Source organism: Pituophis catenifer, unplaced genomic scaffold, assembly GCF_029215685.1.
Source record: "Pituophis catenifer annectens isolate HBS135680 unplaced genomic scaffold, rPitCat1.0.hap2 SCAF_3, whole genome shotgun sequence".
NCBI classification, from domain to species: Eukaryota; Metazoa; Chordata; class Lepidosauria; order Squamata; family Colubridae; genus Pituophis; species Pituophis catenifer.
The window spans coordinates 115,565,674-115,709,852 of NW_027256883.1; the positions used below are offsets into that span (position 1 = coordinate 115,565,674).

Here is a 144,179-nt window from a genome sequence, read left to right on the forward strand (position 1 = left end):
TAATGCATTCCTGAAAATATGTTGTTTAGCAGATAAGTGGCATAATTGCCCAATCTTCTCCTTACTATTTTTATTTCTGGCTTGGGTCCTATGTCTTCAAGCGTTCCACCAGCATGAAGAAAGTCAGTTATTTAACTTTTCTTATTCTTTCATCTCTCAGCTAAAATTCCTGGGATCCATTTACTCTTCAAAGCCCAGGAATGGGGCAAGAACAAAGCTATCTGTTCTTGCTCTCAGAATCAACCAAAAGCATCTGCTTTTCAGGACAACATCCTATTGAGCAATTATGTGGGGAAAAATGCTCTAACTTCTGCACAATCTTCATGGGTAGCACTAAGGTTGCACATATTTCATTTTACAAATTTCAATCTTCTTTACGCTAAGTGCACAATACAATACACACTTGTGTATTACATCTTAGTTAACTAAATATTGGTTTCATTAAAAGTCTTTATAAATCTTGCTGATTTCTCTGGCGAGTTTGGAATGGAAATTCCTCCATCCCATTGCAACTGCCAGAAATGAAATAAGCCTGGATATCTGGAGATGATACATTTTAGCCTAATGAGTTCCCTAAATGTTCAGTTTCTAAGTAGGTCCCATGAAACAGTAGCCAATTGACATAACTGTATAACAGCAATAGCATTTAGACTTACATACCTCTCTATAGTGCTTGACACACTCTCTGAGCAGTTTAAAAATGCCCCCAACAATCTTATTCCTCATTTTACTGACCTTGGAAGTCTGGAAGAGTCAACTTTGAGCCGGTCAGAATCAAACTCCTGGCAATGAATAGAGTTTGTCTGCAATTCTGCAAATTACCACATTCTAACTACTATGCCAACATGGCTCAGATGCCATGGTATAAATGCTGTGTCAGGATTCCAAGTAACACCCCTAATGAAAGAAAACTCCAAGGCTTGGATTTCCTCAAAGTTACTTTATGTCATATTGGCACATCTGGGAAACCCCAAATTTGAAAGCTTCCAGGTTTTCCCCACCCAAGTGAAAGTTCAAGTCCATGCCCAGCATCTTCATGTCCATCACATGATCCAATCATCCACCATCCAAACTGAAGACACCTCCCAGTCATCCGACTCCAGGTACCAGGGCATTGTGTCCTTGACTCTCTGAGAAAGGAATGTTATTTTGACTACATATCATCTACACTCTATGCATCCCATTTCCCATTTTCCCACAGAAGATGATGTGGCAGGCCTGAAGGCCCAAACATAAAAGATGGCTTCCAGGTCTGACATGCTGTAGATCTGTGTTTCCCAACCTAGCCATCTTTGGGGATGTGATCCCAGAATCCCCCAGCCAAGATGTACAGGCTAGGAAACATTATCATATATCATTTTTTTCCTACCTCACTATTATTATACAAAGAGAAAAAATGTCTGCCAATGACTCAAATATTCAATATAATTCACATAATACCTATTAGTTAAAATATAATTAATTACATATCTATGGTTTAGTCCAAAATAATGAATTTGAATGTAAATATCATAATTAAGTCTCCCATTCCTGAACACAGCTTAGAATCAAAGCAAGTAAGTGACAGGTGCTATGAGGGTGGAGAAGAAATATGAACAGAGATGTTAAAGTTTTAGATTAGCAGAGAAGACTATGATAGTGATATGGTTGTCTTGTTGTAAGTTCAGCAGTTTCTCTGCAATGCTGTAACTATTACAGCAGATACTACAGCAGATACTTTCTCCAGGTCATTGTGGGCATTTTCTTGATGACTAAATAACTGAGAGCATTTGGAAGCAAAGACACAAATGTTCTGTCCCATATTTCTGTTTACATGCTTGTATGCGGAACTTGCCTAGAAAACCATTAGGTGACGAAATGCCTAACTGGAAGCATATGTAAATATATTAAGTGCATATTTATTAAGGATCACCCATAATTATAATCAATGTATTAAGTGGATATGGAAATTCATCTGGAATTAGGACAAGTCTATTAGCTGTTCAAAATATTAAACAGCAATAGCGATAAATATTTAACATGTGTGATGTGTAATTTACATGAAGCCAGGGAAAGCAGTAAAATAAAATAATTAGTTTCAGTATCTTTTGATTAGTACCACAAATTTCCATCTGGTGAATTAACAGACTTCATAATGTCATTATAGTGTTATCTACATTACTGTACATTTGAAACAAAATATATTGCTTAAGCTAGGAAAACTTTGTCTTCCCAATTAGGTATGTTGGACTATAGCTGCCAAGGTACTTAGTTTTATTGGTAGTTGTAATCAAATAACTGAAGGCTGCAAGTTTTAGGAGAAAATAGTCTATTTCAAAAATAGGCAACCTTTTCGGATTGCAGATTCTAACTGCATGACCTCACATACAGTACAAACAGTAGTGGTATAGGACCTGGATACCTTCGAGACCGTATGCTGCCACCAACAACCTCCCACCGACCGGTGCGCTCCCACAGAGAGGGCCTCCTCAGGGTGCCATCGGCCAAGCAATGTAGACTGGTGGCCCCCAGAGGGAGGGCCTTCTCTGTGGGATCACTTGCTCTCTGGAATCAACTGCCCCCAGAGATACGAAGAATTCAAGACCTTGGTGCCTTCCGCCGTGTCCTGAAGACCTTCCTTTTTCAGCAACCTGGGCTGGCTTAATGCTTTTTAAATATTTTTAATATATTTTGCTATTGTTTTTAACTTTGGGGCCAAATTTATATATATCTTTTTAAATTGCTTTTAATATTTGTATTTATGTTTTTTACTTTGGCTGTACACCGCCCTGAGTCCTTTGGGAGAAGGGCGGTCTATAAATTTAATAATAAATAAATAAATAAATAAATAAATAAATAAATAAATAAATAAATAAATAAATAAATAAAAGACTGGCTTTGGGAAAATTCTAAGCCACCTGTCTCCTCCTATAAATTCTTCAAAATTGGTCTTTCTGAATGCAGTCTCTAATGGCTTTAAGTCTTCCACATTTTCTTGCTTCATCAGCTATTTTGCCTGACAATTAGTAACATGCCGGACAGAAAGAATTTTAAAACTGAAAATATTTTTCCTCAAATGGCTTTTTGGACTAAAGATGCACAAACTCTCATTATTCTTTTTCCTTAATCCAGAATGTTTCTGTAACATTTTATAATTATTGTTTGGTCATAAGACAGAAAGTTCAAATAAATAAGTAAAGGGTAGACAACTTTTTTAGGCCAAAGGTCATTTTGTGGGTTCACATAATTGCTGCCATGGGAGAATTTCCTGTCCATAAAATGACCATAATTCTGGATGTTAGCAGTTGCAAAATATTCATTTATTAAAACGGAATTTGCTGAAGATACACCCCTCAATTTACTTTTGCCCTCCTCTAAGATGTTAATCATTGCCTTTCAATTTACTTCTTTCTTTTTCATGGATAAGGAGCTTCTAGTCACCACTTTATTTATGTTCAGTTGTATATGCCTTTAGTGCATGTAAATAAACATGCTGCAGGAAACTGGTATTATGCATTGGTGTAGACATCTTGTTGTCACTTCTAGTAAAGTTGATACAGTACTGCTGCTACTGGTGAAAGGGTATACAGATAGTCCTCAACTTACCACCACAATTGAGCCCAAAATTTATGTTACTAAAATGAAAAATTTGTTAAGTGAATTTTGCCCCATTTTATGACTTTTCTTGCCACATTTGTTAAGTGAATCACCACAGTTGTTAAATTAATAACATGGTTGTTAAGTGAATCTGTTTTCCCCATTGACTCTGCTTGTCAGAAGGTTGCAAAAGGTGGATTACATGACTGCTGGATATTGCAACTGTCATAAATGTGAGTCAGTTGTCAAGCATCAGAATGTAAATCATAGGATCATGTGGATGCTACAACGGTTGTAAGTGTGAAAAACGGTCATATGTCACTTTCTTCAGTGCTGTTGTAACTTTGAACAGTCACTAAATGAACTGTTGTAAGTCAAGGACTACTTGCGTAAGATTCTGTGGCATGCAAGTTAAAAATATATAATTCAGGATAGGTTTGAGCAGTGGTGGGTTGCTCCTGGTTCGGTCCGGTTCTTGCGAACCAGTAATAATGGCGGCGGGAGGCTCCGCCCACAAGCCCCGTCATCACTGACGAACTGTGCATGTGCAGAAGCGCACGCACAAGCGAAGCAAACCCCCGCACGTGCTCCCATTGTGAACTAGTAGTAAAGGTAAGTGGAACCCACCCCTGGGTTTGAGGCCTTATTTGAGCTGCACCCTAATGAAGTAGGTAGTGCAAGTAAAACTATTGTAAAGTATACTCTTCTATCACTTGACAAAGCAGCTTTGCAAAGATCATTACAAGGTCCAAATTTGTAATAAAAGTATCCAAGTTGCTATTCTATTAATTTCATAGCTAGTGCATCATTTAAAACTAATCACCAGTTTTAATTTCCTCCCTCATTTTTCCCCTTCCTATTCCTTTTCAAAAGACTTCCCCCCCCCCATTTCTACAGCAGGATCATTGGTTTCTATTTCTCATCTAGCCACTTAACCAGCTTTTTAATCAAAGTTTGTATAATATCTCTGCATTCCATAGGGTGCAAACCACATGCTTGCTTTCATCAGGGTCATTCCCCCCCCTTTAGGTTACTTTTTATTTTCTGGGTGGACATGAGGTTACCTACCCACCCCCCAGTTGGATTGGCAAGAAGCGACCCACAGAACTCAAAAGCCTCCTTGCAACCTTGCCTGCTACACCTTGAGTAAACTAACAAGAGTAGGCTAACAAGAGCCGAACGTTTTTCAGATTGGCAGAATTCATCCTCCAGGGCTGACAGGCGAATTTCATTAACTCTCCTGAATCAGCATTCCCTATTCTGGCTTCCACCGGACTTTTAGGACTTCAACTCCCCATAATCCATGCCGATTTGAGCCATTGCAAAGGCTTTCAGGCTGGGGCTGTCTGACTTGAGAGCCCTACTTAGCTATGCCTCGTGGGAGGAGCGTCCGTCGTCCCCATTGTCAATTTCTACTCCGGGTCACTCCGTTGCAAACTTCTTCGGGAGAAAAGAACTCCAGCTCGCTTCAGACAATGGCAGTTTATTTAAGCCTCATCTTTCACCCCCGGGCTCTTCGCGTCGCTTTTGGTTAAGGAAAAGTAGAGGAGGAAAGGAAAGAGATGCCTTAACTTCGGCCAGGCGACCGAATTTCAGAAACTTTGCCTCAGCCAAGGGAGGGTTCGCCGAGCTCATTGGAGGATGCTGGCTTCATTTGAAGCCTAGAAAGAGTTCACAAGCATAAACAGGAAAGCCTTACATCACTCTTGTGTCTGTGTGTGTAGGGGAGGAGCCCTGCCTGCTCTCCACTCGCCACTCTTTGTGGTCATGAATTGAGCGGAGAGCGTAAGGAAGAGAGAGAGAGAGAGAGAGCTTCGCCTTTCAAGCCAGGCGAAGAAGTGCCTGCGAGAGGATTGATTAGAGCGGGGTTCCTACGACTCACCATGCCCCTTCGGAGCGCTGAGGAGAAACCCAAGGATGAAATTGCTTTGGAGAGCTAAAATGGTAATCCCACCGCACGCACACACACACACACACAAAGCTTCCTTGCGTTTCTTAAAAGGCTTTCTCTGCACAGGCAGAGGGATTCCTGCCTTTCGGGACGCCGAGGTTTTACTTTTTGAGAAGGGAAACCGCTCGGGCGAAGATCTGGTGCTGACTTCCCAGGGGGAGAAAAAAAAAAAAGATTTTGAAGTCTTTTTTTTTTTTTAAAGAAAAAAAAAACCCTGCGACTTAGTGCGAATTCGAGTTTGGAAACGCCGCCGCCTGCAATCTAATTCTCCTTCTTAAGTGTGGGAAAGAACGGCGGGGGGGGGGGGGGGGAGAGAAAGGAGGGAAATGAATGAGTTAATAAGCTTTTGTAAGCATCTCAGAGGCTTTAGTCCTTCGTCAATCAAAAAGAGTTATTTTCCTATATATATGTGTGTGTGTGTGTGTGTGTTTTAGAATTGTTTATTGTAGTGATTAAACTGTAACCGTACAGCAAGTATCGTTACGCTATAGTATCCTGAGCCCTTTCAACTTTCTGACATGCTATTTTTTTTTAAAAAAAAAAAACTTTAATGGGGTTTTGATAAACCTTATCTGATTTTCTTCTCAAGTCCTGATTTCCTTTTTTTTTCTTTTTTAAAAAAAGCTGAAATAAAGTCAGCTAATTGTTCTAGAGTTCCTGCAATCTGAAATGCCTGTGTAGCTTTTAAAAGGTGCAGCTATTTGTGCCGTTTAAATGCTGACGATAATAGTTATTGGCGATATTATGTGTGTATGGGTGGGGGGGAATATTTCCTTATGAAACGATACCGCAGAACTATTTGAAATATGTATAAATCCTGGGTAGGGTGCCAGAGAAGTTAAATGGAAATGCAATTACCTTGTTATTTATTCTAGCTTTTTCTCCATTGAATAGCTTGTAGTTTGGGGGAGATTTGGAGGTTTTTTTTTTTTTTTTTTTTTTTTTTTGTATGCCGGTTGTCCTTTGGAAGGTCTCTTTTGAAACAAATTGTGGAGCGGCTAGCCCAAACACGAGGCAAATGGGGAAAATGACTTTGTTTCTATTATTATTACTACTAAGAAATCCAAGCATTTCCTTTCTTCCTGTGGCAGAGCTCAATCCAAGACTGGGGTGAAGAGATAGAGGAAGGAGCAGTTTATCATGTTACCCTCAAAAGAGTACAGATTCAACAAGCCGCCAACAAAGGAGCAAGATGGCTAGGGGTGAGTGAAAATGCCACTTTGGCATCTTGTAAAAGTGCTTAGTGGACTTTGGAGTCCCAGCTGAGAGCTGCATTCCAGGCTGCTGCCTGCCTATATACTATGCATTGTGCTAAAGCCGGGTTTTCACATTAAAATACTTTCTTCATACTGTGTGGGGGAAGTGTAAAGTAAGGATCAATGTTACTTTTGGCCATATAATACATTACCACAGTTTCAGAACAAATAGAATTTTGTTTTTTAAGAAGATGGGGGAGTCCTCAGTAGTAGCTGAGAGGCTTTAATGCAGATGTTCCAAAGTTTGTGCATGTGTCGAAAAGCACTTGTGAATTACTTGTGAATTACTGCCCTTCAAAGTTAGTACCGGTAATTCTGAGCGAGGTGGACCAATTTTCATTTGCTTTGCTCCATATTATCTTCTTTTAATAATCATGAGAGGACACTTTGGTAAAAAGCTGGCTCTGGTTTGGCAGTGCCTAGCTGGGAAACTTTCTGTGGGACTTCTAAACACATACTTCTAAACACTCTCTGAACACATAGTGGATACAGATAGTATTTGACTTTCAACCACAATTGAGCCCAAAATTTCTGTTGCTATGTGAAAAAGTTGTTAAGTGAATTTTGCTCCATTTTATGACCTCTCTTGCTATAGTTGTTAAGTGGATCACGGCAGTTAAACTTGTAACATGGTTGCTAAGTGAATCTGGCTTCCCCATTGACTTTGCTTCTCAGAAGATCACAAAAGGTGATCACGTGACCTGTGACATTGCCATAAGCCAATACCCAAGCGGCAAAATTTTGATCATGTGACCATGGGGATGCTTCAACAGTCATAAGTGTGAAAAATTATAAGTCACTTTTATAAATGCCATTGTAACTTCAAACAGTTACTAAATGAATAGTTGTAATTTGAGGACTACCTGTCTTCCTTTGATTTTGTATCTGCAGTTATGTTTGTTTGCCACTAATATGTTTTAAAATGGCAAGGTTATACTTTTCTGATAAATCAAATCCAGATGTGTATGTTTAGTATCAAGCTGTGCTTTACAGAGTGAATCCAAAGTTGGGATTAAATGGCAACAATTCCATTGGAGCAATGAGATACAATTTAATTAGATGTGGCAATATATTTTATAGTTGAGCCAATTTTCTTTCAGTAGAGTAGAGCAAAAATACTCCGAATTTACTTCCAGCCAATGTGGTATATACATTTGAATGTGGGATCATGTCTTGAGAAAAAAACCCATACAGATACTTAGCTAAAAAGCTCCCTGGGTGAATTTCATTTTTCATTAACTTTCAGTCTAACCTACTTGGCAAGATTGCTTTGAGGAGGACATGAAGACACCTGTGTATGTTGTCTTGGCCTCATGGAAGAAAGGGAAAATATAGATGTAAGATACATTGTTAGTGACTCAGAATCCTCATTAATTCAAGATTGATGGAAAATTGCTTACAAGATTATCAGGATTAACGCAATATCCAGCATGAACAAAAACAGTTGTCAGATGAAATGTTTCATCTTGGTTTCTTGCTGACTCCAACAAGTTGGGATTAAGAAAACAGTATCTTTACCTGTCTGCATTTCAGCGACACTGCTAATTTAGAGAAACTAAGACTGATTGTTTTTGAACTATTACAATACCGCATCCTACTTGAATCATGACTTCAGGAAGGATGGCCTGTACCAGGGAGACCCAGCCTGATGGACACATTTGAGATTTTAAGAATATGTGTATACTCTCACAAAATAACTTCAGAGGAGGCGTGTCCATTAATAAAATGGCCACCATAGCTAATTTTAATACTAGCTATCTGTCATTCCCTCTTCCCACTTGACATTATTGTTGCTTGTTTTTGTCGTCTTTTGGTGCAGATGGGTATTACTTCCAAAGAAAGTGCTGGGCCCAGCTGTATTTTTTTTCATAACAAAGCTTGTAAACCATTAAGATAAGAGCTTGGCAATTTACTTTGCAGGATGCCATTTCCCACAGTTTAAAAAAATTAATGGGAAGCTTGATATGAATGCAAGTTGCATGCACAATAATGGAGATTATCTTGGTGTCCTAGATGCATGGTATAAAAGCAATGGAGGAATGGAATCACACCTTACTCCTGTGCTCCCATACCAGCTCTGAAACTTTAGGATGCAATGCATAGATGTCAAAATTAAATAATAAATTAAAGGCTTTTATCCTTCTTTTGGCCCATATATATTGGAGGTTTATGCATGCAGTGAGTTACTATGAAAAAGTGGCCAATATGAGTATCTCAATGAAGCAACTATAGAATGAGTATTTGATTTTATATACAGCCATCTCTGAGTAAGTCTTACATGGTAATTGTGGGATTTATATTAATTTTATCCCACAACACACACATACACAAACAAGTTTGTGTATAAAAAACCCAAACCCTTGGAATTTTTATTATCTTATATTGAAAAAATTGTAGGCCAGACTAAAAATTGACTAAGGCCAGACTAGGTAAGAATAGGCAAATGTTTTAAGTTACTGAACACACTTGAAATCTTTTGTGAACATTCTTACTAACGACTTGTGGTTGAAGAACTTATACACTTATAAAATGGAACCTATTGGTAGATTTAACCACTCACAAAAGCCTCATTTATCAAAAGAGAAATTGTGGTTGCTTTCTGAGATTTTCTCATTTGGATAGGCATTATCAAAAATAAGATGATCCTGTAAGCTAGTTAATTTATTTCAATATATACCCGTCAATTCATTACTGACACTATCTTGAAATATCATTTAAACAACATCTTAGATTTTGTACTATGGTGCAACCAAGTAGGATCAGCAAATTTTGCAAAACTTATAGACTGTGTTGCTAGTTTCTCCTTTTTCATATTCTGAAGGAGTACAAAGTGTTCTTAGCAGAACGGATGAATTCAAATCTGCTTCCTTCGGTGGCAGATTTCCCATCAATGCCTTCTGTTTATAGGGAAAAAATAGTTTTTTAAAAATAAAATATTTGCATATTTTTCACAGATGGCAGTTTTTGCTAGGGCACAAGGCCACCAAGAGTGCTTGTATGTCCACTAGGTGAGAAGCTTTATTTTTTGTATGAAGTTGCAGGAGAGAATTTGAAAAGACCCATGATTTGGGATATGAAGAATGCCAAAATGTTTAGCTAGCTCAGCATTAATAATTTTGGAAGGGCATTGTGATTTTATTGAAGGCAATTCAGTCCAATCACGTCATTCTGAACCCAAAATAATAGTGCTACTTGGAAGAGCAATCCTCTCTCCCGCTTTTAGGAAGAACTTCATTTGACTCTTCTGATTTTCTCATTCTGGGCTGGAGGAACAAACTGTCCAGTGAGAATGCATATCTGCAGCCAGATTGATTTGTATCGGCTTGTAAAATGTGTGTACAACATGCCAAATATCACTGACTCCTGGTGAGATAGCACATTGAAATGAGATCCTGAAGCAGTGGTGGGTTTCCCCTGGTTTGGACTGGTTCTCAAGAACCGGTAGTAAAACCAGCGGGAGGCTCCGCCCACTGACCCAGACGTCAGCATAGGTGATCTGCGCGCATGCTCCCGATGCGAACTGGTAGTAAAGGTAAGTAGAACCCATCCCTGCCCTGAAGTAATTGGTGTGGGGGAGAGGGAGATAGAAGCAACAGAGGGAATTAAGATGAGAACTGCATGTCAAGTATGGAATGACAGTGGGGAACATAGTTAAAAGTTTATTTCTAGAAGAAAATTCTCCATTTAAGACAGTTTTCTTTATATTAGGATCACTTCTACTTTCTACTGTAATATAGTATTCCTTCTCATACTTAGCTTTAATAGAAGCAACAGAATTTCAAGAGAATAACTAGTTCTGAGATCAGCAATTCACAGTTCCTGGCCTAAATCCTAAATTTTTTCGTTTTTTTCTTGCCACCAATCCAGAAGCAAGAAAGATAGCTTAAGTTGGCTTAAACCTGCTGGAATTCATTTTGGAGAGCAATAAAAAGAGGTCGGGCCCAAACTTTTGCACACAATTCTTAAAAGCAGCCCACCATAAAACTAATCACAGTTTGTAGTGATGGTACAAGGATTTTGTTATTCCTTTAGTTGATTTAATTCACTGTCAGCAATACTTAAAACTGGGAACTGCTAGTTTCTGCTTGGGTCAGCAAGGGATTTTTTTAGTATAGTTTGAAATTTAGTCTTGTTTCTTTGAAAGGTTTCATTTCCTAGTCCTCCATAATCTACTGTTCCAGGAAAATAACTGCTTTTATCTTTGTGAAGCTAGACATTTCTCTCTCCTGCTCAAGTTATATGCAAAATAGCCAACTATATAAATATAGCTATACTTTAGGTACACAAAACTCATGAGGGAAAAAATATCAACTTTTCAGTTGAGCAGAAGATAAAATAAATGGTTATAGATTGATTGATAGCTTTAGAATATTTAGAAGTTGGTAATGCCTCAATAATCCTTTTTTGTAGAATAAATTATCATTGTAGTTATTTTTCACAGTGTGGTATGAAGAGTTATAATTTGAGAGCCTGTATAATCTTGTATAAGAGTTGATCCACTCTACCAATAATTGGATTCTGTATGATGTTTATTACAGGCAGATGCCAATAACACAAATGCTCTCTTTCTAATGGAGGTATTGTTCCTATTGTTAAGAACTTCAAAGGAAAAGTTTATGGGTAGTCTTTCTTCATACACTCCAACTATCTTTGTTCCCCCAGAGATGTTCATGATATCTTTGTTCCATAAGGTCTATCTGCTTTTCAGGAGGAGGTCTTGTGACTGTCCCCTCCCTCTGATAGACATAAAAAATGACTGCTTCAGGTTTCACTTCCCTGTTGATTAGAAATCTCTCAATGGCCCATTGACATATTTATTCTAGATGAATAAATCAGTCCGTGCATATTATGTCACAAAAATGTTAGTGTTCTCTCTTTCCTACTTAGATACTTTGTGGTGCTTCATTTGATTGTAAAAGCATATTTGCTTAGTCTCACTACACTGCAAAACCCAAAAATGTATTAATGCATTATTAAATTAAGTTAATACAGTTAAGGAAAAACTATCAATGCATGATAACATATACACACTAGGGACAGCTCAATTATTCAGATCCTGAGCCATCCTTTTCCTAACCTGCGAAGCTGCTCACACAAAGGTAGAAGAAAGAAGTTTGTTTGACAGAATTTAAAATCGCTACTGTATTTGAGTTCTTTGATATACTGAGATTAAATGTGGTTGAGCTGAAAGTATTCAACAATACAATTAGTTCTGTTATGATTTTAAGTAGTTTTATACAAAGGAAGCTGTTGTCACCTTGCTAATACTGCCTTGCTTTTGAAACTTTGATAATTTGTTGTAGAGTAAATAAATTCACGGAACAGGAAAAGAGAAGTTTGTAATGTGGAGAGAGAACTCTTGCTTATTGTGAGGACAAAGAAGTTTATAAACAGACATGAGGGTTCTTGTTTTCAGCTTTGAAACTGTATTTAAGGCTGTGCTTCCCACCACAGTCTCTCTTGGGTCAGATATGTTTATTAGTGTGTGTGTATTTTTCAAGATTTCCTGGGCATACCAGTTTAATCACGAATTTTGCCTTGCATTTCTTGCAGTTTGACACTGACAGACTGAACTTTTTGTGACTAGAAGAGATAAAATATGGTATTTGAGTAGATATTAAAGACAGAGTTCTTTTTCATAGGCATTGAAGAAAATTTCCTTTATGAAGCGTATACAAGTAGATTATTTTTGCCACATTTATTGCCACAAGATTTTAATTCTCCAAAACAATTTCACATAGGGAGAATCGGTGAAAAGCCAACCATCACATGAATGAAAGGGAAGGTTTCATCTTCCTTGTTCCATTCATTTACAGCCTTTCTTTCCTTTCTCTTTAGCTTTTTTTGCCCCATATCCCTTATGAAAACTGAAAGTGTTTCCTGGTTCCAAAGCATTACTCTTTTAGTTGTTTCAAATAGTTGAGAGCTGGTTGTTGGCATTAAGGTATTGGACTAGGACTGGTGAGAACTAGGGTCAAGCATTCACTTAACCAAGGAAGATCCCTGGATGACTTCAGCCCAGTCATTTTCTCTTAGCCCATCCTACCTCATTAGGATGCTAAATTAGGGATACATTGGAGGAAGGAGTGCTATGCCTTGACTGCTGGAGAGAGGTAGCATATAAATGGAAGAAATACCGTGTTTTCCCGAAAATAAGACCGTCTTATATTTTTTTGAACCCTGAAATAAGCGCTTGGCCTTATTGCCATGTGCTCAAAAGCCCGATTGGGCTTATTATTAAGGGATGCCTTATTTGGGGGAAAAAGGGTAGTTACCTTAAAACAGTAAAGAACAGGGACCTGTAATTTTTGTTTGTTTGTTTCTCATTTCCTTCAATAGTGTTCTGATGGTACTTATTCTTGTCTGTCTAATACCATTTCAACCCACACCAAAGTTCCAGTCCCCTGTACTTTTTTCATTATTTTTGGAAAAAAATAAGAGTTATTCGGGCCAAAATTACAGTGAGGAAGTTCTGGTCTTCTTTTTAGTAAACTCAGGAGTTAAGATTCAAGTTCTACTATATGCAGAACTGTACCCTCAGTTCTGTTTCTTGGACCTGATAGCAACTGAGTATGTTGCAATTAGTTTTTAGAGCAACACAGTACAGTGAAACATAATAGGATACTTCCCTTAAATAGCAAAGCTTGTAACTGAGAGATGTTTGGTCCCTGGAGTGAGAAAAATGCATATTTGTAGCATAATGGCCATGTATGAATTTGAAGCTGTTGGTTTATGGGCTCTTGGAAATAAAATGTTTTCTTTGTTCAAAATAGTTCCCTGCCTTCTGAAAACATTGAAAGAGAGCTGTCCCGATGGCCTCATTATAGCCAAAAGGTCTGTGAAAAGTTCATAGAGAACTGTGTTAAGCCACTTTTTCGTCCATAGAGTGGAAGCCAGCTTTCCATCCCTTTTGTGCCTTCTAAGATGGCTCCTTAGCTGAGGTCATGTAACTAGAAAGCCTGCCAAGAGCAAAAATGTTTGCAAGTAATAGCAGTTCTCCTCTTCCAATAAATAAGTTGACACACAAATGTTGAATTCCTGAGCCGTTGTTTTAACCATAGTATTTCTGGTTTTATACTTGTAAATTCTTCCCATCACGTTTTGTTGTACAATATCTTTGTATGTACAATTATAGAAAAATTTTGTCATCTCTTTGGAAATTTAGCATGGGTTAGAAATCTCTTTTTCCCATTCTGGAATGCTTTTCAAGAGCAAAATATCCAGAAGGTTATTCGAGAGAAATAAAACTTCTCATAATGTTCGCCTTTTCAGGAAGATAAAAGTTTCACTCCACCCCATTGTCCCCTGCCTTTAGTAGCAATAAGCTTATGTTTCTTTAGAGAGGGTGAATGTGGGACATAGATCACCCTTTCCCTGACTGGGCTGGGAAGTACATAATGCGCATTTTGCAAGGCCATTTAGTAATTTTTTAAAAAGTGGAAAAGAAATAGGGATATCCATTAATGTAATACCAGATCACAGTTCATTCCTGACATTGTGTGGGAAAGAAGTAAGAATTCCAGACATTAATGGGCCACAGCTACATGGATTTACCAACTTTTGTATTCTTACTGTATCAAGGAATCATGGTGAATCCAGGTCTCTTTCACATCTGTCATACTTGCCAGAAGGCATTCCCAACTATGTTATACTTAGGCCTGCAATATATCCCTTCCTTTGCCATGCTCTACCTCTAGCTTGGTTCTACCAAAATCTTTTGTAGAGTTCCAGCAGAAACATCTGACGTATCATATTCTACACCCCTGGAAAGTGTAGAATATGATAGGTAGGCATTGTTGCATTCTTATAGATTGGGTGCCCAACACATCTGTTTCCTACTGGAGGGAAGCCTTAGCATCATTTCTGATTAAGTCAACAGTGCTATTTATTCATTGTGCAGTCTATTTAATTTCCATGCCCTACTTTTAGACTTTGTCACATGTGCAGTAATTTATTTATTTGGAAAATTTATATTTATATTTATATTATACAGTGATTAAAGGAGACTTACAGGAAATAAAAACATAAAATAAAAGAAATAAAATAACAGTAAAATAATAATGCACACAGAGAGAGAGAGAGAGTAACAACACACACTCATACCAGCCATTTAATGGACTCCATCCCGCTCTGGGTTCCCCAGGCCCGCACGTCTTCAGGGCTTTCCAAAAGAATGTCAGAGTGGGGGCCAGTCTAATTTCCAGAGGGATGATGTTCCAGAGGGAGGGAACCACCATGGAGAAGGGCAGCCCCATTACTATTGTAATGTACATGTACATGTAAGTGTGTAATAATGCACCAAATCTATTTAACTGCATAACTATGTTGCTTGTCCAGCAGCTAAAATGTTTTATATATAAGTACGTGGACTGTGTATACTGTATATGTTTACTTCCCTCATGTTCTCATCATACGCTAAATAATAACAATAGTTATTCTAAATAAAATATAATAAAAGATTTTTGCTTGTTTAGGCCTGGTATCAGTTCCAGAATTTCAGAAAGTCTTAGGCAAAGCAACCCGAATGAAAATTAGATGTGTGGAAATGCAGGTTTCTGTCACTTTTTGTGGTGCCTTAGTTGCCCTGCAGAAGTGGAGAATGATAGTTTTGTTGCAATCAGACACCATTAATTAATTTTGGAAACTTCCAGCAATTGCCAGTCTACCCACACGTAGGATACACTTAGGAAAAAGGATGAATACCAAATGTTTCTGATTTATTCCTCCATCTCACTCCATATATACTTATTCTCAATCTAATTCATCATCACTCTTCTCCCTTTTATTTCAGTTTATAACTCATCCAATATTCTTTGCTGCTCTTGCATTTCACATTTCCATCTGCAGTGCTAGGATGGCGTGAAAGAGCAAAATCAAATTACATTAAAGAAGTGCAAGTTTTTGCCCAAAGATCTCTGCTACTCAATCATTGTTATATTTGGTTTGTTTCTTTTCAGTGTCTTAAATAGTCCTCCCCTCCATTCAGGGCTATGTGTAATTGTCAACATATCAACATACATGTTGATTCTGGTTTTCAGTTGGACAGTTTTGTTGGCATAACATGAGAAAATATAGGAGGCCTTTTAAAAATATCACATTGTAATATTCCATAGCCTATTCACATTCCTGGGAAGCAATGTGCTCCTTAATGTTATAGCAAAAGCCTACCCTGAAATGAAATTGATTCCTAGATGAAGTTGCTAGTCTTTTTTTTTTTATCTGATTGAAGTCTTTGAAGTGGATCAGCATTAAAACCCAGCAGCACAGTCCTATAGATGTATATTCAGTTATAAATCTGTTTGATGGTGTTATAGTATTATTGATTACTTCTATCAAATACTTCGTAAAATAAGTATCCAAAATAGTAAGAATAATGCAAAGAGAAAAAGTGGGTAAATAATAAAGTCATCTAACCTTTCTTACGGTAGGAGTGTTCTGTTTTAATAGTGTTTGCCCAGCAAACATCTAGTTGAAACATATTTGGAATCATATTCCTTTCATTTAGATTTATAATAGGCTTACAAATAGATTTTCCCATGGTTGAAATGAAAACTGGCCAAGGCAGTTAAATAGAAATTAGAGCTTCAGCTTTATGGTACTGTTTGTTTGTTTGTTTGTTTGTTTGTTTGTTTGTTTGTTTGTTTGTTTAAGTTATACTTTGCACCTTTTCACTGTGAAGGGCTCCACAGAACATGTAATAAAATGTATATAAATACTCATATATAAAGCTTAGAGGAACAAAAGACTAAACCCTACTGTATTAAAATCATAAACAAGATGTAGAAAAATACTGGGCTCATGGGAAAATAAAACATTTGTTTGCTCCTAATTTTTGTAAACTTTTTTCAAAGTTGATCCATAAGACATCTAAGGTTTGAGACTGGGATAGACTTCTCTTGCCTGATGGTCTCCAGATGTATTAGTAAGGGATTCTGGCATTGTAGCCCTCAAACATCTAAAAGAATCAGATTGCAAAAACTGTGTTCAGGTATACTTAAATATATATTGTAAAGTTTAATGAAGATGGGTCTGCTAGAGTTTAAATAAGACTAATGTAGAACAGGATTCAAGGACAGTACACATTAGCAGGAAGGGAACTGACTTTCTATAACAGGCATAGTTGGTGTTTGCAGTACCTAGGAGAGTTCCTAAGGAAGACAACTCAACAACGGTTAGATCTTAACTGTGAAGCCAGCTGAGGGCCCAAGCTCCTCTTATTAGTCAAAGGTATTTAGGTAGCTAGTTAGTTGATAGCTAGTTAGCTGATAGTTAAAGATCAATATCTGGAGGACTCCAAAGTGAGGATAGTTTAGTTCTGGCCTTTCCCCCACATTAAAAAAACCTTCATAATTATAACTTTTACCCTATGTTTTATGTTTTGAATGATTATGTAAGATACAGTTCTGAAAAATATAAATATGATTAGTTTGCAAGCTATTTCTCAAAATCATCAAACTTTAAATAATTTAGAAGAAGCCGCTGGAATTAATACAGAATCCCTCTCCATATGACTTAATGAATCCCTTGTGCTACCAAGGGATTTTCTTCTTTTTCGTACATGCAGTGCCTTCCTTTTATAAGTCATAGGATTGTGTGCTGCAATTGTATTTTTTTCAGCTACATACTGCCTTTTGTGGCTAATACATTATTTTTAGACAATATTCCCTGATCTTTTGATTTCTCAGTTTTTAATTAGGAAACTCATAGGTTGCCCTTTTTGCCAGTTTATTAGAATGCGACGACTATTTCAACTTGAATAGGAATGTTTGAAACTAAAGAAACTAAACCAATGCAATTAAACTTGACCAAGGAGATGCCATCAAGATGTGAATTTAGTGTAAGGCTAAGGAGCAAACTACATCCTTTTCTTTCTTTTTTTTATTTTATTTATTTAAAAATACAAACAAAACAAAACAAGTAACAACAAAACATACAGAACAGGTAAAAAAAAATTCAATATACATCTTATCAAAGTTGTCGCAACTGTAATCTATGTTCTTATTTGTGCTTTTGACTCCTCCTTGTTTTGGTCTATTCTCTTATATCTATTTTTGTAGTTCACTGTTAACCTGCATTAGTGGTTTGTGTTCCTATCCCTATATTAGGTCATTCCAGTTACTTCCTAATCTTTTTTTCCTTTTCTATCTTCCAACCAAATGTACCACTTCTCCCATACTAAATAATAGTCATGTTCCTCTTTTTCTTGTAATTCCTTTGTGAGTCTGTCCATTTCTGCACATTCCATGATTTTACTAATTACTCTTATCTTCTGTCGGTATGTCATTACTCTTCCAATTTTGTGCAAAAATTATTCGTGCTGCTGTTATTATATGAATGATTAAATACTTTATTTCCTTTTCATATTGTCCATTTATTATATCTAGTAGAAAGGCTTCTGGCGTCATTTCTATTCTTTGTTGTGCAATTTCTTCTATTTGTGTTCTAATCATTTGCCAGTATTGTTTTGCCTTTGGGCAGGTCCACCACATGTGATAGTCGGTTCCTTTAAAACTACATCCTTTTCAGTGCAGTAGTGAATCTTGAATCATTCCACTAAATGCACGTCTATGGAAATTCTCAATCATCTAGGTCAAAGTTTCTCAAATGTGCTTTTTTTGTTTTTTCCCAAAAGGCAACTGGATTGCTTTTTCTTGAGGAAGAAGTTTTGCTTCTCATCCAAGAGGCTTCATTGGCTCTGGCAGGGTGGTGGGACATGGAAGGAAGGACTGTTAGAACTATCCTGCCCTCCCTCCACCATCCAGTCAAAACTGATGAAGCTTCTTGGATGAGAAGCTAAATGAAAAAAACAGTTCAGTTGCCTTTTGGAGGAAAAAAGACACATTTGAGTCTGCTAAATGTATCATTAAAAAAAAACAATTGATAAACAAAGCAAAACATTTATATTGAATCCTATCTCAATTAGGAAAAGTCCAATTTAACTGTCTTTTGAGTTTATTATATTTTCATTATGAAGAATATCTTCTGGACAAAGGAAAATAATTTATCTCCTATATATAGATGCTTATTTAGGTTTGACCAGAAATTATTATAAACAATGCATGTAGAGATTACATTACCCAATGCATGTAGAGATTACATTACCCAGAGAAGTTAATGCTCCTTCTTCAGATAACTTCTCCAGTTATCTGCTGGAGGGGAGTTGCAAATTGTTTGCCCTTCCAGCTATTTTTGATGGAAACTATTTCATGCATACATGACATGTGTCTCATTTTGTGAACCATATTCCTCTCTGGCTCTGTTGGTTACCAAATTGTAGTTGGTTATTTGTTTGATTATTGATATCCATGCATATAGTATGTTTATAATCACTGTTCGTTGTTTGTTTGTTTGTTTTCTAGAAAGCCCCTTAATAATGCAGAAAACTAGCAATTGCAAATTAATTATTTTAATCTTTTAAGTTAGTACCATTGCTTTTCATAAAATTCTATTTTACATTATACTATTAGTTCTTATAGTTAACAATATCAATATGAAATAGTTTATCTGCAGAGGTTTGTGATTATTTATTATTTCACATTTTTTATTTTCCTTTATTCTGTAGTTTTATTCAAATTATATAAATTTTGAATACATTTACTTTTATCTCAAAGACCTTAAATATACAGTCTTAGTAGTATTGATATCATGATGTGTATGGTGTGTTCTATAATCTGAATTGGTAATATGGTGTGTTCTATAATCTGAATGTGTAGTATTTATGTTAGACTATTTTATCTTTTAATGATATGTTATGCTGGTCAATTACTAAAATAAAAATACTACTACTACTACTACCACCGTACTACTACTACTACTACTACTACTACTATTACTACTACTACTACAGTGGTGGGTTGCTCCCGGTTCTGTCTGGTTCTTTAGAATCGGTAGTAAAAGCGGCCGGAGGCTCCGCCCGGACGTCATAATTGACGATCTGTGTATGCGCAGAAGAGCATGAGCGCGAGCAAGGCAAAAGTGCATGCGCGGTCCCATTGCAAACCGGTAGTTAAGGTAAGTAGAACCCACCCCTGTACTGCTACTTTTTTTTTAACAAAGTTTATTTTCATTTTTAAAAATACAATATTTTACATATTTACATACAAGGTTATTGCAATTAACGTACACAAATCTGCGCCTATACCACTAATACAATCCATTTCATTGCCCTCTTTTTTCTTTTACCCAATTATACCATAAATTCCAACATTTGTAATAATCAGAATCTTTTTGGTTCCTAAGTAATTTCGTTAACCGGTCTGCCTCTGCGCATTCTGTAATTTTCCAAATCAATTTATTTTCTGTGGGTATTAATTCGTTTTTCCATTCTTGCGCGTATAGTATCCTAGCTGCAGTAGTGATGTGGAGTCCCCTGTACTACTACTACTGCTGCTGCTGCTACTGCTGCTGCTGATTGAATATAAGGGCAGGATATGAATAAATAGAACAAGCATTCTATATTTAATCACAGAAACCAAACTATAAATTTGCATGTTGCTAGCTACAGTTTAATATGCACTACTTTTCATACTGCTTTTGTTCCTTCTTAAAGTAGCAATCAAATGTATGAAATAGAAACAAACCAAGCAGTGTCTATTGACAAAGGAAGTTCTAAAATGTATTTCATGCATAATCAAAGATGATTAGGAATTTCGAGGGCATTTCAGTCGGTCATCATTTTTATCCCCCATTCCCGCCCTGTCCCCATCCACAATTTTCAAAGCCAGGTGTAACATCAAGTTCATTTCTTATGATCTCAGAACTATTGTTGACAATAGTCTGGGTTTGACAGCTTTGGCTCCAGTGGAGCTTCAGGTCATCACTTTAGGCTGGATTTTGAGCCAAAAGAGGCCCACAGCTTCAGCTGCTAGCTGCTTGAGGAAGCCCTGCTCCAAATCCAGAGCTGTTCTGAGCAGCTTCAAACTGCTGTTCCAGCTTTGGCTCCTTTTACTAGGTTCCAGCTCTGTAGTCATGGGGTTGGGGAGGGGGATGCTAGCGATTGTAATACGATTGTAAGATTAATAACATTTTCTAAACAATGTTATTGAATAATAAATACCCCAAGAGATAATGTGTTCTTGTGAAATCAGTTACGTCCTTAGTTTGTTACTTTTAGCAAACTTTGACAAATTTTAAGGTAGCGTGACATAAATGACATAAAATAATCCAGCTAAAGATCAGTTCTTAATTGGCTTATACCTAGGCTTCCTGAGAAAGCTTATATCACAATCTTAGTCCCAAAACCCTCTTTTATTGAGACAGCTATGAATTATGGTCATTCACAGCCCGTAATGATTCACAAACAGTCTGTGAAGATTCTGACAGATGTCTGCTCGAGTTGACAGTCTTTCAGGGTAATGTTGATAAGCACCCACCTTTATCTCCCTTGAAATGAGACCTAATTGTCAATTAAGTTTTGCAAGGCCAAATGGAGCACAGAGTCAAACGGACTTCTCAGAGCTTGAATTGACTATATGAAATAATTACTTCCTGCAAAGGCTCATGTCTGTTTGCTCCTCTTTTATGTCTTATGGGAGGGGCCAATCATCTCCAAGCCTTACTCCCGAGTTGCCCTTTTTTAAAAAAATTGTTTTTGCCTTCTAGCAGCTCTGCGCATGCGCACACTGGGAACAGGCTCATACTGTTCTTCTGCCTTGCTGATGTCAGATTCCTGAGGCTCTGGAGGCAGCACATAACTACCAGATGGCCCTGGCCCCCTTTCGGACAGGGGGAGCCCTCGTCCGAGCCAGGACTGGCCCACGTTTCTCTCCAACCTCCTCACTGTCCGAATCTGCTGCCAGGTCTGCTGGCTGCTGGCAGGCCACAACAATACCATGTAGACAAAATCTTGCCAGACTAAACTAATACAGGTAGTCCTTGACTTAGAACAGTTCCTTTAGTGACTGTTCAAAGTTACAACAGCAATGAAAAAAGTGACACGGCATTTTTCACAAATATGATAGTTGCATCATTCTCATGGTCATGTGATCAAGATTTAGATGCTTGGCAACTGACTTATATTTATGATGTTTGCAGTGCCCCAGGCTCATATGATCACCTTTTGTGACCTTCTGACAAACAAAGACAATGGGGAAGCTAAAATCACTTAACAACCATGTTACTAACTTAACAATTACAACTATTCACTTAATCACTGTGGTAAGAAAGGTGGTAAAATAGGGAAAAACCTCTCTTCCTCTTTCTCCAATCAAGCTCCAAACTTGCCTCTTGTCTCATCCACTTCCTTAGTGGGGACGAATCCCTCTCTTCTTCCTGGGAAACTGCTGTTTCACTATAGTTCATCACACCTTCTCCTACTTTGTAGACACAATCCAGAAAAAGAGCCCTAGTACCACTTCCAAACTCTGTTTCAACTCCAACGTTCCCAACTCCAGTTCCACTTCAGTTCTGGAACACAACAATCCCCTCCCCCCATGAATTATGTTCTTGATCCAAAGCTTGGAGCTATAATCACGCCTTTATCTATTCAGACTTGTATGACTGTCAAGGAATACTTTGAACCAATTGTTCAATTAGTGCTTTGTCTCCTGAATTAGAGCAGCACTCAAGTTAAGCAAAGACATGAGCATTCAAAATTAGATATGTTGTAGGGAAAAGCATGAATTTTCTCAAAAAAAATAAGAATGGCAGAGCTAAGTAATATAAATCGGAAGCGACTCAAGATCAATTAAAGTGAGAATTTTATCTCATAGTCAAATTATGGATATCACCCCTTGATGATGTAGGTCAGGATTGTCAAACTCATGACGACATGTTGTTGTCACATGATGGATCACAACTTTTTTCCCCTTTGCTAAAATGGGGGTGGGGGTGGTCAGTATGTGATGCATCTGGCCCGTGGGCCATGAGTTTGACACCCCTGATGTAGGTAGAACAATTAACCTGAACAATTTTAAAAGAGAATTTACCAAATTCACAATATGTAAGACTGAGGCAGAGGGACTGTTAGTGGTGACTTCTGAGGGACATGAGAAGGATCCTGTTGCTTTTATGTATTTCCCACTAGCACATGGTTCTACCACTTTGATGGTAATCCAATAGCACAATTCTTTTTGCCCATGGTATTTGAGTAGCCAGCCTTTCTACCTAAATCTCTGACTTTTATATATAGAGATGTTAAAGTGATACATTCTTTTTCTTCATTGATCCAATAATCCAATCAAAGCTCTTTCAGAGATTTAGAATGTCCCTATGGAAATGATTGCTCTAGCCTTATCTTTTTTTCAGTAGATCATATGGAAGAAAACTTCCTTTATGGATGATTACTTTGGATTTAAGGAAACTTTTCCTTAAATCTCCCTTGAGGGAGATGGGCGGTCTAGAAACACGAAATATAAATAATTAAAAGTCTTATCAATTGATTTAAATTAATCCTCATACACTGGCAATTACTCAAGATGCAGGTTTAATTTAATTAATTGATATCAACAGGCTGCTAACCATTACAGGTAGTCCTCGACTTACAACAGTTCATTTAGTGACCGTTCAAAGATACAACGGCACTGAAAATAGTGACTTAGGACCATTTTTCACATTTACAAATGTTGCAGCATCTCTGTGCTCATGTGATCAAAATTCAGATGCTTGGCAAGTGACTCATATTTATGACGGTCGAAGTGTCCCGGGGTCATGCGATTCGCTTTTGCGACCTTCTGACAAGCAAAGTCAACGGGGAAGCCAGATTCGCTTAACAACTGTGTCATTAACTTAACAATTGCAGGGATTCACTTAACAACTGGGGCAAGAAAGGTCATAAAATGGGGCAAAATTCACTTAACAAACACCTCACTTAACAATAATAAATTTGGGTTCAATTGTGGTCGTAAATCAAGGACTACCAGTACTGATTTAGATTGTTCATATAAACAGACTATTTGTAAAAATTGGACCCCCAAAAATCAGTGATCAGGGACTCTCCATGGTAATAATTATAGATATACTGTAGGTCCTGTAATCCAGTTTGTGAACTATTCAGTGTGTAGATGGCTATAGGATGGAGCAGAAGATATTAGTTATTCACCTGTGTTTATCTTTCTGATGGAGCATTAGGCTAGGGGTGGGGAGGAATCACTCAGTTGGAACAGGTACTTAATATTGCTTTTGCTAGCCTAGCTGACCTCCCCACCCCGCCGCCCAAATGACATTTTGTGGTTGAAATGCACTGATTTATTTGAAACTGGTAGTTTTATTTTTTGAATTAGGATCAAGGCAAAGTTATTTAGTGGTCTGATGTTCGGCCATGGAATGTTAACAACAACTGTAGTAAGCAAGGAATTGCTAATTCAAGGCAGTCATTTGCATAGTATAACTGTAAATGAGCTTGTTGCATCTTCTATAGCAGACATGTTTCATAATAATTTCATCCATTTCTGCACGACTTCTGTTATATGAGAAGGAAAGTAATTGTCCCATAATAATCGCCTTCATGTTATTTATGATTACAGAAATATCTCCCAAGTGTATAATAATACATTTCACTGAATCTACCATGAATTTCTTACATAAAGACAAAGTGTAAAGCATGCCAGACATTAAACTGCCTATTGCGAATAAAGCCCAGCTCATCCTGAATGTTTCAGAAATTTGTCATGATGATATGCTGAAATTAATTCCACGTTTATTAACTTAAACTAACATTGACATGAGATAGGGAGTTAATGAAAAAAATAAAATCCTTTTTCTTCTGAAATGTCCTTAAGAGAATCAAGATCTATTAAGTGAATTATTGCAATATACTTTACTAACTGAGATCAAAGTAAAATGTGAAGTTAATGAAACACAAAGCTTTTTTTCTTCTGAAATAACTCCGAGGAATTCAAGATTTAGTGAATTGTAGCACTGTATTTCTCATCTATATAATTTTTTAATTATGCTTTTCTCCCACATCCACTTATTTTCAAAAGTAAAATATAAAGTTCTTTTGGACTTTGTGGCACCATTTCCTATGTGCCATCCTTCTCCAAGCCCCAGAATAGCAATTCATGGAAAAACATATTTTCTGAGAAATAGGAACTGTCGAGTCAGCAGCGAGGATGAAATCAAGGGGGCTGGCAGAGGATTTGAACCCACAGCTTTGTAGTCTGGAGCCAAGACTGCTATCTGTTGAACAGCAGTTATGTTAATTAAATGTGGGTATTCCAAGTACTTCCTTAGAATAATATTATTACTCCTGATCCTTCTATTTTTCTTGAGCAGATTTAGTGCTGGTCTGCTTTCTTCATGAACTGACTGCAGATGTTTTCAATTGCTCCTTAATTTTTGTTTCATGTTCTTATACATACAGTAGCTTCTCTTGTAATTCCATTCTATATTGCTCTTATGGTGGTTATCGAGCAGATAGATGTTCCTGTCAAAAGCACTGCCTGATGTTCAGGTATAAGTCATCTCTTGGGTTACAGATTTCCAAAACAATATTCTATTATTTAAGGCATTTAGCAATAATCTTGCCCCACGAATGGAAATCCCCTGCACTGTAATTTACCAGCTCTATAAAGAGCTGAATTGCACATTTTGAAATGAGTGGGCCTTGTTTTGTTAAGCAGTTTGATTGAATTGCTACATCATGAGGGTTATTATTAATAGGTTTGCTATACATCTTGATTGGCAGAACATCTGTTATCAAATTAAATGTAAATAATACTTTTTTTCTAAATCATTTAATAACTTCCACATATAACTATTTGAATTACCCTTTGGGCCACTCACAATAATATTTGGGAAGAGTTGCAATGGAAATAGTGCTCAAGAACTAAAAGATGTATTTCTGTGATGAAAAATATACACATTTGTATTTACCAATATATAATTCCTAGAAGCATTCTCTATTTGAGTAATGTGGGCTGGTTTGGTTTGATCTTCAGTTGCACCTCCATCTCTTTGGGAGAACTGAAATAGGAGATAAAAGCAGAGGGAGAATTGGAAAGAAATTAATGGAAAAGTAGAGAAATAAAAATATGAAAAATATAAGGTGTGTGTTTTGTTCCTATAACTAGTTTTTTGTTTTGAAAACCACTGCTATAAGTGGCTTTAGAGTAAGTGGACCAAGTTCATCTGAACTATTTTCAGGCCTGGAGTTAATGTATACTTAAAATAGGATGAACTTCTTGAAGGATGTAGTATATGTATATAATCAAAATGAGGTAAATAAAAATATGTCTTAATCTTTTGCTTTCACTGAGTAGTCCATCAAGGACATAAGCCACCTGTTGTTTTGAATATGTAGTCTGTTTAGACAGAGTAGTGTGGCACCTAATTGACTATGAAGTATTTAGACAGATGTAATTATGTGGCACCTAATTGTGTTCTTGGAAGCACAGACATGTTTCTAATTGTGCTGCAGAATCCACCCATAACGCCATATTGAGTGTTTCAGCCTGCTGCTCGTTTGGCCATGTTCTATTTGGCTCATTTGTATATATAATCAAGCAAGGAGACTTCCATCTTTCTGCAGTCCAAAACAGCTTTCTATTTTGAAAAACAGCATCTGGAAAGAAAGGGAAAGAGCTGAGAAACCATATTCACATTGCAAAATCCTGCATCTTCATTGATGATGAAACACTCAAGTTTATGTATTTGCCCTGGTGATATCTCTAGAAGGAGCAAGGCCTTCTTTTACTTTTTGAGGGAGGGGGTTAGGGGGATTGGGATTTTAAAAGTCAAAATATCCTACCAGCAGCTTAGAATCATAACACAAAAATAAATGTTTTCCATTAAATTTCAAGATGTGATCTTGGGAGCTTTGATACTGCATGTGATCCAGTATTTTACAAATTAATCAGTCCAATCAATCAATCATTCAATCAATTGGCAGATAAAAAATAAAGGTTATGGAAGGTTGTTCTTGCATGCCAATTTTTTAGGTGTCCACGTGTATACATGCTATAGCATTGTTAGCTAATCCAGCTGTACCAGACATAATATAATTAGGTTACAGCAACGATTCTTCTTTATTTCCTGAAGGCAATTTCAGAGATTGGAATTAATGGAATATATTCCAATAATCTGCCCTGTAATAACAAATTTGCTATAATGCTTAATATACATAGAAGTTTATCAAAATCTAACCTAAATTATAGGGTATAGAAATAATAATACCCTAAATAATTAATTGAAAAAGGCCTGCATCACATTGCCTTTTAAATGTAATCCTGATAAAAATTAAACAAGATTATAACCTCTCCCAATATCATATTCCATGAAAGTACATATGGATAAATGCATATACATTCTCATGACGTTGGATTAAAACAATGCAAGCATGAGTAGACAAGACTACAGAGAAATAATCTGTCAACTATATAGAATTATATACTATTTAGCCATCTGAGAAAAAGAAATGATAAGAGATGGGGACATCTCAATTTGCATGGGTGCCATCATATCAGTGCTGCTCATAATCTTAAAAGAGATGAAGACAATGAATCTGATGGAAATTTTGTGTAACAAAATATCAGTTTTGTACAACTGTTAAAACTTCCACTCGTCATCTTGTATGTTGAAATGCCAATGTCCTATGAGCCTTATCTCTTAGTTTTAGCTTAGATTCATGTGATACCTAAGTGTGTGTTGGTTGACATACAGCATGTCTAATTCCTTTGCATTTTTCTGTAACAACAGAACAGAATAACAGAGTTGGAAGGGACCTTGGAGGTCTTGTAGTCCAACCCCCTTGGACACCCTATACCCTTTGGCACAAATGGCTGTCCAGTCTCTTTTTGAAAAGCTCCAGTGATGGAGCACCCACAACTTCTGAAGGCAAGCCATTCCACTAGTTTATTATTCACAGTGTAGTGTCCAGTGGGAAAAGATTGATCTAATAAAATGTGCAGTATTGTGTTCTATAGTCACTTGCCTCACAACTGGTGCAAAACAGAACAAGGACATAGAATGCTTGGAAATTGTGAATAAGTTTCACTGATTGCACATCTGTTACAACATGGGAAATCACGAGTTATTCAATGAGTTTTGTTGATAATTTTGTATTATGTATTATGGTAGTTTGGCTGTATAATTGCGCAATCTGGTAAGAATATTTCTTTATCATCTACGCTTATAATGAAAAGTAAGAACAGATTCTAGAGTGAAAGCCAGGTTAGACACTTGCAATACTACCAACAAAGAGACCTGGAACATTTTAAATAAAAGTGCATTTGTCTAATAATTCTTATTCCAGCAGGCTGGTCTGGCCTAACCTCCCTTTTAATTGCTTTTAAATTTGTTTTATAAATTGGGGTGTTTTAAATTTGTTCTGGGCCAAAGTATTTAATGTATTTTTAAATGATTTTTTAACGTTTGTACTATGTGTATTTTATCTTTTGGCTGTTCACTGCCCTGAGTCCTTTGGGAGTAGGGCGGTATATAAATTAAATTAAATTAAATTAAATTAAATTAAATTAAATTAAATTAAATTAAATTAAATTAAATTAAATTAAATTAAATTAAATTAAATTAAATTAAATTAAATTAAATTAAATTAAATTAAATTAAATTAAATTAAAATAAATTAAAATAAATTAAAATAAATTAAATTATTAAATTAAAATAAATTAAAATAAAATAAAATAAATAAATAAATAAATAAATAAATAAAAATAATGCTTTGGAGCCCAAGATATCAGGTGCATTATTCTGGCTGTCCAATATATAAATACATGTCCTAGAAAACCTTTTGTATTTTTTCAATTAAATAAATGCACTGAATTGGTCAGTTTTATTATTGATTATCAATTTATATGCTGCTTCAATTATGAAAACAGTTTTATGTCAGGAGGAATGAATAATATCCTTGAGGGAATGGACTTTTATTTTGTTGCAAAGTCTATTCTAGCTACTCCTCCCTTTCCGCATCTTCCAAATTCAGAGGAACTCTCTTATCTTTCACAGGTTAAACAAATTGTTTCCGAATTTCCTGAGTAAATCTTTTCCCTTGCTTTTCTCTTTTTAAAAGTGTTTTTTGTTTTCTTGTTACAATGCTTTCTACTGTTAAAATACACCCTTTAATCTCAAACCAGAGTCACTTTTTCCAATCTGGTTGACCAACGTTGCAGTAGATTTGAATAATACAAGTTTTGTGCTTTTGTTATGCAGTGTAATTAATAGAGGCAGCATCTTTTAAGATCTATTCTAGACTCAAGAGACATATTTACTCACCTGGAATTACTCTGTTTCTACGGATTTTATAGTAGGTGAGCAGTTTAGCAGCCATAATGCATTCTTTGAAAGGCAGAAAAGAAATGTGGCAATTTTCAGAGAGAATGGAACTGAACTTTTATAACTCGAATATAAATATGTTGACATATTGAAAAGTTTTTCATAAATGTCACAAGGCTACTCATGTGTCTCATAGGAGCGACACTGCAGTAACAAAGTAATTCATACATCTATGAAAAATATAAATCTTTACTTTCAATTGTGACTTCACTTTACAAAAGTTCTTTGTGTCCTATATTTTATTGTTCCAGGAAGATGCAGGAATAACATTGGGTTTACTACCAGCATCTGTTATTTTAAAGCTTATGACCTGAGTTTCTTATTTAATTTCTAATTCATATATCTACAGTGAAATTTCAAATAAAACAGCCAATCAATCCACAAGAATAACTTAAACAAGTAGCTAGTCTAAAACCTTCATACTATAGGAAATACTATCAACTTCTGAAGTGATCGCGACTCAAGATAAAGAAACAGATTTTTTTTCCAATAGATTCTCTCTAGTGGTGAAATCCAAATTTTTTACTACCGGTTCTGTGGGTGTGGTGTGGTGGGCATGGTGTGGTGTGGCTTGGTGGGGGTGGCAGGGGAAGGATACTGCAACATCTCCAGTCCCTCCCCACTCCTGGGGGAAGGATATTGCAAAATCTCCATTCCCACCCACTCTGCAGCCAGCCAGAGGTGGTATTTGCCGGTTCTCCAAACTACTCAAAATTTCCGCTACCAGTTCTCCAGAACCTGTCAGAACCTGATGGATTTCACCCCTGATTCTCTCTTTGATGTAGAGGAAATATAGTAGGTTGATGAGGATCTTCAGAGGACCCCTGCTTTTGATGACCATAACCCTTGTTTTTGATGACCCCTGCTTTTGATGACCATGAACTGAGATATACTTGGAATCTAGAGAACGGCACCTTCAATTGAAAGTATGATTATTAAAAGATCATTGGTTTACATTCCTATATCAATCTATACTAGAGGTGTTATTCAGCTGGTTTGTACCGGTTCACCTGAACCGGTAGCGGAAATCACTGGTGGGCCCACTCACCTGCCCCAGCTGTATGCCGTCCTATTTAGGCACGTTTGGTTTTTTTTTTTTGAAAAAAGTTTTATTTTAGATTAAAATAAAAAAACAACAACATAAAAATATCATCCTTACAAACAATTATAGACAGCATCTCAATCGGTTAAAATCATTTCGTGCTTACAATTTTCCAGATCTCATCATATAACAATTATTCTTTACTTGAACTGAAGATAAATATTTAAACATTTAAATGGAGATGCTATCTCATCTCCATACTTTTTTGTCAAACCATTGATAAAATATCTCCCATATCAAATAATATTGTTTATCTTCCTGTTCTCTTATTTCAAATGTCAATCTACTCATTTCAGCACAGTCCAACATTTTCATAATAATTTCTTCATCAGTAATTATCTTCTCTCCTTTCCAGTTTTTGGCAAATACAATTCTGGCCGCTGTTAAAATGTTCACAATTAAGTATTGTAATTCTTTATTAAATGTCTTTGGTAAAATTCCTAATAAAAATATTTCTGGTTTAAAGTCAGTATGTCTCTTTGTCATTTTTTCTAACCACGTATGTATCTTAGTCCAAAATCTCCTTGCTTCCACGCATGTCCACCACATATGGTAATACGATCCTGGAGTTTGATGACACTTCCAACATTTCTCCGATTTATTCTTAAACATTCTGGCTATCCTCGTTGGGGGTAAATGCTATTTAGGCACATTTTTGAGGCTGGGCGCATATCCGGAAGGTGTCCAAGCAAGCAAAGTACATGCGCGGAAGGATGTGTGAATGTGTGGACCCGTGCACGCTCACATTTGCGAACCGGTAGGGAAAGTAAGTGAATTCCTCCCCTGATCTATACAACATATTTGTGATATGCTATACGGAATCCTGAATCATGTACAACCAACTCTTAACTAAGCATTCATTATTATCTTTGATTTAATCAAGGTCCACAGAGAGACATTCCTTCACTCTTTATTATAAGGTTGATTATCCTATTGTGGATTTGTGATCAAAACTCTGAGGCTGTGAAATTCCAATTTGGTGTGAATACCCCCCCCCCAAAAGAAATTAATATACTGTATCCTCTGAAATTTCCTTTGTCTATCCTGATGTTGCTGCATCTTCCCTTCAGCTTTTCAAGGTAGGCCAAATCAGGAAACTCACAGGAAGGCCAGTGGTGGGTTGCCCCCGGTTCGTATTGGTTCTATAGAACCAGTAGTAAAACCAGTGGGAGGTTCCGCCCACTGACCCTGACTTCATCAGAATGCTTCTGCGCATGCACAGAAGAGTGCACGCACATACACGCGAAGCAAGCACATGAGCACAGCCACGTTGCGAACCGGTAGTAAAGGTAAGTAGAACCCACCTCTGAGGAAGGCTATATTCATTGAGATAGGCTATAACCGTGATGGTGAACCTATGGCACGCGTGCCACAGGTGGCACGCATAGCCATATCAGTGGGCACGCCAGCTCAGCTCTGGCGCGAATGCGCGCGCTGGCCAGCTGATTTTTAGGCCTTCTGGGCCCACCAGAAGTAGGGAAACAGGCTGTTTCCTGTCTCCGGAGGGCCTGGGGGAGGCTGGGGACAGCAAAAAATGTCACTTCCTGTCCCACCGAGAGTTGGGAAATGGGCCCTTTCAGGCCTCCGGAGGACCTCCGAGGGAGTGGGAAAGGCTGTTTTTGCCTTTCCCAGATGCATAGAGAAGATCTGGAGCCAGGTAAGAAAGAAAAATGGGCCTACCAGGCCATCGTGTGCCAGGAGCGGGGGGGAGGGGTTGCATGCGTATGCGCAGGGGTGGTGCATAGAATTATGGGTGTTGGCACGTGCCCATGCGAACCTCCCCCATCCCCCCCTTCTGGCACGTGATGGCAAAAAGGTTAGCCATCACTGGGCTATAATAACAGAATCTTGAAAGTCTGATTGTGGTTCTCTTTCCCTCCCTCTTATACCTCAGTGAGTCATGGTGGAGTTAGTCTCCCTCTCTTCTTAATACTATCTCCCTTCCTAGGACTTAAGGAATGTTTCTGTCCTCTTGATTTACATAATGATTTGCTTTCCTCTACACTTCTTTGTTCAGTCGAGTAGAAAATGAAATTCTGCTACCTTCACTGAGCTTGGTCTCAGAGATAGCCTCCCCGTTTCTTAATTGGCAGCTCTCTTTTACCTCTGTCACCATCCAAAACAGATTTTGACTGGGGAACTGCAAGATTAAAGGGACTTTCCATTACACCTGCAGACTTTTGGTTGCATGACAGTGAGATAGATATCTTTTGTATTGCCACATACCCCTTAAAACAAAACTTTTGTAGATATAAATTTCTATACGCATGTGAACAAAGGTATGGGTGATAGATTTGGTAACTGATTCTTCTTAAGGATGGCTAGTATGTCTCAGGTTCTGACAATTGCAGATTCAATTTGTTGGTGGTTTTGTTTAGAGTTATTAGTAGCATAGTTCTAACACATTTCTAATTATTTGTAAAATTTCTAGTCTATTTCAAAATTGGATATTCTGAAGGTAATGGCATTACTGCTCTTACTTACAACGTTATGTCTGATGTACAAATATATTTATTATTATTATTTATTAAACTTATTTGTCATCCATCTTGTTTCAAAGCATCTCTTCATCCATCTTCTCTTAATTGTTAAAAAACTTGTCTGGTGAAATCTAAGTAGTCTGTATTTATATTGTAGATGCTGTTTCCTGTTGAGATCAGCATGCCCTGTTCTATGTATGTAGTGCTTTGGCTGATCAGATTAGTGTGAAGGATCTAAAATACTAAATTAACTATGGTGTTTTCTTCAAACTCAAGGTTGTTTTCAAAAATAGTTAAAACTACAGTACTGTGTTTAAAGAACTGAAAATTCTATCTGTCAAAAGACAAAAAGAAGCCATGCTAGCCAACTAAAAAACTTTATCCCTTGCAATTGCTTTCAAAAATCAGCGAGGTTTGGGAAAGATACATTTCTGAAGAAAATCTTATAGCTTTATCTAAGTTAGTATTTTAAACTGCTTTAAGCAATTAGAAGTCTCCCCTTTTCCTTAAGGGAAACAGAGAGACAGAGAAGAAATTCCATCCCATTGTTTTCTGGAGGAAAGCTTTTACAGTAATTGTTTCATCAAACAATTTGGCACTGATTACAGTTATCATATGTGTTTTTACCTTACACGTCTTTACTATCAAGATACATATAGTCCTTGGCATATAATTGTAATTGAGCGTGGAGTTACAGTCATAACTCACTGTGGTCATAAGTCAAGGTATCACATGACTGGATTCAAAATTATGACTGTTTTTTATGGTTATTATTAAGTGAATGTTGTGGTTGTTAAGTAGGCACCACAGTTGTTAAGTGCATTTATTTTCCCCTGTGGGCATTTTTTGCCAGAAACTACAGGTAAACTGGAAAAAAATGCACGCAAATTGTGTCCATGTGACTCAGTAGTGGGATGCAAATCCCAGTGCTACTGGTTCGCTATTGGTAGCACGCGGGTGTGCGCGCTTGCTTTGCGAGCGCACGGCGCTTCTGCGCATGCGCAGAGCATTTTTGATGACATCTGGGCAGGTGAGCGGAGCCTCCCGCCACCGCCACTATCAGTTTGCCTGAACTGGGATGAACCGGGAGCAACCCACCACTGATGTGACTATGGGACACTGCGAACAGCCATAAATGTGAGCTGGTTGCCAAGAACCCAAAATGTGATCACAAAACCGCAGGGGTGTTTGCGGCTATTGTAACTTTGAAAATGGGTTGTAGTTCTGGGGTGGTCACTAAACCATTGGTTATAAGTTGAGGACCACTGAACTGTCACTAAGTGATTGGCTGTAAGCTGAGGACTACCTGGAAATCCAATTTTTTTCTTTATTATACCAGCAGCTATTAAGCAAATGTATATATATATATTTAAAAATAAACCAGTAGGAGTCCATGATATTCCTGTTAACATTTCATAAAGCTCCATTACATTTGAATGCTATTATTAAGGATACAAAACGTATTTATTTTATTTATTTGACAGTATTTACAGCTCAACTCAATCCCAAAGGGCTCTTGGTGGTATTCAACATTCTACAATACCAAAACTAAATAATACATACCTAAATCAGAACAATATCAAAAACAAAAATATAACCCCAAAGAATACCAAGAATGGAACCTCAAACAAAATCCAAGATAGGCACTCAGCTGTGATTAAAAGGAATAAAACTACCTTTAACTTGCTTACTCAGCAAGGGGGAAGGAGGCTGTACATAACTGTACTTCTGAGGGAGAATAATCCATAAAATTGGGCTGTTAGAAACAAGATTTGTCTCAACCATCACTTTAATCTGTATATTACATAACAGCATGTTAGAATCCTAAAACATTGGAAATAAAACCATTTCACTGGAAATAGAAACACTGATCAAATTTAAAAGTACCTTTTTAATGGGATGAATGTTTGGTTGCTTTTATCTTGCAGCCGGAAGACAAAATAAGGATTCTCCATGTAGAGGGTACATTCTTTTGGTGATGGTGGTAGTAGCGTAATTTTTGAGATAAAAGACACATACAGGCAATGACTTGATTCCAGTTTATTGTAAAGAAATGGGGAAATTTGCTGCTATTCTCTTCCTGTTTCCTTCTTCCCTGGAGGCAATTATTTTTAGTCACTTGAATCAGAAGGAAAATAGAAAAGGAAATGTTTCCTTTGCCCTGGACTGTAATAAACACTTCATTGCCTTCAATCAGTTTCTCTTAAATGGCTCTTAAAAATCTGCAGCTTGCATAAAAAATGGCAGGCAATGCTTTTGGTCCTCCCAAAAGGGCCAAAGACTCAACTGCATTAAGATGTCTTTCTCCTCCAGCCTGGTACTTATATATCTCTCTCCCATTCTTGCATTTCCATCCTAGCTCCAGCCTCACATGCCTTCTTCCATTCCCCTTTAATACAGGGAGTCCTTGATTTACAACTATTTGTTTAATGACCATTTGAAGTTACAATGGCACTGAAAAAAGGGACTTATGACCGTTTTTCACATTTATGACTGCTATAGCATCTCCGTGGTCATGTGATCAAAATGCTTAAGCAACTGGCTCATACTTATGATGGTTGCAGTGTCCTGGGGTCATATGATCACCTTTTGTGACTTTCTGACAAGCAAAGTCCATGGGGATTCACTTAACAACCATGCTACTAACTTAACAACTGCAGTGATTCACTTAACAACTGTGACAAGAAAGATCATAAGGGAAAAATTAACTTAGCAACTGTCTTGCTTACTTTAGTAACATAAATTTTGAGCCCAATTGTTCTTGTAAATCGAGGATTACCTGTATAATCCCTTCTTCAGAGTGACAGTCAAGTTCTAGACAGAGTTTGCATAGGAAATTTGTGCCTTCCAGACATAAGTGAATATCAAGCTTAAAACAAAGCAAGCACTTAGACTTGCTACAAGGCACTGAGAATGTTGCTTCAGCAGACTTTTGCATTAAACTGATAAGCCTGCACATATTCTGTAATGAGGATCCTCTTTTACCTTTCTTCATCCATTCCCTCTCTTGTAATCTCACACTGCGATGGCCGTGATCCACATTTTGAGAAACAGTGGTTTAAAGAGTTGGAAAAGAAGAGCTCCATGTATACTCCTATATGGTATAAAGTTTTATCCTTGAATCAGAAGTGTTGTACAGCTCTATTAAGCATGGAAACTACAAGGCAACCCAGTGTTCCAGTTTTTATTCCGGAAGTTCTCCCCATCTTCACATTCTGTATGTCGTTGACAGGAAAAAAAAAAAAACCTTTTTCTTAAACATGTCTGCCTCCATTTATTTATTTGTTTATTTGTTTGTATGTATGTATGTTTGTTTATTTATTCATTTATTTATTTATTCATTCATTCATTCAATTTGTATGCCGCCCCTCTCCGAAGACTCAGGGTGGCTCACAATGCATTCAAAATCATTGCAAAAACCATTTAAGAATTAAAAACATTAAAAACATTAAAACTCATTCACACCATTCATGGCCGGATCTCGCCAGATCACAAGAGTGAGATCAACGGCCCCAGGCATGCCCGAAGAGCCAGGTCTTCATCGCTTTTCGGAAGGTCAATAGGGTGGGGATGGTCCGGACCTCAGGAGGTAACTGGTTGCAGAGAGCTGGGGCAGCCACAGAGAAGGCCCTCCCTCACGGGCCCGCCAGCCGGCATTGTTTAGTTGACGGGATACGGAGGAGACCAACTCTGTGGGATCTTACCGGTCGTTGGGAGTTATGTGGTAGAAGGCGGTCTCGAAGATATTATTAGATTGATGAGTGAACTCACTTATTTTTGTGAGTCTTCTGCATCATCTTTTTAAATTTCTTCTATTTTCTAAAATAGATATGCAATTCACTTAAAAAAAACTTTAAAAAATAGAAAAGAGACCAATTCACACAAACTAAAAATACAAACTTCTGTGTGTGTGTGTGGGGGGGGAATGTACCGTATCTTATATCAATAGCCACTGGTTTACTCGTCTTCTGCTTCATCTTACAGTATATTCAATGCAGTGACCAGGATTAAATGAATAAATGGTTTGTTGGGTGGACAGAAATATGTATCTCTCATACAAGAGTTGCTTCTTTATAATTGGAGACAGAAGAGAGCCATAAAATGGATACTCATAGCCTTTAGGGCTAGACAAAATTACCCTATAACCTCCAGGATTACTAATTAGAGAACAACTTGTTTTCTATACATTATTTATATACACAGCATAGGCTGGTTAGGAATAAGTGACCAGACTGCATTCATCTCACAGCGGATTGTGTTTTGGCCCAACGGGGCACTTGAGAAAACTTTCCTAGATTTTTACACATGGATTTCAGACTCTGGTATCAGGCAAGCAGCAAAAGCATTTGTGAGAGGACATATACTCTTAATCAGATGTGTTCGCTTTCACTGGAGTAAATGTTCTGCCTTCAGAACATTTTCATTCTGAGATGATTGTTATCAGTGATTGCTCTATACACTTTAAAGATAGAACTACTTGTTCCTTTGAGAAGCATGTGTTCTCTTAACCCTGTTTTTTTTTTTTTTTTTTTTTTGATGCAGAATGAATGCAGGGATAGAGTGTGTAACAGAGGAGACTGCTCAGTGGATGGAAGTGTTTTAACCTCTCTTTGATTTATTAATCCTCTATTGCAAATCTTCCTTCTCTGAATCTGCTTGCTATGTTTTTCAGTCTCTTCATTGGTTCAGTTTCTCGGTATCACTTCTTGGCTTGTAGAAACAATTGCATTTGCAGAAATTTGTAATTGTGGTTGAAAAAGAGCATGGTCGCACAAAAATTAAGACTCACTTTCCTGTCATCTTTCTCTTGATGGAGGAATACTGACAGATTCCTATTTGCATGGAAATATGAGAAAGTATCATTGAGGTTAGAAGGATTTAACTTTGGAACACATATTCATAGGGTTGGGCTATTAATTTGCTTTTTTTTACTCTGAGGAAAGTCAGCTATTTTTAATAGAATAAAAGTAGTCCTTGACTTGCAACCATTCATTTAACAACCATTCCCTTAATAACAATTTTAATTTAATTTTATGATCTGCAGGGGGCTAGTAGTCACCTAAGGCTGAGGGACCTTTAAAGAAGAAGTCTGGAGTGGTGTGGTTGAATGAGCAGAAGATTACAAGACGGGGGATGTTGATTGATCTCCCCCCTTCGATCTCCCCCCCATCAGACCCAGACCCAGACCCAGACCTGATGGCCACTCAGCTCCATTTAATGATCCCCTGCTTTGCCACCCCCACCTGAATATCTCTCCCTCGCTGTGTTACCCCTGTTGTTCCATCAGCAATTACTCCGTCCTTTTGATATACCATCCTACCCCTTTAATTCCATCCCGGCTTCCACGGATATTGAAGGGAATGAAGACACAAACACTATGAATCCTTGTTTGCCCCCTGATTATTTTGTTGGGGAACGGACCATCTTCTCTTAATTCCTTTTGGACTCTGGACTGGTCGTCATGAGAGGGCGGCCATTGAGACCTTTATTCCCCCCTGGACAGAATTGTAATTTTCAGATTTCTCATCGCTATGAGAGGGTGGTTATTGTTCTAGTATGTTGATGCTCTACATAACATCTTCTTCCCCTCTACTATGACCTTCTCCAACACCTTCAGAAGATTGTCTCTCATCCCCTCCAGCCTTTTCTTCTGTTTACGGTGTACTCAGCTGTGGAACTCCTTGCACTGCGAGACTCCCCCCTCTCGCAGGTTTGGCCCTCTCAACTATCGAGGGCCGCCCTTGATGATGGGTTTTGGAACCCCGAGAGGTGGTACGCTAAAAAACGGAGGCTCTGGGGTTTTTTAAATAGATTTTTAGATCCAATTTTAAGGAGATCCGGGAGGAGGGTGGTTTTTAACAACAAAAATGAGACGGGGGGGTCTCTTAAGGATCAGCAGCTTTGCCATTCTGATGGTCCCAGTGGATTGGGGGGGGATTGGGAGTCATAGAGGATGTTCAGAGAGGGGTGGGACATTCTATACCTGTGATGGTGGGATGGGGCAGAAGAAATGGAAGTAGGGATCAGGAGCATCACACCAGATGCATTCAGGTGGTGATTTGCTCCAATTCCCCCTGCTCACCTTGCTTTCCTGGGGATGCGAGAGCGAGGGACCCTGGTCTCCGTCTGGTGTATGTGAATGCCAGGTCCGTGGTGAATAAGGCCCCCCTCATACGAAATCTTATTGATGAGGAGGGTGCGGACCTGCCTGTATCACGGAGACCTGGTTGGGGCAGGAGGGGGGAATCCCTCTCTCTGATTTATGCCCCCCCCGGGCTTTCGTGTGCTGCACCAGCCGTGACACCAGGGAAGGGGCGGGGGGGTGGCGGTGGTTGTTAGAGAAAGTCTTAGTCCTAAGGAGGTCACTGTCCCTCAGATAGGCGGGTGTGAGTCTCTTCTATTGAAGTGGGATCCTGGAGTTCAGTCGGGCTTGTTGGTCACATACCTATCTCCCAGCTACGTTGCCACAGCCCTGCCCGCACTGCTCGATGTCTTGACTGAAGTGGCACTTGAACTTTTGGTTGTGGGAGATTTCAATCTGCCTTCGATCGGCAAGTCATCTGAGACAATCCGGGAGTTCATGGCCTCCATGGCAGCCATGGACCTGACTCAGGTTATTCAGGGCTCAATTCATAGGGGAGGACACACACTCGACCTGGTTTTTCTCTCTGGGCAGTGGATAAATGGTCGTGGTAGGGGGGAACTTTCCATCGCCCCCCTGTCATGGACCGACCATTTCCTCCTTAGACTGGACTTTCAATCTGCCAACACTTGCCGCTGGGAGGCAGGACCCATAAAATGGTTCTGCCCCAGGCGCCTGATGGACCCAGAGAGGTTCTTGATGGAGTTTGGGACATTCTCCACCTCTCAATCTTGCGATTCGGCTGAGGCTCTGGTGGCATCCTGGGAACGGGCGGCTACCGACGCATTGGACCGAATTGCACCTTTGCAGCCTCTGACCTGACGCAGATCCTGGGTCGCTCCTTGGTTTTCCATGGAGCTCCGGGAAATGAAATGTCGGAAAAGATGCCTAGAGGAGAGTTTGAGGTCCTCCCAGTCTGAATCTGATCGAACACAGTTAAGAACCCATATTAGGTCTTATCTAGTGGCGATGGAAGCGGCGAAGTGAGATTACTTCGCCACCCTCATTGCATCTGCAGAAAACCGTCCAGCGGCCCTGTTTTGTGTGACCCACTCCCTCCTCAATCAGGGAGCGAGGGAAGACCCTTTACACGGCAGAGCTGAGGATTTTGTACAGTTTCTGCATGATAAAATTGCTCAGATCTGGATCGGATTGGACTCTGGCCGGGCAGAATCCAATGGTGAGACTAGGGTAGGTCTTGAGAGTAATATCTGGGTTGAGTTTGTTTCTGTCAAGGAAGTGGACAGGATTATGGTTAAACTTGGTTCCTCCACTTGCTTATTGGATCCTTGTCCCTCCTGGTTGGTTTCGGCTGCCAGGGAGGTGACTAGAGACTGGATCCAGGCAATTGTCAATGCTTCGTTGAAGGAGGGGGTCTTCCCTGCCTCTCTTAAGGAGGTGGTGGTTCGACCTCTCCTCAAAAAGCCTTCCCTGGATCCAGACTCACTTAATAACTATCATCCTGTCTCCAATCTTCGCTTCATTGCAAAGGTTGTTGAGACTGTGGTGGCGCAACAGCTCCCACAGATCCTGGAGGAAACGGAATACCTAGACCCGTACCAATCGGGCTTCCGATGCGGGCACAGCACGGAAACGGCATTGGTCGTTCTGCTGAATGATCTTTGGCGGGCTCGGGATGGTGGTTGTTCCTCTATCCTGGTCCTACTTGACCTCTCAGCGGCTTTTGATACCATCGACCATGGTATCCTACTGCAGCGACTTGTGGGGTTGGGGGTGGAAGGCACTGTTTTACAGTGGTTCTCCTACCTCTCAGGTCACTTGCAGTTTGTAAGGGCGGGGGGGCAGAGGTCCACCCCGAGGCCCCTAAATTGTGGGGTGTCTCAGGGGTCGGTTCTCTCCCTCTTGCTCTTTAACATCTATATGAAGCCGCTGGGTGAGATCATTCATGGCTTCGGGGTGAGGTATCATCAATATGCTGATGATACCCAGTTATACATCTCCACCCCAGACCACCCCAGCGATGCCCTTTCCATGATGTCCCGTTGCCTGGAGGCGGTGCGGGCCTGGATGGGTAGAAACAGACTCAGACTCAACCCCTCCAAGACTGAATGGCTGTGGATGCCGGCATCTCAGATTTCAGAGGCTCCATCACTTTTGATGGGTGGGGAAAAACCTGCCCACGGTGATAGGGCTCGCAACTTGGGTGTCCTCCTGGATGCTCGGCTGTCCCTAGAAGACCACCTGACAGCCGTGACCAGGGGGACCTTCGCAGGTTCGCCTGGTGCGCCAGTTGTGCCCTTTCCTGGACCGAGATGACCTTCGCACTGTCACTCATGCCCTGGTTACTTCCCGCTTGGATTACTGCAATTCCTTCTACATGGGCCTGCCCCTGAGATGCACCCGGAGACTCCAGCTGATCCAGAATACAGCCGCACGGGTTGTTACGGGAGCCCCTCGTTACTCCCGTATAACACCTCTCCTGCTTGAGCTGCACTAGTTACCAGTGGTTCTCCGGGTCCGCTTCAAGGTGCTGGTTCTCACCTATAAGGCCCTACATTTATTTATTTTATTTTATTTTAATTTGATTTATATGCCGCCCTTCTCCGGAGACTCAGGGCGGCTTACAATGCGTTAAGCAATAGCCTTCATACTTTTGTATATTTTATACAAAGTCAGCTTATTGCCCCCACAAACTGGGTCCTCATTTCACCTACCTTAGAAAGGATGGAAGGCTGAGTCAACCTTGAGCCTTGGAGAGATTCAAACCAGCAGAAATTGCAGGCAGCTGTGTTAATAACAGGGTGCGTAGACCACTGTACTATCAAGGCTCACATGACTTAGGTCCGGGATATTTGCAGGACCTTCTCCTGCCTGCCTCCCACCGTCCTGTTCGCTCACATAGGGCTGCTCTCCTCAGAGTTCCAACGGTGAGCCAATGTTGTGTGGCGGCACCCAGGGGTAGGGCGTATCTGTGGGTGCTCCTACCCTCTGGAATGAGTTGCCTACCGAGCTCCGGATGGCCCCTGATCTCCGCTCCTTCCGTCGGGACCTGAAGACTTGGCTGTTCAAGCAAATAGGCTGACTCTGATTCTATTAGTTAATTTGGTTTAAAATGGGATTTTGTTGTACATGTTTTTAACTTGTGTTCGCCGGCTGGAGTCCTTCTGGAGAAGGGCGGCATATAAATACATGAAATAAATAAATGAATGAATGAATGAATGAATGAATGAATGAATGAATGAATGAATAAATAAATAAAAAAAACAGCCTCAGAAAGGTTGCTTTGTGGCCTGTAAAACACTTCTGACTTTTATAAAACATTTCACACAGACACACATAACACATCACATGTGATCATGCACTTGTGTTCTGCAACCTGTTTGCACTTGCAAATGGTTGCCAAGTACCCCATGACCATGTGCTCTTTGTTTTCAATCTTCTTTGCTGGCTTCCCCAGAAGCTTAATGGGGAAGCCAGCAGGAAAACCTTCAAGCTGCTACTGCCGCCTCCTGAGAGAACTCCCTCTCTTCTTTGATGGCTGGCTGAAAGAACTGCCTGCTGAAGGATTTCAGCTCCAGGCCAATCCAAACAGTCATAGAGCTGAAATCTCTTGACAGGCAGCTTGTTCAGCCAACCCCCAGAGCGAAAAACTACTCACCGAAGGATTTCAATTCCATATATGCTTGGATTGGCCTGAAGCTGAAATCCTTCAAAAGGCAGCTCTTTTAGTCAGACCCTCTTGATTAGACTGGGAACTAAAGCAGGATTTTCAGCTCCTGAATGGTGAGGCAGCATAGTAAGCTAAAGAATGTGACATGCCTCATGGGAATTGGGGGCTGGCACATACTGCCACATATGAGTATGTCTCTGTTCAGGGGTTTAAAATCTTTTTTTTTGGCGGGGAGGATTTTCAGCTTCTGAGCAGAGACATACTCACATGCAGCCTGCATCAAACCTCCTACTGTCTCCCCCACATCCCTGAGGCACTCTGAGCTCTTTAGCTGAGACTTCGATGACTTAATGACAGGGAAGGTTGGAATTGCAGTCATTGACTAAAGAAGTCACAGGCTGTCTTGCTTAATGACTGCTCTGCTCAACAATTGACATTCGGGTCCCAATTGTGGATGTAACTCAAGGATTACCTGTAACTATATATCTTTCTTATAATTATATAGACTTAGAGCTGGCAACCTTTTTACTGCTAAACACCACATTCTCATGGGAAGTAATATATTGGGACAGACCACATGAAAGTTATAGTAGAGTGGAAAAAGCAAAAGGAAAAGTTGGCAGAGCTACCTGATCTTTTATAATATGCTTCTTTCCTTTTACCCCCTCTTTCTGATATACCCTTCTGTCTACCTTCCAATGCATTAGATTGGATTAGATTGTCTACCTTCCAACGCATTAGATTGTCAGAAAAGTTAGGAAAAATGTAAAAAATAGCCTCCAGGGGGAAAAAAAAGCTTAGCTCTAAGCTGTCAGTCCTGATATGTTCTTGGAGAACTGAGTAGCCTACATATTCCTATCACATTATTTTAAGGACAAAATGTTGCAAGAGAGTTGTAGTTACTCTTTTAAAAAGCATATTAAATGTTTACCAGATATTTTAACCCACTATTGGAAAAGTTGAGACAATTTGGTGTAGTGGTTAAAGCTAGACTAGAAACAGGGAGACAAGTTCCACATTAGGGACAAAGTCAGCTAGGTAATGTTGGGCCAGTTTCTCTCTCTCAGCCCTAAGAAGGAGGCAAAGGCAAACCACTTTCAAATTATTGCCAAGAAAATTCCAGTGACTTCTCCAGACAGTTGCCAGGAGTCAAGACTGACTTGAAGGCACTGAAAAAACCCACATTCTAGATACTGATTTGGAATAGTAGAAACACATAACAGGTGAAGAGCATTTCCATGGAACTTTGAGTTAAATAACACTGAAATGTGAAAGTAAGAAGATAATCCTTCAAAAACAACATGAGTTTTCTTGACCTTCAAGGAGGTATCATATGTTCTTCATTCTTAAGTCCTGCTGATGGAAAATTGCCCTTCAGCTATAGATGTGCCCTTTGAAAAGCAATCAATGTGGTTTACTTGTAGGTGGACAGCTGGCCAAGAAGCAAACCCCAAAATCCCCTCTTGTTTTCAGGAATCATGTCAGAAAAGAGACAGTCTCTGATTGAATCCAGATTGAGCTGTTTCCTGTTAGCGTGCTAACTCAGCCTGCCGTGTCTTATTCCACAAGTCAGTGTTATTGAATGGTTGCCTGCCAAGGCTCTCTTAAAAATTTGGGGGCAGAACTGCTTTAATAACGCAGACCAAAATTATGCCTTAGATGTTCCTTCAAATGACTTCAAGCATATTGTTGTTGGTAGCTGATAAAATGTACTTTTATTTTTTTAAGCACACAAATGCAAGGAAACATTTTTAATGTCTCCCCCACAACTGTAGCATTCCTTTCCTCTAGAGAACCATCAAAGCCCAAGTCTGAATACTTTCGGGAAGAGCTTTACTCAAGTTTCTGTTTGACCCTGAATAAATAACCAGGTTTGGTAACTAGAATTCTGATTGGCATTTTGGGGTGCATGCATAGGGCGGGTCGGGTGCTATTTCTAACTGCTAACTACCAAGCATTACTGGACAAAGTTATAAACTGGAACTAATGAATTAAATGGGAATGTAGGATGAAGTATATCAAAAGCTTATTGGAATGTTTTTATTTGATTGATTGATTTATTTAGAAGATTTATATGGCCACCCACTCACTTTCAGTGACTCTGGGCATCAGTATTAAAGCCACATTATGATTTTTATTTCTACAAAGAGAAGAAATACAGAAAAATAGGGATAAGATACAGAAGAAGAAAAAAATCTCACAGGTTAGTTGCATACACATTTAATCACAGACCTAATGGCTTGATAAATTTTATGGAGATTGTGACATGCAAAGAAGGAATCTTAATTCCTGTCTCTGCTGCAGTAATCATGACTGTCTGCAGTAAAAATTACTGGGAAGCTGGGGGGTGGGGGGAAGCACTTTTTCAGACTAATACATTTTACCAAAAGGCATTCATTAGATGCATGGGATGGCTGGGCTGTTGTGGATTTTTTTGTTTGTTTGTTTGTTTGATTTATATGCCGCCCTTCTCCGGAGACTTAGGGCGGCTTACAATGCGTCAAGCAATAGCCTTCATACTTTTGTATATTTAAATTTAAATTAGGATGAGGTGGGAGGAAGGGAGGAGAAGACAGGTTATGCAGACACAGGTTACATGTGCAAGAGAGTACAAGTATCTTATAAATTCACAATTGTAATGTGTTACAAACCCATTGTATTTGTTGAGAGGTTCTGAAATTGCCTGAAAACCTTTGAGATATGTGAATGAATCTCATTTGATGGTGGTGTTAATTTTTTCCAAAATGGTTACTTTTGAAGTCTACAATAGAAAGTCCTCTTGTAAGGAGCTGAAATGCTCTGATATTATGTTGTCCTTGTTTTTGAGCCCTGATGTCAAACTTGTGTCTTTTAATTCTTTTGTACAAAGTTTCCTTGTTTGTCCTACATAGAATCCAGAGGAGGATTGTTGGCAGTTGGTGGCATATTACATTGGAGGAAAAGCATGTGAAGGCTTTTAATTTTGTATATGAAATTGTTGGGGCGGTTGTGAGTGCTGTTGGTGTAGATGTGGAGGCAAATAGACATCTGGATTTCCTGCAGGGACCGATCCCCATGTTAGCACCATTGTCCTATTTCTTATTGCTTGTTAGAATCTGCTTCAGGTTGGATGCCTGCCTGTTGACTGGAGCCGAGATCCTTTCCCCCTCAACTTTGACAGAATAAAAATTAATAAACAAAGAGAGAATTACTGGTGCTCTTTGAAGTATTAAGCAGAGATAATAGTTGTATGAATTTGCACATAATTGTAAAATGTGGAAAGCTGTGTTCTATGCTTTTATGGTGAAAGGGTGTGAAAATCTTTCACGTTGCTTTTCTCATTTTGCCATAAAAACAAGCATGGAAAGTAGCTCTGCACTTTTTACAATTACATCAAATTCATACATTTGCATACAATAGTGACTGTATTTCAGAGGAATGGAAAAGGCCCTTTCACTGGACCCGTACCATCTTGATGCTGTGGCAGAAATTGGAGAATAAACAAGAGTGAGGTCTTTGAGCTTTTCTCAGTTGGATTTCTCTCTTATAACATATGCATGCATGCTCTTCATAATCTTAAGTGCTAGTGATGGGTCTTCTCTTGAGAGATTGTTTGTGTCTTCTAGACCTCACTGCCTTAAAATATTGCCTGATAACATTTCTTTTCCAGAATCTATTACACTAAAGGAATGGACATATGTGTCCCGTTTCTAGGAGTACGTTCTTGTAATCAAATCTAAAAAATAATTTTATGAAAAAAATATGAAAAAAAATTAAATGTCTCAACCCCTAGATATTGCCTAACTACTTATCTACTCCTTTTTTTCTTCCTTTCTTTCCTCTTTTGTTCTCAGTTGCCATCTTCCCAGACTGGTTTATTCATTATCTTTGTGGAAACTACATTGCTGGAAAACAAATTTGCACACAAAGTTAGCCTCATGGTTAGCTGTTTATATGAACAGCTGCCCATGTGGTTTGGCTCAGCGATACATATGCCAGGTCAGCTTCTTTATAGATTCATCTTTATGCATACATTTAATTACTGTGTCTGACACACACACACACACACACACACAATCATCCCTGCTATATGATACAGATATATTGAAATATATATATTTCACTAAGATATGCATACCGAAATTTTGTTTCACAAACAAAAGTTGTGGCTTTTTTTTTTTTTTAAAGTAAAGACAGATGAAAGATACTACTGCAGAATGCTAGCTCTGCCTCCTAATGTTTGGTGAAGTATTGACTTCTTCATTTCCCTATATTTATGGGCCAGGTCATGCCATCACATTACTGGGGTTGGACTAGAACACCTCCAAGAATCCTTCCAACTCTGCTATTTTGTTATTCTGTTACTAGTTTTCAGTGAGCTGGAAGTTGTGAGCTCATTTTGCTAGATGCTTAAATGTGGAAGACTGTCTTCTGCAGACTTAGAATGACATTTTATTTATTCCGAATGAGGAATTTTTGAAAGTCTTTCATGCCTGATCTTCTAAGTTATCTTTGATTCCTGTAGAAAAATAATATAACTCTTTTGCACATATTCAAATTAGTTATGACTATAGAATAATTGCTTTTATCTGATGAAATACTCTACACCATCCTATTAATGGATTAGGGTTCTCTGTACTTTTTTTCTTTCATAATTCATTGCAATGCAGATTCCTTATCCATCTAATTTTTTGAAATGAGATCTTACTATGCTGAACCACTGGAGATAAAAAAATGCCTGCTAGTAATTTAACAACAAGAATGAAACTAGAAAGTACAATAGTGTCTGATCCCTGAAATACAAACAAGGGAGGAATGTAACATTGCAACCATAGGTTTATTTGGATTATCTTGGATTTGGGGGTGAAACCTGGGATGCCTAGAATCATGGTAAAATAATAAACTCCTAGATTTATTTTAAAAAGAAGAAAGAAAGCTTGGGGAAAACTTAGCTCTTCAAGAAAAGAAAAATCATGATTAAAATGTTTCCGCCTGGTTTCAAGCTTTGCGATGTTGAGCGAAGTTCTTTATCATTCTGAGATGTAAAATATATGTGTGGATGGAATTAAGCAGCTCAGGTAGGAATGTTGCTAAATGGTAAGGAAGTTAATGTAATTGCTACAAACCCATCTGCTCTCTTAAACTCATCTTGAATCACAGCGGATTAGTGAGGGTATACAGCCCTTGAAAGCTGTTGACCCTTCCTTAGTCAACTGTTATCCTACATCCTCTGACCCACAAAATCTGCAGAGTCCAAATTAGATCTCTCAGAATTCATAATGATCAAAAGATGTTTCAGTTAGTCTATTTGTTTCATTATTTGTTGTTTGCTTCACTGTATGAACCTAGCTGCTCTGTGGTTTCACTTCTCCAGGTGTTTTCAAGTACCAGCTCTATTTTGTAAAGCTATAAAACTTCAAACCATTTCATCACCCCTGAAAAGATATTGTGTGGCAGTGTTATTTCTACCAATAAGAGCTTATTAATTCCCCCCCTTTCCCCCCATAATTTGTCTATTAACCCAGGTTGAAGGGGACCAACTTCCTCCAGGACACACTGTCAGCCAATATGAAACCTGTAAGATCAGGACAATAAAGGCAGGTACTCTAGAGAAGCTTGTGGAGAACCTATTGACAGCATTTGGAGACAATGACTTCACCTACATCAGCATATTTCTATCAACATACCGAGGATTTGCATCTACAAAGGAAGTTCTGGAATTGCTCCTTGATAGGTAAGCTATGAAGAAAGAATATATATTTTATAAATTGTTCAGATATTTTTGAACTAACAACATTCACCAATTTGCATCACATAAAATGGTATTTAAAGGCCAGTGCTCGGACAGACTAGCACAATTCAAAGCACACTAGCGATGTCTCCTCGAATGGGGATGAAACGTTTGCAACCAAATTGCCAAGATCAGAGCTCAAACCAACAGCCCAGCTACCAACCTGAGCTATTAATATTCAAGTACATTTCAATCATTTAATAAATTAATTAATATAAGAGTTGTTTAAAACAATGGTGTGTTTCAAGCGATTATGCTGAGCTGCAACGTTGGTAGATTAGGGTTTGGTTCTGAACATTGATTTTAAAAGTAAAGGTCTGTCATTTGCTATTCCAGTTTCGTAATCAAATCTGTGTCTTATTCTGTTCCCAGTATGAATTCACAGTGGGAATTTAACACTATGCAATATTTAGCATCTCAAGTATCTCAATGTTTATTCCTCAAAGAAAATACAGAGTTCTTGTTCTTTGAATAGTAAGAAGACAGAAAATAGGTTTGGTTTTAGAATGCAGCTTTAATGCTGAATCAATCTATATGTCTGTCTTTTTATATGTAATATTTTCTCTCCATTTTTAGACATCCATCTTTATTCTATGTCCTTATTTTTTAAAAATGTCTGAAACTTCATGCCAATGAATTCAATAGATCGTTGTAGACAGATTTGCAAACATAATCCAAATTTCTGGTTTCAATAAATGTAACATGTTTAAGTATCATTGATTAAATAGTGAATTAGGCAGAGGTCCTCAAACTTTCTTGATTCATTATGCCCAATTTTTTCCAGAAATAATTAGTAGTAAATTGATTATTTTAACTTATCCTCTGCACTACATCCAGAACGTACCTCGAGCTTCTGGTTCATGGCAATGTTATCACAGTACAACAGTATAGGAGTGAATGACACCTTTATTTTGCAAATCACTCTCCTTCTCATAAATCAGTGGGGACTTTAACTTATTTCAGGGGTGTCAAACTCGTGGCCTGGGGGCCGGATGCATCACACACTGGCCACGCCCACCCCTGGTTTAGCAAAGGGGAAAAAAGTTGTGATACATCAGGTGACAACAACGTGATGTTGCGAGTTTGACACTTGTGCCTTATTCCATGTGAGGCTGTGGATAGCTCCATCCATTAGGCAACTCTACACAGAAATCAACCCTGGCAGGAGTCCTTAATTCCTGGGGATGTGTCATCCCAACACACCTGGAAGGCATTAAGCTAGGAAAGACTGGAATGTACCATTGATTGCTAAAGCATTGTTGCCTGATTTCAATTAGAAAATACAATGAGTTCTTAAAAGGCAAGTCCAGCAAAGCCATCAGTGTGATAAAGTAAGTTTTTTTACACTTAACACTAAAAAAATGAAATCATTGGGCGCCATCACATTTTATTCTTTGTCTTTTCCCAAGGAATTGTGGTAATGGAGAAGAGTGTGTGTGTGTGTGTGTGTGTGTGTGTGTGTGTGTGTGTGTGTGTGTGTGAGAGAGAGAGAGAGAGAGAGAGAGAGAGAGAGAGAGAGAGAGAGAGAGAGAGAACTTTTCATTCTCATAATGATTTCACCGTACTTATTTTTTTTAAGTTACTATGAAGCTGAAATCTTGTTATATTTAGGGTAGAACTTCTGTCTCCTGTTTTACTTTCTGCCAGGATTGTTTTGAAAATCAGTGTCTTCTAAACAATGGAAGAAAAGATAACTGTATTGTCTTACAATATTAACTTTGTCCTTGCAAGGAAATAACTTTTCTGGCCAAGGTAACTAAAGTAACTTCTTTCTATTGCCTGCTTTGCTTTTTTTTTTTTGCATAACTCATGTGATTTCCCATGGTTTGTATTGTAAAACAAGAACTGAAAGTTACTTTAAAAACAAAACAAGTATCAACAAGCATACGAATATTATCAAAGAGTTCTCTGGTAAGGATGGCTCCTCTGTGGAAACTTTCTGTTTTCCCGAAAGTGCATTGCAAAGCAACAGGAGCTGTCTCTATGTTGTCCTGATAAGGCTTGAACTTCCTGTGGGCAAATTTGCCTTACTCAGGCTGACTGACTGAGGCACAGGATCGGGGGTGGCAGAAGGCAGCTTGTACTGCAGCTGTGCATTGTTGTTCTTGCTTTGTAGTTTAACAAAGAACATCAGTTTGCAGACTATCAATCCAGCACTTTCATAAAACACAAAGCTATATATAGTAGTATGTTCACTCCCTTCAGATGGGAGTTTAAGGAGTGTCAATGGAAACATGAAAAGAGAAGCACTCTTCCAGTAACAGGGCAGGAACCTATCTACCAGCTGTGATTTGGAATGCTTTGGGGACAAACTGGAGGGCTTAGAGTGAACTTCGGGATGGGGGTTGTTTGCAATTAAGAAATGCAGTGAAGCAGTGTTTTAAGATTGGTTGGAAAATACATTCCACAAATAAAACTAAATTCTAGTTCTCATCAGCAGTTGAGGTTATTCCTATCAATAGAGAAATCTATAAAAGATTCAGTACAGGTAGTCCTTGATTTACAACCATTCATTTAGCGGTGATTCAAAATTACAATGCACTGAAAAAAGTTACTTCTGATTGGTCATCACACTTATGACCGTTGCAGCATTCCCACAGTCACATGATTGAAATTCATGGGCACTTGGTGAGCAGCATGTATTTACAAGGCCTGCAGCATCTTGGGGTCATTTGATTGCCATTTGCAACTTTCCCAGACAGCTTCTGACAAGCAAAGTCATGTTTGCAAATCATGGGTTAGGAAGTCAGGCTTTGTAATGGGAAATCAGCTTCCCTAATCAAGAAGTAGAGACACTCATACAGATACTGTATATAAATTTCTCTAGAAGTATTGCTTAGGGAAGAAACTAATTTAGACAGATTTCTAAGAAGCTAATTCACCGTAAGGCTGAACTGTAACTGGTCAGCTGTCTAGTAATTAAGGGCTCAGGCTAGAAACCGAGAGACTGAGTTCTTGTCCCACGTTAGGCATAAAAGCCAACTGGATGACTTTGAACTAATCATTTTCTCTCACCTTACTAGTTTGTTGCTGTGGCGAAAATAGAAGGAAGAGTATTAGGTATGTTTGCTGCCTTGGGTTATTTATAAATAAATAATAAAAAAATAAAATTAAAAAAATAAAAATTAAAAATGCTGATGCTTTGGAAACATTGGAGGTGTGTCCTGTGTTAGACACAGGGTTTTTTTTTTTTCTGGCCACTAGGTATCCTTGCTATTATTTAATTTCCCTGTAATTTATTCAGCCATTTTTAGAATATATATATTTCCTAATCTGACAATTGAACATAACTTCAGAAGCAATACCCTTTTAAATAATTCCTCTGTAATGCTCAAATATTTATGGAGAAAAAAAAATGCTTTTAAAAGAAAACAAAAGCCTCTGACCATCAGGCAACTCAGCTGGGATCGTCAGAGCCTTTTAAAAGCATTTTTTTACAACCTCTTCAGCCAAAGAGGTTGTAGAAAAAATGCTTTTAAAAGTAAAAAAAAAAAAAAAAGTTGGCCATGCCCACCCAGTCACATTACCCCCCCCACCAAGCCACGCCCACAGAACCAGTAGTAACAAATTTTATATTTCACCACTGGGTTGAACCAATACCCACAGTGATTTATAAGCAGGGGTGGGCTGCTGGGGGTTTGCAAGGGTTTGGGAGAACCTCTAGCTAAGATTCTATGCAGTTTGGAGAACCCCCAAATCCCACTCCTGGCTGGCCCCTATACCACCCCACCCAACCCAGGAGTCCACACAGCCCATTGGATGTGCACTAAGGCTCAGGGAGGGCAAAAAACAGGTCGACCAGAAGTTCAGGGGGAAAAAGTTCAGGAAATGGGCCCATTTCTGGCCTCCAGAGGGCCTCCGGAGCCTGGGGAGGCCATTTTGGCCCTCCCAGAGGCTCGAGGGAAGCCTCCAGAGCCCGGGGAGGGCAAAAGTAACCCCCCCGCCATGGTGCAGGAGGCCGACTAGGCCATGCCCACTAAGGCCACACCCACCCAGCAATTGGGCAGAGAACCCCTTGCTAAAATTTTTGAAGCCCCTGTTTATAAGCCTAGTACTTTGGTGCAAATGCAGAATTTAAATACATTATATTTGCCCATACTCAGTCGATGAAATCTATATTATGGATAAAATGTTGTATTCATCTTTTCTTGGAAGCAAACGATCCCAAGTCCTTCTTTAACATGCTAATCAAGTGACCAAATGCAGGAATGCTGGAGTCTTATTGATGGTTGTCAGTCTTTCTCCCTCTGTGGGTTTTCTGCATATGACCAACAAATGCAGGAATATGTGAACAGATAGTAATTTGTAAAGGCCTTGGTACTCTCTGAGCTTGGTTGTTTGCTTGCAGATGTTTCATTACTCAACTAAATAACAGCAATGTGACTAGTGTGACTAGTGCAGCACTGATGGTGTTACCTAGATGGGTAATGAAACATCTGCAAGCAAACAACTAAGCACATATTTTCTACTATTGGAGACAGAAAATTAAAAATGCATTTCCTTCCTTCTTTACAATTTCCTGAATTTTAATCTTATTCTTTAGTCGGGAAAGTTACACAGGTAGCTTATGAATATTACTACTACAGGTAGTCCTGGTTTAACAACCACAGTTGGAACCAGCAACTCAGTTGTTAAGTGAAGTGATCACTAAGTGAAATCTCAGCTGTGCTTATGATATTATTTCCTTTGCTTAACAGACCTGTGAAAGTTGTAAATAGGAGGATTGGTCATAAAGTTGCTTTTTTAAATTACCATGGTAAAGTATCACTAAATAAGGATTACCTGCATTGCAGAGGTGGGTTTCAGCAGGTTCTGACCAGTTCTGGAGAACCGGTAGCAGAAACTTTGAGTAGTTTGGAGAACCTGTAGTAAAAATTCTGACTGGTCCCGCTCCCATCTATTCTCTGCCTCCCAAGTCCCAGCTGATCAGGAGGAAATGGGGATTTTGCAGTAACCTCCCCCTGGAGTGGGAATGGAGATTTTACAGTATCCTTCCCCTGCCATGCCCACCAAGCCATGCCCATCAAGCCATGCCACACCCACCAAGCCACACTCATAGAACTGGTAGTAAAAAATTTTGAAACTCACCACTGCTGCATTTCTAAAATAGTGAAGACATGACATACCAGAAAAAGTGATAGACATTGTTATTATTATTACTCTTGTTATTGTGTGAATAGAATCTCTGTGTTGTGGATGAGTTAGCCCATACTAACTTAACTTGGCCTTGACTGCAACACAGATCATATGTCAGGTAATTTTGGAGAGAGAGATTTCCTTGCTCTGTCATTTATAAGCTGTTCCTCAAAAGTTTTCTGATTTTTAGTTCTTTGCTATATTTTGTTTTTTGAGATGTTGATATATTTAATTATCTCTTTCCCACTGCCTCCCCCCCCCAAAAAAAAGTAATCAACTTCAAGAGTCATTTTTGGGGGGAAATTTGGCTGAAAGAAATACAGATTTATGAAGCAAGCTTCTGTTCCCTCCATTAAACTCTCAAATACAGTTTGGATGCTACAATTGCAATGCATATATGATGAAATCAGCGTGAAAAATGCACAGGAGGCCTTACTTTTTTTGCTCCTTCCCCCAAATTTCTAATTAATCTTATCATTTTGAAGCAGGATGCATATGAAAATGCCCATGTAAGCTTTTAAAAAGAACCTAAAAAACAAACAGAAAAGGCTGGCTCAAATTATTTTGCATCCTTGCCTTCCCTACTGCAACATTCTACACGAGAAATAAGAATTTAAAAACATTAAATGTAGACCTTTTCTTAATTTAGTGGTTGTGGGTAGGTGGGACATTTTCATTAAAGATGCACTGAGATCATGTGTGCTTATGTTTGACATAGCAACTGAAGTGAAATCAAGGTAAATGAGATTTCTGTGACTGTAATAAAGTTGGATTTGATTGATACGACTTGACTTAAATTTCAACAACTGCCAAAGTGATATAGATCTAAGATTATTTCTAGAAATATGGTAGTAATAATAACTGAGTACATTATTTCTAAACTATCTTCAAATAGTGAACTTTGCCTCATTTTTCACAGTATTTTTTTTTTTTACAATTCTAAAAAAGCTTATAATTTTTTTTAAAAAAGGAAAAAGATACAAAAAAATAGAGAATTCTCATAAGGGGTAGCAACCAGGGAAAACAAAAATTTCTTCTAGTGGAATTTAAACAGCAGAATTTGATGAGGTTTTGATCTCGGGAAGCAGGGGATTTCAGCAGTAAGGAACATGAAGATACAAACACAAACAAACAAAAAAAACACTAGGATTTAGAGAGAGAGAGAGAAGCATAATAAAGACAGCAAATATAAAATAACTACAACCAAACAATATCATGAAGTTTTATTTCCTGCTGGAAAATAAGAACCACTACATAGCAGAAAAAAGGGGGAGAAAAGATGGGCAATAAAAGAATCAAGAGATATGTAATATTTAAAATAAGCATCAGCAAATGAAGAGATTTATAGGCAGGCTATCCAGTAACTAGAGAGAGAAAATATATGAAAATCAGGTAAACACTGAAATCTAATTGGATGTTTTTGTTGATGGCATTCTGTGTTCAACAGAACAACAGATGGGAATGATGGGCTTTCAAGCAAAAGAAAATGGGGATAGCTGCAGTTGGGAAAAGGGGAAGGAGAGGGTCTTTTCAGTCAAAATTTGCTTATTTGTTATAAGTCTGTTTTTACTCCAGCTGCTGTTTCTATGTGTTTTGTTTTTCTGCTGTTTTTCCCCCTATATTTTATGTTTTAAAACATATACTGTTCAGTCATGAATTTGAGATGAGAAAAGGAAAGGAAAGGAAAGAAGGGAAGGGAAGGGAAGGGAAGGGAAGGAAAGGAAAGGAAAGGAAAGGAAAGGAAAGGAAAGGAAAGGAAAGGAAAGGAAAGGAAAAGTATCCAGTTATCCATTGTTAGAATCTGTTCTCAGCATATTTCTTATTCATAATGTTTCTGTTGCAATATTTTCAGGATCAGACTCAATAAAGATAATAGAAGTTATAGGTTTAAATATAATTCTCTTTAATCATAATAGGCATTCTATATTCGCTGAATATTCAAGATAGAAGCAAGGAAAATGGGGAGGATGGCTCCTTTTATATACAAGGGGCGGAGCCAGGAATGGGAGTGGTAAAATATGAATACATTAAAGCTCAAGTAATAAGTTAACCCCTGATGTTCCATATATACATTATTTACATATTAGAGAATAAGGCATTTACATCTGACAAATCCCCCTCTAAATGCCGGTTCGTTATACAACACCAGTTACATTCAGATTCAGGACAATATAATACATATAATTTAGAAGTTAAATATTTGTGTTGTTTAGAAGGTAAGGGTTTTGTTAATATGTCAGCTAATTGTTCAGAAGTATCACAATGTATTGCTTTGATGAATCCGTCTTGAGATAGTTGTCTCACGTGCTTAAATTTTATATCAATATGCCTGGACCTTTGTCCAATTGCATCGGATCTAGAAATTTCAATGGCCGCTTTATTATCTTCATGCATAATAAATGGTAAAGTAGGTTTCTTCCAAACATCTGTGATCAAATCATTGAACCATACAAGGTTATTTGCAGCTTTAGACAAGCAAACATATTCTGCTTCTGTGGTAGAGGTGGCTACCAGTTCTTGTTTACCAGTATACCAGTAAACTGGACAATCGTTTAATAGAAAAACATAACCAGAGGTACTCTTTCTGCATGATGTATCACCAGCCCAATCTGCATCAGCATAACAAGTAATTTTTGGTTCTTTGTCATTATTGGGTTCCAATATTAAACAAAAATCTAATGTACTTTTCAGATATCTTAAAATTCTTTTGACAGCTTCCCAATGATACAAGGTTGGTTTGCTAACATATCTTGACAATAAATTGAGAGGTAATGCAATATCTGGCCTAGTCCAATTAGATATATAAAGGAGTGAACCTATAACTGATCTGTAAAATGTGTTGTCTTTAAACTCAGGGGAAGATTCATCATTGTTTCTAAGAAAATCAGTTTGCATAGGTGTGTCACATGTTTTGGCATTATTTAAGTTACATTTGTTTAGGAGTTCAATGATTTTATCTTTTTGAGTAAGTTTGAATCCCCTTTTTGTTTTGTTAATTTGTACACCAAGGTATTTATTCACTCTACCTAGTGATTTCAATGAGAAGTGTTCGTTTAACTTATTTACAAAGATTTCCCTGCTCTCTTTATGCTTTCCAATATATAAAATATCATCCACATAAATTAATACAAATTCAATATGATCATTACTCTTTTTTACAAAGAAACAGTTATCAGCAGTGGTGGCGTTGAAATCCATGGTCTTTAGCACTTTTACCAAACAATCGTACCATCTTTTGCCAGATTGCTTCAATCCGTACAGACTCTTATTTAGTAACCAAATTTCGTTCTTATTAGTGTATTGACTGTGTGGTGCTCTTACATATATTTCCTTATCTAATTTTGCATGTAAGTATGCAGTCTGTATGTCATATTGAAACACGTCTAGATTGAGTGCAGATGCTACTACAAGAGCTGTTTTGACACTCTCTGTTCTCACTGTGGGTGAATATGTGTCAGTATAGTCTTCTGGATATTTTTGTGCATAACCTTGTGCAACTAGTCTGGCCTTGTATAAGGTATTACCTCCTTCTAAATTCTTAATTTTATAAATCCACCTGGTACCTATAATTGTTTTATCCTTAGGTGCGATCGCAGGTGTGAATACATTTAATCCTTGTAAACTTTTCATTTCTTTTTCCATAGCTAGTTCCCATTTTTCTCTTTCTTCACGGGGAAGTTTCAATACTTCCTCATATGTATTAGGTGTTATTTGTTCTCCATCCATATGCATAATATAATCTTTGTATTTATTTGGTATTTGGTTTCTATTATTTCTAATATTTCTTTCAGGTTTGCTATGGTTGTCATGCAAATATCTGGCTTCCTTTTTTGTTAATGTGTCTGTCTTTATTTTATGCTGACTATTTGTCCAAGTTTTGGTTTTGTTCTTACTTTTGTTAATATTTTGATTTTCTGTTGTTCCTTCCTCGCAAGATATATTATCTTTGCTTTTATTAGGAAAAATTTCATTAAGGTGCAACTTAGACCAATTGGCCTGCTCATGAAACACAGCTGTTCTGGATACTATAAATTTGTTATTATTATCGATGAATCTGTACCCTTTGGTTCCAGTTTCGTATCCCATGAATCTTAATCTCCTGGATACGTTTTCTCCCTTTCTCCTCAATTGTTTAGGTATGTGCACGTCTGCAGTAACTCCAAATATGTGCATGTGTGCTAATTTAGGTTTTCTATTGTACATCACCTCATATGGTGTCTTATTCACAATACTGGACCATGTTCTATTTTGAGTGTAATTTGAATAATGTAAGGCTTCTGACCAAAATTGTTTGCCTAAACCAGCATCCTCTAATGTGCATCTAATCATGGTTTGTAGTGTGGAGTTCTTTCTCTCTGCAATCCCATTTTGAAAGGCAGAAAATGGATTGGACGTGAAATGTAGCATCCCTCTATCCTTTAACCATTGGGAGAATTCTTTAGACATGAATTCACATCCCCTATCTGTCATAATTTGTTTTATTCTGATATTATGTTGTGTTTCTATGCGTTTGTAGAATTCCTTAAATTTCTGAAAGGTTTCATCCTTGTGCTTTAATGTGTAAACAAAACCATAGCGACTGTAATCATCCACTATTGTTAGGAAGTAACGTTTTCTATAGGTAATTGATGGAGTTAATGGACCAACTAAGTCCATATGTACCAAATCAAAAATATTGTTAGTTGATCTGTTAGATTTTTTTGGTCTAGGACTGGTTTTTAGTTTGGTGGATTTACATACTGAGCATTCTAAATAATTTTCACAATTTTTTATTTTTACACCTTCTGCGTGTTCAGTCATTTTTTGTACTACAGGAAAGCTTGCATGTCCTAACTTCCTATGTAAGATATGAGCACACTCATCATGAATTGGTTTACCTATTTTTGGTTTCTTCTCATTGTGTGTATTTTTGTTATCATGAGTTATTTTACATTCATCATTGTCACTGTTACTGACATTTTCATCATCTGCTTCAATACAATCTTCCATATTTGAATCAATGTTATGTAACCATCTTTCTTTGGTTATCAGATAGGGTAGACCCCCTTTTATCATCACAGTGCCTACATTTGTTTTGTTCTTTTCTATAGTTGCTTTCCCCTTTGAGAAAACTATATTGATGTCAGATTCTCTGCTTAGTTTTATAGCACTTAGTATGTTGTGAGGTATTTCTGGGATTAATAATACCCCCTCTATTTTCCCTAAACCAGGCAAGGTCACATTTCCTCTGCCTAATACTTGAACCTTTTCTTGATTAGCTACCTTTATCACAAACTTATCTTCTGTAAATGAAGATAATATACTTTTGTTATTAGTGGTGTGATTTGTTGCACCAGAATCAATAAGCCAATTATTGTTCTCATCTTGTTGTGTTTTGGTGCTGTCTTGTTTATTTAGCCCATTTAGTGACCCAGATTTTCTCTCTTTTGAATTTTCTCTACCCCCTCTACTTTCTCTGTAGTTTGGTGGGCTTCTATATTTGTGTCTATCTGTGGAAGATTGTCTGTAATTGTATTTGCTCCTATATTCTGGCCTATGTCTCTCCTTTGGGACTTTGGGACAGTCTCTTCTACTGTGTTCCCTGGATCCACAATTGTGGCATCTAAAGGCCTCATTATATTTATCTTGAAAGACTACTTTCCTAAAAGATTTGTGCTCTGTTTGGTTACTGGAACGATTTTTTCTTGAATTGTCTTCTGCTATCAATTTGTTAGATAGACTTTCTATTGATAAATATCCCAAATTAATGGTGTCTAAGTGTGACATAAAGCTATCCCATGATGGATCAAGTGAATTGATAATAACACTTTTCATAGTTTGATCTGAAATCACTTCCCCCCTCAATTGCAGCTCAGCTCTTATTTTGTTTAGATTTATCAAATGTTCACTTATAGAAACCCCTGGTTTCACTCTAGAAGAAAAGAAATCCTTAGACATTCTTGTGGTTGTGGCTACGCTATCGCTGTGAAATAGATTAAACATGCATTGAATTATTTCTGATACAGTTAGGTTTGGTTTGATGCTATGATACATTGCAGGAGACACGCTAGAAATTATTATGAAAAATGCTCTATGATGTAAACAGTCTATTTTTAAAGTCCAAGGTCTTCTTGGAGGACTAGTTATAAAGAATAGTAAATTTTCTTTCATAAAAATAACCTGAAGCTGTTGGTACCACTCTTGTAAATTAATGCCATCAACTCTAAGTTTTGGGAAGTCACTGGGTAAGTTCCCCACATTATTTTGTCCATTACTTACAACCTGAGGCAGTCCGTGGTCTCTCAAGTGCAGGAAATTACAGAACGGCATTGGGATGCTTGTAACGAGTCTGCGCGGTTCTCTGGCCAGTTCAAGTCTTTCGGGGTCGTCTACGTAGTTTTGCACATGCGCGTTGCTCATTTCTTCTTTGGCGCCGTTGTGGAAGGTTCTCTCCATTTCAGCTCTCTCGATCCGCTCCTCTTCAGATGAGTCGGTCTCTGGTTCGGTTTTTGGGGCTTTGGTGATGGCGGCGGTTCTTCTCTTTCTCTTGTGTGTGCTGGCACTCGATTCTGTCTGCGGTGTAGGACGGAATCGGCATGGCTCTCTGGGCTCGGGTGTCGTCGTTTTCGAAGTCAGGATGGGAGCGTGCAGGTCTTGAGTTGTCGGTTTGATTGCTTGCTTCTTCGTTGATGTCTTAGAAATTTTCAATCTTGGCCCAAAAGCAGCAAAAAGTGTTTTCATTGCTGACTCTACTTGAGACTTTGTTAGATCGTCTTCACTTTCTGATTTTGGTTCATCTGAAGAGTTTGAGACTTCTTTTTCACTTTCTTCGTCTGATAGCGTTTTTCGCGCCAGAAATTTTGAACTGAGCGTTTTGATTGGCTCTGCTTCACTCTCTTTTGAAGTTCGTTGAAACCAAGATGGCTGCCGTTCAAAATTTCGCGCGGGGTCACATCTTTTCTTTTTTACAACTATTTTCTCAGTAGTCATTTCACTCACAGTTTTTTGATCTTTGGGTTTTTCTTTAATGATGTTTTTCTCTCTCGCTGCTCCGCTGTTCCTCAGCATCTCCTGGAGGTCCGCGATGAGGCTTTCATCATTCTTTTGGCTTTTTAGTATTTTTAATATTTCTGACCTGAGTTCGTTATTTTCTATCTCGATTTCTTCCTGGTCGTTATTTTCACTCATCAGTTCTTCTTCTTCAGTGGTGTATTCTTCGGATTCTCTCGAAATCGCATTAGTGGATTCGTTGATCATCTCTTGATCAGTTTCTATTTCTTTGCTGTAGGCCCTGGTGTTGGGCCTATCTTTCTTGGACATTTTTAATTACTTATTGAGTCAATTAACCATCCTCTGCTACCAGCTTGTTGCAATATTTTCAGGATCAGACTCAATAAAGATAATAGAAGTTATAGGTTTAAATATAATTCTCTTTAATCATAATAGGCATTCTATATTCGCTGAATATTCAAGATAGAAGCAAGGAAAATGGGGAGGATGGCTCCTTTTATATACAAGGGGCGGAGCCAGGAATGGGAGTGGTAAAATATGAATACATTAAAGCTCAAGTAATAAGTTAACCCCTGATGTTCCATATATACATTATTTACATATTAGAGAATAAGGCATTTACATCTGACAGTTTCCTTTTCTAGATTTACTTAGTTAAATTTGTGTTCACTTATTTGGCTGATGTATATCCATGAAAGTTTTTTTGGGGAGGGTGGGTAGCCTTTGAGTCCTGGCATCTGCCTGAACATATCACTACACTTCTCTTGACAAGATTTTGGAAGTGGTTTGCTATTGCATGATTCTTAGGGCTGAAAGTGACTGGCCCAAGGGCAAACTGCTAATTTTGTGCCCAAGACGGGACTAGAATAAGGTGACCAGACGTCCCGCTTTTGGCGGGACAGTCCCGCTTTTGAGCAATTTGTCCCGCGTCCCGCGGCGTTTCAAAAAAGTCCCGATTTTTCTTGAGCCCCAGCTGATGGCTAGAAGAAAAAAAAACTGTTTAAACTCTTGCCCGGGGCTTCAAAGGGCCGCCCTACAGGCAATCAGTGTAAAGCAGGTTTTTTTTCCCCTAGCTAAGCTTCAGAAACGAAACTGAAACCAGGGTCTTTGGTGCAGCGTGACAAAATGAGGCAGAGAGAGATTTATTTTTATTTTTATTTTTCCTCCCCAAAAAAGGTAGGTGAAAAACTGCAAACATGGGAAATTTAGGAGGAGAGTTCAAGATTTTAAAACACAAAGGAAAAAAAGCTGTATTTAACTAGGGAATTGTAATAATTGAGATACTATTAATTGTATATTGTGTTGAAAGCAGAAATGGTTAAGTTGTGGTTCGGAGGAATATATGGGAGAAATTATTTGGTTTATTATTATTGGTAAATATAATTAATTGATTTGTAAGAAATTGGATTGCATGGAAATAATTGGAATATTCATGTTCATATTGATTAATATACAAAAAAGATAGTTTTATAACTAATTGATTTATATTAAAATGTTGAATTTGTATTAAACAACTGTATTACATAATTACATAATTAACCAATGTGAGGATGGATATAAAAATAGATGACAATGGGAAGGGGTATAATATAGAATAGAAGGGAAAAATTGAATTTGATTAAGATTAGAGATGAGGATGAAGGGTAATATTGGTTTTTTTAAAAAATAGATGAGGAATAAATATGGCAAAAAGGAAATATAGAAATTGTAAATTTAATTGAAATGACTAACCGCTGTTTAAATTTGTGAACCAGCCAAATATTCTGTTCAAAGAAAATACATTGTATGTTTGTATGTGTGTTTCTAATTATTGCTATTTATTCATATTTGTTCTCTTTTATTCTTTAAAGTTTAACAATTCATTCTTTATCTTAATATCTTTATATTTGCTTGGGGTTGGCTTTCTTCCCTTTCATCTTTTTTATTGTACAGCAATCTTTCTCCTCAAACCTACCACCTCTCTCTTTTCTTTCCTTCTTACTTTCTCTTCCCCCCACCCTCTTTTTCTCCTCCCTACTTCCTCTTTCTTTCTCCTTCTCCTCCTCTCTTCCTCCCTCTCTTACCCTCACTCCTACTCTAATTTCCATTCCTTCATCCCTCTCTATTGCTGTAATCCTTTAATGCATATGGACTACTCAGAGGGCTGAAAAAGTTATTTTTGACTGGTCCTCACACTTTTGACCAGTCCTCGAACTTATGACTGTCCTCACATTTTACATTTTTGCCCTATCTTGTCATCATGGTGAAGAGAAGCAGTTGTGAAATGAGTGACATGGTTGTTAAGAATGCTGCATGGGCATAAATGTGAGGATGGTCATAAGTGTGAGGACCAGTCAAAAGTGCGAGGACCTGTCAGAAATGACTTTTTTCAGCTCTCTGGTTAGTCCTTTTGTGCATATGGACTACTCAGAGGGCTGAAAAAGTTATTTTTGACTGGTCCTCACACTTTTGACCAGTCCTCGAACTTACGACTGTCCTCACATTTTACATTTTTGCCCTATCTTGTCACCATGTTGAAGAGAAGCAGTTGTGAAATGAGTGACATGGTTGTTAAGAATGCTGCACGGGCATAAATGTGAGGATGGTCATAAGTGTGAGGACCAGTCAAAAGTGCGAGGACCTGTCAGAAATGACTTTTTTCAGCCCTCTGGTTAGTCCTTTTGTGCATATGGACTACTCAGAGGGCTGAAAAAGTTATTTTTGACTGGTCCTCACACTTTTGACCAGTCCTCGAACTTACGACTGTCCTCACATTTTACATTTTTGCCCTATTTTGTCACCATGTTGAAGAGAAGCAGTTGTGAAATGAGTGACATGGTTGTTAAGAATGCTGCACGGGCATAAATGTGAGGATGGTCATAAGTGTGAGGACCAGTCAAAAGTGTGAGGACCTGTCAGAAATGACTTTCCAGCCCTCTGAGTAGTCCCTATACACATAGCCATGGCCACCCGGTCACATGACCAGCTAGCTACGCCCACCCAGTCACATGGCCTCCAAGCCATGCCCACACAATAAGCCACGCCCACAATGGTGTCCCTCTTACCAATGTTAAAATCTGTTCACCTTACCCTATACACATAGCCATGGCCACCTGGTCACATGACCAGCTAGCCACGCCCACCCAGTCACATGACCAGCTAGCCACGCCCACAAAATAAGCCACGCCCACAATGTCCCTCTTTACCAATGTTAAAATCTGGTCACCTTAGACTAGAATTCACAATCTCCCAGTTTCTAGCCTGATGCCTTAACAAATACCGAACGGGCTCTCATATAAAACTTATAAACAAACATGTTTTCAGTTTTAAATATTGCAAGTTCTTATAGTTATTTCAGTTCTTACTTGTGAAGAAGGCACAGAAGAGGCCGTACTTCCTGAGAATGCTCAGGAAGATAAATCTATCTCAGCATCTACTTCTGTCCTACTATCGCAGCACCATTGAGAGTGTCCTGACATATGGCATTCTTGCATGGTATGGGAGCAGCTCTGTAGCGGACAAAAAAGCTCTACAGAGAATCATTAAAACTGCCCAGAACATTATCAGACTCCAGCTACCAGCCTTGGACAACATCTTCGAATCTCACTGTTTGAGGAAGTTGCATAACATTTTCAGAGACTCTTCCCATCCTGCTTACAATCTTTTTGGACTGTTGCCTTCTGTATCTTCTGCCAGAAGATACAGAACAATTAAAACTCGGACCACACGTTTTCTGACAATGACAATAAAGTTTATTATTATTATTCTTAAGTTACAGGAGTCTTGTCAAAAGTTCAAATTTACTACAGTATTCATCTTCCTTTTGAAAAAACCCCACATAAATAGAAAAAGATATATGAAAAATCAGGTTGAAGAGGTAGGGTTGTTTTTTGTTTTTTGTTTTTTTGTTGTCTGATAATGCCACATGGATGAAATTTATACAGGTAGCCATCAGTTTACAAACACAATTGAACTCAGAATTTGGTCGCTGTAGTCACCATATAACGACTTGATTTTACAACCATTTTATGACAGTTGCTAAGTGAGTCACCATAGTTGTTAATTGCGTAATATGGCTATAAGTCCAAATCCAGTTTGATTAATTGGCATTTTCATCAGAAAATGGCAAAATATGATCACATGACTTCAGGATTCTGCAGCCAGGCAGTAAATGTGAGCCAGTGTCTTAGAGTCCATTTGGGGGATGCATCTCTGAAGGATGTGCCCATCTAGATCCTGAGTGTGGTATTTTCTGAGACTCTAGGGCAGGGTGCAGGAGTGGGTTCTAATTTTTTTTACTACCAGTTCTGTGGGCGTGGCTTATTTTGTGGGCGTGGCTTGATGTTCATGTGACAATTATTTAGGATTTAGCAGAGGTACTGGTCTACCAGGCTTTTAACTGTTTGCAGAGCTGTACCGATTTACCTATTTTTATTTATTTATTTATTTATTTATTTATTTATTTATTTATTTATTTATTTATTTATTTATTTATTTATTTATTTATTTATTTATCAAATTTCTATACCGCCCTACTCCCGGAGGACTCAGGGCGGTGAACAGCCAAGATAAAATACAGATAATACAAATATTAAAAGTCCCTTAAAATTATTAAATATTTTGGCCGAAACACAGATTAAAACACCCAATTTATAAAATCAAACGAATTAAAAATTTAAAAGAGGAGAGTTAGGCCAGGCCAGCCTGCTCAAATAAAAAAGTTTTGAGAGCACGACAAAACGTGCGCAGGTCCGGGATCCTCCGTATCTCTGGGGGGAGCTCGTTCCAGATGGTAGGCGCCTCCACATAGAAGGCTCTCCCCCTGGGGGCCGCCAGTCGACACTGGCTGACGGCACCCTGAGAAGCCCCTCTCTATGGGAGCGTATTGGTCGGTGAGAGGCTATTGGTAGCAGAAAGCGGTCTCGTAAATACCCCGGTCCGATGCCATGGAGCGCTCTAAAGGTGGTAACCAAAACCTTGAAGCGCACCCGGAAGACCACCAGGAGCCAGTGCAGCTCGTGCAGGAAGGGGGTCACATGGGAGCGCCACACCGCTCCCATAACCACCCGTGTGGCCACGTTCTGGACCAGCTGGAGCCTCCGGGTGCTCCTCAAGGGGAGCCCCATGTAGAGAGCATTGCAGTAGTCCAGGCGGGAAGCCTGGACTACTGCAATTTTGCAGGCACTGCCTGGACTACTGCAATTTTGCAGGCACTGATCTACTCATGTATTTTTGCAGGCACCGGTCTACTCATTTGTTTTCTTTTAACACTGATCAGCTGTAGGGCGGCCCTTTGAAGCCCCACAGCAAGAATTTAAACAGTTTTTTTCCCCTCTATCCATCAGCTGGGACTCAGGAGGCAGCAATAGATTGGGGGTGGGGCTAAATAAAAGGTAAGAATAACACGGGGGCCGGGGGGTAGGGGGGCAGAACCGGTTCGGTGACGTCATATCGTCACTGCTACCGGCTTGGCGGAACCGGGCCGAACTGGGCGGAACCCACCACTGGCAGGGTGGGGATATATAGGGGTCAACTTATTTTCCAAAGCACCAGAGGCCAGGACAAGAAACAATGGATGAAAATTAACCAAGGAAAGAAACAACCTGGAATTAAGAAGAAACTTCCTAACAGTGAGGACAAATAACCCATGGAATAACATGCCATCAGAAGTTGTGGGAGCTTCATCACTGGAGGTTTTTAAGAAGAGACTGGATTGGACAGTCAATTGTCTGAAATGATACGGGATCTTCTGCTTGGGCAGGGGGGTCTCCAAGATCCCTTCCAGTTCTATTCTGATTGATTGATTGATTGATTGATTGATTGATTGATAGTGTTGTCTGAGAGTCTTAATTGCTTTTGGGGTTGCTTTTCCACAAACAGCTAGATGTGAAACCTTACTTGTGAAACCATAAGGATTAGATGGGATTGCTGCTTATATGCCACCTTCAATACTATAAACTCAAGATGGTAGACTTCTCTAATTCTCCCTCCTATTTTCCCCACAACAGCAACTCTGTGACGTAAGCTGAGGTGAGAAAGAATGACACTCAGCCAGACCTTGTAGTCTCCTTGAAACTACTCTCTTAGTTTTAGTTTTTAGTCTGGTTCCTTAACCATTAAACTGAACTGGTTCTCTTCTACTGTAGGAAGAAAACAGAATAAGGTTATTTCATCCTTCCCATTTTTTCTGGGGCTTCTTGGTTACTTATCACATAGCTGTATTAAGCATTATTGCAGCACTTATGAAATTTATAGTTTTACATTTCTGGAATGCAAGACAACTTTAGCTGGATAAGCATCACTTCTGAGTAGTCATAATAGGTCTAGGATTTTGAGCGGCATTTAGGCGTCTGGCATTTATAATCTCATTAAATTTTAACAAGTGGAAGGTTACAATCTTACATTCATTAATCTGTAAATTAATTTTGTTGCATCTCATGGGGTTATTCAAGACTTAAAGGGTTTATTTCAGAGTAGACATTTATATGAATGTGTGTGTGTATTTTGTTAAACATATCAGACTCACCTATAATGGGTTTTTAAAAAATTTATATTGACCTACACATTGATCATCCCTTCCACTAGCAAAAATGTCCTGATGAAAGCCTGCTTTTTTTTCTACATATAAAACTGAATCTGCTTTTAAAAATTCTTTCAAAAATCAGGCTTTATTGGATGTAATAGGCATCAGAGGAAAAGATGAATGTGCACATGTGCACATGTGTACATATTAATACTAATGTTTTGGATTGCTCTACAGAGTTTTTTTTTATTATTTAAAAGAGTTATGTGGCCACTCATCCTATATACCATAGCATTGAGTGTTCTCAAAAACACAGACTTACTTACAATGACATTGATAGAGGCTGAAATACTAATCCAGTTAGCAGTCCTTTCTTCCTAGTGCTTCAGACTAAGCTCTCCATTTTCCAAAAGGTATTTCCAAAAGGATCATAAGCCATCTGCACGTTTATAAAGATTTGAAACTTATGTATTCCTGAAAACAAAATTGCTCCATTAAGAGGTGGCAATTATGTTCCTACTAGTAGAGAAACCAGCCATTAAATGCTGCGTAAAGCTGATTTATGCTTCTGAAATTGACCTGGACTAAATTTAAATGTTGAAATAGGCACTGATGGATATGCATCCAGAATTGCACTACTTCTCAAGTACTATCACTTTTCACTTTATCCTGAATGCATATTTTTTCATCGCAAGCCTTTTATTAAGTATTCACCCACAATGTAGCAGACTCGGTATTTTATTGAGTATATCCTTGGCAAAGGCTATCTAACAGGAATCTGCAGTCAGATTCCAGTATCTGAAGCAATCCTTCATAAAATCAATGTTCTGTATATTTTCATTGTTCAGTTTTGAAAGCAGTACATTTCTGGCTGCATATATTGCATTCTCTGTGCCATGCACAGAAGTGGTGAAACTTGATATTCCCACCATGTCTTAGTGGTAAAAGCAAAGGATATAATTTTCTTTTTTAAAGTCTTCTTTGTACTACAAGCAAAATGTAGATCACGTCATCAGGAGAGGATATGCTAAAATCAAATTCATAGGGACACTGCATAAGGACAATAAAATACTATTTACTGTGAAAAATATTAACATTATTGGTACTTCGTTCAAATTCGGCATTGGCGGAAACAGATAGCAAGTTTAACACTCCTCAATCATGTAATTTCAAATACGTACATTATTATGTGTGAGAATGGATTTAGCAGGTTTTCAACCTTTGTTCTTACCATGGTGGATCACTTGCCTTTTAAAAGTTCATTCTGAATCAGCATTTTACTTTGTACATATTTCTATTAGATTTTATTTCACTTTAAAACTGATATATGCCTGTATCCTTTGGAATAAAGAAGGTTTAGCTGTATAAATAAATGCAGTATGGATGTATGATCCCCCCCCCGCCGAGAATCTATTTGTGCCATTCTCTTTATTTTCTAATATTTGATCATAAGAAAAATTATGACTATATAAATGGGACATAACATAGGTTCATTATTGTACTATAAAAATCCTAACATTCGAACTCTTCTTACATTTTCTTTTTTAGCTTATATCAGGATAGAATTTTAGTTGCTCTAAAAGTAAATTTGTTTAGATGTTCTCAATCAGTTCTTACAATTAATAACTCACACAAGCCTTGAAGAAGATATATGAGTTTGGTTGAGGATAGAGATGTAGTAATGGGAAAAGTTAAGGTCAAGTATAAAGAGAAAAGGTCTTCTCCTAGAATGAACTTCTGGACTTGGAACCAGGATTCTAAGAAGAAAATCTTTGAGAAAAAATGGGAAATCTCTAGGAACTTAATGAAAAAAGGACTTAAAAGAAAAAGATTTACAAACTTGGGTGGGCTGTTTGTTTATGCCAAGGGGAGGGAGACAGGAGAGTTAAGGAAGCTGATTCAGGCATTGGCCATGTTAAACAAGGATCCAAGACAAATTATATTTTGGATGCACACTGAGAAAAGGAACTGTGGCAAAATCTCTCTTAGCTTCTTAGGCCAGCCTTCTTTATTAGTCAGAAGAAGGCTGGCTTAAGAAGCTAAAAAAAAAGATTAGCTAATCGATAGTTAATAGCTGTGCTCACCAGGAATTCCAAGAATTGTTTTTAAAACATTTGGAAGGTATCAGGTAGAGGAAGACTAACATAAGGATTAGATGTTCACTACTGGAAGAAAGTGGAAAGGAAGAAGTAGTTTGTAGGATTGACAGATAAGAGTTAGCCACATTTCCCTGCTAAGTGTGGGTAATAGGGTTGGAATCCAATACATCTGGAAATTGTCAGATCAAGGAAGACAGGACTGCTGTATCCTTAAGAGCTGTATATCAGTTGAATGCTGTTTATCCTATTTCTTAAAGCTAAGGATGTTATGAGGCCCAGGAAGCATATGGTATAGGATGGACAAGGAGAAAAGATCAAATTCCGGAAGTGGTGTTAACTTTTCTGCTACAAATTAAGAACTGCGTTCAAAGCACTTCCTAATATCTAAATCCTTAGACACAGCTTTCCCCATTTTATTTTTACTCACTGCCTGATAGTCCTATAATTCTTTTGCCTTTAGATATGGAAATCTGGAGATCTCAAACTGTGAAGAAGATGGGAGCCAGAACAATACGGAGACCAAAACAGTACTCAGGAAGTAAGTGTTGCATTTCTCTGAACAGCAAGAATCATAGCCAAGGTTGAATACCGAGAAAAGGATGTGGTCAGTATTCATCTGGAAATTATACACAAATCAGTTTATTACACAAAGGAATGTAGGAACTTTGTCACAACTCTATGAAAGATCAACCTCTTAGAAGACGAGAAGTTAACAGTCAAAATAAAACCAAACATAGAAACTAGAATTAGTAGATAAAATATTGGGCATTATCCAACCAAATTAGTTCCAATAAATAGATTAGGAAATACACGCTTCAGCATTTCCCATTGAAATGAAGGACTTAAATATAACTGTTACAATAGACATAACTTTATTCTATTCTGTACATTTACTTAACTAAAATTTATCTTACATTTTATGTTTAATATGTGAATGATTTCAGCATTGTGCTTGAAGGATTTCAGTCATCTCAATGCAAAATTTCACTGAAACAGAGTTATTGCATTTATGACAAATCAAGCTAGAAGCTGTTTTTAACTATCAGCCCTATAGAAAGGATATCAGGTTGAAATAGAGAACATTTTTAGTTTTAAAATGTACAAGGATTCTTTCCCTATAGTTGGGTGTGCTGCACAGGCAATCATCAAGAGGACGATTAAGCATAATTTCAGAGTCACTGTTACTAAGAGTGGTTCCATTTTCACCGATCTGTTAAATAGAACACACGTGGTGGTATGGGTCATCATGCATGAAACAACTTTAGCTTTTCCTCTTCCTCCCAAATATGCATGTTTCAATGTATGAGTGATTACTTCTCTGAAATAGGGACAATCTGTAAGCCTGACAGGATGTGAAATGCTAATGATGGTCTGGATATATACAAAATGTAAATTGCCTTGATGTTCTGCTTTCTCTGCAATACTGTAATTTCCAAAATCACTCTCGGTATGTATAATACTCCTTTCTTGTCCCTCATATTATGTTTCAGTCAATTTTATTCACTTCACAAGTTAATAGTGTAACATAAGTGGCACATACTGTATATCTCCTAGCACTCCAGCCCACATTCATCCATCTGATAAAACAGATTGCTATTTTCAAAAGTTCATCCCAGAGTAAGCCACTCTCTTTCTTTAGGAAAATCAAGGGAAAAGACTTGCGCTTGTTCAATTTTCATCTATAACCCTATGAATTTAGTATGATTGAGGGAGAAATAATTCAGTGAGTTTCATTGCTGAGAATACTTTTTAACCAATCCAAGTTTCCGAGCACCAATCTCAGAACAACAGTGTACTGCCTATAAAACTTAAACTTCTTACAATAAACAGAAACTTGAGGTTCCTGCTCCAGCATCTGAAAAGGCCCATAGTCTGATTCTTTTGTCCCTTCAGAAAAAGTAGTATGACTCTGAGCTAATTTATTAACCTTTCAGGTCTTGAGAAATGTCCTGCCTTGGCATTGACACAATGTCTTTTTTGGGTTAGACTTTCTGATTTTTCAATGCCTGGCAGAAAATAGTCCCTGCATTATTCTCTCCCTCTGCCCTTTTGTCATGAAGTACTCATTGTAGCTCACAAGATAATTTAAGCTATCTCAGATATGCCAAGGGGATTTTGGCATAAGATGGTGGAGAGATAAACTGGCTTGGCTTGGCTCCAGCCTATGCCATTGATTTCCTTCTGGTATTGGGCAAGTCTTTTGATCCTTGTATAATTTTTAAAATCCAGCTATAAAATTGAACTAGATTATTGTAGATACCTATTTTTCCTTCTCTGAGACATAGTGGATATTGAATTCCCCCGTCCTTGTGTCCTACAATTGCCCTCCTTTGGGAAATGATTTAAATTTTATCTTTGAAAATATATGTTAACTTTTTGCACTTCTGTGGCCACCAGTTATGGTATGCAAACAACAACATAAATATTTTTTAAAGAAGACCCAGGATTATGTAGGCAAATGATAATCTAAATAACTATTTTTTTTAAGAAAAAGAGACCTAGGAAATTAGCTTTTAGATGTAGTAATTAGTTTATCAAACACTAGAATCTTTGATGGTAAAATTGCAGGATCACTCTGGTTTTGTTTTGTTTTTTTGGAAATATCATTGCTTTTGATTTTGGTTTTAATGATGCACTTTCCAGTTAGTAGTTCTTCATGGTCAGGATTTCGTTGCCTTTGTCTCCTGTTAATTATTCCTCTGGTAAAGCAAGGTGTCCTCTTTCACTGTTATATAAATAATTGCATCAAAGAATGGAGTTAGTTGAAGCAACCACTGAATGAATGTGAAAGACTTCTTTTACCGCCTGGGAAATCCACAGTGAGAGCTGTTTTAAGTTTTGTTTGTGTTGAGTACAATCAACGTTCATTCTAGTAAAGGGTAAAATAACAAAAAAAAAACCTCATTGTGGCTGACCTAAGGAGAAAAAAGGCCAAATAGTGACAATTAAGAGAACTGGAAAATTGGGGAAGGTTCCAAAACAAGCCAAATTACTTGCACAATGGGAAAAGAGAGGAGTGAGATCATAGTGGTTTAGTACAGTCCACATAAATGCCAATATCATGAAATTATAGAGACCTATTATAACATGCATCCTTTCATCTCAGGAGCCTAAGTGTGTTTTCATTTATTTATTTTTTTGTATGGGGCCATATTTTGGCCTAACTCCTTGCAGAATATTTATTGTTGTAGGGAGTGGACGAATGTAGGATTCACTTTAGTAACTTTTTATATATTCTGCAAAATTGCAATGAGTAAGATGATGTGATGGTTTTTAGTTTTATTCAGCGAGTGCCATTATGTGCAGCTTTTAATATGTCACAGTTTGACCATGTTTTCATTGACCAGTTTAGCCCTGATAAACATGGCTGCCAAATGGATGATTGTATTTTTTTGGTCTCATTTAAACCCAACAAAATCTAAGTTGTTAATAGTTGAGCTCCAAGCTTTTAAATCTTGGGTTTTTCCTCTCCTGGCCTCGATTGTTATATTTATATCTGTATAGACTTGGATTACAGAGGAGCTGAATGAAAGATTTTAGATTTCCACTTAAAAAGCACAGTTTTCCGAAAGTATGACCGTGATTCCACATCATTTTTTCAAGAAATAGAAGGTAAAGTGTTAAAAAAAAAAATTTAAAAAGTTCTCACCAAGAAGGAAAGATTTCATTTGGTTAATTTTCTGTTTAAGATCTTGGAAACTAGCTCTGTCTGTGTTTTTAGCTGGCAGAAACAGGGAGTTACTTTTCAGGGACATTAAACATTGAGGCTGCTACAAGGTTTGGCTTTCAATCCAGGCTTTTCCGGAAAGCTTTCCTCCCTGATGTGCTGATTAAACAGTCAGCTGATGGGAGGCCAGTAAGTTATAAGGGCAGTCTGCATAGCTTGTTTTATTGCCTCCGTGTTGATTGACATGAGTTTGTAGGGAAACTCACAGCTTACTGTAACTTTGAACTCTACTAAGAGTGCAGCCACGTGTCTTATCCTTAATAATACCCACATTCTGAGTGGAATACAAAGGGAGAAACTTCACACCTTCCAAACAATAAAGTATATTGTTTGCTCCGGGCTGACATGCTTGTACTGTCCATGGAACTGATAACATGCCTCTCATCTTGTCAGGGCAAGCCTGGCTGGAACGATGATAAAGCTGACACAAAGCTATCATGAAGCAAAAGTGTCTTCATTTTCTTTCCTAAATAGGCAAGCCACAGAACCCGGTGAAATGCAATAAGCCATGTGAAGTCAGTGCTGGGAGCATCCGCCTTCCAGCACTGCCTTTAATTCTACGGACCCACCCCCTAATTAGCCACGGTTATCCCCCAATTATCCCATTTCCTCTATGTTAATCCCCCGCCAGCAGCCAACATCCAGCATAGGTGGCTATGGTTTGTGCCGAGCCATGTTCCCTCCGTCCGATCTGAACTTTCCCCCAGCGTCCAGAACCCCGCCAGTCTTGTGAGGGCTCATCAGCTGTGCTGCAGCAGTCTGCTGCCCGAGACATGGTTTTAGAACAGCGTAGTGGAGCAAGGGTTTCCCGTCTCCATCCAGGTCTGTTGCCGATCGTCTGGGACCATCTGAGAGGCACAATAGCTCTCCGGCGCCTCCCACGCGTTGGTAGGTGTTGTCCCGGTCGGTTGTTACTGTCCCTGCCACTGTGACGGCTGGCACCCTCACCCATCAGTGGCTCGACATGCCTACTCCACTGAGTTAGCTGCAATCTTATCTCCTGGTGAAAGACTATCACTTTCTGAATAGAGTGGTCACTTACACATTTCTGAAAAAAAAGTTCACATACATTTTTGTTAGAGTGATTTCTATGATTACTTCTCTGCAAATAATTGTTTGCAAATTTATACATGGAAAGTTTACCTATACAGACTCAGACTATATAGACCCATGAGAAAAACAATGATTAGGGGATCATTGTAAATGCCAAGTTTATGCTTTGTTAACTGTTGACAGATAACATCTAAGCTCCTGTTGCCCATTTTTATGGCTTTTCTGCCTTTAAGTACAACTTAGATGAGACAGCTCTTCCAGCTGACAGCACCTTTAAAAAGGAAAGCCTGCTCTATAAAGGATACAGCCATATTGATTTAAAGAGACGTTAGGAAAGAGTACAGAAATTCAGTTTCATGTAACATACGTACCGTACCCCAAAATAGGTTTTGCAGATTTTTGAGACAGGATTAAACATACTTAATACTGTAAGTATTAAATTTAAGGCCATAAATAGTTATGTAAGTAGACACTCATTCCCTAGTCACCTTCAGACTGGCCTATTGCAGTGTGCTTTACATGGGGCTGCCCTTGAAGAGTATCCTGAAGCTTCAGTTGGTACAGAATGCAGCAGAGTGAGCTACATTAGCTGCCAGTTTGCTTCCAGGTCCAATTCAAGATGCTGGTTTTAACCTTTCAGTCCTTCTTGGCATGGTAGTGGTTATCTGAGGGGACTGCCTCTCTCTGGTTACATCAGCACATCCTACTAGATCTGCAGGGTAGCCATGTTGCAGGTACATCAGCTAGAGATTTTCATTAGGTGGGTCCTAGGAGATGTTCCTTCTCTGTTGTGGCGCCCCATTATAGAATATTCTTACTCCCAAATTAGATTAGGTTCCTTTAGATATTCCATGAAGCCTCAAGTCATGGCTATGTTGTCAGGCAACCGGAGACTTGCACAGATGGCTCCATTTTTGAGATGGCCATTTTTATTCCCCCTTTGCTATGGTTTGTATTTTTACTTCTATGATATTTATTAATAAGTTTTTAAAATTTTGTTCTTATTGTTTTTATCTGATTGTTATTCACCATTCAGAGTCGCTTTTGGTGAGATGGGCAGCTATATAAATTTAATTAATAAAATAAATAAATAAAATAAACCTCTGTTGATGAAAATTTGTACACTATGAATCAAGTTCTCCAAAACTTTCATCAATGCTTTTTTAAAAGCTATAATCTTTTTTCCCAGTTCTGCACATTCCTTTCACTAATGCTAAGCCAAATTATTGTTATTTGGGGAGGGGCTGTTAGAATTCTTTGTTACCGAAACCTTTTGAAGCGCATTGAGACAACGCTTCCTGATTATGGAACTTCCAGATATGTGGACTTCAGCTTCTAGAATTCAGAGCAGTAACTTTGCTGGCTGTTGAATTTGGGGAGATGAATCCCACATTTGGAAGCACCCCATAGTGGAAAATACTGCATTCATAAATGAGGATTAGGGCACAGCATTAAGATTCTCTTTCACATTCTTGGACAATGTTCTTCAGCCTTGCGGCATCCAAATGGGCAGGATTACAGTTCCCAGTATTCCCAGCAGCATGGGAATTTGTCCAGGCTACCCAAAATTGATAGATGCCATTCTTTAATGTATCAGGAGGTTGCTATATAAAGGCTTTGCTAAGGCACAATGGTCTGAGCTTGGAATGTGCACACTGTAGAGAAAGAGAACAAGACTGAAGTGTTTCCCATCCACATCACATGTCAGTAACAATTTGTTGATGGGACTCTTGTTTGACTAGTACTTTTCTGCTGTTCTTTGCAGTGTGCATTTCGTCACAGTGAGGGCTGTTGAGCTTAAAACAGTTAATACTACAGGATTTATATGGTTTTTGTTTTCATTCGGCATTTCCTTTTCAGAGAATAACAAGAACAGTCAGTCTTTCAACTTCAGTTGTACTTGCTTGCTAGTATGCATAAGAGACCTTAGTTACAGATGGAAATCTAGGGCAAGCCTCCACTTGATACTGAGAATGTGATTCAGCCCTGAAATTCTGCAAGAGCTGAGATTTTTTAGCCCAGGGTATTGGAGCAGAATGCTACAAAGTGTGATGTTTAAAAGTTAGTTTTGTGTGAGACTAGAGGAAGGAGATTTTTATGTACCTTTCTTATTCCTTTACTTTGGGTAGCAATTTTGGGGGACATGTTTATATAGCTGATGTGTATCAGTTTCACGGTGCAGCTGACTTGGCTTTCCTAAGCACATCTTATTATTTATTTATTTAGTTTGCAATATTTATATCCTGCCTGAATCCTAACAGGATTCTGGGCAGGTAAGAACAAGATAAAACATATAATCCAAAAACCAAACCAAAAAAAAGCCAAAAATCAGGACAAGTCACCATGAAATAATTAAGGATTGAAAGCATGTTCAAACAAGTAAGTTTTAACTGATTTGAGAAATGTAAGCAGGGTTGTGGTAATATGTAATTCTGGGTAGATGGTATTCCAAGAAAGTGGGGGGGGTCACAGGTTTTAATCTGAGTTTGTTTGATCCTATCCAGATCCTCAAAGCCTCCAGATATGGTTCAGAATTTCCAGCCTGGCTTGGGCTGGTAGTATATAATTGTGTTGTGGCCTGTCGGCTGCTGGTCCGTCCAGCAGCTGAATGAGATGAGGCAGCATGGGAGTCAGGGCCAACATCAAGACAACCTGAGAGCTCTGAGGGGGAAGAGGGAATGGAGCTGTCAGAGATAGAGACAGAGACAGAGGCAGAGCCTGGGCCTTCCATCAGCCCTAAGATGGAGAGTCAAACCCAACCCCCCCCAGGTCTGGAGCTGGCTGATGAGGAAGAGGAGGAACAGCTGGGTCCAATGCCTGACACACAGATGCACAGAAGGCAGAGGAGAGGAGAGCAGTGAAAATCTATGGGCTGATCCTTGGGATAGAAGAGCCACCGCTGCTAGCGAAGCCCCACCCTAGCTCTGGGGGATAAAAGGCAGGGGGGGCCGAGATGAAGAGGTGTGGCAGACAACTGTTCATCTCCTTGCTGGACAGACTTGTTAGCCTGCTGTGTGAGAGAGAGAAATTTTTTGCCAGGGCTGCTGGTGCTCCTAATGAAGGAAACATTTATTTAACCACAGAGGGTTTGTCAAGTTTAGGAGCCAGATCAGAACAAATCGACTGTCATCACATAGCGATGACATCTCACCCCATATTAATGGATGATCTCCCACATCCATTCCATGATCATCAATTGCTCTTTGGTAGTTGACCAGCACTCAACACCATACAGTGCTACTGAGCAGATCATCACTTTATATACTTTTAGTTTTAGGTGAATTGATAAATGCCTATTGGAGAACACTCCAATAACCTCCTTCCACCTCTGCCACGGTATTTTCATCCTTGCATGTACCACCGTTTTGCTCTGCAACTAGGATCCTAAGCAATTGAAGGAGTTTGGCTTCACTAGATCTTTGTTACTGACCTGAATGATGGAGGTGCTAGGGCTAGTCTTTAGATACTCCTTCTTCTTGATATTGAGGTGCAAATCAAATTGGCTAAGAAGCTTATTCCCTGTCTGGATACAGTGGAGTAGTTCTTCCCTGATGGTAAACTGTGAACAGGACATTGTTAGTATGGAGCAAGGCCCAGGGAGGACTCAGTGATGCAGGCCTTACATAATGGTATCCCTGATGAGAATGTACAATGGTGGCAATAATGCCAAGCCTTGGTGCATACTATATTTCACAAGAAAATGGTCAGAAAGGCTGGAGGTAAATAATACTTGGCTGCTGGTATAAACATAAAGCACCTGGACCCATTTTATGAGTGCTTTGGGCATAAATGGTCACAAAGTGCATACAAAGTGCATCTCAGTTGATGCAAAACGTGATCTATTTTTTTTTTTAAGATTGCGGAAAGCAAGTGTCATGACTTCTGTTTGCTATGCTTCTACATGAATATATGAGCCACCAAAATGGCACTGGTGAGTCTCAAGCCTTTGACCAAACCCTACTGATTGATACTGATTTCAACAAGGACATGGAGGTGCTGGTTGAGTCCAACACATTGTTACCTTTAGAATGATCTCAGAATTATCGCACCATTGATTTTAACCTACTTTGGGTTTTTAAGTTTTGTTGCATGACCTGGAATATAATGATATCGATGTAGCTGACTGTATATGATGTATTTCTGTTTTGCAGTGCCATAGCCTCAATACTGAGAGCCTGGCTAGACCAATGCTCGGAGGATTTCCAAGAGCCACCTCATTTCCTTTGTTTGCAGAAACTGCTGGATTATCTGACCAGGATCATGCCAGGCTCGGACCCTGAAAGAAGGGCACAGCAACTCTTGGAGCAGTTTCAGAAGCAAGAAGTAGTAAACAACAGTAAGGATATTCTGCAAATATTTTAACAACTACTTTTTATAAGGAAGCAGTCATTGCACTGTTTTCGGCATTTATTATGCTGTGATATCAGTTGGAATACAGTAGGGGGAAAAAAAGGAATAGTGGATTGTAAACTTTTAATTTAGTGTGCTTGGCGAATCAGTTTTCTGACTTTTCTCTGTAGGAAGGTGAGGAGCCGAATGCTTCTGCCAAATTCCCTAACATTTAAAATGCTGCTTTGAGATGATTATCAGCTTAAGTGCAGCTTGCAAGTTTTCAAAATAAATTCACCATTGCTCTGATGTTTCACTTAAAATTGGTCTCTCCTGTGATCCAGCAGCAGATTTTTTTTTAATTATTATTATTTTCCTTTGCTTCTTTCATGACAAAGGAAGTGTCTGTGACTGTTTTTTCCTATCTGAATGGTCTGGTGCTGACATCCGAGGACAAAAGGAAAATTTACGTTAGCAGGTCAAAATGCCACTGGAACAATTGTGAACAGTAGTGACACTGGAATGCTGCTTGCAGTGTCAGGACTGATAAATAGCCTTCCCCCTTCCCCCAAGACAGAAGGTTTCCTATGGGCATAATTAGCATATCTAGAAAGCCATTGGAATTTGCCTGATGAACACAACCAAATGAATGTCCAGTTTTCACAGAAAAGTAGTAGGAAATGGATAGGAAATGATAGTACGCAATAAGGAATGAATGCAATAAACTTCAGAAATTCTTTCCCCTTTGAATATTATCTATCTGAATGTTGCAAAATGTACAAATTATACAATTAGTCATCCTTGGCACCAAATAAATGGACTTTTTTTTTTTCTCCCAAAGGAAAAATGTAAATGGTTCTTCTCATCCGAAATTTCAAAATCTCCTAGGGTTGTTAATTTGTACCTAATGAATACATATATCAAACAAAGGAAGTCTAAATGCTGAGAACTATAATTAGCTGTTTACAGAATAAAAAGTTCCCACAGAAGTTCCTAGGCACAGCAGATACTCTAGGTACAGAAGTCTTGCCTCTTGCCTTCTTATTGAAAAAAAAAGGAACATTATTTCAGCTGAATATAAGATGTTATCAGTGAGAACCCTCAATCCAGATCTTCATCACATAAAAAAAAATTAAAAGTTGATGCAAATTTTACAGAAAAAAAAAATACAGGAATTGCTATAGCTTGTGTAATATCTAACAGCAATGGTCATCTCAGAAACCAGATGCTATAGACCAGTGATGGCTAACCTTTTTGCCATCATGTGCCAGGAGCAGGAGAGTGCGGGGGGGTCATGTGCATGCCCACTCCCATAATTCTATGCCCCCCGCGCATGTGCGCCCCTCCCGCTCCTGGCACGCGATGGCCCGGTGGGCCCATTTTTCTTTCTCCCCAGGCTCCTGTTCTGCCCCAGCTCCCAAGGATTGTGACACACACCAACGGTCCTTAACAAAGTTATAACATACCAAAAATAAGCAAAGTCCGGCAAAGGTTAGCAACCAGCCCAGACAACAAGATACTCTCCAAAATGCTCTGTAATAATTACATGTTGTTTCCAGCAAGAAATTACTAACTGCATGCGACTTAAATAGGCTAAGGGAGTGGCCAATTATCCTCAAACCTTACTCTCAAGGAGACCTCCTCCTCCTGAGTAGCCACTTCTGCCTTTTGGCAGCCCTGCATGCTCGAGCATTGAGGAGAGGCTCCTCCACTTCACACTCTCCACTTGAAGGAGCCTCTGGAAGTTCTGAAGGCCCTGGCTGAGTCTCTATCTCTATCTCTATCTCTATCACCACAACCTCTTCAGCCTCCTCGCTGTCCGATGTAAGCGCCGGCTGCGCAGGCTGCTGGTGCGACCCCACACCAGCCTCCTCGTCATCGGGATCAGCCACGATCCGCGCAGGCCGCTGGTGGGCCACAAGAGCTCCAGAGCCTTTCTAGGAGACTGGGGAGGGCAAAAACAGCCTTCCTTACACACACACTCCCGGAGGCCCTCCGGAGGCCGAAAACTGCCCATTTGCCAATTTCCGGTGGGACCAGAAGGCCCGTTTTTTGCTCTCTCCAGGCTCCAGAGCCTTTCTAGGAGTCTGGGGAGGGCGAAAACAACTAGACACAAGGACAGTTTTTTCTCGAAAGCCATCACTCTGCTAAACAAATAATTCTCTCAACACTGTCAAACTAGTTACTAAGTCTGCATTACTATTAATCTTCTCATCGTTCCTATCACCCATCTCCTCCCACTTATGACTGTAATCTTGTTGCTGGTATCCTTACGATTTATACTGACTGTTTACTAATATGATTTGATTGCTTATTTGTTCCCTATGACTATAATTAAATGTTGTACCTTATGATTCCTGATGAATGTATCTTTTCTGTTATGTACACCGAGAGCGTATGCACCAAGACAAATTCCTTGTGTGTCCAATCACACTTGGCCAATAAAGAATTCTATTCTATTCTATTAAAATCATAATCCTGTTTTTTGTCTCAAACTACTCTTCAGCACAAGATCTAACTTCAATTAGACTTGCATGAGGTAGGATGAGAGGAAACATTTAGTCAATTTTCACAATACATTATATCCTGACAGGTGAGATTCATGATATATTTGTAACTGAAGAAGGAACAGAGAATAGTGCATCAGAAGACTTTTCTTCTTTCCCAGAAGACCTAGTAGCAGAACAGTTAACTTACATGGATGCTGTAAGTATAAACAGATGTATACTTTTTTGTAAGCATACATACAGATTATGATTCTGAAGTGTTTGTTTTATTTATTCCTTAAATTTTTATTTAGCTTTCCAAACATATGGTATCCAAGACACTGAACAGTCAAATATAAACCAACAATCAAAATATAAAAACAAGCCGATGAAACATCAGAAAACTAATGTATACAATTTTAGTTTATGCAAACAGCTGATTTACCATATGTAACATTTTTATACCTCTTTGGAAAATGTGTGGGGTTATTTCTATTGTTTTTCCTAGCTGAGATAAAATTGCCCTTTATTCTCACTGACTACATGATAAAGTGGGTTGCTAAATTGTTTCATCAGTTTTCCTGGCATGCTCACTGAATGAAGAAATTGTTAATTATTAATCAGATTTATATCACCCATCTCATCAAAAGCAACTCTGGGAGGTGCACAACAATAAAAGAAAAACAACAAATGTAAAACACTACAAATACAAAACATAGAAACCTGTATTAACGCATACCATAAAAGCAAAACATAGGCAAAGGGAGGATAAAAACCACTTCAATAATGGAGCCATCTAAAATAAGTATCTAGGTTAATTTTCTTTCATTTGGGAAATTTGCACATCCAAATTCTATAACTTTTCTTAATAGTCTTCTCTATTAAAGATTGTGCAGTTATTATGTACCTTTTTTAAAACTTGGCATCAGTTTATGACAAAACCAAACAACATTTGGTTGTAACCAGGGGTGAAATCTAATTTTTTTTGCTACCGGTTCTGTGGCCGTGGCTTAATTAGTGGGCGGGGATTGGTGGTAAGGTGACTGGGAGGGCGTGGCTTGTTGGTCAGGTGGGTGTGGCCAAGTCAATGTCACTTCTTTGCCCTTTTTTAACCTACAAAACACAACACAACACAATTGGCTCACTCACAATATAAAAGCAGCTGTGCTAGATCCAAAATGGCCCCTGCAACAAGCAGGAACCTCACACAGCCACAAAAAGCCCAAAAAAACAACTTTCACACTTTACACACACACAACACAACACAACTGGCTCACCCACAATGTAAAAGCAGCTGTGCTAGACCCAAAATGGCCCCTGCAACAAGCAGGAACCTTACACAGCCACAAAAAGCCCAAAAAACCAACTTTCACACTTTACACACACAAAATTCCACATACAGCTTTGTGAGATTTTGTATGTTTGTGTAGTTAGAGTGAAACACTACAGAAACATACTAAATCTCAGAAAGCTGCATAAATATTATTTTATTTTTATATAAAAGGCGCTAAATTTAAAACTTCCTAAACTTTAAATGGCTAGGTCGAAAAAAAGAACAACTAAAAAAACCCCCAATTAACTACTGTATTTTTTTAAAGCTCCCAAAGGGGAAAAAAACTTACCTAATAGAACAGGGGTCTCCAACCTTGGCAACTTTAAGACTTGTAGACTTCAACTCCCAGAATTCCTCAGCCAGCTTTGCTTTGCTGGCTGAGGAATTCTGGGAGTTGAAGTCCACAACTCCCTGCCTGCTTGATTGCAGGCAGGGAGATTCAGTTGCTTGCTGATGCAATGGATTGCAGGAATTACAGCAAGGCATTGCGGCCAGCAGTTAAGATAAGCAAGCTGAGGAGGGGCGGGGGAGGGATTTTTGCTACCAATTAGCAGGCAACTCAGCTAGGGTCGTCAGAGCTTGGATCATCAGAGCCATTTAAAAGGAAAAAAGTTTTTTTTCTTTTACATGGCTCTGGTGATCCAAGCTGAGTTGCCTGATTAGCAGGCAACTCAGCTGGGATAGTCAGAGCTTGGCTCGTCAGAGCCATTTAAAAGAAAAAAAAGGCTCTGATGATCGCGCAGCTCAGCTGGGCATGGGGGGGCGGGGGCAGGGATTTTTGCTACCGGTTCTCCGAACTGCCTGCCGCCATCGCTACCTACTCGCCTGAGCCAGTCCAAACCGGGAGCATTTCACCCCTGGTTGTAACTATTGTTTAAAATACATAATACTTGGGGGAGAGTATTTTTTTGCCTCGCCCCCCCGCTTTTCCTTTTCCTTTTCTTCTTAGCTTCTATTTTAAATTTTTAAACTTTCTGTTTCTTTAAGATTAAATATTGTTTTGATTATAAACTAAATATTTTTAAAAAGATACTTAAACAATACTTAAATATATAATATTTAATATAATAATATAAATATAATATTAAAATATAGTTTTATAACAGCATTTGATAAAAACAACAACAACTAAGTTACAGTAGAAGACTGCTGATTTTTTAATATTGCAAAATTATTGCAAAGTTTAGGGCAAATAGTGAACCAATAGTGAACCAGTTAAATGGCTCCTTAGACATAGATCGTTCTTTGTAAAGATTGATCAAAGCAAGTTTGTGTATGTAATATGTTTATCTATACTAATTGTCATCTGTTACTAATTGCTGATGCTCACCAGTCCATTTTGTTGTGCTAGATGGTTTTCTGCAATTGGAAACTGATAAAAATGTTCAAAAGAATTGCAGAACTTTGCATGAAAGTTTAAGTGGATAGCATTAGATTCAATCCAAGGCAGTCCATGGACTGAATTTTCAAATACTTAGGAAAGCCATGTTCTAAATCTATTTTGTTTTGCTTTTTTTCTCTCATTTGACTTTTTTGTTACAGTGACGTTCAGATGTGGAATGATAGCCTTAATAATGTTTTGTTAGTTCAGACTTTGCGACAGGCCACAATTAGTGCAAGTATTGGTTTGCAAAACCATTTGAAATCCTTTTATTACTCTGGTTATTTGATTAACTGTAAGACAGTCTGTTAATTACAGTAAATTCACAGACTAATTATGTTTTACAGTCTGTAAAACCTAATTAAGCTTATATAACTATAATCTAGAAAAGCATTCAAATTAAGTGAATATATTTTGAAATATTATATTTCAAGGAACTTTCTGTTTTCAAATAATGTAGAGCAAGCAGTATTTGCTCATTATTCAGGATTAAAAAGCCTCATGTCTCACATACATCGTTGACCTGTTCTAAATCATGTTAAACATAGTTAAGTGAAATAATATTCTAGATGTGTATATGTTTAACATTTTGCAGGTAAATCAGAATTCAAGAGTTTGAAAAAAAAATTTTTTTCATCAGCAAAATAAATTTCTCATAAATTGGATAGTGTCAGTCTTAGTTATCAGTGATCTATCTCAGGTTATATTCAAGCCAGCTAAAATGTTACCATGTTTATGAACTCAGAATATGTCTTTATGAAAATTGATTGAAAGAAGTTTTAGTTAAGTGGACTGAATTCCCACTATTTGATACTTTTTGAACCAGTTTGAACCTTTTTTCTGTACGGCTAATAGATGGAATTAAGTAATAAAAGGTATTCAACTGTTAAATTACTCCTAAAACAAATTGGCAAATATTGAACTTGGCTATTTAATTTCCAGCAGGCAATTATTGTAGAATATTTAAAAAGCATTGACTCATCACTCAGTCCTCATACAACCTTATAAATTTTAATAAAATTAAGCAAACAACAAATATTTCCTCAGCAATATAATAGTATGGATGAAATTAGCTAAAGGAATACAAGCATACGTACGTACAAAATATTTGAAGTAATGCTTTAAATCCATGGCCTTAAAGTTGTTCATTGATAGTGGATCATATAACCCAATAATGCACATGCATGCTGCTCTTTGCATTTTATGCAATGCAGTAAAACACTATTAACATTGCAGGAAGAGCTGTGCCACATAAAATAACACATGGGTTGCAAATGAACAGACTATGGATTTGCATTGGGAGATTTATGTCTCTAACTGTTGCTTTTTGCTGGGTTTGCTGTCTAATTCCCAAGCAGTGCCCTATGTGGAAGTTACGAGCTACAAGAAATCAAGGACTGAGTATCCTGCAGTGCTGACCCACTGTATTTCTATTTTTTTTATATAATTTTTATTAATATATTCTATACACTAATACACAAATAAAATATACAATCCTGCCACCATGGTATAATATGATTACATTGTCCATAAGTATAAAATCATTCCTTTATACATACATATTTGCCACCATATATATATACATCATCATATATCTATTCTATCCCACCTTTTCTGGACCCAATCGTACCATACTTTCCAACTGTTATAAAATTCTGAATCTTTTTTACCATTGATCAATCTAGTTAATCTATCTGATTCCGCACACTCATTAATTTTATATATTATTTTCAAATCTATCGGTAAGTATTGATTTTTCCACTCCTGCGCATACGCTAATCTTGCTGCAGTGATAATGTGAATCAACAAGAACCATATATCTGATTTAACATTCAAAGGTTTTGCCCCCAATAGGAAAATCTCAGGTCTTAATTCCAAATTAATCTGTGTAATTTCCAAAATCCATTGCCGTATTTTTTTCCAATATTTAACCGCCTGTGGGCAGGTCCACCATTGGTGAAAATAGGTTCCATTGCTGTAACTGCACTTCCAACAGCAGGCAGAAATACCCACTGTATTTCTAGACACATTTCCCTTTCAAACTACCCTCTGCTCTGCTATATTTGTTGCATTTTGGTATTCGACCATTCACAAACTAGAACCATGGCAGATTTACACTGTTTCAAATAAGTTTTTGTTGCATCTCTACCTGAGTCATTCCTCTGATGCTATATGTTGAAAAATGGAGAGGGAGAACTCTTCCTTGTGAACACTGTAAAAGTAAATATTAGATAAGTTTAAATTGATTCTTGTATTATCTCATGATATTTTTGTTTGCTTACAGTACACTATTCTTGAGTATAAATGCATGCCCAATAAATATTACTGCTACTACTTCTGTTATTACTTCTACTAAAAAAGACTATTGCTGTCTATGAAATTCAAGGGAAAAAAAGATGTGCCTGTTGTTAGAAAGGTTGAAATGACTGCCATGTTGTGTATTTCAACACAATATGTCTAGTAGAAATAAGTCTTATAGCCTTGACATGATGTTTTATGTGTTGTTCCAGACACTGTTTAAAAGAGTGGTGCCACACCACTGTTTGGGCTGCATCTGGTCTCAGAGAGATAAGAAAGAAAACAAACACTTGGCTCCCACCATCAGAGCTACTATTGCACAGTTCAATGCAGTCACCAAATGCGTCATCAGGACCATTTTGAACGGCAAGGAGCTGAAAACGCATCAGCGCGCCAAGATCATAGAGAAGTGGATCAATATTGCCCATGTAAAGACTCATTTTGTTCCATCTGTCTTCTTGCTATTCATACAAATGCTGGATTGTGTGTGTGTCCGTGTCCATTATAACATGCATAAATATCAGGGTTCATCTGATCCCTATCTTTGAGTGTTTTTTTCTTCCCCCAATAATATGGAAAACAGGTAGACTAGCTTTGGGCATAGCATTTCAGATTTCCTTGGAAGTTCAATAGAACAGAGTCAATTTTCCCTGGATGATAGAAAGGATTTGATATTTGTTGATCTATTTAGTTTGGGAAGTAATTCCAATTCTTTCCAGTCCCAATACTTTCTGATTGCATATTTGTCTGTCTGTCTGTCTGTCTGTCTGTCTGTCTGTCTATCTAATTTACTTACTTACTTATTTATTTACTTATTTTATATGCTGCTCATCAAAAGTGACTCTGGATGGTGTATAAGGTGCTTTATAATCTGAATACGGACACGTCATGTGATAACAATGTTTTGGATAGATTACATTTAGTTATTTTCACTTTCTATACACATTTCAGTTGTGATGGTTGGAAACTATAATATTAAAGATCAAAAGGTAAAGAAAGCAAGAATACAGTAACCCTAGAAGGTATTTTCAAGTCCAGAAAAAGCAACGTATTTTAAAAAAAAGAATTGGTCAATGTTTATGTAGTTGACAGTTTCCTTTTTTTAAAAAAAATAAGAATTTAGAGCAACAATGCTCTAAAAGAGTAACTGAGCAATGTGTAACCCTTCTCTGTTCCATTTTCACTCCCTTTATAGGAATGTAGGATTCTTAAGAATTTCTCCTCTTTGAGAGCCATCGTTTCAGCACTTCAATCCAACTCCATCTATCGGTTAAAGAAAAGCTGGGCATGTGTTGCAAAGTAAGATCAATATCCCATCCATTCTTGGGCAGTTGCTAGTTATATCTCCCTATAAGTTTCTGTAGTTTTTGGGACTTAGAAATCTGTAATTTACAATTCCTGTAGAATTGTTTATGGGCTGTTGCAGATGGGGGGAAAACTGAAGGCAGTCAATAATTAGCAAAAATGAGATTTTTAATTTATAACTAGCAGTTATAAATTGGCTCAGAAGCATCTCTAAGGATGCCTAATTTAGCTGTTGATATTACTATTTTTCTACAGTTCCTCAAATACAGAACTATCTGAAGTCTCTCCAACTTAAGGTGTGTGACTCAGACTAGGGGCTCCATCCTCGGCCAAGGAATCTCTGGATGATTTTGGCCAGTCATAGTCTCTCAGCTTAGTCTACTTCAATGACTGTTGTGAGGAAAAGAAGCAGTTACTCTGCTTTCAACTGCAGAGTAAAAAGTGGCGTATAAATGCTTGCATTTCAGAGAACCTAGAAGCCTGGGGGATGGATTGGCTGTTGCATCAGAAAAAATACCGAGAGACTACAATGAGTTGCTTCTTGTTTAACATTATAATTGGAATTATGTTCTCCTTGCTTAGACAGTAACCTAAAAGAAGAGATGTAATTGGGGATTTGCCTAGGTCCTAAATCTGAGAAATCTCCTTACAAGATGATACCATCATCACAACCAAATTTTAAATTAATGGAGCAAATTGTCATTTAACTTACTTCAGGAAAACTGAAAATCTTAAAATCATTCAATTTTCTTTTGTGCAGAGATAGAACATTAATGTTTGAAGAACTATCAGAAATCTTCTCAGATCATGACAATTATTTGACAAGTCGGGAGCTGCTAATGAGGGTGAGAAGCAACAGATACTTCAGTGACAGTGTAATACTTTACAACTGCAGTGCTCAGTTTTTGCTAAATAACTACCAATATATACTACTAATCTGAGAATAGGTATGCTGGTAGAAATCCTTTGAGTGTCAAAGATTATCTTAAGTCTTGAGCAAGCAGTTCTCTATTTGTGAACATATGTATATGTTTAATTCAGCGGTCCAATTTATGAATGGAAAATAAATGTTTCGTGTATTAGCAGCAATATCAAAACAGGCAACAGCTGATATAAGATGCAGGAAGTCCTATTTTGGTTTTACTGAATGGCCAGTCTGAGAATTACCTTTCTTGGCTTATGAAATCTAATAGGAAGAGGCTGCCCATTTCAATAGCAATAGCACTTACACTTATATACCACTTTACAGTGCTTTTACAGCCCTCTCTATGTGGTTTACAGAGTCAGCATATTGCCCCCAACAATTTGGGTCTTCATTTTACCCACCTCTGAAGAATGGAAGGCTGAGTCAACCTTGAGCCTGGTGAGATTTGAACTGCCAAATTGCAGACAGTCAGCAGAAGTAGCTTGCAGTACTGTACTCTTAACCACTGTGCCACCGTGGCTCATCATTGAATCTCACTGATAGAGAGAAAAAGAAAATGGTTTTAGCCTCTTGGAAAGAAATGGTGATCAGGCTGCTTCTAAAGATGCTAATTTTGAATTTGGAAGATAAAAACAGCTATAAACTACCATGTTTCCCCAAAATAAGACCCTGTCTTATATTTTTTTGAACCCTGAATTAAGCGCTTGGCCTTATTGCCATGTGCTCAAAAGCCCGATCGGGCTTATTATCAGGGGATGTCTTATTTTGGGGGAAACAGGGTAGATGACAATATTCCCTTCCTAGGCAAGGACCTTGAATGGATGGTAGCTGATCAACTGCAGACGTTCTTGTATAAAACTGATTTTCCAGATCTATTTCAATCCACTCTCAGATCTGGCTGTGAACTATCTTGGTCATCAAATCTGCCTCTAGGTTGACCTGGCTAGGAAAAAGACAGACAGAATGTGACACTATTGTTCCTCCTGGAACTCTCAGAGGCTTTTGATACTATTAAGCATGATATTACCCTGGGTAAGCTATCAAAATTGAGGGATAGGGGCACTATGGTTCTACTCTGACCTGGATGCTTTTTTCCAGAAAAGCATCTTTTCCAGGATTACTTTCCTGCATCATGATGGTTGGGTTATGGAGTTTTATTCCCTATGTTCTTCAAAATCCACATAAAACCACTAGTAGAAACCACCCATGGACAAATTTAACCTGCAGGATTTCCATGAAATTGTTTTTGGGATACTTAAAAGCAGATGGCTTTCGGTGTGCATGGATTTAAAAAAATAAATGGGATTAGCTATGCAAAATGCAATATTTTAAGAGAAGTTTCCTTTTGATTTAAAATTGAATCAGACTGCTAATATTGAAAACCTAAAGGTCATTTGAGTGATTTTTAAAAATGTTTTGTTAGAGAAAGCTGGCAAGGATTGAGATGCATCTGGTATGAGATAACTCATCCCAAAGGAAATTATCTGAATATTCTGTGCTCTTCCAGTGAGATAGAAATAAAAGATGATAACTGTGAAAAGTCATTAAACTGTTTAGAGGTAGTTACAGGAAAAAAATGACATGTAAAATTGCACAAAAAGTGGTACAAATGTGCAGTATATATAATCTATTCCTTGAAAAGACAAAGGCAATGTGAACTGAATTATTAATGAGAAAAAAGTATGCCAACTGTGGAAAAATACTATGTGAAATGATTGCAGAGTATTTTATTTATTTATTTTGTTTATGATTGAATAGATCTCTTTAGTCAATTGTATTTAAATGCAACCACCAAAGCCAATGTAACAATAATGATGTACAACAAGAACTAATTCAATGTATAATTAAACTCAAGTATTGTAGTTGATCACAATAAAAAATAATAATAATAATGCTCTTGGTATCCAGAGCTTAACAATAATCAACTCTTGAAGGCTTTCTGGAACGGCCTTTTAAGAGGCTATAAGGCCATGAGAATTGTGGTTATTTTTGTCTTGAGAGGAATGGAGCCCCTACAGAGAAAGTTCATTTTTGGACACTTCCAGTTGTACCTCCTGAATGGTTGGGATTTCATCAGACATTCTCTGTGCCCATTGACTGTATCTGCAAAATCTATATGGGATGGTGAACTTGAAGATGCCCAGGACCTTTGATTATATTCAGAATGTATAAATAGCTAATACTGCACCTGCAGAAACTGTGTTACTAGCAATATTGAGTTTCATTGATAACTGTATAGGCCACTATGCTTTGCTCCAATTGAAGTTAGCAAGTGGTTTTTAAAGATAATCCCATGTAAATTGAACTATTACACATAGTCCATACAGGAGATGTCAACGGTATGAATGACAAATGTCAGCACCTCTCAGATAAATAAGGCTACAATTGGTATACCTGCCAAAGCTGAGCAGATCCCCATGGTCATGGCCTCCATCTGGAACAGGAACTGTGATTCCAGGAAATGTGGCCTGTTCACCTCAGCAAAGCATAAAGAGGTTTAAAATTCCAAAATCAGCAAGCTTCTGTAAAAATTATCATTCCAGCTTTCTAGGGTTAAAACTCTGCATGTTTCTTCCCATCTACATCTTGATAGTCTCCACAGCTCCACAGAAATGCTTGTTTGCATCCTCTATTCAGCCCATGATGGAAGATGTACAGTTGAATATCATCCACAAACTGACATTGCATGACAATATTAATCTATCTGTGTTGTAGATCATTAAGTGTAGAACTGATAAAAAGGTAAATCTTCTATGAATTAGTACTGAGTTGTATCTGAGATTTCGAGATGTAAAATTATTGAAATACCTGGAGCAGTAATCACAGGACAATGAAGTTCTATCTGCATACAGTATTTATAGAAAATTACCTTGGATGTCTAGAAAAGTCATCTTTAATTTTAGAAAATGCCATTTCTAAAAATACAATGATTTATTGTCTTGTAAGTGAGGGTCAGAAGGCTATCTAATTTTCTAAGGAAGTTTGGAGATTATTTAAATGCATACAATTGATTGGAAAGCACATAAAATTTTCAGGAGGATGACAGCATCATTAAGTTAAAAAGCAATGTAAAGAAAGCCCATAAAAAGCGAGGGCATTTTAAAAACATTCTTATTAAAGTGAACAAAAAAAGAAAGATAAAAACAGAAAATCAAGATAACAAGACAATTTTTTTTTTAAAAAAAGAACAAATTACTGACTTTTTTAAAAAAATCATCATGCACTTGAGAAGACATATCCCTTTGTAGTTATACAGAAAAACAAGTTAAAACATGGCAGTAAGTTAATTTTAATCTGGTTCCAATGACCAGATCATATTGTGAAATATGGCTTCTGAAATCATAGTGTTACTGGTAAAGTGATCCCCAAGGCCTAAGTTGTTGGAACACAGAAACACTTTCATTTCCTGACCGTCTCCTTGTTAGTCAGCAAAGCAAAAATATTAGTCACATCATAATGTAAGTGTATAAGGAAAAAAAAAAGATCATTATATAATGGAAAGAAAAATGTTATTAATAACACATAGGTTGAACTGTTTACATATTAACATATTGGACATCTGGACAGTTAAAACATATTAACTGTCCAGAAGCAGGAAGGTTGTGATCCAGATGTGCCTAATTCAGAGAAAATTGGAAGTGAACAAATACTTTACTTGGCTCAGAGGTATTTTGCATGTCAAGTTTGACTTATATTTTGGAGCAAGCATTCCTCACCTTCAGGAAACTCTTGAAACATTTTTGTGTGAGCCTTTTTATTAATTTATCTTTTTGGTTGCAAGATGAGTCACATGTCTTTTCAGCTTTTGGGAAAATGACGTAGCATTCAGTTAGCATGGGAAATGTTTGTGAGCCTGTTCTATGGCCTTTTCCCATTCATTGCCCTTTTATTTTCATCACAGGAAGGAACATCTAAATTTGCAAATTTGGACAGCAGTGTAAAAGAGAACCAGAAGAGAACCCAGAGACGGCTTCAACTGCAAAAAGATATGGTAACTCTTTCTTTTACATTTTTAATCATGAGATGCTCGGGAGATCCAGGAGGGCCTTATTCCTCTCTTTGAAAAAAATTACAAAAAACAGCTATAGCAAAGATAACTGTTTTAGGATTTACCCAAATACAAACAAAATGGTTAAATTCAAGTTAAATCAAATTAAAATAAAATTAGGAAATCACAATTTCTCACTATGTGAACCAGTATATTCAACCAAGTCTTGAACATTTACTTAACTTTTTTTCATAGCTTCAAGAAAAAAAATGCAATCAAAAGGTAATAGTGAACATAAGTTACTAATGGTGGATGAGTTCCTTAGACCGGAATTTTTGAGACACACTAATAATAGAATAATAATAATAATAATAATAATAATAATAATAATAATAATAATAGAATAATAGTTGATCAATTACGTTTGAATAATGCCTTAGATACTTCAACAATCAGATTTGTGTGGAGAAAATTTGAAGTTAAAATTGCAGCTAAAGTAAGCTTCTTTCCTTGAGTTCCATTCTTTGAACTTAATAAGTTTTTATGATTTTATAAGATTTTTTTCCTGTTCTTCAGACTGTTAAATGACATATTTAAATCTAATTTGTGTATTTTTTTCACTTCCCAAAAAATTGCTTCTTTTCCCGTATTCTATAAACATTCTAAAAACAATGTAGGTGTAATAAAGTGTAATAAAGAAGACTTTATTACACTTGCAATAATACATTACCAATTTGATCATCACTTTTTCTTCCCCTGTAAAAATAAGGTGACATTAATTTTACAAGTGGCAAGTCATTTTATTTTTATGAATATACGATTTCCCCAAAGCAAATTGCTTACAATGGCAAACAACGTCTGTATAAAGGAAATAATATGCTGGTATAAACCATAAGGGGAAAGAAACAGAGAGGAGAAATACAAACATAAAAGTTCCTTAATGAAATAGTGAGTAGCCTCAATAAATCTCTCAGGAGAGGCCATTCCACAATATTGTGTTCTATTGAAATAGCTTCATTCATTTCCTGTCGGATCACATTTGATGTATGAATGGTTCATGCAGCTTAGCTCAACCAGCCAGAAAAGCAGCCACTGCTAGGCCAGAATCCAATTGCTTCTTCACAGATGGACATGTCAACATAGAAAAGATCATGAGGAAATAAATATATGTAGGAAGAACTTGGTATAGATATCTGGACTATAGAGGGCTAAAGATCCCTGAACCACATAGAAGTTTGAACTGGATCCAAAGTCAAAAAGCACTTAATGAATCAGAACTAAATTGGTTAATCTCTTAATGCTTTCATTCTGCTCAGGGTGTAATGCAAGGCACTGTTCCTTACCTTGGTACTTTCTTAACGGATTTGACAATGCTTGATACGGCTCTCCAGGATTATGTAGAGGTAGGTTTGTAACACTCACTCATACATACTGTAATAGTTTTGCCTTCAGCATGTATTTGTAAAGCATCATCTCACTAGGCACAGACCAACCATAGGACTGTAATTAGGAAATTGAACAATTGCTAACAATTATAAAACTGAGTTTACATTATTAGAATCCTCCCAATTTAAATCCCATGCCTTGAATTAAAACAAATTTAAGGGTATGTTTGCACAGGTTTGTTACCGTGGGTAAAACCAGATCTATATGTACAGGATAGCACATACCAGTGTTTGTTTTTTAGACTAACATTAGCAGAATTTTGTCCCAAATTCCACATTTTCTTTGGAATAAGTTATGTTTTGATTGTAATATACGGAAGCACAGACCTCTTGAACAGGGACTTTCTTGCGAAAGGAAGAGTAACCAACTATGTCTTGGTTCAACAGGAGACTTTCAGAAAAACACTTCAACAAATAAAGTGCATGGGTATTTAATTGTGTCTGAAATAATAATGAATTTTTTTCAAATGTGTTCATTAGGAGAATGATATAAAATGTTATTCAAACTATGAGCTGAAGAGACACACAAAAATGAAATTGGAAAGATGTTTCCATAAAATATTAAATAAGTATTGTGGAAGGAAGGAAAGAAGTCATCTGCCACATGAGGGATTTTTGTGTAATGTTTTATGTTTATAGTATCTCAAGACTTTATAAATTAGAAATAATGTTCTAATGCATTAGGTTAGAGCTGTAGTCAGGATCTGCCATTATGTTGGTATGTAAAAATTTTCTGTTGATAATTGTGAATATAGTACGTAAGTGATGGACTGATTGGTTTGATTATTAAGTGGGGTTTACTAAGAGTTATAACCAATAAATGACCCAAAAGGGTAAATACACAAACATTTGGAAACATTCAACTTATTTTTTTTGTTGTTGTTGAAAGAATTGGCCTGGTTCTGTTCAGTTTTTAATTCAATTCTAGATCTTAGCTGCAGCCTCTCCCAACCAGATACCCTTCAATATCATGTCCTGTTTTGTACCTCCTGGAGGGTGAAAATGTGTATATGGGTTATGATTGTTCCATAATGTTGGGATAAATTATATTGTTTTTAGTTACGCTTTTAGTTTTTAATTTCATTTCTGTTTGGGAGGTCAGACCATGAGCTTTGAATCAGATATAATTGACTAAGGAATTTTTGAAGACACCAAGTTACGGAAGGCTGTCTTAGTGCTTATCTACAAGCCCAGAATATAGTAGCTTAACCATTATCTTTCTTCAGAAACATTCACTTATGAATCAGTCCACCCGAATGCTGTGGTTATTCTTCCTTTGGAACTATCCCAAGAGTTTTATCGGGTACTTATGCTGCCAGCTTTGGGACAACAGTAGAACTTGTTGCTACTGTTCCAGGCTTTGAAAAAGCATAGCAGATCTTGCTTTATTCATGCCTTTAACTATGTCTTAGTGTTTGATTGTACTGGCTGATGGCACCACACAAGAACTTCCCCTTTATTTAATGAATTCAGTAAAAAAATGGCTCTATGCAAAGAAGTTCTGGATTCAGTTTTTATGACAGTCCCCAAAGGATTGCAGCAGGATTGCTGAATGCTCATTGCTTAGATTCTTTCATGGGGAAATACATGTACAAATTTATTATTATTACTGTACAAATAAATGTACACATGCATTTGTAAGAATCTGATGTTTCAATGACTAGAGACTTACACAGAACATTTTGGGAGGCCAAATAGATTGATCTTAATCACACATGTGGGCAGAATTTTTGTTGTTCCTGTAGCCTCATGATTCAAGATTCTTGCACTTCAGCAAGCTCTACATTGTGCATACATTTATAACTTGTGTAAATTGTGCCACATAAGAGACTACAAACCCAAAGCTAACTAATGTCTTCAAGTTAAATTTCTTCTCTGCAAAGTCCCAAATCATCTGTGGGAAGAGAAGGATACCCTGCAGCTGTAAAGAAAGCAGCTGGTTCAAGCTAATAGGGATGTACATCAGCATTAGCATAATTAAATCATTGTAAAGTGTGGAGAATATGTACATGTTTTCAAATTATTGAAGGAAGTTTGGCTGAGAGGCCATGATTGATTTGCACAGTGAGATTTAAAAGCATCTTCATGGAACCAGTCTTGAAAGTTTTGGCCTTTTGGAAAATTTGTTCCTTTGTAGCCATTTTTATTATCCCCATTAAAAATTCAGATTTTGTAACTTTGCAATCCATTTCTTTATTTTTTGCAGGGAGGGCTAATAAATTTTGAGAAGAGAAGGCGGGTAAGCTTGCATTTTGTTTCCACCATTCAGTCACAATTTAATGGTACACAGAAATCTGAGGATTTATTTATTGTTTTTAGAGAGAAACAGGAGACAATGTAACTACAGAGCTTAACATTTTCAACCAGAATTGTAAAGCAAGTTCCAGGAGAGACAGAATATTAAACGCAATTCCTCTCAAGTACAATTTGCCCAATTTATCCTTTTCTTCATCAGGTTGGCTGTATAATATGCCTCCACATAATACTGTATGTTAAGCACATCAACATAGATGTAGGAATGTTTCAAGATTACAACTTTTTGTAAGATTCTGCATAGCTTTTCCCCAGAATACTGTGCTGTTACCTGAAATCTCACAAAACGTTCACATTCTGTCTTGAAATCTCACAAAATCTTTAGCAAGAAATCCAAATCTTGCAAAAAAAAAAAGAAAGAAAGAAAAGAAAAGAAAAGAAAGAAAGAAAGAAAGAAAGAAAGAAAGAAAGAAAGAAAGAAAGAAATTACTCTTCCATGAGATTTCAGCCATTAATTTTTTTTAAAAAATGAAGATGGATAGATACCATCTAGGAAATTGCATGTTATCATCACCGTAATTATAATAGCCAATGTAAAGATATTTTCAATCAACCTATCTAGGATATATCATTCATTTAAAATACTGATTTTTGAAAAACAAACTCAGTGTATCATAAAAGTAGTATGGGCAGTCACATGGATTCAAGTTATTGTATTTTTAATAAAAGATCATTTTAAGATCAACACATTTTGAAGATTTTAGTAGTCAATGGAAAATGTCTCACAGTCAGAACATGTTTTTATTCTTGTGAAACCTCTCTAAAATGCAACAGGGCATTGCCTCGCCTCTGCTACATCATGCTGACCTACAGCAGATGAAGAGTAGTACAAGTTTTTAGGATTTATGTGGCTGGATGGGCATTGGGCACAATTTGTCCTGCAGTTCAAGAGACCAGTTATTGTTGTGCAGAGCTAATAAAGAGAAGAGGAGGCAAACAGAGTTTCTTTGCCTCTGGTAGGTAGAGATGAGGGCTCTTTTTGCATCAAGCAAGTACAGAGTTAAAACCAATGACTTCTACCCATGTTGAAGATCATTTCTCCGTCTCTTTAACACAAGTCTTAAGAGGGAGTTACAGGCTTGGTACACTTGCAGAAGTTTGCTGGGTCTCCTGTCGTGGTATGTGGGAAAGTTAGTTTAGAACCCTGAGTGCTCCACCGTTCACCCAAGTTTCCAGATCATCAAGCAAGGAACATTCTTTAGGTTCATCTGAAAGCATAGAGACTTTGCAGTGAGATTATTATACATGTAAAGGTGGAAAGATTTGAGACTACCCACTATGGAAGAATGAATGAAGATGATGGAACTTGCTGCTATGACCAAATTGACTTCTTTGATAAGAGAAAAGACATTATCTATGATTATTGTTGACTGGGAAGCCCTTATAGATTTTTTGTGTGTGCATAAAATAGGATTTATGGTTTGATGATTAGGAAAAAAGATTATAGAAAAAATAAGAGTCATGTGGTAACCACTGATTAAGAGGTAAATGTTGTAACTGTTATAAAAAAAATAACTGCTATAATAACTGCTGTAAAAAAAATCAGACACTATTTTTAAATATTTTTGTCATCTTTCTGCACTTTTGGCTTTGCTTTCTTTTTTCTTTCTTTTCTTTATTCTATATTAGTTTTGTTAGTTTTAAAATTTTAATCAAATTATTTTTTTTAAAAAAAGAATAGATGCTTAGTGCCATTCAGAATCAAATTATGTTATGCTTGTCAGTGAACTTGTCATGAGTTCTTCAACATCTCTAATTATCCCACATCCTTCTGCTCTTGACTGTGAGACAGTCTATATTGGGCTTCCTTTTTCCTTATTCAGATTGCCTCTCTTGTTCCATTATTATTTTTTTCAGGAATTTGAAGTAATTGCTCAGATTAAACTCCTACAGTCTTCCTGTAATAGCTACTGCATGACTTCAGACAAAAAATTCATCCAGTGGTTCCAGAAACAGCGGCAATTAACAGAGGAAGAAAGGTAAGATAAAATTTTGATTTGTAAGGCAGATTTTTTTTTGCATAATCCAGCTCTTTCCTTATCTCACTTATCATCTGAGATAAAAGAACAAAACCGTATTTTAAAATTGTTGTGGAATGCACAAGACATTCAATCAGCTTTGAAATGTATACTAGAAACACACATGCTGCTTTCACAGAGAGGGGTAAGTATGACCCTGTACTTATGTGCAATGCACACACATACACACACACACAAGGCAAAGCTCTGATCACTTGTTTGGGGCTGCCACCTTGATTTTTTTGGACCAGCCCTGGAGAAGTATAGAGCTCTTCATACCATTACGCAGTGAAGAATTCCAAGTACAGTCCTAGAGAGGTCTATGGAGATTCTCAGTCATCCAGGTCCTGGTTGTCCCAAAGGTGCTTTTTTTCAGGAGGCAACTGGACTTTCTGGTTTTTCTTTGAAGATGTTTTGCTTCTCATCCAAGAAGCTTTTTCAGTTCAGAGCTGAAGAAGCTTCTTGGATGAGAAGTGAAACGTCTTCAAAGAAAAACCAGAAAGTCCAGTTGCCTCTTGAAAAAAAGCACCTTTGGGACGGTCCTAGAGAGGCTAATCCTAATTTGGGTGATGCTATCTGGGAGCCTTGTAGCAATTTGTTATTATGAATTCAGTATACAAACATACTAGAAACAGTGGTTTGGGAACCAGGAAACCAATCACTTGCAAGATGGTATCCTTTGTACCCTGTAAGACGATATTCTTAAGTTTATCTTTCTCCTAAATGCTTTTTCCTCTGATCCAAGATCTGATAATTTCACCACCTAAAGCAATCTATCTTGATCTTTTTATCCCAGAGGAACCCTTGAAATAATTTTTAGGTCAAGAGAACCTCTACATAAAAATTATTTTGACAGCTTCTTTTTTTTTTTTTTTTTTGCAAAAAATGCAAACATGTCACAAGACAATGAACTTTTAGCCTACCCAACCCATGTTGGCTTGCAATATTTACCACAGCAGCAAAGTGGTTGGCCAACAATTGAGTCATGGCACATAATGATTCCCACCACCGCAAGTGCTAATATTGCATAGTGCATAATATTTTTAAAATGCTATTTTTTTTTCCAATCATGATCTCACACAGAACCCTAGTTGAGAAAGGCTGAGCTCAAGGTTTATTTTAAGCCTTCCAGACTCTTCAACATTCTTTTGTTAAAGCCGAAATGATCGATCAAGGTAGTATCTGTTAATAAATTCTGACTTTTGGCTTCTCTAAAAATAGCCAGCCAGCATTTACAGCAATATGCGGCTATATATAACACATGAAGTTGTCTTTTTATATCAACTTCCTTTTCCCGTGACATTTTGAGTTTCACTAAACAGGTGCAAAGCTTGTTTTTTTCCTCTCTTTCTCTGATGTTGCCATGGTTGAATTTTAATTGTGAGCCCAAAAGATTAGATTTCAGTATGCAGAGTAGCAATTGCATTTTATGGATTTTATTTACAGATCTAACTCATTACAGAAAAACCTGCCATGTACATGTCTATGTTTCTATGCACTGTTGGTTCTCCTCTCTTCTTTTTAGTGCATGTTTGGAATATAAGGGCAGGGATGCATTTTACTTGAACATTTATTTGTTCCCACTCAGTTCTGGTGCTCAGAATTTAATCTGCTCATGGAGTTAGAATACATTATATTAGAATATAGAATATATTGCATGTAACTTGAAAAGCATCCATCTTGGGTCATACAGAAATAGGATCCGGGGAAGAAGAATAAATCCAAGAAGTATCCAAGTTTCTATATAACACAAAATATATCTTCGAAAGGAGGAAAAAATTAACCCTGCAGTTACATGTAAAACTTATTGAATAACTGTTTCTCAGTCTTGGCAATTTTAATAAATGCTTGCCAGGGAATTCTGGGAGTTGAACATGTCTTCAAGCTGCCAGGGTTGAGAAAAACTGGAATAACTCAAACTAACATAGCTACTTAATTTGAAGTAATGTCTACATTAGATATAAAACCTTGTTCCAAAGTAAAAAGCAAAACAAAATACCAAGTTTTGGATTTAATTCAGTTATTTAATTTTATGGTAGCAGTATTTTATGCTGTTCTAATCTGAAGGCGATCTCTAATCTTCCAGCTATGCCCTTTCCTGTGAGGTTGAAGCAGCCATCGACACAACCACCACATCCCCCAAACCGCGGAAGAGCATGGTGAAACGACTGAGCCTGTGAGTTTGAATGGGGAGTGAAGCAGGAGTGAAATGCTACCAGTTCGCTCCAGTTCAGGCGAACCGATAGTGATAAAAACTACCGTAGTGATAAAAAAAGCTACCAGCTCCTACGAACCATTATTTCCGACAATCAGCTGTGCTGCGGGGTTTAGCTTTGCTAGAAAACAGGAAATCCTACTTTCTAACGAAGCTAAATCGCGCAGCACAGCTGATCCCTTCCCTTGCTGTTCTACTTACCTTCCCAAGCCTTCTTTTGGCATGCATTGTGCACATGCTTGCAGCGCATGTTTGGTGCACAGTGCACATGTACATGCATGCAGCACGCATCTGGCGCATACTGCGCATGCTCCACCAGTGAACTGGTAGCAAACCGGTTCAGATTTCACCACTGGAGTGAAGGTTTGGAGCCTGAAGAACTGAGGGTTGTTCTCTGGAGAGAACATCTGCTCTCCTGGTTCATGGGAAAACTCAGAAGTCATGTGCAAAACCACACTTATACCTGTGCAAATGAACTCCCGTGTTATTACTGCAAATCCTTGCTGAAAGGAAAGGTGTTTGGGAGCATAGACATTTCAAAAAGCTTCCTCCCTTGTTTTAGAGGCAGGTAAACAATTCATCCTATTTAAAATAGAAGATATCTCTCTAAGCCTCAGGAGGGCTTATAGTATTTACCTTATATCATGATACCCAACTGAAATTCATTTGCAAGTTACGCTGTTCTAATCAGCTTCATTCTTCCATATCCAAGGGAATTAATAGTATAACTTTAAGAGTCATTAACTGAAATAAACTGTTTTTCACAGATTTAAACAAAGAAAAATGAGTGTGAATAATCAAGCACTTTAATAGAGTCTCCCTCACCTGCAACAAAGCTTGAAAAGCTAAATAAATAATGCTTCCCTGACACACACTCTCCCTCCTTCCCTCCCTCTCTCTTTAAATGATTTTATTTAAAGGAATATATCCCAATATCATTTCACTGTCATGGTTAGATTTTTTAAAAAAGTTTTTTTATTTTTCTACAAACATATCATTGTGTGAACAGTGTGGGACCAGAGTGTCTTACATTTTAGTACAAATAAAACAATATTCTTCATATTTAATACAATTAACAATCTTATAAAATGTTAGTAATAATACACATTTTTGTTGAGTTATAATCTTTCCTTAATTATTCAATATTTCAATATATTATTTTATGTCAATCGCAGTATTCTTAATATCAGTCCTTTTACTACAAATAAAATACCAATAATCATATTTGTTGTGTCTAACAGACTTATATAATTCTAATAGTAATATACAGCTTTGTTATGAATTATAGTTTTTGTTTGATGAGTTATATAATTCTAATAATAATAATACACATGTTTTGTTGAATCTTTCATTGTTATCTTGTTCAATAATTCAATATGTTGATTTCATGCCAATCAAATTCTACATATCGTTCCTTTTACTACTGATAAATTGTTGATAATTATATTTGTTACATTTTAATTAACTCATATAGTTATACTAATAGTACACATATTTATACTAAATTTATAATCTTCAATCTTTTGCTTATTCAATATTTCTATGTTATTTTTATAGTTACCATATTATTCAAACATATTCAAAATTATCATCATTTAAGAATCTAGGTTCCCTTCTTATTATTAATTCACCTTAAAAATATATATTACATTAATCCCCCTTTCTCTAACTTCCAACCCTATTAACTTGTCTCACTATTACTTTTAAGAAGTATTCCCCTTTTTTATCCATCATCTCTCACCCATGTTAAAGTTTTAATTTACCATTTCTTAGCTTGTCTCCCTGGATCTTCTCTATCTGCTTCCATTGTTTGGCCAATCCTCTTAAATATTTCTTCCTTTTCTACCCATTGTCTAAGTTTCAAATTATCTACTCTTACCCCTGTTTCTCTCCCAAAAAAGTCTTCCTGCAGTTCCAGTTCCTATTTAACTTCCCTTAAAATACTCTCCCCTTGGTTTATTTCATCAATCATTCTTATTAATTTTTTTATCTCCTTTTTGTCATGTCTTCTTGCTTGTTGTTTTGTCTGTTCTATTTTTTCAGCTGCTCTTTCAGTTAACTCCTCCTCTTCCTGAGCGTCCTGGTTTCTCCTTGTCTTTTGTGCCATAATTTCCAGCTTTTCATCTATTCTCTGCATTTTATTCATAATCTTCTCATATCTTCTTGTCAAAGTGTCTTTAACATCCTGGATTAACGACTCAATTTCTTCCCAAATTCCACTCATTTTTTAATTTTTGTTTTGTTTTGTTTCTTTTTGTCCAACTGTCATGGTTAGATGTTGAAGCAAAATCCTTTTTTCTATTCCCATCCCACCCTACATTAACAATTAACAATCTGCCATCGCAATCTTCCTTGCAGGAATTTAAATCAAATGTTGCAAATGAAGAATAATTGACAGGAGCCTCAGTGCTATTTAGAATAATAAAGATAATCTATATTAGAAAATTGATATAAGGTGTATGTGGTTTTAATGAATTACTATAAATATAATATATAAATATATATATAAAAATAAGCATGGAAAGAACTCCAGCTGCAACTACCACCCATGTTTATTCATAATTCCCAAGGAAATTGATATAGCTGTATAGCTTTCATCAACCAAGGCTGCAATAATGTATTGACTCCCCTGAACAAAATTAGATACTCACCCACCTGATTTTTATTTTCTCAAGATCTCAAGAATACAGAACAGGCATGCACTCCTTATGACCCATTAAGACTCCCACTTTCTTTCAAGAGCACAGTAAAACTCCAACATTTTCTACCTGTTGGGAACTATATATAAAGAAGTGGGTTGCCTAGCACTGTGATAAGCCTCAGGCAGAGAGCATCTTTCCTGGATGTGCAATAAGTTGACTGGTTGGATACACACCTTCAATTCACATCTCTTACAACTGTTCCCTGAGTTTCATATCTCTTGCCTGTCTCCTCTGAAATTATCAAGAATGTGGTTACAAGGAATAACATTGCAGGATTGTGCACTTTAGATCTAGTTGTCTTGCTTTCTGTGTATTGCCTCTACTCTTCACCAACATTTTGCCCTCTTTCATTTGTTGTGTTGAGACAGTTTATTTCTGGGACCTGATGTGATTGCTAATAGCACGCCTACCAAAGAGCAGCCCAAGTCCGTACCAAGTGGGAGCTCCGGGGAAAGCATGGATTCGGTCAGCGTATCATCCTGCGAGTCAAACCATTCTGAATTGGAAGACATCTGCATCACTCCTACAGATACCCCTGATGAGGCCCAAAAGAAAGTATGAGCCAGAAAGACCATTCTTCATTTCCAGGAGGAGATATTGGGATTAGAGCAGGGATTTTAAAGTCATCACACCTCCTTTTAGTGTAATCTCAATGGAGACAGCTCCCTTAAAAATTCAAAGGCCAAAATGAAACCAATATAATGAAACTTTGGGAAAGGTGGATTTATTGTAATAACATACAACTAAAAGGTTCTTCACACCTTCCATGCACTCTCTCTGCCTCTCTCCAAGGGGAGGGGGTACATCTCCAGTTTGAAAAATCATGGATTAGAGTCTACCTGAAAACTTTGGCTGTGATGCAGAAACTTTTCTACCCAACTTTCTTCCTGGTGTAAACATGGGATATTCGTCTGAAACATATTTCCAATTAAGTCTTGGGTATTTATGAGAAGGGGATTCAGATCCTCGTGGGAAGTGAATGGAGCATCCCACACTGCACTAGCAATCACACCCAGTGGGTTGACAGCCTTATTAGAGGGTTTTCATTTGCTGCAGCAGGAGAAAGCCAGATTCTGGTACAATGAACGTGCTCAACGACTTTGTCAGCTGATTTACAGGGGCCCCAGTTTACCCTCAATATGAATCTGAAATCATTTTGTCTCCATCCATCTCATCTGTCTATAGGATCAAAGTGAGCAATCTGTGAACCTCCAGATATTGCTGAATTGTAATATACAGTATCTCTCACCATTAGGAATGTATTTTAGCCGGTCAAAAGTTTCTGCACCCCTGGATCAAGTTATCAGTTTCCTGAGACAAGAACAACAAAGGAGTCCTTGGTACTCTCACAGTTTGGTTGGTTGGTTGTCCAACTAGATAACATCATACCTACTAGTGAGTGAGTGTGTGTGTGTGTGTGTGTGTGTGTGTGTGTGTGTGTGTGTGTGTGTTGCTGTCTGTTTATATATAGTAGCTAGCCCAGCCAGTATTCCTAGGAATATGTGGTTTTCTCCATGGTAGTTCCTTGAGTAGGGCATTGTTTTCTGCTAGATTGTTTGTCAGGTGTTAATCCTTGTTTATCTGGGTGTTGATTGCTGGAGAGGATGTGTCCTGGTCTTTTTGTTTCCTTCTTAGCCTTTTCATTGTCTCTTTTGAATGCTGTGTAAATGTAATTTATCTCTACATGTCTATTAATGGTTGATTGATGTCTACAAACAAACGACTAAGCTCAGAGAGCATCAAGGACTCCACAGTTCAACTCTGAGATTTATATATGTTCTTTGACTGAAGCAAAAGGAACAAAAAAGTGATCTTGGAAGAAAAGTAATGTTTCTGTGTTGAATATAACCCGTAAAACTTTATAAAAGGCCCTCCTACTCTACAGGGGAGAGAACTTCAGGTTTAAAAAAACAAAAACAAAAGGAAAGATTTTCTGAGATTGTAACTATAGCTGTAGCTGTAGAATGAACTAACAAAAAAAATGGTAGATTCTGCCATCTGCTGGTCAGTTCTAAATTCAGGAAATACAATTTGTTTGAAGCATCTTATGTTATATATACTTCTTTTCTCTCAGAGTATTTAGTACAAGTATGCAAAGAAATAAAAAGCTCATAAGAGCAAGTCTGTCTTAACTTGGACTATTGTTCAGTTTTGCCAGTGGTGCAATTCAATATAAGTTCCTTCACTGGAACTTATGTTAAATATATGTGTATCAGATTGCTACATCCAAAAGAGCTGAAAATTCTAATTATATCTACAAAGGATTGGCAGGATAACAATTTATAGTGGAGGCAAAGTTGTACTGACCAAAATATTGGAACTTTTTTATCTCCAGGTGATGCTGTGAAAATAACCTTAAATTTTAACTATCAGCTTTGGATGGTAGCTAGTGGTGGGGTTGTTTTTCTTTCTTTTTTTAAAAAAATCCTCAGTTTAGAAACTACTGTAAATCAAATAGATATTTTGATTTGTCTTTTATGACTTCACTCCTTAGCTCACAGAGTCCTCCTCCTCTTGTTCCTCCATCCACTCCATGGACACGTCTTCATCAGGAGTATCATCCTTCACCAATGTCCTTGTGTCTCCTCCTTCTCTGGCCAGCAATCCCAGAATCCACAAACGCTCCATCTCTGTCACCTCCATTACCTCAACAGTCTCCTCTCCTGTTTACAACCAACAGAACGAAGACACCTGTATCATCCGTATCAGTGTTGAAGACAATAATGGCAACATGTATAAGAGCATTATGGTATGTCATGAGAACTGTGGTTATTTATAAGGGGCTGTATCACCGAGATACCACAATTTGAGAGATGATCTCAAATCCCGAATCATTCATGCAAAAATTCACAAATTCACTTCCTATTATCTCCCTCAGAGGACTCCTGTCAAAAATCCTGAAGCTCTTCTACCAATCACTGTAACAATTTCTGACATGCTGAATAACTTTGCTTTTTTTAACATGCATTTCTTCCAGGGCTTTTCAGAGCAAATTGTAGGGCATTTTAAAATGTAGTTTTTCTACCTTTTTGGTCCATTGCTTAAGCATACAATAGCAAGTACCTAAAAAGAAAAGATATTTTGTGTAAGACTTGTTGGAAAGATGATTTGTGTTAAGACTTGTTGGAAGAGATGACAGTTTTTTAAAATCCAACAACCAATCAACTCTAGATAATCTACTACATGGAACTCGCTATAGTCAAAAGTCAGATACTGAGAAATACAGAACCGGAAATAGCTAATTTAGTTTTTTTTCCTATAGTCTGATCTCTTTATTAGCTACACTATCTGAGAATTCTGGGAATTATTATTTATTCAATTTATATCCCGCCCTTCTCCAAGTGGACTCAGGGCGGTGCACAGCCAGAATTAAAACACATATCAATACAAAATTTAAAATTATTAAAAGAATTAAATAACTGTGGCCCCAAAATTTAAAACATTAAAAACTAAAACCCATTTGACAATTTAAAAAGCTAAAAAGACTAATTATAATCTCAACATATCTGAAGAACATCAGATTCTTGTAAATTGATCTTGTTGGATATTAACAGAGTTGGAAGGGACCTTGTAGGTCATCTATTCCAACCAATTAGTTACATAACTCTCTACGTTTTATGTATCTGTGTGTGTACAAGCTATGTATTACATGACAAAAATGGCAAAACATATCAGTTAAAAGAAAAAATAGTATTTCCCATTACTGCACCATCAATTTTTGTACCACTTCTTGCAAGATGATTGTACTAGCTATCTAAATCACCATTCTGCAGATTTATGTGTATGCCTAGAAATAATTTGCACTGAATTAGCACAAGGAGATGGGAAGACAAAGAACTCTTGTATGCTACATTGATTTACAGTTTCTGATCTGCCTTCTTTCAAGCAAGGTTTTGACTTATATAGAATCGATATTGAATCAAGAACATATACTGTAGGAGCTACTGGAATTCCTCCTTTTAAAATATTTGTCTCTATAGGGAATTTGTTTTTAATATCAAATCTCTCTAAACAATAATGTGAGCATTCTAATTAGGGGCTGTTGATCAAAATACAGTCATCGCTCTTGGTTGTAAAAGCAATATAGCAGTGCTTTTGTATTTCCCTTTTTTGTTGCAATCTCCACTGGTTTGTGCAAATAGTTTTACTACTGGTGCAGTCATATACAAAGACAATCCAAAGTGTAAGATGGGATCTCTCTTTCTTTTTGACTGAGTGGAGGTGCTGATCGATTTTTTTTGGGGGGGGATAACACATAATTGCATTTCTTTTTATCAAGCTGTTTGAACCAACACATTTCCCAGCAGATTGAATCAGATTGTTTGTAGCTAATTTAAGAAAGAGATTTCTCCAGTGTGTGTAAAAGACAGCTTCCCCTCAGTGCATCAATACAAATTTCTCAGGATACAAAGCCACATATTGATTAAACGTATTGTACTTCACATCCCTAGAAAAGTACATAAATAAGCCAAATAATTTAAACATTTAATTAAAACTAGTTAATTGTTGCTGCCAGAGTAACAAAGCTAAGCTTTCCCCAGATTTTAGATGTGTTATTCTTTCTTTTTTTCCTGGTTTAAAATTGGAGGCATATATTTTTCCCAGGACAAGGACCAGACGAACTTCTTCCCTCCATCTGTTGTCCCCTTTCATGCAGTGGAAACCCCTAAGTAATGCGTTTGGGAGATCCTGAAATTCTTCCCTCCTTTCCCCTGTTCAATATCAGGGCCATAATAATAAGTGTGATGTTAAAGAGCCCTAACAGGGAGCAATAAATGACTTAGTTTTTCCACAGCTACTTCGGTTCTTCTCCCATCTACTGTAAATGCTAACTCAAGGGAGAGAAAAAACTCCTTTCATGAATAACATTAGCTGCAAAAATAACTGTTTCTCTCAGTCAACTGTTTATTATTCTTCTTCTTGTGTCATGTCCGTCATCGGACGCTGGCAATCATGTTGGTAATCCTATTTTTGTCAACAGCTGTATGAAAAAGTGCTGCTGAGTTTTGTCCAAACCAGTTCCTTAGGTTTTGAAGCCATGATGTTCTTCTTCTGCCTGGGCCTCGTTTGCCTTCAGTTTTTCCCTGGAGGATTAAGTGAAGGATGCCGTATTTTTCTGGGTGTCGCAACACATGTCCAAAATACTCTAATTTTCGCTTTTTAATGGCTTTGATTATTTCCTTTGCTTTCCCAGGTGGCTTATCACCTCCTCATTTGTGATTTTGTTAACCCAGTTTATATGTAACAGCCATCTGTAAATCCACATTTCAAATGCTTCTAGTTTCTTCAAGTGGTTTTCTGTCAGAGATCAATTCTACTCCATAGAGCAGGATAGAAAAGATGTAATATCTGACAAGCCTGATTTTCAGTCTTAGGCTTATGTAGCAACTGTTTATGTAGCATTCTTATTTGACGAATCCATTCAATTGATATTTCTTTCCAAAAAAAGACAGCTCGGGGCACTAAGATTTAGGCAATCAAAACATAAAGCCTGCCTGGAATCCAGATGTGGAAGGCCTCATTGCAATCTGTTCTTTCTTTCCAGTTAACTAGCCAAGACAAGACTCCTGCTGTCATCCAGCGAGCGATGTTGAAACACAACCTGGAATCAGATCCTGCTGAGGATTATGAACTCGTGCAGGTCATTTCTGAGGACAAAGGTAAGAAAAACAAGACTTGTGTTTGCTGCTTAGGAAACCAGTTTTTTCCCCCTGAAGACAAAGGGCTCAAGCCATGTCTCTTGGGTGTTTTAATTTGCAAGTGTAGCTGAAATTAATCCATTCTATCAGATCTGAACTTTAATATCTTAAAAGAAATAGGCAGTTGTGGGAGAGGGTTGCATTTTTAAAACACAGAGTGAGATCAAGGGCCCATAAGAATGCCCCACCTGTACAGGTAGACCTCACCTTACAACCACAATTGTGTCCAAAATTTATGTTGCTAAGTGAGACATTTAAGTGAGTTTTGCTCCTTTCTTGCCACAGTTGTTAAGTGAATCTGGCTTCCCATTAACTTTGCTTGTCAGAAGGTTTCCAAGAGTGATCACATGACCCCAGGACACTGCAACCGTCATAAATATGAACTAGTTGTATCTGAATGTTTATCACATGAGCATGGGGATACAGCAACGGTTGTAAGTGTGAAAAATAGTCATTAATCACTTTTTTTCAGTGCTGTTGTAAGTTTGAACAATCATTAAATGAATTGTAAGTTGAGGACTACTTGTATTAACAACTCTTAGTCCCGTCCATCTTGGAACCCTCCATCTTTCGCAATTTTACAATCTGTTTTTATATTTTAATCTTAAATTATTCAGTTTCTAATTTTTTTATACACACACACATACGGTTCAGTACTGGGGCCCAGTAACATATTGGACTCTGTACTGGTGGACCACAGGACTAAGGTTGTTTAGAATCACATTTTTCATTCTTTCAGTTATCTTTGATGTATCCAGCTTTCTTCAACATTCATTCTCAATCAAGAATGACAGTCTGTCACATAGTCATCATTGTGACAAATGGCTTAGCAGACAGTTTCTTACAAGTGTTTAGGTTTACTAAATACCATTGCAGCTTCAGTCACAAACCACCCCTTCTATCCCTAATTGGAAAAAAGCCACTAGTAACTTTGGGCCAACATTGAAGAATAGCTGAGCCATTTATGCTGGAAATTGTGCACCAGTTTTGCTTACAACTGTGTAATAGTATTTTTTTTAAATTATCTTTTAACTTTACCTTTTTGAAATGAACCAGGTGACTGGCACTGTCCATATTAAAATAATGAAGGACTTTATCAGCATTCTTGAGCTCAGTAAAATGGAGTGTAACTCGAGAGACCAAGCTAATATGAGAACTGCAGTCAATTGCCAGCCCCATCTCATGATCAAGGTGTGCACTGTGTTTTAGTTAGTAACAGTCAGTGCACTGCCCTGTGGTTCAATGGGGCCCTTTGGTTTGTACAAAAAACTTGAGAGAAGTCAAGGTAATATCCTGTGTAAATTGTGTTTCATTTTGCCTTGATAACTATGATGTGATAATTATCTTCTCTTCTCAGACCCCCTACATTTCCATTATTATCTCTTTGAAAAAGAAAGGAAATCTTTGGAGCTGTGTTGCTTTGCTTCCTGCTGTTTCCTTAGCTTTTGCTTCCGTGCACCCCTGTAAATTTTGGCTTATTAGTATTGCTAATTGGAGTCATTATTTCCAACTTGGCCTAGGTGGCTTTTCTCAGTCCCCATTTTTCTTTTTAATTCATCGGAACAGTAGGTTTATTCAAATCTCGGAAATTAGGTGAAAAAGGTGCCAGCATGTGCTAATCTGCAGTCATATTCAGTCAACCATGCTTTATGGCTTTTAGCTGAGTGTATCCCAGCCAATTTAGTCAATAAATCATAGTTAAACAAATCATGGCTTAGTTTAACAAGGGAACCCTGGCATTCGGTCATTTTTGTTGAGTGCAGCTAAAATGACTGAAAAAACACAAAGAAAATGTCTCTGGTGACATCACCATGCTGCTGCATAGCATAACCTTTGAAGGCCACTGTAATGATGATGGTGAAGCTGTGAAGCCAGCAACCACAAAAAATGTTGACAACTCTGGCCTAGAGAATGATGGAAGGGAGGTGAATTACAAGATGAGCTTCTGTTCCCTGGTGGCTTTTTTCAGTTTTGTAATAAAATAAGTGGGGTGAATGTTTAGGAAGAGCAGAAGCTCACCCCACAGAAATGTATCACCAGGTCCACTCCAGTGTATCACTAGCTCCATAAGCAGAAGTCTTTAGATAGATTAATTTTAGAGCCAATGCATAAAGGTCCTTTCCAAAGTGTGTTGATGAAAGCAAACCCTCCCCCAAATACACATTAAAGCATAAGTCAAGTTGCAGTCTTGGTGAGGCTGTATCAAAGGACTTCTGGGACTAAGTGCAATGTGTATGCACATAAAAGAAGTATGGCTCAAGTGGACCTTCTCCTACAGGCAGATGGAGGAGCCCACAAAACAGCTACAGTATGCCAAACATTCAGAAGATGTGGCTGTTTCAGTGCTTGGAGGGCACTTGTGGGCTGGGGTGCTTTGCTCATTTGCATATTTTGGAGCATATGGTAGAAAATTTTGGACAGCTCTATTGGTTTTCCCTCCTTCAAAGAATAAGGAAACCTCCTCTGAAGAGCTGCATCCTTAATGGTTGCCCAAACTATCTTGATAACATGAATATGTAGAAGTATGTAGAAGTATGTAGGTAGAAGGAGCCTGTCCACCATTTGTCACAATTTTTTTCTGCTCTTTCCAGAACTGGTCATCCCAGATAGCGCAAACGTCTTTTATGCCATGAACAGCCAGGTGAACTTTGACTTTGTCCTGCGGAAGAAAATCTCCCTAGACGGGCAAGTGAAACTGAGAAACCGTTCCAGCTTGACTCTTCCCAGGACCAACAGGAGAGGCTGCTGGAGCAACAGAAACAGCAAAATTACCCTTTGAGGGTGGATCAGCCCAACACCGAAGAGGTGGGCTTGAAGGACCATTGCAGAGACTACCTACGTGGAGATGAACGTGTCAGTATTCAGCTTTGGAGAGTACAAAGCTAACACTTGCTATAAATAAGCACACATTTAGTTAGTTACAGAGAACAGACAAACAGGTCCTGAATGGATTTGTACCCCGTAGGCACTTTTTCCCCCTCCCTTTTACACCCATTCCATGAATTCAAAGCCACTTTCTATCGGGAAGACAAAGAATATGCTCCAGCTGATGCTCCAGCCTTATCACAGACTCTTCGCCTCTTCTCAGTTTTGACAGTATTAATTTGGAGTGTTTTAGATGCGCTTTTATAAATGGAAGAAGGCGTTTTAATCACTTGTGTTCTTACCAGAGGCGAAAGAGCATCAGACTAACCAGTGGCTAATGACAGTGCCGGGAGAGGACTGGTAGAGTCGGGCTGCTTTGGTAGAGGCAGCCCAGCTTCTGAAACAAGGGGAATTAGCCTTGTCTTAAAATTCTCTCCCTGCCGTTTGTTTTTAAGTCATCCCAGCTTCCAGTCCTTTTAGGCATGCTGGAAGAATTCATTTCCTGCTCCGGGAGTCAGCTATTCACCCATGACTATATGAATGCACACCACTTGCTCTTAATGCCACTATGTTGTTTTCTTTATGCTTTGCTATTTTTTTTTTAAATTGGGTGAATGTACGTATGCAGGTATGTGTGTGTTTGTGTGTATATATATAAATATATAAATATATAAAAAGTCAAAATACATTTCCTTGGAGTGTGCAGTTTTACTCCCCTTTCAGCTGTGGAGCTGTTTTCCTGTATTCAGCCATATTGGCATTCTAGTAAACTATAACAGTTATGTTTTATACCATACTCAGTCTGAGAAACAAAGCAAAACAAAAAAAATAAATAAAATAAACCTGCTTAATACCCATTGTTTGAAAAGAGCCCAGATATTTTTTGTGGTTAAAAAATTAAAGAATCCCTCTCCCTTTTTTTTTTTTTTTTTTTTTTTTTAGAATTCAGCCATTAATTTGTATATATATATATATATATATATATACTGCTTTAGTTACTGTACCTCTTTGCCTCACAAGCCTGGTTGGTTGGAATGAGGAACGAGGTATTGATTTTTTGAAGGGTCAAGTTTTCAGTGATGATATTAATCCTTCAGAGCTCGCACAACAGTAGTACAATCAGAGAAATGTTGAAATGAAAGTAATAATGTTGGTACCGATTATAAATATTTCAAACATGGGTGGTAAGGAAGCTTCTTCCTCATAGCTTTTTTCTGATTATCAGCTTTAGTGACCAACAGGGACATCCCACCATCTTCCCACCTCCGCCTTGCAGTCTGCTGCTATATCAGCTGTTTCCTTTTGAAGGCCAGTTAGCATTCCTCACATGCATACAATCCCTTCTGTAGGTCTCTTGTAAAGACCAAACAGAGCTACAACTTTCACCCAATTACCGTAAAGCAGACTAAATTGTACTAAATTCAATAGTATTCACTTGTTTGTAACAATATTTATGACTGTAAATTTACATGGAAGGTTTTTTTCCACTTAATTTGCAACCTCAACATGAACGTATTAACCAGGTTTAATTGGGTTCACTAAAAATCTATCATACTCCAATTCAGAGTTCTTTCCGTCCTTCAAAGAATACTACTGTAAAGAAAGTAATGCATAATCACACTCAGGGCAGTTTGTAGGTTATTAGTTGCACCATCATAGAAAAAGTAGAGAATTGGCACTATAAGTAACACCTACTAAATACTTCAACAAAGCATGTTTTTCAAGCTTTGTCCATGTAGGAAAGGAAATGGGTGGTTGAAGCACAATAACATCTAGAAGCCAGAGAGTCAGTAGTCAGAAATGAACCAGCAAAATAGTTTTGCTTTTCTTTGAAGAAGAATGGGATGAGTCTCCTTCAGTTCCCATTGATATGTTTGTATGTGTGCACATGTGTGCATATATTTACACTGGGATGAGGTCGAGGTTATGTGGGTAGAATTAAGATTGCTGCATAGCAAAATGAGATATATGAAGCCTTTTTGTTGAAAATGGTTCACCAATTTCGGCTTTGTAAAGCTAATTTTGCTATAACTATTTAGGAGCTTAACCCCAGTCCAATTTTAAATGAACACTTATCAGATTGTGATATATTTGCACTATGTAAAATCTTCAATTTCAAATGCTTTATATGTTGAGCCACTTACTTAAGTTCTCCGTATTATTGTCTACAAGAGATTGTGAGTGTGTCAGTATACTGCATATGTATCTCACTCTTTGTTAGTCAGATGCAGGCAGCAATAGGTTACTTTGCAAGGTAGTCTCTAGATTAGGGACCCTAGCCTGCATGTAAGAGCATGAGTTTGTTTGAGCTCTGAGTTTCTGGTATACCAATGAAAGAATATAAAACTAACTGGTCCTGAAGTTGCATAAGGAGGGACTGTTACTTGCGGCGTGCATGGTATAGCTAAGCTGACTTTTCTAGTGTACACCTTCTCTGTCTTAATTAACCAACACCGTGATAAGCAAAAAGTGTAATACATGTAGGCCTTTTTGATGTTGGTTATGGCAAATAGAAGATTGAAATAAAAATGTGTAGGTGGGAAGAACATGAATTAATAAGTGAAAGAAATATAAGTATGTTGGGCATTTGTGAAACTAGGAATGGGGAAGATGTCATTGTTTGTAACAGAGGTACTATAGTCAGATTTTTTTGGGTAATGCTGAAGAATCCATGCAGGGAAGGAAAAGAGCTAAAACATATGACAGAAAGTATGAATTGGTGTCATATGTTACATTGTGGGTACAGATGAAAATAAGAACCCATACACTAGGAATAGTTGAATGTTCAGTGTACAATGGTAGCAAAAGAACCAGTGATGGGTTTTGCAGTCCATGGGCAAGGAAAGAAAGAAAGAGAAAGAGAAAGAGAAAGAAAGAAGGAGAGAAAGAGAAGAAAGAAAGAAAGAAAGAAAGAAAGAAAGAAAGAAAGAAAGAGAAAGAAAGAAAGAGAAAGAAAGAAAAATAAAGACAAAGATAACACAATGGCTGAAAAGCAGACATAAGAGGATGTGGAACCTGCTCAGAAAAGAGTGAAAACAATTTTGTTTGTTACACAAAAGTGTTTGGAAACTAATGGGAAGAATGAAAAATAATGCTTGATGGACTAATAAAATGAAAAGGGCTGGGAATGAGAAAAATGCTGTGAAATATTGAGAAAAAGATACATTACAGATGTTCCTCAATTGATGATCACTCATTTTGTGACTGCTCAAACCTGCAACAATACTGGACAAGTGGTACTTTTAATTGGTCCTCAGACTCTGTCATACAATCCCTGGCTAGTACTCAATTCACAGTTATGACAACACGGAGTCCCACAGTTATGTCACCATTTGTGAGTTTCTTTGCTGGCTTCTAACAATAATGTCAATGGGGAAGCTAGGAGGTGGCAAATGGCAACCATATAATACCCTTGCTTAATGACCCCGGGTGATTCGCTTAATGACAGCCCCCAAGACTGCTGGAGTTGTTACCGAGTGGTGCAATTCCAGTCCCAATTGCCATCATTAACTGAGGACTATCTGTATAAAGATAGATAAAAAAGTGTAACTAAGAGAGTAAAGGAACACTAAGATTAAAAATATAGCACAATTCAGATGGAAATTAAAACCTTGTTTGAAATGGCTGAAATGAGCTAAATAAAGAGCTTCAAGGAGAGTGAATGGAATTAAAATTGTGATGTCATGACTTGGTATGGAACTGAATGGAGGGAATGCCAAGAGTAATAGAGATTTGTATGGGAATTCCTGTATATCAAAGGGTGAAATTTAAATGGATGTGAAAATTATTAGCATGTAGGAAAAGGGACAAAAAGTTAAATTAAATGTTGTGAGAACATTGAATAATAAGGTTTGAAAGTGTATTAATATAATTGGCGAAATATTAAAATACGCATGTGATCTTTTTAGTAGGAGTGTGTAATTTTGGCAGCATATTTGGGAAGACTGCATTTGTGCCTGTTGGTTGGAAGAATGTGATTGCTTTCCTATACAGAACTAGCAAAGAATGCAAAACACACAGCAGGATTAATCTGTTAAATGTTGTTAGGAAGGCGGACTGACAGCAGTCTGACTGAAGAGCAGCAGAAGGTGACAGTGAGGAAAAATTAGGGAGCCCCATGTGGCTATAGATTGGGCAGTGGTGAATATGCAGATCACATTTTTATGGAGTCCTTAGTGCTCTCTGAGTTTGATTCAAGGTCTTCAGCATTTCACGGAGAAATGTGTAACAGCAATATGTGAAGATGTAATGCTAGCTAGTGTTTCATCATGAGCAGGGAGTATTACCAGTATTACAAGGTGTTATCACGTTGGTGATAGAATATTTATAAGGGATGTTTGAAGTGATGGAAGGTGTGTGTTGATTTGAGACCTAAACATATATCCAATTTCATATTCAGTTACTGTCACATTATTGGGTGAAAAACTTTATGATGATGCAACAAGGAGCATGAAGCTAAACACTAATCTGACAACAAAGTACAGGGAAAATGAAGTTAATAATTGCAAGTTTTGTATAAATGGTGAAAAATCTGCATTGAGTAAATGAGTTTGTTTACCTTGGTAGAAAGTTTTCTACAGAGAGGGAAATGGATGGGAAAATGTTAGGAAGTGCAAATGTTGGTAGTAAAGAAGATGGTGGGTGATTTTGTAAAGAATGAAAGAAAGAAAAATAGCTATGATTTTTTTTCCCTCTGGGAATTGGAGAGGTCAAGAGAAAAAGTAAGTTGAATGCAAGGGGAAGCTTTACAGTACCAATGCAGATAGGGTCAAGAATGAATGTTAATCAAATATAAAATGAATGTAAGATTGAATGACCAGTATGAAACGTGTTTTGAGGCTTTGTCATGTACAGAATATGAATGAAGATCAAATTGCAAAACAAGTATGTGAAGGATAAATGACTCAAGGAAAGGGAAAGATCAAAAATGTTGTAGTTGGATCAAGCTGATGAGCTTAAAAGAGAGAAGTTAAGTTTAAAGATCATTGGGTTCTTCGGTTCCATTTCATTGATGGGCTACATAACTTCTTCAGAGATGACAAGCTCAGGGAAACCCTGGTACCCAGTTCAACCCTGAGCTACATATATATTTTTCACTGTTGGGAACAAAAGCTTTGACAACAAAAGTCAATGTGTAAAGCAAGGCACATGAATAGGGGGGAAGCAGGAATGGTTTCTGAAGATAGAAGGATACTGTGAGATATAGTGGTGGTAGGGAATCTATTTTTATCTAGTTCTTTTTCTTATTCCATACATTTTACTTATTTGTCTATTTCTGACTTGTTTTGTGTTTGGCATAAGGTTGCTCACTCTGGGATAGAAGAATTTGGTATGTATGTATGTATGTATGTATGTATGTATGTATGTATGTATACAAATATTTATTAACAGTAAGCTTTAAAAGTATCCAGACCCTGAATGAATATTCAGAAAACCAAAACCCATTCTCTAGGTTTTCTGGTGAAAAATAAGCAATACACATAAGAGTTAAGTGGGTAAGTATATGCACATATTCACACTTTGTATTTATCTGTAGAATTAGCTAGATTTTTTATATTGTTATGCTTGTGCTGACCATTTTTTCTAAACAAAGACAAGAATGATTAACAATTGTTGTATAAAATAGTCTTTTATCCCTATGATTTAACCTATTCATTGAATCTTTATTAAAAGATTTATTTTTTAAAAAACCTATCATTATAAAAATAAAACATTCAATTCACTTTCACTATCTAAACTTTGTATATAGAATTTTAGATCTAACACAGATTAGAACAATAATCACCTCATCAATTCCAGTGTTTCAAGAATTACTTTACCTCTTGATTTGGTAGGGCTTTGAATAATGAATGCAGCTGGGTTGTGAATACTAAATACTGTACTACAGAATTATAAGCTTCCAAGCCTATGTGGGGAGTATAAAATAGGATCCATCACAGCTTACAAAGCCTTTTTAGCTTCTGGTTGCTAGGATAGGAGGAATGTTTGATACCAGACTCTCTTTCTCAATTTATTCTCTCCTTCCCAATTCCAATTAGTATGAGAGAAAAGTTAGATACATAAGCCCCAGTCCACTTTAGAGGATTAATCCATTTCTGGAATTTATTTAATGGATGAAAGATCTTGGGACCATGTGATCCGAGGCAGCCTTTGTTCCCCGCACCTCCCAACATTTTCACACATCCCTACTGCTGGCATTAGATTTCTGCCCACATGATTATCCACATGTGTTGAGGTCTCCCAAATATGCTGAAACTCACTCAGGGAATTTTTATCCAGTCTCTGGACAAGCTCGCTAGGAACTGCAGTTACAATAGATCTAGAAAGCTGAAGCAGATTTATAGCTGTTTGCCATAATAAGCATATATAACTTTACTTCTGATTTATGAGAGGATTTTGAGTTGGTTCAAATCACCGCTCCCAACAAATTTTCATAGTATCACACAGGTGGCTTAAAAAAAACGCCCTCCATTATTTCAATGATTTTTGCTAGCGTAGCAATCTTCTGTACCTGTCCATCACCCTTTCTTTTAAGAAACTGGTTATTCATTTCCTGGTATAAAACATATGGTGCTAAAATTATAGGGATATAGATTGCATAGAAAATAGAACTGCTTCTTAAAAAAACCCAAAAGGGATCAAAGAGGTATAACACCCTCTTCTTTAACACATATCCCCTCTGTTAATTATTCCTGACGGCAGCAGATTTTATGTTCTTTCTTTCCCCATTTGATTTCTATAGGCCTGTGCTACTTCATCATAATGCAAACTGTTTCCAAAAATGTATTTTGAACTACCACATCCCCCCCAATTATTGTTTTAATGAATTGTAATAGAAGAGGAAAAACAAAGCACAGCATACATCAACGGTGTCAAACTCACATTGTCACAGTGGCGTCCAGTGATATATCTGAACTTTTTTCCCCTTTGCTAAACTGGGCATGGGCGTGGCCAGCGCGTGACGCATCCGGCCCATGGGCCAGAGTTTGACAGCCCTGGAATACATGAAATATACCCAAGCCTATTTTGCCATTATATATCATCAGGTACAGACTTGGAAATTCAGATTTTTTAAAAAAATCCCTCTGCCTCTCATTATTTTTTCTGTTGCAATTCCACCAACCTGGTCCTAAATTATATGCCCCATTATTCCTGGGATTTTGTTTTTAAAATTATATAAAGTATAACAAAAAATGACCATGAGGGCTTTTTTTAATTTGGGACATGGTAAGGGAACATTGGAAAGTACTAGAATCAGGTTGTTATTGTTGGATATAATGTAATGTAGTACAATAAAAGTGTTACAGGGCAGCAAGAGATATTGGAGATCATCTATACTGTAGGTTCAGGATTCAAAGCATTTCTTTAGATAAAGTTTCAAACCAGTTTCCTATTCCCACAGATCACTCCAGACTACGATGCTATGTTAAAGTCATAAATAAATGACCAAGACACCAAATCATTGCACTCATTGCTATATATATTATCAGACCAGCTGATAAGCTGCACATGTGTCTTTTAGAAAAACATACAATTGTACTGTTATTTCTTCTAAAAACAGCAATTCCTGGGTAGAGTATCTGTAGCAAGTTCAACACATACAGATTCTTTTGATTGTCTTTTTAAACATTTTGGTTCAGAATGCTTTTTTCCTATCCAGCTCAGAAGTCTACATTAGCAAAAGAAAAAAAAAACTTGAAGTAAATGAACACAGGCAACTTTTATGGGGGAGGGAGGTGGTTCTAAAAATGCAGACTTTGCATATGGAGATGTTGTTCAGTGGAGTGAATATTACAGCTCATTTCAAATGGTGGAGTTCGAGCATCGTAAATAGAAAAGACTGGCCACGTGTCCTTCAGTATAGTTCACATGCAAATGACATCAAAGAGACACAATGATTACATCAAAACACTTAATACCATCAGATTTTTCAGGAGTTGGAAAAGGAAATTATTATTTTCAAATCCATTATTCATCATTTATCTCCATACACTCAGTCTGAATTTACAGATGTGGGCTGAAATTCCTCCTCCTGTCATAAAAGCATAAAGCATAAATGACAGAGCTTTACTGCAGTACCATTTGTGACTGAAAGTGTGTCTCAAAATTATCAATGAGTATCCTGTTTAAAAGGATATTTAACTTTTACTCTTCAAATCCAGTTTGTAATGGAACCTATCCACCTGCTAAGGAGTCCTTGATGCTCTCTGAGCTTGGTTGTTTGCAGACATTTCATTACCTGACTAGGTAACATCCTCTGATTATGACACCAAGGATTCCACTGTTCAGCCCTGAGCTACATATATTCTTTTCTATCAGGATGCACATGGCCCCCAGCTTCTGGGTGGGAGTGAGGAAGATCTATTTACAGGCTGTTCAATTCTTAGTTTTCCATTTAGTAGAGATATTCACTAAATTTCATGAAGGTGTGAAGGATAAAGTTGGAAAACTCTTGAGGAATATTAAAAATTAATATTAAAAACTCCAGAAATTCTCATGACAAATGAGTTGTTGTTCATAGCTTATGATTAAAAATGAAACCAATAATGTCAGTGGGAATTCATATGGTGAATATGAAGGAAACCTTGTCCATCATCTGATAATTTCAAGACATAAGATACTAATTAGCATTTAACCTTAGAAACGGGGAACATTCTAACATTTCTGCTTCAGAATATGGTTCACAAAATCAAAACCAGCAAGAATTCAGGCAATGCAGCAGACAATAGACCAATAATCAACACAGAAAAACTTGGTAGACCCTTCCTAACTCTTGTATATATTACTTTTTATAAATACAATAATTCTACACCAAGAATTGTAGAAAGACGTTGCTTGAGGAACCTTTGTCCTGAGTATAGCCTCATTTCCTTTTAGAGTCCTCCAGCAGCTCTATAGAATTTCCTTTAGTACAAGCCAATCAGCAAAAACCAGGGCTCCTTTCAATAATTTGTTTTAAAGTATACTACTACCCTTGATTCAGGCAGGTTCATCCACGCACCCTGCAAAAATGAGACAAGCACCTGCTTAGTTCAAGTAAGTCATATGAAACTATTTTGCCAAGCAAGATAGCATATCAGTATCTCTGTAGAAGTTCTAGAAGTCCCACTGACGTTTCCAGTAACTTGTAGCTGATCCTGTTAACAATCATAGCTCATCTCTGGTGGATGACGCATCAAGGGAAGGTCCAGGTGGCAAGGCATTCTTGTTCTGGGCATCTTTATGGATCTGGCCCTGTTGCCGTGATTTCCGGGAGAGTGTCCTGTCCCAATCAGTGGCCAGAGTCTCATTGTCCCAGATTGTGGATGTCTCTGTGTCACTGAGGTAACCTGGTTGTCCAGTGTAGTGTGTTGGATAGATCAGCAAAGGCTCTGCAGAGAAAGCTTTCAGATCTCTAGGTTCATAATGTTCCATGTATTTGGCACTTAAAAAAGAAAAGGAAAGAAGTCACTAAGAAGAAAGGGGTTACCTCATTTCCAATTTAAGTCTTTTTGATATATTTTATATCTCACAGCAGGACAAACTTATAATGATTATAAACTGAGTAGCCCATTAAAGATTCTCCTATCAATGTTGTAAATCTATATTCACACCCCTCAGCTTAAACATCTAGGGATACTATACTGACGTACTTTATTTAAGTGTTGGGAGGACTGGTATATTTTCTACAATTATAAGCCATCTCTCAACATAAAGGCCTTACAGATCAGCACTGTAAAAATAAACATGCCATACATGGTCAATAATTTTAAAAAACTGGGGAACAAGAAGAAAGTTCAATAATAACTGTAAGAATGTATTGACAGAATTCACAACTAATTATTAAGCAAAGGTGTAACATAAATTAGTGTACAACTAGCAAGGAAACCTCTTCCAAATACGTTTTCCCTTAATTCAAATTTTGATTGAAAGAAATGTAATCAAGCTTTAATGTGAAATACATTCATCAACTAAAGATATCAAAAGATATCTGAAGTTATCATTAGTCTCCTCATAAGATTACTTGGCCTTATTAAAGCTCTTCAATATCCCTTGAAATGTATATGGAGATGCAATGATTTGAGCTTCCAGCTGGAATATGGCAGCAAGACCATTTTGGTCATCTTAGTAGATGACGTATATGGGAAACCCAAAGGAACAAATGCAGCTCTTGATTCTCTTGGAGGCTTTCAGTATTATCAATTAAGGTTCTCTTTAAGACTCGCTGGGGACTAGATCTTGTAAGGACTGTTCTGCAGCAACTGCAATTTTCCATACCAAGTCTAGAAGGAGATGTTGGAGAATAACAGCTCATGATTTAGTTATTAACTATGGTATCTCAGATAATTAAATCTTGACCAGAATTTAGTACTCTTGCATGTACCCTTCATTCAATAATGGGATGGATGATTAAGAATAAGCTGAAATTAGATCCAGAAAAGACAATGTGCTGTTGGTCTACAGGAATCTGGACTTTGAAAGGGATTATACAACTGAAAAAAAAATAGTTCTGAGATCTGGGACTGATCACTGATCCTCAACTGGCATTGGCTAAGCAAATGTAAGGGAGCGTTTTTATGTAATTTCACTTAGTGTACCAACTGCAAACTTCCCCAAGCCGGTTACGTTTAGCAATAGCTAGCCATGCCTTGGCTTTTCCTAATCTTTACAAACATTCAACATAATCTTTACAAAACATTCCATGTTTTGCCCATGAAAAGTGCCTGGAAGTGACAACTGCTGCAAAGAAAAGCAGGATCCCTATTCCTGCTAACTTAACTGCCAGGAATAGGGATCAAAGATCCACAATGCTTGGTGTTTGCTTAACAGGAACAGCTAATCTGTAAAGCTATAAACAGCCCTCTATCTTTAAGGTTGGTGGGAAAAGCCTTCAGAAAATATTCTATGTCTAAATATTCAGAAAATATGTCAGAAGTCCAGCCACCTGCCATTCTCCCAGGTTGTGGAACACTATTCTTAGCCTTTCAAAAATCGTGCCAAATGCCATCACTTTTGTCATACTTTAAGTTACTAGACTAGAATTAATATGATCTTTAATTACATTCCAATTTTATGTTAAAAGTGTTAATTTTGTCAAACTGCCATGAGGGTCTGCATGAAAGAAAATAGATATACAATTATTAAATTAAATATAAAATGTGACTTTGGTTTCATATTCCCAGAAGCAATGTGCCTGATACAGATGGGGTCTGCCCACAAAGCATTTATATCATGGCCTATCATTTCCAATACACATAAAACAGCAGTTTGTAGAAGGACTGTTGATAATAGAATCAACACCAGCTGTAGGAGGAGTGATGTTCAATCCCCACTGAAAAGTATTCCATAAACCTGAAGCTCCAAAACCACTACAGGAAGCATTTAGTGATAAGAAGATAAATATTGCTGCTGAATGCATCATAGTATAAAGCTAGCATACACCTAATGCAAGCTATACCATACAGTAATTACAGCCAATAACCTACACTGGGTGCTTGTTGTACATGACCGGCAAAAATTCATCTACAGGGAGCATCTTGCTGAAAGGTTGAGCTCCAATTAGCTTCTGAGCTCCTTGCAAGGAGATCGCATAGCCCAGTGTCCAGTAAGAGTAATCAGCTTCCACAAGATTCATCACATTGGGTACAGCCTTTTCTGGACGCTCTACCTGCATCCGTTTCCGACCTATATATCTACATAGAGAGAAAAAGTTGAGTGAACCCATATGCCATTTGCTGATATGATGTGGCGTAGAAACATCTTAAGCTTAGCGCCTTGGCGCCAGCTTCTCTGGCCAGACGATCACCAGGATCTTCATGTAAACTGTCTTTTTTAAAGAACTAGTAAGAATTAACAACATTAAAAAAACCAGACAGATGTGGAGTTAACATAAAAGCTTCCCAATTCCTGCGCTGAATCAAAGGTCACTTGGCCCAATATTCACTCCCTACAATGGGATCCTGCATGTAGATAAGTGATGGCGAACCTTTTTGGCACCGAGTGCTGAAAAGGGAGTGAATGCATGAGCGTCTGGGCAGCAACCTGGAAGAGGAGCTGCCCAGGGCACATGCGCATGCCCAAAAATGAACTTCCGGTTTCAGCTACTGAACTTCTGGTTTCAGCCAGCTACTGTTCTGGGTTTCTGGCACGCATACGCATGCGGCAATCAGCTGGCTGGCGCGCATGCTCACGCAGGAAAAGGGAAGACCAACTAGAAGAACTTCTAGTTTCCGGCACTGCCACATGCAGAAAGGCCAGATGATTGTCGCGTATGCATATGCGCCAGAAACCTGGAAGAGGAACGGGTGACACTGACAACAGGCAACATGGCTCTGCATGCCACTTCAGGCATGTGTGCCATTGGTTCGCATTCACGGATGTAGACAATGGATGAAAAGCACTGTCCTACTTGTATAGCCTAACTGGGACTGAAAAGATGATTAGGTATAATATACAGATGTTGTGACTAGCAGCCATTGGTAAAAAGTGAGTTTTGCCCCATTTTACGACTTTTTTTTTGCCACAGTTGTTAAGTGAATCACTGTGGTTGTTAAGTTAGTAACCTGGTTGTTAAGTGAATCTAGCTTTCCCATTGACTCTTGCTTTTGTCAGGAGGTCGGAAAGATGATCACACAACCGTATGATCCTGCAGCTGTCATAAACATGAGCCAAGTACCTGAATTTTGATCATGTGACTGTGGGGATGTTGCCATGGCTGTAAGAGTGAAAAAATGGTCATCAGTCACTTTTTTTCAGTGCCATTTTAACTTCAAATGTTCACTAAACAAACTGTTGTACATTGAGGACTACCTTCATTATGAGACAAAAACTTCTCCCTATCTAATTTTTTTCACTCTGAGACTTTTAGAACCCGTATTTCATATTTCTCCTTATTTTCTCTTTTATTTCGAGGTTTAAATGCCCCCAAATGTGTGGCCTTTCCTTAATAGGGAGCATTCAATTCCACGGAAGGGAAGACACTCAGAAGCAAGATTAGTGGATTATTACTTACATAAGATCCCAGTCAAGCTGTCCTCTCTCAATGTCATCCATTAACTTTGTGAGCTTCTTTTTGAACTGATGCTCAAAGCGTACATCATCTTCGATGACTAGGCACTTCTCCATCTCCCTGCTTACTATCTTAAAATAACAATTTGAAATAATTCAAATTAAATTCAGACAATCTCTCGTGCTCTAATCCAGGGGTCTCCAACCTTGGCAACTTTAAACCTGGCAGACTTCAGTCAACTTCAGGCTTAAAGTTGCCAAGGTTGGAGATCCCTGCTCTAATCCCCTCATGGCTTGGCTGCTGGAATATGCTGCAAGTGGGGCTGCCCTTGAAGTGCACTCAGAAGCTTCAGTTGGTCCAGAATACGCTGGCACATGCATTCACGGTCATAGTCCCAAGTGACATCTTTGCTTTGTGAGCTGCATTGGTTGCCAGTATTTTTCCAAGATCATTTCAAGGTGCTGATTATGTCCTATTAGTTCCCTATATTGCATAGGGCCTGGTAACTTGAGGGATTTCTTATTATGTCCTGTAGCAGCCTTACCAGTTTGATCTGACGTGAGTTGGCATGGTCAGGGTCCCTTCAGTTAATTAATCTCATCTGTCAAGATCCAGGAAGCATGCCTTCTGGAATAAGGTTCCTCCCTCTAAAATCCATGTGACTCAGAAAGAGTTAAAGACCTATCTGTTCTGCTGGGCCTTGGATTAGGGTGCTTGGGGTTCCTGTTGGATTCGGCTAACCGAACCCCTCTTCAGTTCTTGTTTTTTTCTACCCGTTTAATTTATTTCATAATTATTGCACTATATTTTCATTCAGTTTGGTTTTGTTGTATACTTTCTAGAGTTGGGCTGGGGTTGGGCAGTGTCTAAACTGAATACGTTCATTAACCATCATATTAGAAAAAGCTATAATAAAATTATCCCATGAGTTGTTTATCTATGGTAGCCTTCTCTGGAAGAATGCAAGTGGACCAGTGGAAATGCCTGTCTTCCAAGAGCTCCGTCATCATGAGTCTTTCTTCAAGATTTGCAAAAAGGAGGGAACAGGAGGGGAGAGGGGAGAAGAGACGGGAGGGGAGAGGAAGTGTTTCTGCCAATTACAATGAAGATAAGCACATTTCCGTTACCTCCTTCCATATATAATAGTGGCTAAGGAAACAGCCAATCTCTCCTCTGGTCAGCACTCTAGAAGAGTATGGATCCTGGTAACCAGGAAGCATATCTATTTTTAGAGCTTTCAGCTGGCTTGTATTCAGCATCCTGAAAGAGACAGTGATTAAAATCCTTAGCCGCACATTTTCAAGATAGAAAGGAAAGCTACAACTTATTAAGAAAAACCCAGAAGGCGGTGTATCTGTACAATGTGTAGCAAGGAAAAAAAAAAAACCATCTCCCTACAGATAGAAATCAATGCAGTTTGGTAAAATAGGAATTATTACTCTTTTTTCTAACATAGCTTTCAGCTTTCAAAGTATCGTTTTTGTAAACCAATATTTTAAAATAATTATTTTTACTTGCAGTCAAAAGTGGCACCGTCAATCCTCACAACACATTTTACAAGATCTCATTTGTGAACGCTTTGGGCACTCAATAAAAATGTGGATTCTGCCTTGCAGAGTAATACGAAATGTACATGATTTGACCACCGAAGGAGAATTTAGCTGGATTTGTAGAATTCTTATAGGGAATTCAGCAGACAAATTTGTTTCTTAGATGAACAACAGTGTAATGAACAAGAAAACATGGTTAAATTTGATTCTAGGATACTAAAATTCCCCAGTTTTACAAATGAGGAGGAAAGTGTTGATTATTTAAAGACAATGTGAAAATCTTTTGTGTACAAAATACTATTTTAAATAGCTAGTGGTGAGGGACAAATATTTTTGCTCTTTAAAGAATTTAAAGAAGATGCTCAATTGAGAATTATCTATTATCTGACAAATATATACCACCATATATCTGCACACACACACACACACAAAAACTTATTAAGGAGAAAGAAAGCTTCTGATCAGTGTCTCAGGGAGAAAGGTAGCAGGCAATTATTTTGCAGAGCAAGAATGTTGTTGAATCGAGCTTGATTTAATGCTCTAGTCTTCCCAAGTGTAGAGATACACAGCATGGCTCACATTTGGCAAAGCAAGTCACTGGTAGCATCAAGGCTGGAGTAGAAACAATGCGGTAGAGATAACTAGAAGGAGTTGCCTTTATCAATGGGTGCATCTCACACCTACCGATGTTCCCAGGGAAATAATTGAGAAATAGTTGATAAATATATCCCTAAAGTACAAACAGTACTTTATTCCTTGCAGTCCTTAAACTAGGTGGCCCCAACACCCCTTCCCCTTCCCCCCCCCCCCAAATTTTACAACTCCATGCCAGGCAACTCAACTCACTTTCCATCTACAGCTTCCACTAGCTTGACTTCAATTTCCTGTTCATATAAAGTCCACAACATTCGATCCCGTCTGTCTTTCCGACGCTTCAGATTGATCATAAAAATCTACAAAAAAAGAGAAGCATGGAGGAATACCATAAGAATAACATGTTCTGTTTCCCCCCACCCCCCTTTTAAGTTTTATTGACAGCCAATGCTAAAATATAACTTGCCATCTTGGAGGGGGAGAGAATTGCTAATTCAATTTCAAGGAAAATGACATCCCCCTATATGGGGATGGGGGTCTGAAGCCAGATTTGGTGACTTTGGTAACTAAATCTGAGATTGTCTATATGAGGGTTGCATTCTTTGCCTTGAGTTCTTGTTTGTGTATGAAAAAAGGAAAGTGTGTGGCTTTTTAATTATTCTGCCAGACTTACTAACAATTATCCTGTCTTAACTCTGAGTTCATTCTATGATGAAAAGAAAAAGAGATGAGCAGAAGGTAATAAGGTCTGAGCTGCTCCCTCACACATGTAGTCTTCTGAGGCAAGAGTATTATTTGTGCATGTGCAGGCAGGCAAGCAAAAAAGAGCAGCCTTGACATAGAGGGAGTGAAAGTGAGTGAATATCAGCCTCTGCTCCCTTCTAATTGAATGAACTGTGATTGTGTGGGAAATAAAATAAATGCAAGGCTATCTCATTACTGGTCATTACTCATTACCAGTACCATATTACTGGTGGATCAGGGTGGACTGAAGAATTCCACACCACAATGCGGCTAGTTCAGAGTAGATTGACTAGCTTCTAATAAATGCATTCTCAGTAGAATTGTACCTGGAATTTGGAGTTGAACAGCAGACCCTTATTGCTAAATGTGGAGGCTTTAAGAACTAAGAGTCAGGGCTGACTGACAAACCCACATAAATGATGGATATCAGAGAAGGGATTCCAGGAGGATTAAATCAACCAGCAGAATTATGTTGTGAGTGTGCAGAAGAAAGTAAGTTTGAAGATGCAACATGAGTTCAGTTAGGCAGAACATAACTTCCTTCAAATAAGGCTGGAAAATAAAGTGTGAACACAAATAAGATGAAATAAAAAAATAAGATTAAAATAAAAAAGTAAGACAGACAGACTAGGTTCCACATATGGTACAGCTAACACACAACCAAACAGCATCCCTACATTTTAACCAGGCAAATCAGATCAATGGCAACCTCTTAGAAATCCAGATACTTCAGGTTAAAGGCAAGTTGCCATGATATTTGGGTTTTATCATGCTCATCCTCTATTATCTTCCCCAACTGAAATGCTTTGGATCAGGGGTCTCCAATTGAATTCTGGGAGTTGAAGTCCGCCAAGGCTTAAAGTTGCCAAGGTTGGAGATCCCTGCTTTGGATGACATAGGTTATATTTGGCAAATAAAGAGTCATGCAGAGTACAGGTAATCCTTGATTTACAACCATTTGTTCAGTGACTGTTCAAAGTTACAACAGCACTGGGAAAAAATGAATTATGGCCACTTTTCACACAATCATTGCAGCATCCCCATGGTCATGTAATCAAAATTCAAGCACTTGTTAACCAACTCAAATTTATGATGGTTGCAGTGTCCAGGATCATGTGATTACCTTTTGCAACCTTCTGACAAACAAAGTCAATGAAGAGGCTAGATTCATTTAATTACCGTGTAACTGATTTAACCAATACAGTCATGTGGCAACTGTGGCAAGAAATGCCAAAAAATGGGGGGAAATGGAAATTTTGGGCTCAATTATGATTGTAAATCTATAGGACTACCTGTACTTCTTCATCTAATTATGTGGCGAATCCCTATATCAACAGTTTTCAGATGAGTGGTAATCCTCAGACTGGAATACTCATGGGCTCCAGGAAATGTAATTCAAAATCAATGATGCAATATTTGCAATGAGGAATTGCCAGAAAGGCATAGATTAAATATCATCATACAATCAATTTTCTCCTAAGATCTTTTTCCATAGCACATTTAAGAGAAAAACAAATTTAGAAAATTGATTTTTATAATGCTGCTCTACAGTAGATACTAAATCCCTGCCTGCTCTAGAAAAAGAAATCAGCCTTTTGTATAGCAATAGTACTTATAATACTGTTTCATAGAGCTTTACAACAGTAAGTGGTTTACAGATTCATTCTATTGCCCCCAACAATCTGGGTCCTCATTTTACCGACCTGGGAAGGATGAAAGGCTGAGTCATATTACATTCACTGTATTCTCATGGACCACCACTGAGCTCTCTATACTGTATGGGATGCGTTGGTTTTTACTTCCCATCATCCCCAACTAATGTATTTGGACACATTTTCTAGGAATGATGGTAGCTGAAGCTCAACCATCTGGAGATCCCTAGTTTAGGGATCTGAAGTGAGCCATTCAGTATTGGAAGTTATTGAGGTCTGTGTTAAATTCCTACTGGATTTCGCCTGTCTTTTCCACTCTTGTAAAAATTGGCATGCCTTCTTTCTTGCATTACCTCATCAAATCCCATCTTCTCAGGGTGTTTTGGAGGAACTGTGACAAACTTGGAGGGTTCAATTGGAGGATGGTCAACTGGAAGAGATTATGAACATTCATCCTATTACATTACAGTAATGCTGACAGTTTTTAAATGTATGAATAATACATTTAATTGCTTTGAATAAAACAAACTTGAGTTCTGTATATTGCTGAGCAACATAGCTGTGAGGTACTAATCAGTAGCATATAGCAAGAAGAATTCTTCCTTAGTTTTAAACATACTCCTTTGTAAGTATAGTTAGGATATTGCTACAGCAAAGAAATAAAAGCTTATGAATAAAGCAGACCATGCAACTCTTTTTCAAACAATGGGCTGATAACTGGGTAGTGTACATGGGTGTACGTAGCCTCTGATTTGCCACCATTGCAAAACTGCTTCAAAGCAAGGATAGAAATTAAGCCAGACGAGGGGACCCTGCGAGCCAATGGCTGTAGACTCATTATAACATGCTTTGTATGTTTCTGGCCCAATAATAGATGATGCAATATTGAAATATTTATGTTGTCATGATCAAAATCAATGTGGCACACAAATAATAGGGCTACTATATCTAGGTGGCAAAACTCCAGAGCATAGACTTATAGTTTGCTGCCATCTAATGGCTGGCCACTTTTAATAGCTATTTTTAAAATCTATCTAAAAATGAACTAGCAGTTTATACAGAAATATTTTTTTAAAAGTTCTTCAGATAATCAATGTGGATTATTTTTCCCCCTTGATATCATAATGGGACAGAGGGGTGGGAATGTTTGTTTCCAAAATTTATTCACTGCCCAATAGTTACCGTAATTAGAATACAATAAAAACGCAAAATCCATATCATTGGAAACCAAAAATAGTAGGGCTGTGAGCAGTGATGGATTCAAACAATTTAACAACCAGTTCTCTGCCCTAATGATTTCTTCCAACAACCAGTTCACCAAATTGCTCAGAAAGGTAACAACCGGTTCTCCCGAAGTGGTGTGAACTGGCGAATCCCACCATTGGCTGTGAGGCCAAATATGGAACTTACTCATCGCTTCACTCAGCACATGAACAATATTGTCTGCTTCATCTTCTAGCATCTGGTGTGGCTTCAGTGGCACAGGAAGGTAACCATAATGTTCTCTGTTGCAAATGTACATCTGAATGTCTGGAAAGAGAAGGGACACTGGAGATGTAGGAGAAAAACTGTGCTCATTAAGAAAGGATGTTCCTATGGGGCTCTCGTCTGTCTTTTTGGGCGAGTCCTAAACTCCACCTTTCTCAAGATCCTTCTAAAGGATCAATGCTGCACAGTCTCTACAACATGGCTGAGCTGTCCCTTCTGCTATTCATACACATTAAACATGACACTGAACACAATTAACAGATCTCTGCTCTCTGCCTCATTGACGCAGACAAAAGAAAAAGGTAGCAGGAGGAAAGGAGTTACAGTACAGTAAGCCTATGAGCAATTACTCTATTGTTAGATGTGTTGTGGTTTTTACTCTGAATTTCGACTTCTGTAAGCAGCTCAGTGTCAATCAGACTCGAGCAGCACAAAATTAATTAAAAGAAGAGCCTCCCCAACAGAGCAGTGCAAGAAAGTGGAGGGGATAAAAATAAAGATGGTTGAGTTTTTGATAATCTCTTGGAAAGAGGGCAAGGACAGCCACAATGGCTTTAACTCTGAAAGAACATAAATTAAGAAGAAAACAAGCAACAGAGCTGCCAAAAGAACATGCCTGAAAATGGTCCTTTCTATTTTAGAAAGCTTGCTCAAAAAAAAATAATCTACCCAAGAATTTTGAAATGCTGGAGGTTTTTAAGGAAAGACTGGAGAATTTGTCTGAAATGATATAGGATTTCTGCTTGAGGAGGGGGTTGGACTAGAAGACCTCCATAGTCCCTTCCTATTTTGTAATTCTGCTCTGTTATTTTATCCCGTTTCTTTTACACAGCATGACTGCTACAGTCACTGATGCATCCACACTACGGTTGAGGAAAAGTGGTTTTTAGATCCTTCGGCCAATGACTTCATTTAACAAATGATGTCTTAAGGCCTTGGGTGGAAAAGTTCATAACTTTTAATTTGAAAGATGAGCTTCCAGGTCAGCAGGCATATTGATCTTCATAGACAAACAATCTAGTTTGCTTTCCTGTAGCTTTACATGTGCCAGATTAACATCTTGCTTGTAATGCCAATTACAACTAGACTAACCTCTGTGAGGAGTAATTGTCTATCCTCATTTCCTAATGAACCTGAATGCATTGACCATGTTTGTACAATGAAGTTGTCCTTGGCTGTGTTCAGGCTTTGCATTTTCAACCGGTGATGCTAAAATATAACCCCTTGTGAAGCTCCTGAGCTACCAAAACATTGGGCACAGGACTCATCCCAGCATCATCATCCCCAACTCAGAATGTAAGAGCCTTTAGAAACACTGGGCCCTTGATGGAGAGGGCTGGGCCAAAGAACCAGCTGCAGCCTGACATGCTATTTTTGTCCATGGGTATGCAAGATGTGCTCCAATACACACCTGTCCTTTCTTTGGTTCTTGGGGCTTGGCAGGGGAACTAGAAACCACTGAAACCAACAAGGGAAAAATAAAACATGTCCCAGTTACTTCAGTGGGCTGAAAAATCAAAGCAGCAGTTAAAAACTTCCAGAAGACGCAAGTTAAGAAGCTGCAGACAAAACAAAGTGCATTCCCAGTATGAAGCTGAAAATAAATTGTAGCTTTTTTAAAAGTTCTGTCTTTTTTTTAACCAGGAGGGAAAAGAGAGAGGAATTCAAGCTTGGTCATCTGGTCTACTTGTGGCCCACTTTATTAATAACAGAAGCATTTTCTGACATTTTAATGTCACAGGGTTGTTTGTGGAGAGAATTATTGTGTGTGTCTGCTCCTTTACAATCTCCATACTCTCAACCAAGCAGCTGACTACAATTCTTGTCAGTTCTCAGTTCATCTGTTAAATGCCATAATGGAGAAGAGGTGAAAATATTTTTCACATATCTGGTGTCCTCATTTCCAGCTTCATATCTATTTTCTCTTGTAAAATCCTCCTCCCCGTGCTCAATAATAATAGTGTGTTTTAATTTGTCAAGATTCCATCTATACATGAAGAATAATAAGTATTTCTATTACTCAAATAGTGCTGAAATTTATTTATGATTTTTTTATTACATTTTTAAAGCTCTCTTTATGTATGATAATGTTACAGGATATCCAAACCTCTCCTGAACTCACAATTTTTAAATGTGGTTAATCAATGGCTCCTTACCAGCTTGGCGACTTGAGAAGGCAAGAACAATGATATCATCAAAGGTCCAGGTATAGTCTTGGTGTGGGGGATAAAATGCCAGTTTATCTGATGCCTCTTTTCTCAGATCAATCAAGAATGTGGAATGTATCATTGGGACCGCAAAGCAACCAGTTCTCTTCCATTCCCTGATTAGAGGATAATCTGGTGTCCTCTTGTAATAGCCCTAAAAAAAGAGTATACAGTATTAAACTCTTCTTTTAAGTCTCTTACCTATAACAAATGACCTTGATCCTGCTTTCAATATATTTATTCAAATATCTGACCATAAGATGAAAGCTATCTAAACTATTGTTACATTCAACACAGAGTATATGTCAGGCTCCCCCAAACCAAGGAAGACATGTTGTGATTCTTCCAAGTAGATTTCTTTACTGTTTCTCACCTATAGACAGAATCTTGCCAAAGTAAAGTATGCTACCATTCCCACAAAGCACATACTCTGGGAACTATTAGGCAGTTGCATCTTCACTCTCTTTCCTTCATGCAAACTATCTGAACTGAGTTGTCCCTTGCTCCTCTGGAATGCACTCCTTTCTTCATGGAAATCCGGATAACATTCATCACATCATTAATGATGGGATTCTCCTTTGGTTAAGGCAAATATTTATAACATGCCCAATAAATGTTAACCCCCTCTAGGTAGCTCTACTTGACACAAACTGGCAATTATTTTGTGCTAATTATGTGACTAGCTCTTTTAGTTATATAAACAGCTATCTAACAATGCATTCTAGAAACACAACTTTCCAACAATGTTCCAAAAGGCAAAGGTATCATGACAAAAACAGAGAGATCTGAAGACTATTCCAAAATATGACTCACAAAAATAGTTGAGCTGAAACAGAATTCTGGTGAAGAATCAAGATGTTTTCTCTCTTTATTGACCTGTCTTAGCTATCTCTCAACGGTGTACTGGGACTTAATGGGGCTGTTCCTAGTTCATAGGAATATAAACTCAGAAATGTACGCAAGCCAAGTTAACTAGCCAACATCATGCCAAACAGAAGAAGGTTTGGCTTCCTGTTCCATAAAACGGTTGACACATCCTATTCCAACTGCACATCTGAACTTAATATGTAAATCATCAGTTAATCCCCAGAAGGGAAAATCATAAAATAAGAGTGAAGTCACTGGACTGAAAGTACAATATAAAAACTGGAGAAGGAGAAGGAGAAAAAAATGGTCCCCAAGTTGCTACTATATTTTAAGACTCTTTCCTTAATGGCTTAATTTTACTGCACAACACTATTTGTATAAGATGCAGTTCAACAGCTTTGAAAGAATGGTAACATAAATTTGTAGATGAGACTCTCCAGGCTGGACGGACACAAGTATATGGGCCTTCAATCTGATTCACCAGAGTTATCTTTCATTCATATGATTTGTATCTCATTCATTTGTTAATCACATTCTTGTTTTTCCCCTTGAGGATTGAAAAAGAAATCCAAATTCTCTTGGATTCCATCTGTTTTCTTATGTTCATGTATCTTGTTTAAATAAATAAAACAGTAACAATACTTGCCTGAGGTGTCATTCCACACCAGAAGTTAGAGTAGAGAGCTCGAGATTCAAGCATTGGGGCCACAAGAGTTTTATTCTCTGCTATCATTAGATTCAATACTTCTGGGTTTGTCAGAAAATTGTCAGTATCGATGAACTAGAAACATGGGAAGGAAAAAACATTAATTTTTATCCAACTAAATTCTACTGAAAATAAAGCAGTTGTGATGTTCTTTTAATCACAAACTGGATTTTAAAAGCTACAACTTTTTGAATTCTTGTGAAGCAGCAAAAAAAAAAAAGAACATAATGAAGATATTTCCATCAGAAATCTATCATCAGAACTTTGGTGAGCTTTTTACAAAATGGGCAAAATCTATTTACATTTCACAAAAGGCACACATAATGGGGAATTAAGAAAATTTGTGAGATACAAGAAGGGGCTAGTCAAAGATGTCCTGTGTCACCATTGTTATTTCCAATGGTGACACAGGACATCTTTTGAAATATTGGATAGAGATATAAGGAGAGATGGGAGAATTGTTGGAGTGAGGATTAAAAGAGAAATTTATAAATAACAGCCATATATGGATGACCTAGTGATAATCTTGAAATATACTCTCGATGAAATAGAAGTATTCCTTACAGCAACAATTAAACTGTGTGAGGAGGGGGGTTGGACTAGATGACCTCCAAGGTCCCTTCCAACTCTGTTACTGTTACTTCTATCATTAAGCAAAGAAGTCATAAAATACTGGGTTTCTGCATCACGTAGTGACTGCAATCCTGGCATTCCTAGTTACAGTGAACTGAGAATCGTGGGGAAGGGAGGGAGGGAGGGAAGGAGGAAAGGAAGGAAAGGAAAGGAAAGGAAAAGAAAGGAGGGAGGGAGGGAGGAAGGAAGGAAGGAGGGAAGGGTTTTTAACTTACCATGATGTAGTCAGACCACTTTTCCCTTGCAGTTCTCAGAGCAGCCTGCCTTAGTTTCATCACATGAGTGAATCTGGAATTTGGCCAGTGCTTTGGTCCAATTTCCTCTGGGTAAAACCTAACAAATGAAGAGAGTAAAAGAAATATGTGTTTTCTGCCCTGCTGAGTATGATTTTTTTTTTTCTTAGCTCAGTATTTTAATTAAAAAAAAAATCAGGTGGAACAAATCTAGTCAGTCACCTCGAATGCTCCCAAAAGGTTAGAGCAGAAAATGTGAATGATGCTTCTGAGCAAACACTTCCAAATTTATTCCTGGAGTGTGTACCAAAGACTTACTGGAACATACAGCTTCACTGCACTGCTTGTCCTATATGAATACTTCTGAATGACAGAGAACTGTACATAAATATGTTTTTTTAAAAAAAATTCCATAGGCCTAGCACTCTAGATTGGTACATCACACATAGGTTTGCATGCAGAATTCCATCCAGGGGTGGACCTTTACAGGATAAACAGCTTGATAAAGGATTATGAAAAGTCATAGACAAAAGATTGTTACCAAACTGCTTATGAAGAGAGAAAACTCCATATAGAAATACCGCCAGATGCACAATAAATGATGGGATAACCATCATTTGCACACCCATATTGTATATTCCCAGAAATCACTGGCTGACCAAGAAGCAGAATGTGGGTTACTTCTTTTCTAGTCTGATCCAGCAGGGTAAAAGCAACATTTTTAGATCTCTTTTCAGCTGACACAATACTGCTGGTATTTTCTTTACCAGGGCATCCATTAATACCAAAAAGCTAACCACGCCACTGAGCTGTAGTGGTGTTGAGCCAGGCTAAGATTCGATATTGGGATAAAACTCAAATATTAGAAATCCAAATCTTTGGTTAAGACAGAAGTGCCTCTTCCGTGCCAAGGTGCTGAATTGACCAAAAAGCTGGCCCCACTGTTTGAAGGTGCTGGCTGCAAGTGCAGAATTGATTCAGAATTGTAATAAATTTACTTTTTCTTGTCCTATACTCATGCACTCCCCTCATGAGGAGCAGTCTGTGTTGGATACTAAGGGACATTTGTGGATTAGTGGGCAAAGGTTGACAAAATATCAGGTAATTAGGAGTGAGAATCCACAGGTGTGTCTGGTGGTGTCTAACCGATTAAATCCAGCAACTTTGTTGCCTACGGAGTCTGTTTCTGAGCATGATTGTTTACAGGTATTGGAGGTTTATTCCACCCGACCATGTAAAAAAAAAAAAAAAGGTAAAATAAGGTAAATATGTGTGTTAGGTGGCCTGATTTAGGTCGTAAAGGGGGGGGTTGGAATATGGAGATGGTACAAGAACTTAATAAGCAAATTGAGAGATTCCAACAATATGTGATGGAATAAGTACCCCCTAGATTAGTAACTTAATGTCACTCATTTGAACCTGGGGACCAAGTGGAAGATGGAAGGGATCTTTTATTGGTATTATGACTTCTCCACTTGCTATTAAGATTGCAGAATCAAAATCATGGATCTATCGGACATGAGTCAAGGCAGCAGCTGACACCGGCTGGAAAGTGTCCGTGGTCAAACAACATCCAACAAAACTGACATTTGAATGTGCTTAAAGAAAGCTTTTGTATTCTATATATAGGTTACCTTGATGTATATCTGCTGATGTAACCCGCTGTAAGCTAAAAAGAGGATGGAGCACCTGCTCTCTTGAATTGGTCCGGAACTTGGATCCTGACAAGAGATTGAAGATCATTGCAGATCCATGTGGGAGGAAAATTGGGTGTGGGCACTTTGAGTAATTGGGGTAGTAGCTTTATTGATTATTGTGTTTTACAGATATAAGCAATGGTTTTGTGGACAACCAGGGCCCATTTGATTTCTCAGTCATTCCGATTCCTAATATTTCCCCAACCGGCTGTGGAGTGTGAACCTCTTACAGATGAAAGAAGTCCCTGCTTAGGACACCCTGGAAGCTGCCTTTTGATGCAAAGGAACAGAAAAAAAGTTTTTTTTAATTGTATTGGTTTTGTAATTGTGGGTGTGAGTGTTGTTGTTGCACTCACTGTATTGATTGTGTTTTATGTATAAGCTGTAAGGTAGAGTGGGACGTGAAAATTATAGAGGAGGTGCTAGTACATTATTTGGTAATAAATCCTGAAGAAGTTCCCTTGTAATATTATCTGAAAAGGGGAAAGCTGAATATACCCGAAATCCCTAGCTATGTAACAAATACCTTTGTCAAATTGGCAGGAGACATAGCCCACACTCTGAATGTATCGGATTGTTTTGTATGTGGAGGAACTAACATGGGAGAAAAATGGCCATGGGAAGCCCAGGAATTGAATTGTTCCAAAGTTTTAGAAATGGATTATAAGGGTAATCTGTCATATAATAAGGGTAAGGATGGAGACTGGACTTTGACTGCTAGTTTGGTAGGGAATGTTTGTTTCCAGAGAAAAATTGTGGCAGGCTGTCGTCAGGTAGGAAACCTTATATGTACAGGAAAATGGGAAAGTAAGGTATGGTGGTCAGGAGGTACTGCCACAGAGGGTACTGATAAAAGGGCCCTGTTTAAGGTAAACGGGTTCTCTTTTTTTAAAAGATCCAGATAATCAGACCCTTGAATGGCTGGCTCCTGATGGACTATACTGGATATGTGGTAAGATGGCATATGGGGTTCTACCTAAATCCTGGTGTGGAGCTTGTGTCCTGGGAATAATTGGACCAGGATTCTTTTTGCTTCCCCTTAAAACTCGACAGGTTTTAGGTGTCCCGGTATATGATGAGGTGGGAAACTTAAGACAAAGAAGACATGTAGACACATCTGCAATAGGGAAAGTTAGGGTCGGAGGTAACCAACGTAGTTGGGGAAGTGTAGAATGGCCTGCAGAGCGAATTATTGAGGTTTATGGACCGGCTACATGGGCGGAGGACGGCATGTATGGCTATCGGACCCGTTTCTGAACCGTTTAATTCGTCTGCAAGCTGTGGTTGAAATCATCACCAACGAAACTGTAAATGGTCTTACTCAATTAGCTAGGGAAAGTGTCAAATCAAGGACATATATTATGCAGAATAGGTTAGCTTTAGATTATTTGTTAGCCAAGGAAGGAGGGGTATGTGGAAAGTTTAATTTGACTAACTGCTGTGTAGAAGTTGATGAAAGCGGAAAGGTTATTAAGGAAATAACAGACAAAATGGTTAAAATAGCTCATGTGCCAATCCAGACTTGGAAAGGTCTTAATTTATAGGATATGTTTTCAGGATGGTGGTCAAGGTTACCTGGCCTGCAGGCCATCTTTGGCCTGGTAGGATTAATAGCTGCGGGGTGTATTTTTCTCCCATGTATTTTACCTCTGTTTGTTAAAACTATCTCTAAAAGTCTATCCTTGCTGGTGGAACGTAAGACAACTGCTCAGGTGATGGCTATGTGGGATTACAAACGGCTCCAGCAGGAAGAGGACCTATGGTGTGACTCGTCTGGATAAACAGATGAGTCACAAAGGGGGGTATGAGCCAGGCTAAGATTCGATATTGGGATAAAACTCAAATATTAGAAATCCAAATCTTTGGTTAAGACAGAAGTGCCTCTTCCGTGCCAAGGTGCTGAATTGACAAACGGTATTTGACGTAGGTACAGAATTGTAAAAGGGCAAACTGACCCTAAACAGATACATCTGGTGTTTAATGTTTATTGCACCCCAAATGTCATGTAGATTTCAGAGAGAAAATACTGTTTCCCTTACTGTCCTCTTTACTGCTTGTGAGGCGTCTTCTAGCCTCTTATCTCCTTTTGTTATGTCTTGAGCTCCGGAGCTGAAAGCCTGAGCCTGTGGGAACAGGGCTGTTATGTCTTTCCTAGAGATAGATTAAAGGGTAGCTTCTACGTGTGAAATGCATCACTCTCTGTAATACTTTTGTCTTTAAACTGTATAAATACATGGCCAGAAGAAGCCATCGGCGTTCAGACTTTTTCGTGGTCTTCGGACTGTTTGAACCTTGCGCAAATAAAAACTCTTTCCTGCACTGAAGAGCTTGTCCTAGTCCGTCATTTTTCCTGCAACAGTGTAGTGGTTAGAATGCAATATTGCAGGCTAACTCTGCCCACAGCCAGCAGTTCAATCCTGACCGCCTCAAGGTTGCCTTGCCCTTCCATCCTTCCGAGATCAGTAAAATGGGGGCAATATGCTGACATTATAAACCAATCAGAGACTATTGCTTTGATCTGCAACCTCTACATCTGAAATTAATTCTACTTGCTGCCTGTAAAAGAGGCCTGTGCAACACAGGTTGTAGTTTTTTTTAATCTTTCAGGCTCCTTCTTTGCTATCAGCAACAATAAAGCAAAAGAAATTTTTAAAGATATTCTTAAAATGCAATTCTCTCTGCATTTATCTAGGAGTTTGTAGCACTGAGTGCAATGAGCTTGCTTATGAATAGCTATTGTACAGCTAGTTGTCTTATATCAGGGGTCCCCAACCCCCAGTCCATGGACTGGCACCGGTCCATGGCATGCCAGAAACAGGGCTGCGCAAACAAGTGAAGGCTCATCCGTGGGATGCAGGCAGCATACAAAACCACATCCCCTCCGATCTATGGAAAAACCTCTCTCCAAAACCTTTTGGTGCCCAAAAGGTTGGGGGCCATTGCCTTATATTATTCCACCATTACCTGCAAATTTGCATCAGTGATTAACAGAACAGATTCTACACACACAGCTAAAGTTTATCTGGTCTAGGTGGTCCTGTTTGTTTACTACTACTTTCTGGGAGAGACAGAAAATTACTGTGAGGCAAACCTCAAAAACAAAATCACGTACACTTTCAATATCCTGCTTAGGCATTTTGAACAGGAGATGTGTTCTGTAGTAGTGCCAGGATTTGGCACGGAAGCCTAGCACGGCAAATTTTCCTGGCAAATTTCTGCTCTAGATTGAAAGCAGTTAAGAATATAATATGAGTCATGCAAGATCAAAGCAGAGGCATTTCAGATTGAAATTCGGTTCCCCCGAATGTCTTCTGGAATTTCCGAAGCAAAGATTTGTGGCTCCCAATGCTGGTGGCAAAATATAATCAGTTGATTAATGGCCATTGGTAGCCTTACCGTCCACGGCAATAGATTTATTCTTCAGTTAAATAATTATTAGAATAAAGCTGTGTGTGGATTTTATTTAAAAATTTCAGTAGAAATTCAGAATATAATGACACAACAGAGACTTGCTAATTGCAGCAGCATCCATTGGCGGTAAACAGGGGATCAGAGAGACACAAAGAGTATTGTAGATTTACAATGCAAGCCTCATTCCTTTCTCTACACCTGTTGCAACGTTACACTGTTTGCCCCAAATGGATATCTCTTGAGACACACTGTTACCTCCCTGCCTTTGCCATTTTGATAAAAGCCACAACATGTCATGTTTTTCAGCTGACACATGCTTTGCTGGTGTTTTCTTCACCAGGGCATACGTTAATACCAAAAAGCTAACCTCACTACTGAGCACTGACACATATAATGCTGGTGGAGCTGTGGTGGCACAGTAGTTAAAATGCAGTATTGCAGGCTAACTCTGCTCACAGCCAGGAGTTCGATCTTGACCGCCTCAAGGTTGCCTTGCCCTTCCATCCTTTACTGATATCAGTAAAATGAGGACCCAGATTATTGGGGACAGTATGCTGACATTATAAACCGTTCAGAGAGTGTTGTAAAGCACTATGGAGCAGTATATAAGTCAAAGTGCTACTCCTATTGCTACTGATGTAGTAGCAGGAATCAATAATCCAGGAACACCTTACTCTGTGTAAATAACTCTCCAATGTCATGTGCTGAATTAGACCAACTTTCTTAGAACACCAGGGCCAATGGAGAGGTATAGTTTAGAGGGTGATATACTGTTCTTCCCCCCCTACTGCCCCAGCAGGCGGAACAAGATAAGAACCTCAAAGTTGAGCTACAGCTGAAACAAAGCTCCAAAAGCCATCTTTTTCTCCAAATAGCCAATCAAACTAATCCTTGGAGTTGTCCAGAACTCCCCCACTGCTGTAGCCAGATTTGGAAAAGACCATTGGCACATCTGATTGGACTTCATGGAGGTAACGTGACATCAGATACCATTTCTGGAGGCAACTCTGTGTTGAATGAAATAGCTAATGGGAAAAAGGCAGGCAGAGAGATGATTATGGAATCCCCCATTTTTCCCTGCACAAGGAAAATGCCTACTTGACAACCCAATAAAACTTCTGTTATGTGTATGGTAGGGAGCCATCTAATTCTCAATTCACCACCCATTAAGCAAGCATCAGGAGGATTCTAGGGAGAGGAAAACCCACCTATTTTCAAAATATGTCAGGTCAGCCAAGAATTTTAATCCCAACCTGCATTCCCAAGCTTAATGTGCTGACACTTGTTCCACCAAGTAACTTAGAAATTGCATTTCTTCACTACAATACTTACTGAGGGTCATCCATTGGCCTCCATTCGACATAGTGATAGAGTTTTTGTACGTTCTTCAGCCATTCTCGCAGCATGGCGGTTGTGTTGTCAATGTTATGATCAGTGGCCACCCTAAGGAGAAAGAATAGGCATAAAAAAACAATTACTTGCATTTACACCTTTTCTAGAATAGAATAGAATAGAATAGAATTCTTTATTGGCCAAGTGTGATTGGACACATAAGGAATTTGTCTTGGTGCATATTCTCGGTGTACATAAAAGAAAAGATACATTCGTCAAGAATCATAAGGTAAACACTTAATGATAGTCATAGGGAAACAGTCAATATAAATCTTAAGGATACCAGCAACAAGGTTACAGTCATACAGTCATAAGTGGGAGGAGATGGGTGATAGGAACAATGAAAAGATTAATAGTAGTGCAGACTTAGTAAATAGTTTGACAGTGTTGAGGGAATTATTTGTTTAGCAGAGTGATGGTGTTCGGGAAAAAGCTGTTCTTGTGTCTAGTTGTTCTGGTGTGCAGTGCTCTATAACGTTCTATCACCTCTTCCAAAAGGCAACTGCTGGCTACCAGTAGCTACACTATTAAGACTTTCCTGAAAAAAGAAGATATACTAGACAGCACCTTCTCAAGGGCACTAACCTCTGCAGCAGCATTTCAAAAGGATATTGACAAGAATCAGAGAATCCTAGAGTTGGAAAAAGCCATTTTGTCTACCTCCCTGTTCAACACAATAATCCAAATTAAAACATTCCAGACAGATGACTGTCTAGTTTCTGCCTGAAAATAACCAAATCAAGGGGAGCCATTCCGGGTCATTAGTTCCAATGTTGAACTGTTCATAGTTCACTGGGTAAGTTTTAGTTTTGCATACTAATAAAGGTCAGGATAATTCATCAGTTGAAACAAAGTAATTAGGTTTTGTCCGAACACAATACCATTAACATTTTTAACAGACACATGCTCATATTCATATATTGTTTATGCTTGTGAATGCTGTGTGAATTAAACTAATAACCCAAAGGCAGGGCAGAGAGAGGGGCAAAGAGTAAAACTCTGGTAAGGACTGCTCACAAGCACAGGATTTCCACATCTGACAAATAAGGCTGACATAGATCAAGGCCTGCAGCTACTTTGGAGCAATAACATTCTCTTAGAAGATCAGAGAGATTACTTATGAATAGTATCTTTCTATTCAATTCAAATTACAAAATGTAATTCTTCCGGGTGCGATTCAAGGTGTTGGTTACCATCTTTAAAGCGCTCCATGGCTTAGGACCTGGGTACTTACGAGATCGCCTTCTGCTACCGACAGCCTCCCACCGGTCAATATGTTCCCACAGAGAGCGACTCCTCAGGGTGCCATCGGTCAAACAATGTCGACTGGTGACCCCCAGGGGGAGAGCTTTCTCTGTGTGGGCACCTGCCCTCTGGAATGAATTGCCCCCGGAGATACGGATGATCCCTGACCTACGTGCCTTTCGCCGTGCCCTCAAGACTTTATTGTTTCAACAAGCTGGGCTGGCCTAAAATATGAATTTTAATGGTTGTTTTAGTTTTTAATAAGACTGGGGCCAAATTATTTAATATATTCTTAAATTGCTTTTAATTTTTTGTATATATGTGTTTTAGTGTTGGCTGCGCACCGCCCTGAATCCTTCGGGAGATGGGCAGTATATAAATTTAAATAATAAATAATAAATATAATAAATAAAAGGTACATTTCTCACCAATCCACTCTGATGAGGGCACCCAGTCCAGAAAATCATCTCTTTCTATTCTGCTTGAGGACACATTCCATATTATTTACCTCCATAGTTCTACAAGATCAGAGTAAACTAGGGGTATCAAACTCGATTTCATTGAGGACCTCATCAGAGTTGTGTTTGACCTCAGAGGGCCGGGGTGGGTGTGGCCAGTTTGATGTCACTCATGTTGAGGGTGCCTGTGGCAGCCTGAGCGAAAATGGGCTCTTGAGTTCAGTTTTTGCCTGCAACAGCCTCCTCCGATTCTCTACCAGAGAAAATGGAGCTCGGAAGGGTCGCCTGCAGTCCTCGTGAGCTGTTTTCGATGGCAGAGGCACTGCAGACCGGTCCTTTGCTGTTTCCAAGGCGGCCCTGCAGGCCAGAACTAAACAGTCGGCGGGCCAGATCTGGCCCCCAGGCCTTGAATTTGACACCCCTGGATTAGACCAACTAAGGACAGCCCTTTATCTTTTTAAATCTGGCAAACTCTTTAAAGTGACACATAGCCAGAATATGATTGGTTCAGTTATTCCACACACACCCTAATTTTGAAACACCCTTCCCAGACACAAAGACAGTTGGTCCTCAGCCTGATAGCTCTACAATGTTGAGAAAAATGGTTTTGCCCAGGGTTAGACTTCATACTATTTTAATCAGCTTTGGTTGATCCTCTTTTATCCTATCCTATCCACAAGTAGTTTATAATATTTTAAAACAGAGGGAGGGAGGGAGAGAGGGAGGAAGGAAGGAAGGAAAGAAGGAGGTTTAAAGTCAAACCTGGTGCATGTTCTGATTATATATGAAAATATCTCTTGTGACAGCTAGGAATATATACAGTATCTCCCTATCAACAGAAGACAGTCCATGACTCTAATCTTTTTTATCATTTAATAGGATCTTGCAATTGAATTCTGTGGATTTAAGACCTGCTTATGGAAAGCGAAACCTTTTAAACTGGGGAGATGACAGCAATTTAGCCAAGAACAACTCAATGTAGAAATATAAATATACCAATTCCAGCATATCACCCTTTCTGCGTTATTGAAATAATAATTCCCCTGCTTCTTGGTATGGGGAAATATAGATGTAGAAACTTTTACTGAAGCAAAAAGAAAGAAAAAAGATAAAAAAAACCCTACAGGCACATCTGTGCTTCCATTTAACCTGCCAAGCAGAGGACAGAGATTATGAAAAAGACACAAGGCTTACACACATGTTCTCTTCATGGGGGTGGCAGAAAATTTCTGGGTCATTTGTGATGTTATGTGAAAATGCTAGAATGGATAACTTGTCCAAGGAGATGAATACATTCACTGCAAACATTATGAAATTTAGAGCAGAAAACAAAAAAGGCTGTTGCCAATTTGGATTTTGCATCTTCTTTA

At 38.0% G+C, this 144,179-nt stretch overlaps 2 protein-coding genes across 2 annotated transcripts; one reads left to right on the forward strand and one right to left on the reverse strand.

Moving 5' to 3' along the window:
- Positions 1–5,412: 5,412 nt before the first annotated feature.
- Positions 5,413–111,549, forward strand: RGL1 (ral guanine nucleotide dissociation stimulator like 1). The gene is made up of 18 exons (XM_070939279.1): positions 5,413–5,520; positions 6,619–6,729; positions 47,870–48,078; positions 69,323–69,400; positions 77,794–77,978; positions 80,565–80,677; positions 85,682–85,897; positions 86,665–86,768; positions 87,535–87,619; positions 91,601–91,690; positions 93,004–93,090; positions 95,339–95,371; positions 97,303–97,424; positions 99,550–99,639; positions 102,749–102,935; positions 104,875–105,129; positions 107,926–108,040; positions 110,671–111,549. Exons 1-18 carry the CDS (start codon positions 5,494–5,496, stop codon positions 110,856–110,858), a joined length of 2,295 nt encoding a protein of 764 aa, XP_070795380.1. The 5' UTR covers positions 5,413–5,493; the 3' UTR covers positions 110,859–111,549.
- An 8,542-nt stretch (positions 111,550–120,091) lies between these two features.
- COLGALT2 (collagen beta(1-O)galactosyltransferase 2) lies at positions 120,092–141,075 on the reverse strand. The gene is made up of 11 exons (XM_070939280.1): positions 141,047–141,075; positions 134,589–134,706; positions 133,681–133,815; positions 132,117–132,321; positions 129,883–130,002; positions 128,826–128,902; positions 126,329–126,435; positions 125,060–125,192; positions 123,936–124,063; positions 122,410–122,616; positions 120,092–120,368 (listed from the first exon to the last, which is right to left on the reverse strand). Exons 1-11 carry the CDS (start codon positions 141,058–141,060, stop codon positions 120,092–120,094), a joined length of 1,521 nt encoding a protein of 506 aa, XP_070795381.1. The 5' UTR covers positions 141,061–141,075.
- Between the last annotated feature and the right edge of the window lie 3,104 nt (positions 141,076–144,179).

Excerpts from the sequence above, each read along its gene's own strand:
- RGL1 (XM_070939279.1), top strand. The coding sequence starts at position 5,494 with ATGAAATTGCTTTGGAGAGCTAAAATG. Across the intron at positions 85,898-86,664 it reads AGTGGATCAATATTGCCCAT|GAATGTAGGATTCTTAAGAA; the intron begins GTAAAGACTCAT and ends CTCCCTTTATAG. Across the intron at positions 87,620-91,600 it reads GTCGGGAGCTGCTAATGAGG|GAAGGAACATCTAAATTTGC; the intron begins GTGAGAAGCAAC and ends TTTTCATCACAG.
- COLGALT2 (XM_070939280.1), bottom strand. Across the intron at positions 128,903-129,882 it reads TGTGCTGAGTGAAGCGATGA|TTGACCATCCTCCAATTGAA; the intron begins GTAAGTTCCATA and ends AATCTCTTCCAG. Across the intron at positions 126,436-128,825 it reads AGAAGATGGGATTTGATGAG|ATTTTTATGATCAATCTGAA; the intron begins GTAATGCAAGAA and ends CTTTTTTTGTAG.